The sequence below is a fragment of the Elephas maximus genome, chromosome 1 (assembly GCF_024166365.1).
Source record: "Elephas maximus indicus isolate mEleMax1 chromosome 1, mEleMax1 primary haplotype, whole genome shotgun sequence".
In the NCBI taxonomy this organism is placed as follows: Eukaryota; Metazoa; Chordata; class Mammalia; order Proboscidea; family Elephantidae; genus Elephas; species Elephas maximus.
In genome coordinates, this window is record NC_064819.1 from 79429376 (window position 1) to 79573554 (window position 144179).

The 144179-nt window shown below is 40.1% G+C and overlaps 5 protein-coding genes across 9 annotated transcripts; all 5 read left to right on the forward strand.

Annotated features, from left to right (window-relative positions):
* Positions 1-15436: 15436 nt before the first annotated feature.
* Positions 15437-16409, forward strand: LOC126077369 (putative olfactory receptor 1F12P). Its single transcript, XM_049886650.1, has one exon. The coding sequence runs from the start codon at positions 15471-15473 to the stop codon at positions 16407-16409; it is 939 nt and encodes a 312-aa protein (XP_049742607.1). The 5' UTR covers positions 15437-15470.
* A 13974-nt stretch (positions 16410-30383) lies between these two features.
* On the forward strand, positions 30384-64612 carry ZSCAN16 (zinc finger and SCAN domain containing 16). Of its 4 annotated transcripts, none has more exons than XM_049886316.1 (6): positions 30384-30429; positions 43691-43856; positions 44889-45094; positions 45770-46242; positions 47410-47548; positions 53891-64612. In XM_049886316.1, exons 4-6 carry the CDS (start codon positions 45856-45858, stop codon positions 54409-54411), a joined length of 1047 nt encoding a protein of 348 aa, XP_049742273.1. In that variant the 5' UTR covers positions 30384-30429; positions 43691-43856; positions 44889-45094; positions 45770-45855; the 3' UTR covers positions 54412-64612. The 4 variants fall into 4 exon arrangements, with proteins under 4 accessions (XP_049742273.1, XP_049742280.1, XP_049742295.1 ...); XM_049886323.1 differs by having other exon boundaries at positions 45821-46242; XM_049886338.1 differs by lacking the exon at positions 44889-45094 and having other exon boundaries at positions 45821-46242.
* On the forward strand, positions 30395-39438 carry LOC126077169 (zinc finger protein OZF-like). The gene is given in 5 exon segments (XM_049886250.1): positions 30395-30477; positions 32774-33234; positions 33365-33509; positions 36989-37480; positions 37483-39438. Coding segments are annotated over 4 exon segments (1482 nt in total). The 5' UTR covers positions 30395-30477; positions 32774-32835; the 3' UTR covers positions 37929-39438.
* Positions 64613-78624: 14012 nt separating the features above from the next.
* ZKSCAN8 (zinc finger with KRAB and SCAN domains 8) lies at positions 78625-96960 on the forward strand. 2 transcript variants are annotated; one of them, XM_049886172.1, is made up of 6 exons: positions 78625-78786; positions 82495-82989; positions 83649-83775; positions 88287-88378; positions 88681-88804; positions 89479-96960. In XM_049886172.1, exons 2-6 carry the CDS (start codon positions 82573-82575, stop codon positions 90438-90440), a joined length of 1722 nt encoding a protein of 573 aa, XP_049742129.1. In that variant the 5' UTR covers positions 78625-78786; positions 82495-82572; the 3' UTR covers positions 90441-96960. The 2 variants fall into 2 exon arrangements, with proteins under 2 accessions (XP_049742129.1, XP_049742139.1); XM_049886182.1 differs by lacking the exon at positions 78625-78786 and adding an exon at positions 80887-80969.
* Positions 96961-97062: 102 nt separating this feature from the next.
* On the forward strand, positions 97063-114305 carry LOC126077290 (zinc finger protein 239-like). Its single transcript, XM_049886487.1, is given in 3 exon segments — positions 97063-101340; positions 108462-109001; positions 109004-114305. Coding segments are annotated over 2 exon segments (825 nt in total). The 5' UTR covers positions 97063-101340; positions 108462-108518; the 3' UTR covers positions 109346-114305.
* Positions 114306-144179: the final 29874 nt, after the last annotated feature.

Sequence of the window (144179 nt, forward strand, 5' to 3'; positions counted from 1 at the left end):
ACATAAAAACATGATATAATATTATACTGTCCAAGAAGACACACTCTAGAGATGCAAATAGATTGAAAGTAAAAGGATGGAAAAATATATATCATGTAAAGAGCAACCAAAAGAAAGCTGGTGTGGCAACAATAATCAGACAAAATAGTCATTAAAAAAACAAAGTAAGACGGAGGGATATTTTATAATGACTAAAGGGTCAATCCATCAGGAAGATATAACAGTTATAAACATATATGCACTTAATAACAGAGCACCAAAATACATGAAGCAAAAATGGACAGAAATGAGGAGAGAAATAGTCAATTAAACAATAATAGTTGGAGCATTTAATATCCTACTTTCAACAGTGATAGAACAAATAGACAGAAGATCAACAAGGAAGTAGAAAATGTAAACAACACTAAACCAAGTAGACCTCCGGTATAGACAATGTGCTAAGTTACAAAAGTCTCAATAAATATTAAAACATTGAAATAAAGTATTTTCCCTGTCCAAGATGTAAAGAAGTTAGAAATCAATAACAGAAGGAAAACTGTAAGTTTCACAAATGTGTTCCCTTTGGTAAGGTTATGTCATACATTTGTAATACAGTTAGATTAATTTATCGCAGTTTGAATTCCATCCAGAGGTTCACTGAGGTCCTAGTTGATTTTTCCAAATTTGCATAAAGTTCACTCTTTGTGATGTACCTGTTCTATGGGTTCTGACAAACCCAAAGAATCTAGTATTCACCACCTTAGTATCATTATTTCAAAAATTCTCTGGTACTCCTCCTACGTAGTCAACACTTCCTCCAAACCTTGATAACCACTGATTTGTTTTCTACCCCTACATTCTGCCTTTTCCAGAATGTCATACAAATGGAATCATAAAATATACAGGATTTTGTGTCTCCAACCAGCTTTGACCATGCAGATGAGGATGATGCTCAAGGAGATGGCAGAAAAATAATGTGAAATGAACCTGGATCCCTGAAAGTCATAATGGAGCAGAAATGCTCTGTAATTCTTCACTAGATATTTTTTGAAAGATAACCAAAAAAGCAAATAAACAAACAAACCCATTGCTGTCGAGTCAGTTCCAACTTCTAGCAACCTTATAGGACAGAGCATAACTGCCCCACAGGGTTTCCAAGGAGCAGGTGGTGAATTAGAACTGCTGACCTTTTGGTTAGAAGCCTAGCTTTTAAGAAAAAGACGGAGAGGAACTGTCTTCTTTAAACTACCGTATTTTCAGGTACTCTTTGTTACAGTGGCTTATCTTTAATTTTACTAATATGCTGTTCCTTGACTTCCTAGATTTTGCTCCCAATACCATTTAGGGTCTTATAATCCTCTACTATCGAAACATTAAATGTTGAAGAACCTCAAGTCTTGCTCATAGATCCTCTTCTTAACTCTAAAATCTTTCTCCATGTGATCATCTCGATTCCTGTGGTTACAAATACCTCCTATATGCAATAATGTCATAATATATATTTATAATATATTTATAATTTATTATTATATTATATATAATTTATAATATATTTATATATTATATAATATATATAATATATTTATAAAAAACATTGTTTTTATAAGCTGCTGAGATCCTTGGTCTTAGCCTAGGTATTCCAGAAAACAGAGCTTAAGCATAAATGTTTTATTGGGAATGTGCTACAGGATCAGAAGCAAAAGCACAAGAGCAAAGCAGAGAAGAAAGGTAAGCCTGTCAAGGATACATTATTAAGTCTGCCACCTATACGAAGTGATTGGTTGCTTGTTCGCATGTGTACAACAGAAATATGTCTTAGGACCACCTATCCCAAAAGAAGAAAGGGGAAAAAAATTTATCCACCAGCTCCCATCCCCCATTGCTCAAATTTTCACTCCATGGGGTGTTCACTGTCCCTCAGGTTGTAAACATATGAGCACTAAGCAGGTTCCAATGGTGCCCCCTACCATAGTGCCATAGCATTAGAGAATCCCTGGGGCAAGAAGCAATAGGTCCACAGTACAGGCCCAAGCTGAGGCATTGTCAGGTTGCATCTAATGAAAACTAGAGCTCCCAAAACTAATCATTGCAGTGGCGGCTAAAGTAGGAATGTGAAGCCCCTCCAATCTGAAACGGTACTGCAGAGGTGTCTCAAAAAGTCTACGCCTGGCATCACTCAGGCCCCTTGTGTATAATCAATCAACGTGATTGCCAGAACAATCTCTACAAAATCTTAATGCAAGAGAATTAGTGAAAATACTATAATCTCACTACAGTAGGTGTTCAGATGCTGTATACCCGTAATAGATTTCATTTCTCTTCAGCTATCACTTTGGCTAGCCTGTGTTGCTTCCCTGGGGAGATGGTCCCTACACTTATCCTCAAGAGAGAACTACGTCTTTACTTGCCTTACTCTTGTAGGGTCTTGGTTGCAGTAACTCCACAATGACGCTCTGCATTCCAAATATACTCCTTCCTAGCCTCATATGACTGGCAGTGTGGGTTCACTGGTAGAATTCTCACCTACAATATAAAAAATTGGGTTCCATTCCCAGCCAATACATCGCAAGCTTATTCACCACTTGTCTGTCAGTTGGGATTTGCATGTTGCCATGATACTGAGCAGGTTTCAGCAGAGCTTCCAGACTAGGACAGACTAAGGAAGGCCTGGCCATTCTACTTCCAAAAATCAGCCAATGAAAATGGGTCACTATGATCTGATCCCATTGTGAATAGCGTCAACATGAGTCTGGGGCCAACTCAACAGCAGCTAACACCACCACCACCTCATATGTAGCAGCAACCCTAGACCCTTATGGTAATCAAGGTCAATTATACTCCACCAGTATAGTAACAAATTTCTTTGCCAGTTGGTTCATTGCCTGAGAAACCCAGAGTGACCAGGCAGTAGTCACAATTTCAAGTTCAGTGAAACTATTATTGTGTTCCCTGATAGAAATATTCTCCTCCTTAGAATCATGACCACAAATCTGGCAAAGCCTAGAATTACAAGGATGAGAAGTATAGGAAACAGAGTCTTTTCCCCATCCCTTAAGACTGGATTGGACTTGTGACTTACTTTGGACAATAAAATGTAGTGAAAGTGGGGGGGCAGAGCCAAGATGGCGGACTAGGCAGACGCTACCTCGGATCCCTCTTACAACAAAGACTCGGAAAAACAAGTGAATCGATCACATACATAACAATCTACGAACCCTGAACAACAAACACAGATTTAGAGACGGAGAATGAACTAATACGGGGAAGCAGCGATTGTTTCCAGAGCCTGGAGCCAGCGTACCAGTCAGGTACGGCACAAGCACAGAGAGCTGCTCCACCCCCCTGAACTAACCCTGGGAGGGGGACCAGCCGGTTCCACGGGAGGCGTGGGACGCAGCCGGTAGGAGAAGTCCCCGTGAGGCAGTGACTGGTATTGGAGAGGGGAGAACAGCGTCCCAGTCGGGACACTCGGTCACGGCACAAGCACGGGGAGCTGCTCCACCCATCTGAACTAACCCCGGGAGGAGGCCCAACTGGTTCTCGGAGGCGGTACGGTCACGTGGCTGGAGGGACGAGAAGTCCCCGGGAGGCAGCGACTGATTTTGGAGTCGAGAGTGCACCGTCCCAGTAGGGGAGCCTTGACACTGGGCGTGGGGCTGGAAGCGGAGGATCTGACCGTGACTCCAGCGGGCCAGACCCCCCAGGGGCAATCTCCACACAGCCAGCACACATAGGCGACGCGCCCGCGGGAATCTCAGATATAATAGTCATTACAAGCAAGACAAGCAACTCTGGCTATATTCTGAGGTGCTACTCTCCTATCTCTCTGTTCCCTCCCCCACCCTCCCCAGGCAGCTTCATTAACATCTGAATAGCCTGAGCCAGAGGGAGAACTCTGATAGGGATCTGACTGCATTTTTTTTTTAGCGGATTTTCTGGAAAAACTAGTTTCCCAGTGATGGCTCGGAGACAACAATCCATATCAAACCACTTAAAGAAGCAGACCATGACAGCTTCTCCAACCCCCCAAACAAAAGAATCAAAATCTTTCCCAAATGAAGATACAATCTTGGAATTGTCAGATACAGAATATAAAAAACTAATTTACAGAATGCTTAATGATATCACAAATGAAATTAGGATAACTGCAGAAAAAGCCAAGGAACACACTGATAAAACTGTTGAAGAACTCAAAAAGATTATTCAAGAACATAGTGGAAAAATTAATAAGTTGCAAGAATCCATAGAGAGACAACATGTAGAAATCCAAAAGATTAACAATAAAATAACAGAATTAGACAACGCAATAGGAAGTCAGAGGAGCAGACTCGAGCAATTAGAATGCAGACTGGGACATCTGGAGGACCAGGGAATCAACACCAACATAGCTGAAAAAGAATCAGATAAAAGAATTAAAAGAAATGAAGAAACCCTAAGAATTATGTGGGACTCTATCAAGAAGGATAACCTGCGGGTGATTGGAGTCCCAGAACAGGGAGGGGGGACAGAAAACACAGAGAAAATAGTTGAAGAACTCCTGACACAAAACTTCCCTGACATCATGAAAGACGAAAGGATATCTATCCAAGATGCTCATCGAACCCCATTTAAGATTGATCCAAAAAGAAAAACACCAAGACATATTATCATCAAACTCACCAAAACCAAAGATAAACAGAAAATTTTAAAAGCAGCCAGGGAGAAAAGAAAGGTTTCCTTCAAGGGAGAATCAATAAGAATATGTTCTGACTACTCAGCAGAAACCATGCAGGCAAGAAGGGAATGGGACGACATATACAGAACACTGAAGGAGAAAAACTGCCAGCCAAGGATCATATATCCAGCAAAACTCTCTCTGAAATATGAAGGCGAAATTAAGATATTTACAGACAAACACAAGTTTAGAGAATTTGCAAAAACCAAACCAAAGCTACAAGAAATACTAAAGGATATTGTTTGGTCAGAGAACCAATAATATCAGATATCAGCACAACACAAGGTCACAAAACAGAACGTCCTGATATCAACTCAAATAGGGAAATCACAAAAACAAATTAAGATTAATTAAAAAAAAAATAAATACACATAACAGGGAATCATGGAAGTCAATAGGTAAAAGATCACAATAATCAAAAAGAGGGACTAAATACAGGAGGCATTGAACTGCCATATGGAGAGTGATACAAGGCGATATAGAACAATACAAGTTAGGTTTTTACTTAGAAAAATAGGGGTAAATAATAAGGTAACCACAAAAAGGTATAACAACTCTATAACTCAAGATAAAAACCAAGAAAAACGTAATGACTCAACTAACATAAAGTCAAGCACTATGAAAATGAGGATCTCACAATTTACTAAGAAAAACGCCTCAGCACAAAAAAGTATGTGGAAAAATGAAATTGTCAACAACACACATAAAAAGGCATCAAAATGACAGCACTAAAAACTTATTTATCTATAATTACCCTGAGTGTAAATGGACTAAATGCACCAATAAAGAGACAGAGAGTCACAGACTGGATAAAGAAACGCGATCCATCTATATGCTGCCTACAAGAGACACACCTTAGACTTAGAGACACAAACAAACTAAAACTCAAAGGATGGAAAAAAGTATATCAAGCAAACAATAAGCAAAAAAGAAGAGGAGTAGCAATATTAATTTCTGACAAAATAGACTTTAGACTTAAATCCACCACAAAGGATAAAGAAGGACACTATATAATGATAAAAGGGACAATAGATCAGGAAGACATAACCATATTAAATATTTATGCACCCAATGACAGGGCTGCAAGATACATAAATCAAGTTTTAACAGAATTGAAAAGCGAGATAGATACCTCCACAATTATAGTAGGAGACTTCAACACACCACTTTCGGAGAAGGACAGGACATCCAGTAAGAAGCTCAACAGAGACACGGAAGATCTAATTACAACAATCAACCAACTTGACCTCATTGACTTATACAGAACTCTCCACCCAACTGCTGCAAAATATACTTTTTTTTCTAGCGCACATGGAACATTCTCTAGAATAGACCACATATTAGGTCATAAAACAAACCTTTGCAGAGTCCAAAACATCGAAATATTACAAAGCATCTTCTCAGACCACAAGGCAATAAAACTAGAGACCAATAACAGAAAAACTAGGGAAAAGAAATCAAATACTTGGAAAATGAACAATACCCTCCTGAAAAAAGACTGGGTTATAGAAGACATCAAGGAGGGAATAAGGAAATTCATAGAAAGCAACGAGAATGAAAATACTTCCTATCAAAACCTCTGGGACACAGCAGTGCTCAGAGGCCAATTTATATCAATAAATGCACACATACAAAAAGAAGAAAGAGCCAAAATCAGAGAACTGTCCCTACAACTTGAACAAATAGAAACTGAGCAACAAAAGAATCCATCAGGCACCAGAAGAAAACAAATAATAAAAATTAGAGCTGAACTAAATGAATTAGAGAACAGAAAAACAATTGAAAGAATTAACAAAGCCAAAAGCTGGTTCTTTGAAAAAATTAACAGAATTGATAAACCATTGGCTAGACTGACTAAAGAAATACAGGAAAGGAAACAAATAACCCGAATAAGAAATGAGAAGGACCACATCACAACAGAACCAAATGAAATTAAAAGAATCATTTCAGATTATTATGAAAAATTGTACTCTAACAAATTTGAAAACCTAGAAGAAATGGATGAATTCCTGGAACAATACTACCTACCTAAACTAACACATTCAGAAGTAGAACAACTAAATAGACCCATAACAAAAAAAGAGATTGAAACGGTAATCAAAAAACTCCCAACAAAAAAAAAAGCCCTGGCCCGGATGGCTTCACTGCAGAGTTCTACCAAACTTTCAGAGAAGAGTTAACACCACTACTACTAAAGGTATTCCAAAGCATAGAAAATGACGGAATACTACCTGACTCATTCTATGAAGCCACCATCTCCCTGATACCAAAACCAGGTAAAGACATTACAAAAAAAGAAAATTATAGACCTATATCCCTCATGAACATTGATGCAAAAATCCTCAACAAAATTCTAGCCAATAGAATCCAACAACACATCAAAAAAATCATTCACCCTGATCAAGTGGGATTTATACCAGGTATGCAAGGCTGGTTTAATATCAGAAAAACCATTAATGTAATCCATCACATAAATAAAACAAAAGACAAAAACCACATGATCTTATCAACTGATGCAGAAAAGGCATTTGACAAAGTCCAACACCCATTCATGATAAAAACTCTCACCAAAATAGGAATTGAAGGAAAATTCCTCAACATAATAAAGGGCATCTATGCAAAGCCAACAGCCAATATCACTCTAAATGGAGAGAACCTGAAAGCATTTCCCTTGAGAACGGGAACCAGACAAGGATGCCCTTTATCACCGCTCTTATTCAACATTGTGCTAGAAGTCCTAGCCAGGGCAATTAGGCTAGACAAAGAAATAAAAGGTATCCGGATTGGCAAGGAAGAAGTAAAGTTATCACTATTTGCAGATGACATAATTATATACACAGAAAACCCTAAGGAATCCTCCAGAAAACTACTGAAACTAATAGAAGAGTTTGGCAGAGTCTCAGGTTATAAAATAAACATACAAAAATCACTTGGATTCCTCTACATCAACAAAAAGAACACCGAAGAGGAAATAACCAAATCAATACCATTCACAGTAGCCCCCAAGAAGATAAGATACTTAGGAATAAATCTTACCAAGGATGTAAAAGACCTATACAAAGAAAACTACAAAGCTCTACTACAAGAAATTCAAAAGGACGTACTTCAGTGGAAAAACATACCTTGCTCATGGATAGGAAGACTTAACATAGTAAAAATGTCTATTCTACCAAAAGCCATCTATACATTTAACGCACTTCCGATCCAAATTCCAATGTCATATTTTAAGGGGATAGAGAAACAAATCACCAATTTCATATGGAAGGGAAAGAAGCCCCGGATAAGCAAAGCACTACTGAAAAAGAAGAAGAAAGTGGGAGGCCTTACCTTACCTGACTTCAGAACCTACTATACAGCCACAGTAGTCAAAACAGCCTGGTATTGGTACAACAACAGACACATAGACCAATGGAACAGAATTGAGAACCCAGACATAGATCCATCCACGTATGAGCAGCTGATATTTGACAAAGGACCAGTGTCAATTAACTGGGGAAAAGATAGCCTTTTTAACAAATGGTGCTGGCATAACTGGATATCCATTTGCAAAAAAATGAAACAGGACCCATACCTCACACCATGCACAAAAACTAACTCCAAGTGGATCAAAGACCTAAACATAAAGACTAAAACGATAAAGATCATGGAAGAAAAAAATGGGACAACCCTAGGAGCCCTAACACAAGGCATAAACAGAATACAAAACATTACCAAAAATGATGAAGAGAAACCAGATAACTGGGAGCTCCTAAAAATCAAACACCTATGCTCATCTAAAGACTTCTCCAAAAGAGTAAAAAGACCACCTACAGACTGGGAAAGAATTTTCAGCTATGACATCTCCGACCAGCGCCTGATCTCTAAAATCTACATGATTCTGTCAAAACTCAACCACAAAAAGAGAAACAACCCAATCAAGAAGTTGGCAAAGGATATGAACACACATTTCACTAAAGAAGATATTCAGGCAGCCAACAGATACATGAGAAAATGCTCTCGATCATTAGCCATTAGAGAAATGCAAATTAAAACTACGATGAGATTCCATCTCACACCAGCAAGGCTGGCATTAATCCAAAAAACACAAAATAATAAATGTTGGAGAGGCTGCGGAGAGATTGGAACTCTCATACACTGCTGGTGGGAATGTAAAATGGTACAACCACTTTGGAAATCCATCTGGCGTTATCTTAAACAGTTAGAAATAGAACTACCATACAACCCAGAAATCCAACTCTTAGGAATATACCCTAGAGATACAAGAGCCTTCATACAAACAGATATATGCACACCCATGTTTATTGCAGCTCTGTTTACAATAGCAAAAAGTTGGAAGCAACCAAGGTGTCCATCTACGGATGAATGGGTAAATAAATTGTGGTATATTCACACAATGGAATACTACGCATCGATGAAGAACAGTTACGAATCTCTGAAACATTTCATAACATGGAGGAACCTGGAAGGCATTATGCTGAGCGAAATGAGTCAGAGGCAAAAGGACAAATATTGTATAAGACCACTATTATAAGATCTTGAGAAATAGTAAACCTGAGAAGAACACATACTTTTGTGGTTACGAGGGGGGGAGGGAGGGAGGGTGGGAGAGGGTTTTTTATTGATTAATCAGTAGATAAGAACTGTTTTAGGTGAAGGGAAAGACAACACTCAATACATGGAAGGTCAGCTCAATTGGACTGGACCAAAAGCAAAGAAGTTTCCGGGATAAAATGAATGCTTCAAAGGTCAGCGGAGCAAGTGCGGGGGTCTGGGGAACATGGTTTGCGGGGACTTCTAAGTCAATTGGCAAAATAATTCTATTATGAAATCATTCTGCATCCCACTTTGAAATGTGGCGTCTAGGGTCTTAAATGCTAACAAGCGGCCATCTAAGATGCAGCAATTGGTCTCAACCCACCTGGAGCAAAGGAAAAGGAAGAACACCAAGGCCACACGACAACTAAGAGCCCAAGAGACAGAAAGGGCCACATGAACCAGAGACCTACATCATCCTGAGACCAGAAGAACTAGTTGGTGCCCGGCCACAATCGATGACTGCCCTGACAGGGAGCACAGCAGAGGACCCCTAAGGGAGCAGGAGATCAGTGGGATACAGACCCCAAATTCTCATAAAGAGACCAAACTTAATGGTCTGACTGAGACTGGAGGAATCCCGGCGGCCATGCTCCCCAGACCTTCAGTTGACACAGGACAGGAACCATCCCCGAAGACAACTCATCAGAAATGAAAGGGACTGGTCAGCGGGTGGGAGAGAGACGCTGATGAAGAGTGAGCTAATTATATCAGGTGGACACTTGAGATTGTGTTGGCAACTCTTGTCTGGAGGGGGGATGGGAGGATAGAGAGAGAGGGAAGCCGGCAAAATTGTCAAGAAAGGAGAGACTGAAAGGGCTGACTCAAGAGGGGGAGAGCAAGTGGGAGTAGGGAGTGAGATGTATGTAAACTTATATGTGACAGACTGATTGGATTTGTAAACGTTCACTTGAAGCTTAATAAAAGTTATTTAAATAAATAAATAAATAAGAAAAAAAATGTAGTGAAAGTGATATCACGCCAGTTTTAAGCATAGGCCTCAAAAGGATTTGAATGTTTCTGCTCACTCTTATGGAAACCTACCTACACCAGATGAGCAAGCCCAAGCCACCTATCATGGATTGAATTGTGTCCCTCAAAAATATCTGTCAACTTGGCTAGGTTATGATTCCTGGTATTGTGTTATTGTCTACCATTTTGTCATCTGATGTGATTTCCCCATGCATTGTAAATTCTATCACTATGATGTTAATGAGATGGGTTAGCAGCAGTTATATTCATGAGATCTACAAGATCAGACAGTGTCTTAAGCCAATCTCGTTTGAGATATAAAAGAGAGAAGTGAGCAGAAAGCTGTGGGGATCATTTACCACCAAAAAAGCAGCACTGGGAGCAGAGCACATCCTTTGGACCTTGGGTTCCTGCAAGGAGAAGCTTTTAGTCCAGGAGAAGACTGGTGAAAAGGACCTTCCTCCAGAGCTGACAGACAAAGAAAGCCTTCCCTTGGAGGTGATGTTCTAAATTTGGACTTGTAGCCTACTAGATCGTCAGAAAATAAATTTCTCTTTGTTGAAGCCATCCACTTGTTGTATTTCTGTTATAGCAGCACTAGATAACCAAGACATCACCCTAAAGGACCGAAAAAAAAAGAAAACACACACACACACACACACACAAGCCATTCCAACCATAGCCACCCTACACCAGTCAGGCCCAAACTGATCCATCAGATCACTGCAGGCACATGAGTGTATCAAGCCAAGACCTGAAGAACTACCCTGCTAAGCTTAGCACAAATTGCTGACTCACATAATTGTGAGTAAATAAATGGTTGATGTCTTGAGTCAATAAGTTTTAGGGTGGTCACACAGAAAAAAAAAAAAAAAGCTGAGACACGCCCTTTGGCCCTTGGACCCATACATTAAAGCAGTTGGGGACAAAGCATCATACATAGTAACTGGAGTTACTATATACTAGCCATTTGCTTTATGCACATACAGCATCTGAAAGTACAGCAGCCCAAATACTCTATTAGCCCTAAGATGGCACATCAGCTTATTAGCCTTTGAGAGGCCATTCCACTGTTGTATTGGGCTAGGTGCTTCTAGGTGATGGCGTGTATGGTAAGTCTTGTGATTTCTGTGATCATATGCCCATTATCTTATCTCCTTTGTCACAAAATGGATCTTGGGTCTGAGGCACTGCTGATAGAGCAGGCATTTGTAAGCCCTAGGATGCTATTGCATGCAGAATGCTACAGGCAGAAAAGATAAACCCATATTTGGAGAACGTATAAATTCTGCTAAGGAAGAAATAGCCCATTCCTGAAAAGGTTATTTGATACTGATATAATGTCTGATTTTTGTTGTTTGGGAGCCTTTTGGGGTTGGGGAGAGTGAGAGAGGTGTATGTAACAAACTTTCCCGGAATCCTGTGAAAAACCTCCAGATCTTTTAATTCCTTTAGTCTCCCTGGGGCATTTTCTGCTCGATACATTATCCCTAGGGTTGCAGTTGGTAAACTCACAAGGGGAATGAAGTAATTATTGCCGGAGTTAAGGAAACTTGTCAAGATAGGGTTCCCAGGGGCTGCAAAAGAGCTATAAATTTCAATGTGGGAGAGTTCTGTGTTCACCCCAGTTCTCACTGCACCAGATACAACCTTCCCAAGAATCAACTTATTCTTATTCCTGTACATTCTGGAAGACAAAATTCTTATTTTTTTATTTTTCCCAGTATCTATGAGTAAGACTTGGAAGCAAAAGTCTCTGCCCAGAAGGTTCCTGATATGAAAACCTGGTAAGCACAAGGGGGAGTGAACAGGTTTGGAGAAACAAGGAGAAAACCTATCTTTACTTAAACAAGCAAGACAAATGTAAGCCCCACACAAGGTCACCAGGCATTGCCTTACATATTGTAAGTGCCTAGTAACCATTTGTGGAATTAATTAATAATTAATGGAAGAATAAGGTATGAAATCATAGATAATCTGATGGCTTAGTGAAATGAGGGCTAACTTTCAAATCAAGAAATGTTAATTGAGATTATAACTCTGCTAAAGTTCAGAGTCTATAAAATGGGGGTATGTGACCTATATATAATAGAGTCGTTGTAAGGATTAAACTGTGAAAACATTTAGTGTGATACAGATTTCTTGGTAGTGGTAAACCTGGTCCTCATGTTTTCTATCTTGATAAAAATTTTTATCATTTTTTTACACTGTTATAGAATTTACTTAGCTGATTTCATGTACTTCTGATGGGTTTATCATGTTTCCAACAATGAAAAAGTTTTACTTCTGGAAAATTGAGAGGAAGGGGTAATATCTTTACCTACTGCCATCACCACTGCCACCACTCTGATGCACTGATGTTTATGGTTTTGCATGCAAAGTATCTTCAAAGCATCTTCAACTGTCTCTACTTCTACAGTTTTTGAGTGCCCACCATGTGGCCGGAGCTGTGCCAAGTGACGTGATACAATTCTACCCTGTTATTCCAGAGACCATATCAGCCTGTCGCCCAAGAGTAGTTATTAGCAGCAGGCTGTTATTTTACCTATTATAACAAGTCCTGCAGCTCCTCGAAAGTCACCATAATTGTTTCTGGGAATTCTCAAGACAGTCTCACATGAGTTCTCTGCCTACTCTCTCATGGGCAGAACACTCCGTTTTCCTTCCCTTTGATATAGGCCACTCTTCCGTTTTTTTCGTTTATTGTTTTTTTTTTCTGCAGAGACTGCTTTGAGAAAAGTGATGCCGATGTCATTGATTCCTTCAGCTGCTAATGCCGGGCAGCTCTATGTTCTCTGGAATCCAAAGTGCCGGTGCCTTTCTCAATTTGCTTAAAAGTGTGTAGAATGCATCTCTCTTCATTCAGTTTCACACTTCATTATTTAATCGCTGAAAACATGATTCAACGAAGTCCCTCCATTTCCTTGAGTTTCTGCCACCAGACGCTCCATCCCTTTGGCTTAGACACAAGGCAGGGGGGCTGAGTAGAGAACCAATAATAGAGTCACCTATGTGATTGTATCCTCTGACATGCGGCTCATTCCCACCCGACCCCACCCCACCCCACCCCCCAAAAAATTCTGTCTTCTTAGGCAAATATAAATCACTGTTTATAAAGATGTGTTTCTCTACACGAAGATGAGTAAGAACAATCCATGTGCTCTCCAAATTTCTACAAGCAAGAAAGAGTTATGAAAACAAAACAAACAGGTCACTATAAATTATATATTGAGGGCACATATTTCTATCTGACAAGAGCAAAAAAAAAAACTTCCTGAGCCTTTAATAAGCATTTTGTTTCTTTATTTCTCCATTTCTATCTTTCTTTGATTCATTTTATTCAACAATATATATACTAACGCACATATACAGTAGTGCTGTATGGCAGGTACTATTTTACACATACAATGGAATTGAAAGGAAGGAGGGAAAAAAGGAAGGAAGGAGGAAGGGAAGGGGGAAAAAAAGGAAGAAATTACTTGCCCTTGTGGAGCTTACATTTTACTGCGCAAGATAGAAAATTAATAAGTAGAAAATTTTTTTAGAAAACAACAACATTCCATATGGTGATGAGTGATATCAAGGAAAAAATAATAACACAGGAATATGAGAGAGTATCTAGAGGGGAGCTTTAGATGTGGTGGTCAGAAAATTCCAAAATAAGAAAATATAAAATATCAGAGTGTGCCAGAAAATTCTAGGGATGAGAAATTGATCATAGCAAGAGATAAGGCTAGAAAGGTAAGATGGGGTTCATGAAGAACTTTGCATGCCATGGTAAGGAAATTGCAATTTATGTTGAAGGGAATTAAAAATCACTGGAAAGTGTTAAGCAGGAAAGTGGGAAAATTATTACTTTAAAAGGATAATTCTTTTGGAAGTATGAAAGAAGGACTGAAAGGGGGGAAACTATAGGAAAGAAGATAGATTAGAAGCTTATTGCAATTATGTAGATAAAAGACGGTGAGAGACTTATTCAGACATAAAACCAAACAAAGCCATTGCCATCAAGTCACTTCTGACTCATAGCAACCCTATAGGACCGCGTAGAGCTGCTCTATAGGGTTTCCAAGGAGTGGCTGGTAGATTCGAACTGCCGACAATTTGGTTGGCAGCTGAGCTCTTAACCACTGCAACACCAGGGCTCCATGTGTATACATGTGTCATATAATCTATTGTTATTATTTTTGTCTTCTGATTATTAAACTTATTTGTAAATATTTTCCAATGTTGCTCATAATCTTCATGAAAATTTTTTAGAAGCTAAACTTTTTACATGTGTTAAGCACACTCATCTATTTTTAAGTCTTAAAAGGTAAGATAGTTTATCCCCATTTTGAAAGGCAGTCATGGTCCATTGGAAGAATTTTCCCATCTGTGCAGGAGGCCTCTGTTCAATCCACATTCAATTTACTTTAAGTGCAGCCACCAGCCATCTGTCAGAGGAGGCTTGCATGTTGCAATGATGCTAAACTGGCTTCAGCAGAGCTTCCAGACTAAGATAGACTAGGAAGAAAGGCCTGGTTATCTACTTCCAAAACTCAGGTAACGAAAACCCTATAGATCACAATGGTCCAGTCCCTAACCAATCTCCAGCATGGCCCAGGACCAGGCACTGTTTCATTGCGTTGCACATGGGGATGCTATAAGTCAGGGGTGATTGGACAGCACCTAACAAGAAAAACATCCCCATTTTATGAACTCTAAGTGATAGGTGTCTGACCATTCAAAGCAAGATGGTTCACATGGTGTTGCACAAACATTTGGACAAGTTTTCTCATTTAAATATCAATGCTTGCCATGGAGTCATTTAGTGTGTCAAGTTCATGATATGTTCCAACACACAGCTGACAGTCAGGAAGCCACACCCAATACAGAATATGAAAAAGTTGCCGTCAACTTTATAAGTAGAAAGAGAATCTCTATATACTGAGGGACAATGTGTACCAATCCCACAGAAATCTTAGATGAGGTGAGGTTCCAGAGAAGAAGGATATATGGAAAGGCAACACATGGGGTGACGGGGTAAAAGTTCACACTCGTGGTTCAGCAAGACTTGGGGAGAGCATCACAGAGTAGGTAGGATAGCCTAAAGGCAGGGTATCTGATAAGTATAACTAGAATAGGTGAGCATACAAAAAATATACAGGGAAATTTTTTTTCTGACGAAAGTATTTCACCCTCTGGGTTTTCATGCAGATTCATACAAGCAATGGAAAAGGAAAACCAAACCAGTGTCTCCAAATTTCTCCTGCTGGGCTTCTCCAATTGGCCAGGGCATCAGGCAATCCTCTTTTCACTTTTCCTGTGTCTCTACTTAACAGGACTGTTGGGGAACTTGCTCATCTTGATGGCTATTGTCTCAGACCATCGACTGCACACACCCATGTATTTTTTCCTTGCCAATCTATCCTTGGTAGACCTCTGTCTTTCCTCAACTACAGTTCCCAAGATGCTGCTGAACATCCAAACACAGACTCAGTCCATATCCTATCCTGCCTGCCTGGCTCAGATGTACTTCTGTATGATGTTTGCCAACATGGACAATTTTCTTCTCACAGTGATGGCATATGACCGTTATGTGGCCATCTGTCACCCTTTGCATTACTCCACTATTATGACCCAGAGCCTCTGTGCCTGCCTGGTGGCTGTTCCCTGGGTCATTGCCATCTTCAACCCACTCTTGCACACCCTTATGATGGCCCATCTGCACTTCTGCTCTGACAATGTCATCCACCATTTTTTCTGTGATAGCAGCTCTCTCTTCTCTCTATCCTGTTCTGACACCAGTCTTAATCAGCTGATGGTTCTGGGTATGGTGGGGCTGATCTTTGTGGTACCTGCAGGGTGTATCCTGGCATCCTATGCCCGCATCATCTCTTCTGTGATGAAAGTCCCTTCTGCCCAAGGAAAACTCAAGGCTTTCTCCACCTGTGGTTCCCACCTTGCCTTGGTCATTCTTTTCTATGGAGCAATCACAGGGATCTATATGAGTCCTTCATCCAACCACTCAACTGAAAAAGACTCAGCAGCATCAGTGATTTTCATGGTGGTAGCTCCTGTACTGAATCCCTTCATCTACAGTCTAAGAAACAGTGAGCTGAAAGGGGCTTTAAAGAAGGCCCTAAGCCAGAGTATAATCTCCCAGTGATTCATACTGGCTGGAGAGTCCAACGGAGACAAATCCTAATGAGCTTATCGCTTCCTTTTCATTATCATAATTACAAAGTTGTTATTAAATACCTAAATAAAATTGACATAACTCAGTATCATACAAACTCTCTAGGAGTGACATAATCGTAGCCATTATCCATTTGAACTCTCTTAGAGATTATTGATATGGACAAAATCTATATATAAAGTCCCGTAACGATTAAAATGAAAACATGATATCAACATTTGAATGTACAGTGAAGACACCACAGGCAGCTCAGGTAAACATGGGAATAAACAGGGGGAGTGCAGAATAGAGGATGGCCCTAGGTCTGTGTTAACTTTGGTGAAGGGAAGGACACTACACAACATAGGGGAAGTCAGCACAACTTGACCAAGGCAAAGGAAGACACTTAGAGAAACACAGGGGAAAAAAAAGAGGCAACCACAGTAAATACTATAGTATAAACAATCCTACAACAACAGTAAAAACAAATAACTTAAAAGCAGATATGTACGCTGAATAGGAGAAGGAGGACATTTAGAAGTATACCTACATATATATAGAGAGAGAGAGAGATACAGATGTTACCAAACCAAAAAAACCAAAGCCATTGCTTTCAAGTGAATTTCGACTCATAGTGACCCCATAGGACAGAGTAGAACTGCCTCATGGGGTTTCCAAGGAGCAGCTGGTAGATTCAAACTGCTGACCTTTTGCTTAGCAGCCATAGTTTTTAATAGCTCTTAACCACTGTGCCACCAGAAGGAGGACATATAGGAATATATGCACATACATATATAGGTCAGGCTGTAGATATTTTTATATACATATTTGTATGTCCAGCATGTATATTCATAATAGAGCTCAAAGAGGGGCAAAGTAATAGAAGCTTCCTAGACGCATCCAAACACCTTGAGTGACCAAGATACTGGGGCTAAGGGCTAGGGACCATAATCTCAAGGGACATCTAGGTCAATTGGCAATAACATAGTTCATTAAGAAAATGTTTTACATCCTACTTTGGTGAGTAGCATCTGGGGTCTTAAAAGCTTGTGAGCAGCCATCTAAGATACATCTCTTGGTCCCACTCCATAATGAGCAATGGAGAATGAAGAAAACCAAAGACACAAAGAAAATACTAGTCCAAAGGACTAATGGATCACATGAACCATAGCCTACACCAGCCTAAGCCCAGAACTGGATGGTATCCAGTTGTCACTTGTCACTCTGACAGGGATCACAATAGAGGGTCCTGGATGGGCAAGATCAAAATGTAGAACAAAATTCAAATTTCACAAAAAACACCAGACTTAGTGGTCTGACAGAGACTGGAGGAATCCCCAAGATTATGGCCCCCAGACACTCTTATTACAAATGAAGCCACTCTCAAAGTTCACCATTCAAAGACTAGACAGCCTATAAAACAAACAATAAGGCATGTGAGGAATGCGCTTCTTAGATCAGTCAAGTGTGCAAGATCAAATGGGCAACACCTACCCAAAAGCAAAGATGAGAAGGCAGGAAGGGACAGGAAAACTGAATGAATGGAGAGATGGAAGATAGGGTGAAAAGCGGGAGAGTGCTGACACATTGCAGGGATTGGAACCAATGTCATGAAACAATTTGTGTATAAATTTTTGAATGAGAAACTAATTTGCTCTGTAAATTTTCACCTGATGCACAATAAAATAAAATAAGAGAGATATATGTCCCCAGCATTTCTTGCCCAGCATGTACTTTGGAGCCTCTGTTCTGTGACCTGCAATTCCCCTTCCTTCACCAACCAAACTCTCCCAAAACATGCACACAGAACCTTCACTTTTCCCAACATAATAAATTACTCCTTTCTCTCTTCTTCTTTTTTTTTTTCTCTTCTCTCATAGTGTTTAGTAGATGCCTCTGTTTACACATCTGCTTAGCCATTTTTGTAACTCTCCTTCAACACAATGACTGGTGGGCAGTAGATGCTCAATACATGTTTACTATGTTGAAGTTAGTAAGTCATTTTAAAACTGGCTTCAGGGGGAGATATCAAATCTTTGAGGACTAGATAATTCTACCAGGAATTGTGGACTTGGCTTATAACGGATGAGAAGTGATGAAATACCTGGAGATGGGACTGTCAGCTATCTGAGGAGATACCATATGTTGTAGAACCAGTCCCTGGGTGGTACAAATGGTTAGTGAGCTCAGCTGTGAAAGGTTGGAGTTTCAAGTCCACCCAGAGCCCCTTGGAAGAAAGATCTGGCAATCTACTTCTGAAAAATCAGCCATGGAAAACTCTATGGAGCAGAGTTCTAGCCTGACACACACAGGGCCTCCGTGAGTCGGAATCAACTGTAACGGGTTAACTTTACTGCTCCTCTTCCTGTGTTAAATGAGATAATGCATTAGGATATTACCTGGTAAGCACTTGATTAACACTTCTAGGAACCATAGGCGAAATTAGACCCTGGTGCAGCAACTGTTAAGTGCTAACTGCCCAGTGGCTCAAACCTACCCAGCAGCTACATGAGAGAAACACCAGGCAATCTGCTTCCATAAAGATTACAGCCAAGAAGACCCTATGGGGAAATTCTACTGTATCACATGGGGTTGCTATGAGTCAGAATCAGGTCAACAGCATCCAACAACAACATATCAAACTGGCATAGTAAAATATGACGGATTGAGACTCTCTGATCCACAGCACTAAACCTCTTCAACCCCCCACACCCTGTTTTTTGGGGGGAGGGTTGTTTTGTTTTTTTCTGTCATTACTAGATTTTGTTCCTACTTATTCCCACTCAAACTCTGGTTTCCCAGGTTTAGTCTTTGAGCCTGTGATCTTCAGTTTATACTTTTGGAGAATTAATTCTGATTTTTATCTTCAATTGCCTTTTCTATGGATCTTGTCTAAATCTGTATTCCTATTCCTGGTTCCTTCTTATTATTAAAATCTCATAGTGTCTGTTACTTATTAACATTTTCAAGTGGATGTCTTATTATCATCTTAAATGCAGAGCATCCAAAACAGAAGCTATTTCAAACTGTCTTAACTTCCGCTTTCATTCAGTCATTCAACACACGGGAGGCCAAGAGAATAATTGTTAATTTATGGTGCTCAACCTCATGGAGTTCCAGTCAATTGATGAAGAAAAACATCTGAAAATAATACAAGCTAATACGTGTTATGTTCGCATATATATACGTATTAGGAACTCAGAGAAGAGTTGATGAGCTCCTTTCAGAGTTAGAATTTTTAGTCATTTTCATTGTTAATACCCTGCCAACTGGTCTCACCTTCTATCTGCTGCTCATTCTTACTTTCGCAACTCTTTTCCTGTCTCCTCCTTTCTGCCTATCTGAATTTTTCTTATTCTTTATTCCGCAATTTAAGCCCTTTAGAAAATATTTCCTACCATTTGCATACGTACACACACCGTCTCTTCCCACCTCAGAACAGATAGAATATTCTTTGTTTCCACCATAAAACTGTTTAGTACTTCAACTTTCAATATTTATCAAGTACTTACAGTGTGTCTGGCATGTGAAATGTTTTATGTTCATGTGTGTTTTATGTCATTTCTTTCCAACTAGATTGCAAACTCCTTGGTGGAAGTGTCTTAATACTTTTTTTCTTTTTAAATCCCCTAGGGTTGTGCATCAAGGAGCCCTGGTGGTGCAGTGGCACTCTGCTGCTAACCGAAAGGTCAGTGGTTCGAACCCACCGGCTGCTCCATGGGAGAAAGATGAGGCAATTTGTTTCTGTAAAGATTTACAGCCTTGGTAACCCCATGAGGCACTTAGACTTTGTCCTACAGAGTCTCTATGAGTTGGAATTGACTCGACGGCAGTGGGGTTTTTTCGGTTTAGAGTTGTGCATCAGAATACAGAATTTCCAGGTCACCCCATACTGACTGAACCAGTATCTCTGGGGATAGGACCCAGGAATCTGTTTCTAACAAAGTTTCCACATGACAATTAGGCAGCGAGTCCGGCCCTGAACTCAGACATTCTTGGAAACCATTGCTGGACAATGTCTAGCCCATAGCTTTGCATGTGTAAGATTTTCAAAAAAGTACATGACAGTGCATCAGTCAGAAGTAAACTTGGTAAAATGCCGAGTAGAAGGACCTGAGAGACTGATATTTGTATTTTGCTGTTGTACTCTAGAACTTCACCTCTAAATCCTGTTACTCAGTTTTTCAGTTCAGAAACCAGGAAACTATTTTCACAGGTTAATAAGGCTTAAGTAACTGGTGTTCAATAACTAGGCTCACAGATAAGTAAATCATAGTGCTAGTTTATTATTTTTTAATAGTGAGATGAGGGGCTCCAATGACCAAGATGTGGGCTGAGCTCTGAATCTAGAAGGCAGAGAAGAAATTGTTGGGGCAAGAGGTAACCCGCCTGAGACTTGGGGAAGGAGCCAGTTACACCTGCTGAAATTATTAACCTTAGGCTCTAAAGAAAAGTTGACCTATTCTATTAAGAGACTTATAAGTAACCCTAGTTCCAAATTCTGAATAGATAATTATAACAGTCCAAGCTTGTATTTTCCTGATACTTGCATGATTAAAGTGGCCTTTTTATAGTTCCATCTTTTCATCCTGTAGTCCATTCTAGAAATGAATATTGTATTAATCTCCACAATGTTCACCAGGTCATTCTGCTCAAAAGCTTTCATTGGCTCCCGAGTACATAAAAAATAAACCCTAAATTCATGAACTTGACATTTGAGGCTTTCAACAGCAAGGCCCCAATTTTTGCCTCTATAATTACCTCACACAAACCTGCTACGCTTTTGCTTTCCCGCTTCTGTGCTACACTGTTAACCATTTGTTCAAGCTGTTTCCCTGCTTGTACAGTGAAACCTGTGAGAGTTGGAACGGGACTGCTGTGCATTTCTGGGTCTCACAAGTTTTCCATCTTTGACAGAGGGCAGTCTTAGCACTTTTCTGTAGCTCTCTATTAACAATCCTACCTCATCAACACTCAGTGAGTTTTCCTTCTCTAGCAGGTTTCCACCTTACACATGTTCTGGCTTTCGCACATTTTACTGTAATTTACTATATCTTCCTCGCACAACCTAGTCAAGTCCTATCCATTCTCCACAACTTAGTTTTTAAATTAAGCTTTCTCTGACCACCACAACCCACTGTAATCTTTCAGATCTTCGACTTTATGAACACTTCTTTCATTTTTCTCTTTTGTTTCTTATTTTCTGCATGACTTATTTATAACTTAACCATATATGACTTGTGGCTATTTAATATTAAATTATATTTAGTTTTTAAAATTTAAATTATCTTAAAATTTAAATTTTAAGCTGCTTTTTTTTTTGAGATAGAAGTCATGTAACAGTTATATTCCACAAAACAGGTATCTCAGTGCCCAGTAAGTGCCATAGTAAATGGAGAATGATTGATTATACTTCTAATGTTGGTCTTTCATCTTCCTAGACAGTAACAGTAAGTTTCTTATTCCTCAGGAGAGCTTCCGAAACTAAAGAAGACACTTTCCAAAGCAGAACTGGGCTTTCCCATAATACGTTCTATCCTGAGATGAAAACAGACTCTAAGAAAGCTGTGCCTTTCTTCACACCCCAGAGGAGGATGGCGGACTTCAGGTAATGAAGATAGAAGAGGAAGATTTTACCTGGAGGCAGGATACTTGTTTACAGAGAAGTGATCCCCTCAGGCAGGAACTCTGGTGGCAGCTTTTTAAGCATTTCTGCTACCAGGATTCCCCAGGGCATCGCGAGGTGCTGAGCAGGCTCCAGAAGCTCTGCCATCAGTGGCTGAAGCCTGAGATGCACGCCAAGGAGTAGACCCTGGAGCTGCTGCTGCTGGAGCAGTTCCTGACCATCCTGCCCAAGGAGCTCCGTGCCTGGGTGCATGAGCATTACCCAGAGAGTGGAGAGGAGGCAGTGACAATACTAGATGATTTGGAGAGAGGCACTGATGAAGCAATACTCCGGCTGCATAGGGATGGGAGATCTAATACTCCAAAAGAGATGGAATACCACAATGGGAGTAAAGGGGCTGAGATTGCATATCTAATGAGATAAGTTCTGTGTACACTTATGTCTCCTTTCCTGTCCATCTGATACCTCACACATTTTACAATTGAATTAGAGTTAATTCATCTTCCCTAATTTTGTATTCCTGCAAGACATTTCCTTTGTTCTTTTCTCTAAGTTCTTTGTCGATTTCCAACAGAGACTTCCTCATAAGCCCAAGGGCACTTAATTTTTTTCAGGTGCCAGCCCATGGTCATGGACAAGAAATATTCAGGAGAAAGGTGGCATCTCTAAGACCAGCACTTGGTGTCCAGTTCCAGCCAATAGAGACCAAGGACCTTTATGGATTTTCAGAACCCCAGCTCCTACTGGACTGTGGTAAGGGACAGGATATACTGTGTGTGCGAGAGGATGACTGTGTTTTGCGCATGGAAAGGACATGAATTTTGGGGGACCAAAGGGTGGAATGTTATGGGTTGAATTGAGTCCCCCCAAATATGTGTTGGAATCTTAAACTTTATAGCTCCGAATGTAATCTAGTGTAATATAATCACTTTCCATAATGCAATCTAATATAATCAATCAGTTGAGGTTATACGAGTGTAGGGTGACTCCTAAACCTAATCTCTTCTGAGTTATATCAAATGCAGCATAGACACAGAGAAGCATGCAGACACAGGGGAAAGACATTATCTGATGACAACAGAAGCAGATGAATCTACAAGCCCAGGAACTCCAAGGATTGCCAGCTATTAGTAGTTGAAATAAACAAAAGAGGATCTCCCCCTAGAGCTATATCCCGAATTCAGATTTTAGCCTCCTAAACTGTGAAAAATAAATTTCTGTCCTTTAAAGCCACCCCCTTGTGGTATTTCTGTTACAGCAGTACTAGGAAACTAAGACAGTGTCTGTCATTGAAGAAGAAGGAGAGTTAATCTCCTTTTCAGAGCGGTCTTGACAGCTGGGTGGTCCTTTCCTTATTACCCAATGAAAAGTAGATAATCTTTCTCCTATAGGTTATTGACCAATTGGAGAAGAAAGGGAAGTAATTTTGCTCTTTATGTTTTAAAATATTATGATAAGGAATAAAAAGAAAACACAAACATATTTTATATTGTGACCAAATTAAAGGAAAGAAAAATAAAGGAGTTGAGAAATGTCAGAGAAAGAGAAAAGAAGCAAAAGAGGGAGAAACACATGGAAAGAAACAAAGCATGTTACAACCCATTCATGACCCATGGGACATACATTTCCCATCGACATTTTCCTCCTCTCAGGTTTCTTGGAAAGCTACTTTCCTACATTTGGTGCCTGCTGCCACCAGGCAGGAACCTATACCCTTCAATAACTGCATGAAGCTGAAGAAATGGGCTTTGGTGCTATGTTACTATGTTGAAAGGGTATTGTATTAGTTGTTGCATCTGGGAGGTTTGATTTTGCAAAATTTTGTTTCTTTTGGCTTTTTTACTGGAAGATAAGCTTGTTAGTATATTTCCTGGTTCCTGTGTGTTCATGAGAATTTACTTCTCACAAGAATAAGTTATTCACAGGTGCCATTCTTTCTCAGGCACTATTCATTGTCCCCACATGTTGTAGCATCCTTGATCTACTGTGAGTAGGTGTTTCACAGTCTTCCAGGACTACTTTTCTTGTTTCTGAGTTGTAAGTGCTACTTTTGCAAGAAGAAAGAATTCATTGTAGTGGTAATTTTCCAGAGACACAAATTCTTTTGGTTTTATTTATTTGGACAGGAGGCTTGAATTAGACAATTTGCTTCCCTTGTGTATTCTCACATTTGTTTGGAGGTATGATATAGGTATTATCCTAGTTTTGCAAAACAAACAGTTTTTTTTTTTTCCTGGATTATCTCTCGGTTTTTAAAATGGCCTGTTTTAAAAACGTTGAAGAAATTCTAGATTATCTCTTTTCTCTGCCCAACAATGAGGAGGACTTGGGGGCGGAGTGTGATGAGGATGCTTTCTTTGGAGAAACTTACATTCTTGTGGGATCTATGGTACATTTTGAAGGAACAACAATATCAACATGGTAGTAGAGGATGAGGAAGAAGCTGATGTTGTGGAGGAAAGGGTTGAAGCAGATGATGATGTGCATGATGAAAGGGGAGGAAATGAAGGGGAATAGTGTGAGGATGTCTCCTATTATGACAATCTAATGACCTCGCTTCAGTGACATGCTCAAGTTTACCCTGACTTGACCCATACAGACACAGAAGTAGATTATTTTTTGTCTGTATTTACAGAAGAGATTTTGGAAACTATAAAGGACCAAACAAATCTTTATGTGACCCAGGAGCACACCAGATGATACAGAGAGCAGGAGAGTAGAAGGTCTTCTGAAAACTGGCAGCCTACAACTGTAGAGGAAACAAAGGCATACATTGCTGTGCACATACTGATGGGTATACACATCTTGCAAGAGCTCAGGCATTATTGGTCCAGTGATCCCCTCTTGGGTGTTACTTCCATTCCAGATTCAAGAAACTAACCAAGAACATACACTGCAATGATAATTCAAAAGCCATGCCCAAAGGAAAACCTGAATATGGCCAGCTTCACAAATTGTGCCCAAGTTTCAATGCTCTCAATAGCCACCTAAAGGAGGTGTGTGTGCCATCAAATGTCATGGCAGTTGATGAAAGTATGGTGCCATTCAAGGCCCATTTATCAATAAAACAATACATGCCTATCAAGTGCAAGTACAAAGTTTGGTGCTTGGTTGACTCAAAAATTGCCTTTGTCAGTCAATTTGATATCTATTGTGGAAAAAAATGACTCATCTCTCTCCCTCGATGAGAGTGTTGTACCTGGACTATGTCATTTATGGTACCATTCTCACAGGTTCATTGACTTCAACAGTTATTTTGCATCCTATCTCTTGGTGAAAAGCATGAACAAAAGGAGACTGTATGCTGCTGGCACAGTGTGAGCAAATAGAAAGGGACTACTTGCAGTGCACTGGATCACTTTTGTGTGGCCTTTCTAGCCATGGCCTTGTAATTTGTGTGGAACTGTGCAAATAGGATAATTGTGGCCCACCAAGGGGATTGGCCAGTTTTGCCTTAAAATAGAACCAATTCCAGAGCACAAAGAAGAACCCACCACCATCAAGGAAGAACAGCCAAGAGCAGAAAGCACATCCTTTGGACCCAGGTTTCCTGTGCTGAGAAGCTCCTGGAACCAGGAGACAGACAGGAGGAGATGTAACACTGAAGCCAGCAAGAAGCAGTGGCAGAGGCCCAACAGCAGAGACCCAGCAACAGGAGATGGCATGATGGGCTTCCCAGCCCACAGAACAAGAAAGCTGAGTGCCTTTGGGCAGAGGCCAAGGGCCAGGGAAGGGCATGCCTGAGTGCATGGCTAGGAAGAGGCTGTCCTGATGGAAGAACTCTATCCTGAGTGTTCCTGAGCTTGGATTATAACTGTTACTTCCCCAGTAAACCCCATAATCATGAGTATGGTCTGTGACTTTTGTGTGGCCATTGCAATGAATTATTAAACTCAGCAGAGAAGTAGAAAATGCCATGGGAAGGATGGTTTGTGTCAGAATTGGTAAAGATTGTGGAGAGAGGAGGCATGTCTGACCTCCGCTTTGTAGGAATCAGCCTTGGGTTGTTGATCTTGACTCTCCTTCCCCCTTGTGAAGTTAGAGGAGGTCAGACACTGCCCCCCATGCCATTTTTACACTACCAAACATAATGAAGAGTGTGGAGAACTTAGGTTTCGTATGAAAGGATGTATGTTAGCAGTAAAGCAGCAGGACAATAAACCCGCGCAGTTTTGTCAGCATTCCACAATCCAAAAGATATCACTAGGGTCAAAAGAAAGAACAAAGACAGTTCCTCCTCAGAAATCCCTTGCCCAAGAGCAGTTGTAGAATATAACACAATTATGGGAGGAGCGAACTGCTTTGACCAGAGGCGTGAAAGGTGCATAATGGGAAGGGGCTCTTTCAAATGGTGACGTTGACTGCTGTATTTTCTTATTAATCTTGGCATTGTAAACAGTTTTACAGTGTGGAACTGTAACCACAGGGACAGACGTGACCAACTATCCTTCAGGCTTGCTCTCATTAGGCCGCTTACTGTGGGCCAGAAAAGGAAGAGAAGAGGAAGACCCTTCTTTCTGCTGAGGAACAAGCCAGGAGTAAGTGGGGTGCCAGATGACATATGGCTCCAATAGGTTGGAAGGCATTTTTCTGTCCAGGTGTCTAGAAGACAGTGCAGAGAATGCAGCACTAAGAAGAAGGAGACCAGAACAATAATTATGTGCAGCCATTGCCAAGTGCCTTTATGCATTACCCCATGTTTTAAAAAGTTTCACCAAATAAACAACCCATGGACAAATCTAACGTTAAATCGAGATAATATATAAAAATAAAAACAACTTGAATGAAAATATAAACTATTTAAACAAACTTTACTTCAACAATAATAAGTTTTGTAGTATATAAGCTTAAATTAATTTTCCAAGATTTTTTAACTAAACTACTGATATTTAATTGAGTCAATAAATATTTATTATAATTAAAGGTTATAGGCTCTTGCTTTTTATGTCATAGAGAAATATGTATGTGTGTATATATATATATACATATAATGAATATGTTCATTTTGGCCACTTAAAGAGTTATACTATAAGAAATATGTACCAAAGATAGAGAATTTTTAAAGTTCATTAAGGAGGAATTTATTTAGTATAGTCAAAGTTCTTATTTGCTGTGGCTAAAAATTTAATGGGTTAACCTATGAGAATTTTAAGACCTTTAATATCAAATCACATATAAAAAATTGGATTTCTTGCTATTAAAATAATTCAAGTATTATTTCTCAGGGACCTATGATAAACTCCTGACAACTTTGAAACTTTATAGAAAGCCTCTAAAGATTTATTTGTTTTATAAAAAGAAAAATGCTTAAAATATTCATCCAGTATAAGTTACTTGAAACATGTCAAATCAAGAGAAATGCCAATTTTTCTTTAAGTTAAAATTTATATGTCAATGATGCTTATAACATTATGTCACAATTTCATTATTTCAATTTTTAACTTAATTGCAACTTTGTTTCCCTTGAGTCTAGCATCGTCAAAAACAATAATTTTAGCTAATAAATTCACATAATTGACCCACAGAAATTTTATTACTGTTTACATGTTTAGAGATTTGATAAGAGTCTTGGTATATCCTGACTATTTAGTATTATGTCTCAAAATTATTATGTGTTATGTCCGAAGCTCTTTGAAAATAAGGTTAATCATTACATTTAGAGATATTTTCATCTAAAATTTTTATTGAATTTATTTGGCTTTACCTTATTTGTAATTGCCATCAGGTCTTTCACTTTTAAAAATTATTGTGAGATAACCATGGCCATCTTTAAGTTTGTCATTTCCAGATAAATTCTATTTTGCTGACTCACTGAAAACACTTGACTAAAATATTTCAACAAAAATGGACTATCAGACTTATGAAAAGGATTATGATGATTCAAACATGGATACCATTGGACTCAATCAAGATTTTTAGAACTCTTGTGGAAAAACTAATGTAGTCTTCGGACTACTGCTGATCCAGAGTTACATGGAACCAAAATTAACTACATTAAAAAAAAAAAACTAGAAGAATTACTATAAGGTTTTTATGAGAATATTGCTAAGGTTCAATATTCTATTTTCTAAATATAGGAAACCATTTTTATTTTCCTTTCACTCTTCTATATAAGAATCAGTTATGTAAACTGATTATTAACACTAAATTTTAGTGATCCTGTTGCTTACTTAACTGATATTATTTTCTATTTTTTAAAATTTTTCTCACTGTTTCTATTATTATAAAATGCTTCATCTGCCATACTTAATTCCACTTTAAAAGAATATTATAGGTTGAAGAAGCCTTTGATGGCCAGAAGTTAAAATCTCAAAATCTCATTAGAAAGGTCTATATTTAGTCCTTCTCACTAACCCATGTGCTGCTAAATTACAAGGAGTTAAAACTTGGATTCACCTGTCTCAACTGAAAAAGATTAAACATCCCTGGACTGCTCGACCTACTGAAAGATTTAAGCTGAAGTTCAAACACAGAACAAGACTTCATGCAACCTGCTGATATTTTTAGACCTAGTTTCTTGACTACTGGTATTGTTATAATAATTGTTTTATTATACACTTGTGGTATTATTTCTTATTTTAATGTTTTTTTCCCATACAAGTAATTGAAATTGTTAGACTCTGCTTAATATTTCTAGCCTTTAAAATAGCTTTACCTACAAGGTTGAACAAAATATTGAAAAAATCCATCAAAAAAGGCTACTTAGTTGCACATCAATCCTGAACCTAACTCCTCATTCTTTCATTTCTTTGACATTTTTAGTCACCTAATGACATAAAATCTTAGTTTCATTCCATATTACAAGCAGGTTTAATTATGCTAATTACCACTGTACTAATTATCCGTATAATCAAATGTTTTATAAAATGTATATCAAACCTCTGTAATCAATGCAATGTGTCATGTTCTTTGAAAGAACATCATGTTCAGAAGAGTTAGACCTCACACTTTAGCTAGAGGCTCTGTTGCCTTGTCAAGATGTTCCTTCAAATTTGGCCTTGCTTTAGTCACTCCCTGTCTCTAAAGATCACACAAGCAGAGGCCCAAGCTATGACATGGCAAAGACAAAGCTGATGGTGCCCAGCTACCTCTTTAGGGATAATGTCTGAGGTTTTAAAACCCTATTCCAAATAGGTAGCCATCTGATGAACCCAAGGAAAGTAAGTCCACGGAGAAGAAGGTACCGTTGTAACAGTGATCAGCGAATTTATCAAAAGGAAGGAATGATAAAGAACATTCTAAAATTCAAGGCATTTAGCTTGGCTGAGGCTTCTGGCTGAGGCTTCTCCCATTTTGGGAGCTTGACTATTTCTCAGAAATTACCTCTGCTTTACAGTTCTCAAAAAGTTTGCTAAGTATGTCAAAGGTTGGTAACTGGGTCAAGGTTGCAATAATGATCATGCACAGGTGTTAAACCTGTGACTTTAATGATTAAGGCAATTCTCAGAAGATACCCCTCAACCTTCCTCAAAAAAATATTTTTCTAACTCCCTTGCAATACCCTGTACTTTTCCACAACCTTGTTCTAACCAACCCTGTAAATGTCATCCAACCGAAAGTTTTAGCTGTACCTCCTGCGATTTTTGCCTTTATAAACCCCTGAAACTCAGTGAGCTCTTTGAAGAGCTAGTTTCATTTTTTAAGGCAGAACATTTCCCACTTAGAACTGTGTTTGAACTTTCAGTAAATCTCTTTGCTTTTAGTTTAACAGAGTCTCTTTTTAATCTAGGACAAGGGTCATATTAAGTTAGAGAGTTGCGTCAAACAGGAGGATATACGCGATAGTGGCATTTGAATATGCAGGCCAAAAATCTGTGTCTAGATGTTTTGCCAGGAAGTAAACACAGTCAGAAGAACATTCAAGGCAAGAGGCCAGAATCCAGAGAATTCAAGTAAAACAGGAGGGGATTAGAAGCAGAATTACGTAGGAGTTGGGTTCAAGCCAAAGTACAGGAAAGCATGGGAAAATGTGTTCAAATTGAACTACAGCTCAGAATTTGGAGGAGAAAGACACAGCGACATAACCAGGATTTCACTGTCAGTTCTCTGCTGTGGTTTTAGGAACCTTCCTGGGGTGGGTGGATAGACACTACAGTTCTGGGGAGCTCTCCTGACAGAGACAGAGTTCTCTGGCTACTGGCAATTGTGAAAAAGGACTAAGAGAGGTAGCCCTCAAAGTCAAGGTCAGGATGACACGCCTATACAGTCCAATTTGCAGACCTAGCGGCATGAGCAGAACTCAGGGACCGCTGAACTGTGCAGGTCTGAAGCCTCCGGAAGCGCGGGCGCCCGTCCGGGCAGAGTTCGCGGACGTACTTCCGCCGGTAGCCTGGACCCGGCAGGAAGGGACCAGTAGGAGCCTTGCGGTCGCTTCCCCTGGCCCGGGTAAGACTGGCGTGAGGAAAGTGGGGCGATGCGGCCCAGGTCACCCAGGTCAGCTGGGCGAGGGTGAGAGGAGCCCCCTACTTGCTCAGTTCCGAGCTGAAAGCGCCGGCGGAGACCCCGCAGGGGTCGGACTAGGGGGCATTTTTGGCCCGGTCTCTGCTGGGTCCACCGAGCCGTCGGAGGCGCAGCTCCCGGTTGGTGCCTCCGGGCATTTCGGAGACAGGGACTCTTGGGTCACACGTGCTGACACGGGTGGGTCTAAGCAAACGACCCATTTCTCCCACGCGGCCGCCCTCTCCCGGAACCCTTTGTGGGGTCTGTCGAGTTCTTAAGGGACACAGACAACTGGACTTTCCTGAGTCTGGGCCTAATTGTGGCTGCTCATCATTGATGGGCCAGTTCGGTTTATGCTAACAGGGTAAATGGGAAAGTTGTTGGTAGTCTGGTCGACGCACTATTTTGTATTATTCTTTCGAAGATGTAAACTCGTGGAAGGCGACCAGTAAAAGAGACCCCATGTCATTTATCTTGAATGACTCCTAAAACACCCTTTCTCCAAGCTCACCCTAGAAGCCCCTAGGTCAGCTTTTAGGGCCTGGGAAGTAAAGGTATTTCTAAAAGATGCCACGTAGGTTAACAGATGCTAGGCACAGAGAAGGCACTAGAGGGCCTCCTTGCGTCGTCCTAGGTTCTGTGCCTGGAAACTGAAGGTCCCTGAGCGCAAGGCATGGCCTCCCCAGGCGGCGACTAGATGACCAGGTCAGAGCCCTTTACTTACTAAGTGTCAGACACTGAGTCTAATGCTCTAGGTAGTCATTCTCAAAGCAACCGTATATAATAAGGCCTGTGATTTAGTTAGGTCCTTGGTTGGCGCAAATGGTTTGCACTGACTACCAACCTAAAGGTTGGCATTCAAACCCACACAGCTGCGCCGGGGAAGAAAGGCCTGGCAATCTGTTTTGGTAAAGATTACAGCCAGGAAAACCGTATGGAGCAGTTCTACTCCAACACATGGTATCGCCGTGAGTCAGAATAGACTCTGCGGCAATGGGTTTGGTTTTTTGTTTGTTTTTAATTGTATTGTAGTAATGTTTGTAATTTTGCTGTGGTTAGATAAGATGTTAACTTTAGGGGAAGCTGGGTGAAGATATAGGACCATTCTGTACTTTTTTGGAAAATTTTCTGTTTTAGGTTATTTCAAAATAAAAAGTTAAAAAAAGTTTTTATAGAGGGGGGAATAGAACGTTAAAAAGGTTAAGCCACCACACATACTTACAAGAGAAGGTGACAGGATTCAAATCCAGGTCCAGAATCCACAGCCCATGCCCTTAAGCATTGCCCACCATACTGGTAGTCTGCATTTACTTACACAGGCACTAACGTCAGCTATTACGTAGAAAACTGAAACCATCTACACTAACACAGCTTCCTACCTACATTAACATGACTATTTAGCTGTCATCACTAATATAACATTACTATCCCACTGTCTTTATCAACATGACTTTACTATTGCAGGAAATTGCAAATAACTGTTTCAAAAATTTCCTCCTCAATTCATTTAAGTGAACATCAAACTGTTCAACTTTTCAATGGTCAGCATTCAGACATTTTGAAACCTTCACCTCAAAACCCTCACCATGTCCATCACTCTTAAACTATTATACCATGATCCTTATGTAATCGTAACCCGGCTTTGAAATGTCCATCTTAAATCCCCAAAACCTCATAAATATCCTACTCCTTCAGAGACGCTACTAAGACTTTGTTGGGTAGTATGGTATCACCTGTAAGAGTAAGCTGCATTTTCCCTTTCTAACAGGCTGCTTTGGTGTTATTTTCAGGAAATAAGCATCCAACAATATTCTCAATATTGTCGAGAGGACTATTTTGACATTCTTGACATTCCTTCTACTTGGCACCAAAACCAAACCCACTGGCGTAGAGTCAATTCCAACTCATAACGACCCTCTAAGACAGAGTGGAACTGCCCCATAGGGTTTCCAAGGCTGTAATCTTTACACAGGGTTGCTATGAGTCAGAATCGACTCAATGGCAGTGGGTAATCTTTATGGGAGCAGATTTCCACATCTTTCTCCCACATAGCCGCTGGTGGATTTGAACCAGCAACCTTTCAGTTAGCAGCCCAGCTCTTAACCACTACACCACCGGGTCTCTATTTGGCACAAAAGGTTTGAATTACTTTAAACTTTATAAGTTTCTTTAACTTCCTGTCGAGCCTCCTTTTCTTCCAAAACAGACATTAGACTCAGTGAGTGACCTCACTGACCTACATCACCTGTATATGTACATTTCTCTTTAATTGTGGTTTTTGTAACCTTAGGAGTGCGCCCTAAAAGATAACACTTGCAGTAGCAGTCCTTCTCTCAACCCACTGGAGGTGGAATGGCCACCATACGCCTTCCACCGGCTCCTGAAGAACTTAAGGGGCTCTTCAAAGTAAACAGCAAAAAAGGGCCTAGGAGGGGCCAGGCATTCAGCCCTCAAGGGAGCAGGCCAAACAACCATGAATTATTCCACCGACGCTTCCGACAGTTCTGCTACAAAGAGACTCCTGGGCCCTGTGAGGCCTTGAGCCAGCTCTGGATACTCTGCTGTGAGTGGCTAAGGCCTGAGATGCATACCAAGGAGCAGATGTTGAACTTGCTAGTGTTGGAACAGTTCCTGACCATCCTACCTGAGGAGCTCCAGGCCTGGGTGCAGGAGCATCATCCAGAGAGTGGGGAGGAGGCAGTAGCTATGCTGGAGGATCTCGAGAGGGAACTGGATGAACCAGGACAGCAGGTAGGAAAGGGTCCTGTGTTCTATGGTGGGAGGGCTGGGAGTGCATGTACAGACTCATCTTTTGTGGGCTCTCTGGGGATCAGGAATGCTATTGGCCGTTCAGGTGGTCAAATGAGCCTGCTTGTCTCAGGTTTCAGCTGATGCCTGTGCACAGGAAGTGCATTCTGAGACATCAGTGCCATCAATGCCAGCTAAGGAAGCAAGATATCTCCTACCTCAACCCCTGGAGACTCAGCCTAAGAATGAATCTCAGGACAAACACCATCAGGATTGTGGTTAGTGTTGACACTTGGGTCTTTGGCTCCCCTGGAGACCTTCAAATCATTCATCGTTCAGCAAATATATATTGAGTACTTACCATGCCAGGCACTGCGCTAGGCACTGGGTATACAGTGAACAAAGCATACATGATTCTTGATTTCATGGTGCTTACAATAGGCTGGTAACAGACAGAGACATTAAACAAACACAAATAAACATACCATGGAAAACCATGGACGGAGAGGTTATTCAGGGAAGGTCTCTCTAATGAAGTAACATGGGAGCTGAATCCTAAAAGTAGGGTGGGAATTAGCCAAGTGAATAGGGAAAAGCATTCCAGGCTGAAAGAGCATGTGCAAAAACACTGGAGTGGGAAACAGGTTGGTGAGTTTGAGGAACTAAAAGGAGGCCAGCATAGCTGGAGCATGGAGAAGGAGAGGCAGAGACACGGTGGTCAGGGGCCAGGGCATGATGGCTTTGTGGGTTCTGTTAAGTCAGTCAGTAAATCTTTAGTTTCTACTGTGTGTTAGGCCTAGCTCTGAGTATGAGGGTTCCTGCCTTAATGGAGTTGAGTAGCCATAAAAAGATAGCTGTGGATTTGAGGCAGTGAATGATTATATGCTACATCAGAGATCACAGTTCTGAGGAATGCGAAATTCATCTCTTCAGGCCTTGGCGGTAGCGGAGTGGCTAGGATTTGAACTGGTCATAAAGAACAGGAAGCATTTCATTGGGCAGAAAACATCTGGAAGGATGTTCCTCACATCCACCTGTCCTTCTACCTCTCTCTGTTCTCTTTAGCCACATTAAGACTTCTAGTCATTCAATCCATTTATTTACTCCCAGTACTTCTTTCCTTTCCAACCCCATCAGGACAGGGATGGTAAATCATCAGATAAATCAGTTTTTTGGTAATACGCTCAGCATCCTCCTAATGCCCCCACCACTACCACGTATACACATCACCACCCCATTGAACTCATCCTATAAAATACCCCTATCCATACCTTCCCCACTCTTCAGCCAAACCAACTCATAGCATTCCTGTAAAACTGAACTCAGCTGCCACCTCCTTCAAGAAACCTTTCTTAATACCCTCTAAGGCCAAATGGGCTATACCCTGAGTTATGTGATGTACTTTGTGCATACCTCTGTCATAGCATTTAACATACTATATTACCACTTCACTTGTCTGAAGCTCCTTCAGGGCAAGGACTTTCATATGTGTATCCCCAGCCACTGATATGTAGGAGATAGATGCTCAGGAAAGGTGGTAATGAAGTCCAAGCATGAGGAATAATGTGGGGAAAATCATGATAGGACATGGGTGGGTCAGTGTGGCTGAGGTTCAGTGTCTGGTGAGGCATAATGCTAACAAAGCAGTCTGGAACAAAATTGTAGAGGGCCTAAGAAGGTTTTATTTTTCTTTTCTCTTTGTTTATTTTTTTGAGCAGGAACTAGTAAGTGCCTTACAAGCTCATTTAGAGAGAGAGGAGAAAAAGAAGGATCACTTTGGAGATTATTACTGTAGCTCCAGCTCAGCATTATGAGGCCAAACGTAGGGCAGTTTCAGATGGGGAAAGAGAGGGAGAGATGCAAGAGTTAGGTTACTTGTCCTAAAGCTCTAGAAGGTACTAGAAAGGGGACAGCGTTGCTCTTTCTGACTCCTCTCATGGCTTGAACACAGATCCAGGGCATCAGGGTTGATACCTTTTTACGTTTGATTTATGGAGTCAATGTCATTGTTAAAAATTGTATCATCTAAAGAATATGAATTACACTTTTCTACATCATGGCCTTATTTATATATGAAAGACTTTTAATGACTGTAGGATACTTCTTATCTGATAAGGGTATGTTGGTAACCCTAATATCATTTGGGAATCCATGCTTTCTAAATTATCTAGTAACAGCATTGTCAGGAAATAAGGTATTTCACATGCTAGAGTTTCTTTAAAATAATTGAAGCTTGCTGTTTGTCTAAACTTTGTCATAGCGAATTAATGGGCATCTTACTAAGATTTATAACATACTCTTGGAATAAACAACATAAACTACCCTTTTCTTAAAAAGGCATAAGTGTATCATTATGAACATTCATGCTTCCTCTGGCCTGCAGATCACTGCTGCCCTTGGAGACTTTTAGGTAGGTAAGACTATTGACTTGTATCCTAAAATGGCATCTGACTACCCTAGTAGTAAATGGCAGATGTGGGATTTAAACGGTCTATCTGCAAAGTCTGTTCTTAAATCCTTAGTATCAATGGAGTATAAAATGTGAGGAGGGTGAAGAGTTATGGGAAATGAAACCGGAAAGGTAGGCAGGGACATTCTTGCAGCAGGGTTTTTAACGTTTATTGTACATCTGGATGACTATAAAAATATACCATGCCTGGGTCCCACCCTCAGAAATTTGGTTTCATTTGGACTGGGGTAGGGCCCAGGCATGGCTTTTGTTTTTAACCTCTCCAAGTGATTGACCATGTGTAGCCAGGGTCAAGAATCCCAGTGGATCATAAAGGGCCTTGTATGCTCAACGAACGAGTTTATGTAGATTTTATTCTGTCGTAATGAAAGATAGAGCTAGATATTCAGAGTTCTAAATCCTTAGACAATTTTAAAATTTGGTAACTTAAGTTTTAAGCATGGCAAGTATAATCTATAAATGGCATATGAAGTCAGAATAGTTATTTTTAGGACAAAAAGAGTACATAATTGTATACTTCAGCACAATCCCTGTAGATACAGTGTTGGGTGTAGTGTGGCTATCTGATCATCTGGATTCTCAGAAAATAAATGGTAGCAATGGTCTCAGTGGTATAAGTTCCACTAAGGAACATGGCTTCTTAAATGAGCTACCTTGTTAAATCCCATGAAGAGGTCCAGTAGCAGCAAGGTCAAATATTGGTCTATATCTCTTGCATCACTTAGGAAAACCTCCATTCAGATTAGCTACACATTGAGATCACAGTGACAAAACTTTATTTTGCTAGAAAGCATCACTATCCCAGGAATTTAATTCCATTATTTTCATGGACTTTTTGAAGCTTATTCCCTAGTTCTTTCTTATACTACCTATCCTTGTTTCATTTCCACTTATTTTGTTTCATAATTCCATGTTTATTTGGCATGGATGGTATGTCATTGTGTATCTCTTTTAGGTATCCTCAATCTACTAAGTCTTTCTTCCTTTGCCATCTCTTGCCCCCCCCCCAAAAAAACCAAACCCATTGCCATCAAGTCAATTCTGACTCATAGTGACCCTATAGGAGAGAGTAGAACTGCCCCATAGAATTTCCAAGGAGCGCCTGGTGGATTTGAACTGTTGACCTTTTGGTTAGCAGCCGTAGTACTTAGCCACTATGCCCCCATCTCCCAGTGTCCTCAAATGTTTCAAAACTATTTTGTTGGTTTTTAAGCTGCATACTTCTGGTGTATGTATTTAATTTTATTTCCTCTGTATCCCAGTAACATACTATGCTTTTTGTTTCAGATGGTGTGATCAGAATTGATAAAGAGGAGTTGACTCAAAAGCAGGAACTTACTGTAGATGTGGAATCCCAAGAAAAGTTACCTGGCCAAATCAATGGAGAGAGTGTTCAATGTGGAGAGACCCAGGAACATGAAATACGGTTGGAAAGATATCTGAGAAACACTTGAACTGAGAGACAATATAAGTGTGATGAATGTGGGAGAAGGTTCACTCAAAAGTCAAGCCTCATTAGACATAAGAGAATCCATAATAGAAAGAGACCCTTTTCCTGTAATAAATGTGGCAAAGCTTTCATACAGAGCTCACAACTTACTAATCATCAGAGAATGCACAGCCAATTAAAACCGTATCAGTGTGATGAGTGTGGCAAAGCCTTTTGTTACAGTTCACGCCTTGTTCAGCATCAAAGGACCCACACTGGTGAGAAACCCTTCCAATGCGATGAGTGTGAGAAAGCTTTTCATTACAGCTCAGGCCTTATTCGACATCACAGGACCATACTGGAGAGAAACCATACCAGTGTAATGACTGTGGGAAAGCCTTCTGCGTGAGCTCACATCTGATACAACATCAGAGAGTTCATACTGGAGAGAAGCCATACCACTGTAGTCAGTGTGGGAAAAGCTTCAGCCAGCAGTCGAGCCTTTTCCATCACCAGAGGCTTCATAGTGGGGAAAAACCCTATGAATGTGATGAATGTGGAAAGGCCTTCGGCCATAGTTCAGCTCTTGTCGGACACCAGCGAATCCATAGTGAAAAGAGGCCCTATGAGTGTGATATGTGTGGGAAAGCTTTCAGTTATAGCTCACATCTTCTGGGACACCGAAGAATCCACACTGGAGAGAAGCCCTACGAATGCAGTGTGTGTGGAAAAGCATTCCAAAAGAACTCAAACCTCATTGTACATCAGCAAATCCACACTCGAAAAAAGTCTAAGTGATGTCAAGAGTGGTGCAGAATTTTTCATCTGTGCCCATTCTTGTGGAACAACAGAAAAGCACAACTAGAAAAGAATCCTACCAGTACAGTAATACAGGGAAATCTGCAATTACTGTTGCAATTTTAGCAGCCCTTTCAAAATACATATGTAGGCTGAGATAGGCAAGCAAGCACCTGAAAGCTTGCCAAACAAAACTTTCTGATTCTGTGCCACTAGGCATACCATTTGCTGAACTGGAGCTTTGGAGGGGCTCATTTCATGCTCTCAAACTTACCTTCTCTGAAGCAAGTGCTCAGGAATCTAAGTTATTAGGTATACAACAAGGTGTTGTAGAGATTATTACTGTTCCTCCTTAACCTTTTTCTCCTCTGTATTTTCTTTGGAGTTGGGGTAATAATATTGACCAACATGGGGGGAAAAATGTGAATTTTGTGTTAAGTTGATAAAATACACTAAAAATGCTGTGAAATACAAAGCCATTTTGTAATATTGGAATGAATTGTGATTTGTGATTTATGGGGGTAGGATGGTTCATTGGGGGTGGAACAGGATGATTTATCATGCAAAATTTCCAGCAACCTTTAACATAAACCAGAAATGGTAAGCAGGCCAAATGGGCTATATTTGACCCACAGAAGCTTATTTTTTTTTGATCACACAGTATTTTTTATAGTTATTGTAGCTATTTAAGAATCAGATTGCACATAAATTTGAGATTCTCTTACAAACTGAGCACCACATTCTCACATGGCAACAGTTGACTGGAGCTATTACTACTCTCCAGTTTCACAGGGTCCCCACTGCCATACAGCTTCCTGTGGTTTTATACTGTCCCTTTATTCATTCACAGTGTGAATCCTGCCCTAGCACTAAGTGTTTTTTAGAGGGACTTTAGGGCCTCAAGGTGGCGTAGTGGTTAAGTGCTATGGCTGCTAACCAAAAGATCAGCAGTTCAAATCCGCCAGGTACTCCCTGGAAACTATGGGGCAGTTCTACTCTGTCCTGTAGGGTCACTATGAGTCGGAATCGACACAACGGCACTGGGTTTTTTTGTTTTTTGTTTTTGTTTAGGGCTTCAAGGCCCTCAGCACCAAAGCAGCTTCACATTAGTTTTATATATTGGCCTTCCAATTAAGATTTTTGAAGCAAGGGTTTTGCTGCTGACAACAGATTTTAATATTGAGATACATTTGTATTCTTTGATCACCTGAAGGTAGAGGAAAGCCACTTAAACATTTTCCTTGGATAGAATTTGTAGGTAATCTACTGAAAGTCAACTGTAATACTTACAGAATCGTTAGAGACTAGTCCTCTGAGTGAGAGGAAAAACATAAAAACACATGAAGGAAGTCAACATTAAGTGTAAAAGTGAAAAAATCTGATACCAAAAAGCAGGGACTCCATTAGGGAAAAGAATGAGATTTGAAGCATTTAGTAGTGAGACCAATTTTGGGAAAACAGTAGAATGAGGGAGAATGGGAGAGGTAAAAGGTGGAAAAAGCAAGGAAAAAGGGACGGGTGGGGATAAACTATGAGGGAAGGAAAGCAAAGAGAAGTTAGGGGGAAATGATGGTAAGAAGGGGCAAGGGGAATGGTTGCAAGAGCCAGAGAAAATGAACTGGGAAGGGGAAATGGAAGCAAAGTTACATAGTAGGTAAAAAGAAGCAATCTTTTAGAAACTTGAGAAGGTTAGGGGAGGGGTTCTAGAGCACCTGAAATTCTTTTTATCATTGACCTATTGGTGCCCTGAGAGTAATACAAGATATAACCAAACCCTTTATGTCCGTGTCATGTAGCCTAAATACCTAATATGAAAGATCCTGACCCAAACTGAATTCACTGTTCCTTGGGTACCACTCAGGATCTATCTTCTCAGGAAAACCAATCAAGCAGATACATTCTCCCAAGGAGCAAAAATATATCCTTGGATTTTCTCAGGGAGGCACCTGGGGATGCTCCTGTGTGGGAAGAAACTTGACTATGCCCTAAAGAGGGAATATTAAGTTGCAAGATTATAATGTCCGCTATAGATTAAATAATATATATGCAAAAGGCAAAGCCCATTGCAAACTATAACAATTGTAGCTACCATTTGTTGAGTACCTACTGTGTCCTAGACACGTACTAAGCACCTTATATATATTGCATGAAAATTTCCCAACCTTTCTGTAAGTACTACTATCAAAAAATATGTAGATATAAATTATATTTATGAAAAATTTATAATAAAGTTTATTACATTAAAATTTTAAGCAGCCTATTAAAGTGTTTTAGAATATAATCACAACCACAACTATGTAAAACAAATTGAAAATATTAAAAATTGGAAGGAAATGACAAATGTCAATAATGAGTATATTTAGGTGAGGAAATGAGTGATTCTCCCCTTTTTCTGTTTGGTATATTTGAAATGAACAACTTTGAAAGAATTCATCATATACATGTAGTAAATACTTTAACAAAAATTGAAATGCTACAGAATTTTCTGAGCCTTTCTGGAGATGATTCTTTGATAACTTTTTCAATTATTTCCTTTAGGATTAGTTTATTTAGATTTTTCTACTTGACTGGATCTTGGAGCCCTGGTGGCACAGTGGTAAAGAGCTTCGCTGCTAACCAAAAGGTCAGCAGTTCAAATCTACCAGGCACTTCTTGGAAACCCTTTGGGGCAGTTCTACTCTGATCTATAGGGTTGCTTTGAGTCGGAATTGACTCAACAGCAATGAGTCTGGTTTTTGGAATAGATTTTAGAACTAATTTTTTTTTTTTCCAAAAAGCACCAATGTAATTGAGATTTAAAAAATTTAGTAGCATACTTTCCTCCTCATCTGCTTATTTGGCACATAATTTTTCATTGTTTTTCTCTCTGATTTATAAGTTTGTAATTTTCATGGGTTTACAAAGATTCCATTTTTAGCTGTTTTTTTTCTATTTTTTAATTGATTTACTTATGCTTTTTTCTTTCCTCTCTTTTCCTTGAATGTTTCTCAATCTTTTTCCTGAGTTAAATGCTTAATTTTCATTTTCATTTTCAACAATAAAAGCAAGTAAACCTATACATCTGCCAAGTACTATTATTTTAAAAATAACCCACTAGCTTTGTGTGTGTGTATGTGTGTCTGTTTTCTTTTTTGTATTTTTGGAAGCTAGTGTAAGGAGAGGAGGGCCTCTTGTCATACGCCAGACTGTATACTTATATTTTAGGGAAGAGGTCAGAGAGACTTTATCCTAGTAGAGGAAGGATAGAGCCAAGGGCAGAGCCAGTATTTTAACAGGATCTGTGTCACTTTTTTTGTTGGATATTTAACCTCTCAAATTAATCACCAGGTCCAAGGCTCTGGCAGGTTGATGCTCTAAAGTTGATTATGAGCAACTGAAATCAGAGACACACCTGAAGAATATTCTGTGCTAATCAAGAAGTTTAGGGCCTGAAATAGAAGTGTCATCCAGAAAGCAGGCTTATTCCTGTAAATTTGGGAAGAGAACTTGATACAGCAAGACATTAGATAAATAATGCTGATATGCACTACTCACTAAAGGGGAAGCTGACTATGAGGAACATGTTGTGCCATAGTCAGAGGAAGGGGCTTTGGCTTTCAATCGTACTTCTAGAAAGAAGAGCAGATGTTATTTTTTTTTTTTTAATTTTTCTCCCTGGAAGAGAGTTTTTCTGAAGCTCACCTGGAAGTTATTCGTTTCAACATTTCCAAAATGTTCCACCCAGGTGTATTTAACCAGACAATGGTATTTGCCCTTAAGAAGCACAGGGAGGTCAGAGCTGAATTCATCTTAAAGGATTTATGCCCCTTTATAGGATGATTTGTTGGTCAAAGAATTTCAGAGAGGGAAAAGGCATATTGATGACATTCTCCAAACAGGAAAAAATTTTGTAGGCCTTGAAGAATGGATAGGGTTTTTGTTTGTTCGTTAGCATTTATCTTTTCCTGTTCACATGTGTAGTGAATTCTTGTAAAAAAGATTATAACTTTGCACAAATGTATAATGCAAGTTCTCTGTAAGTTTATCCCAGGAGATAAACGCTGTGCAAGCAAACATTTAAGATTATTATTTTATTTTAAATACTAGCAGATGACAAAGGTATATTTTACAAAAGTTTATGATCTAGTTTTTGTAAAATAATAATCTTAAATGTTTGCTTGCACAGTGGTTATCTCCTGGGATAAACTTTGGTGGTGTAGTGGTTAAGTGCTACCACTGCTAACCAAAATGTCGACAGTTTGAATCCAGCAGGTGCTCCTTGGAAACTCTGTCAGTCAGTTCTACTCTGTCCTATAGGGTCGCTATGAGTCCGAATCAACTCGACGGTAGTGGGTTAGTATTTAAAAACTGAGTGGTATTTTGTTCAGCGGACATATAGAAACTTAAGTCCCAAACAATGGACATTTGGGTCTCTAAATTTAAATAAACAATGTTTCTTTGTACATACATTCAAACATTTGTGTAAGCATTTCTATATGGATGGATAATTCTAAGACACTAAGTGGGTCAAGGGACATGGAGATACAAATATTAGTAACTCTTGCTAAATTCCTTCCAAAAACATACAACTAACGGTGCTATTTCTCCACACTTTCCAATATTGGGAATTATTCTTTTTGTCTTTAGCAAACTGAAAAGATTCAAATCTCATTACTGTTTTAATTTAAATTCTTTATTAGTGAACTCAAGCACCTTTTCATATTTGTCACTGTCCTTTAACAATTGTATTCTATAAATGCCTGCTTAAGTCCTTTGCCAGTTTTTCTATTGACTTGTTCATGTTTTTATTTTTTGTAAGAGGTCTTAGTGTATTAGGAAAATCAGCCTTCTTTCTTTTACATGTGTGGCAAATTTTACTTTGAGCTTATATTTGACTTTATATTTGGTTTAATTTTTTTTTCCTTTCAATAGTTTACAATTTTTATGTGACCAGTTTCATTTATCTTTGATGACTTTTGGGTTTTATGTCTTTAGAGTTTTATGTCATGCTTAGAAAGGCCCTCCCCACTCCAAGGTTATTAAAAAACATTCTCTGATGTTTTCTTCTAATACTTTAATAATTTCATTTTTTTATATTTAAGCACTCTCATCCTCATTTGTTCACTGCTGTATCCTCAGCATTTAGTGAAGTACCTGGCATATAGTAGGCATGAAAGAAATTTGTTGATGAATGAATTTAAGTCTTTGATTTAGATGAGTATAAAAAGCGAAGAGATTTAGCTTCCCCTCTCTGCTCCTTCCAAATTGCCAGCCAACATATTCATTGTAGTCCCACTACTCATATCCTGACTGATTTGAAATTTCACCTTTAGCACATTCTAAATACCCTGTGTGCTTGGGTATATTCCCGGACTCTATTCTATTCATATTGTCTGTCTAGTCTTGCACAACTGCTTTAATTGCTGATGTTTAAAATTATGTAACTGGTAGGTTTAAAAGTCCCTCACTCTACCCTTTTCCTGGTTATCCTCTAATGTTTATTCCGAATGGATACTTGAAAAGGCAGGAAGGAAAGAGGCATTATAGACTAGTAAAACACCTTCAACAGGGGCCTAAAAAAAGGAACTAGGAATTCTTAACTTGGCCTTGAAACAAATATGTCATAAACAATTCTTATAATTGTTAACTAATTAAATCTCTATAAATTTACCTTGGGACATAAATATACACCAATTCCCTTAATTGGCAATAAAACACATCAGTTATGGTTAAACATGATAGCACACATGATATATAAATCCTTGGATTTCTGCTCATTCCAGGAGCAGAAGACAGAGGCAAAAGGTCTCTTGAACTCTTTTTCTCTCTGAAGACTGAGAGCCTGCTAAGATACTGCTCGCCCACAAACGACCTCAGACCCTAGCTACGGGGGACCTCCTCTGCGTTCAGGGGGTTGTCAAGACTCCTCCCAGAGACTACTCATTAAAGGTGAATCCTGCAGTCTAAACATTTGGACTCTAACATTTTAGCTAACATTAAAATTGTCAATTCTGATTCTCCAGTGCTAAATCAATGTCTTGAGGTCTTACTGGTATGCCTTGCCTTGACTACCTTGCAGCAAGCTGAAGAGAGTTTATGCAACGAACCTGAGCATTTCTTTATTCTTAAAATACTCCAGGACATATTCCATTTCTAGGAATATGTACTATGGATATATCCAGGGGCCGATTATCCAATAGGCAAGGTAAGCACACTCCTTATCTTGCTTACCAGATCATCTGTAGTGAACAATTTCACATTTTTTTCACCACATCAAAGATTCTGCTTATCTCCCAAACTTACAGCACCTTCCTACAGAACCAAAGCTTCTTTTCAAATTTACAATCCCTGACAGGGATGGATTCCCAGTAAGCAAGGTAAACCCGGGTTTGCTTGTGGTTATTTACTAATCTGTAGTGAACAGTTTCACATGGGTTTCACCACATCTAGCAAGTAAGCACAAGTAAGCTCATGCTTACCTTACTTATTGGGCAATCCGCCCCTGGTATCCTTACCCATGAGGAATGATGTGTGTTCACAGTAATTTATTGCAGCATTTGAAAAAGCAAAAGACTGGAAACAGGCTGAATGACCATCGATGGTGCAGTAATTGATAAATTCGGGCACATCTTTACAGCGGAATACTATGCCACAGGTTTAAAAAAAAAAAAAAGAGCAAGATTTATGTACAATCTCCCAAGATCTATTAGCAAAAAAGCAGGAGGGGGTAAAAAAAAAAAAAAAAGCAAGGCGTAGAACAAATTGCACAGTGTGCTACCCTTTGGGCAGGGGCGGGGGGATGTGAGGGGAATATGTGTCTGCGTAATGTACCAATGGAAGGATACACATCTCACGAAAAGTACTGGTTGCCAAACCAGACGCTAGGCAACACTTATTGTTTTTAAATTTTGATCAATACGAATGCACTATTTATTCAAAAATTAAACTAAAACAAAAAATTTTTTTTTCACGAGCTTGCAGCCTCCGCATCCCGATCGGTGGTTGTACAGTATAACCTGGTCTTTCACGGGCTAGGGCGAAGGGGGATAGCTCGGCGGTTGTCAGTGAGGCGCGACTTCCTAGAGCGGCCCGGAAGGCCGGGTGCGGATTGGCCGCTTGGAGTCCAGCCTTTGTTTGGGGCCGCCCAGGAACGCCAGCTTTCGCACTTGTTCCTTTAGGCCGGTGAGGTGAGTCTCTCCTGGTTCCGGGGTGGAGTAAAAGGCAGGGTAGAACTGTGGTCAGCAGCAACCCCCACCCCCACACCTGCCCAGTCGCGGGCACAGGACGACGCTCCTGTCCCTCCCCTCGACAGATCTACAGGAGAGGACTTGGGCCGACCTTTGGGGAGAGAACGGGCTGAAACGCAGACACTAGTTGCGAGTTCCCTTTTCTTTTTGTGGAGGCCCCCACCTGACTCCCTTCCCGAGTTATCGCCCATAGTCCTAAAGCCCTGAATCCGGAGGACACAAGCTGATCTCATGTGGAATGGAAAAAAAAAAAAAAAAGGAAGGGCCTTTTAATAAAGCTGTTGATTCTTGGCGTTCATTTAGGGTTTACTAGTGCCAGCCGCTATGCCAGCGGCTTTGCATACGTTCTCTTATTTCATCTATACCACAATCCTATGAGGAACATATGAGAATTTTCTAGATGAGGGTCTGTAGCTCTAGCTCTAGTCTAGATAACTCTAAATCACACTGTAGAGCCCAGATTCAAATCCATGTCCGGCCTTCACTTGTTCTTTTTTTATAGCCTCCTATATGAGACTGTTTTCTCTGATTGCACTCTGTTGGTTCAGCTTCGTGTGTTTTTGTTTATAGCAGCTTTTGTAGTTCCTCTGTGGTAACATCTTATTTATGCCTTAGGAGTCTCTCTTAAGGCAAGATCCTAAGTGATTTTTCCTGAATCAATCCCAGATTGAGCATTCATCTCCTGAACAACAAAGCCCAGAATGGCCACAGCCCTGAAACATGAGGAACAGAGTGGACTTCTGATAGTGAAGGTAGAGGACCATTACTGGGGACAGGACTCCATCTCACAAAAGAACAGTCCTCACAGGAGGGAACTGTTCAGGCAGTGCTTCAGGAAACTCTGCTATCAGGATTCACCTGGACCCCGAGAAGCTCTTACCCAGCTCTGGGAATTTTGCCGCCAATGGCTGAGACCAGAGTGTCATACCAAGGAGCAGATTTTAGACCTGCTGGTGCTGGAACAGTTCCTGAGCATTCTCCCTAAGGACCTGCAAGCATGGGTGCAGGCGCACCATCCAGAGACTGGAGAAGAGGCCGTGATTGTGCTGGAGGATCTGGAGAGAGAGCTTGATGAACCCGAAAAGCAGGTGGGAAAGGGACAATCATTTGGCTATGAGAAATCAGGGTGCATGTTCCCAACCAAAGCAAAAGGCATAAGAAAGAACACCTGGAGATATTTAATACATGTGGCCTAGACAAGAACAACATTTAGGGAGGGATCTAACTGCCAATGTGAAATAACTAAAGTGTGGGTGAGTAAAGAGAGGAGACAGTTGACTGATTCTACGTGTTTAGAAGGCTAGGATCAGTGGGAAGGTACGGGAAGGCAGACAGGTATCAGAGGGTGGACAAAAAGAATTTTCTAACATTTATAGCTTACTATAAATAAAATGGGCTACCCTGTAATGTAATGAACTACCTGTCCATAGAAGTATTCAAGTAGGGGTTCAAGTAGATGTTAAGGGTATTACAGAACAGTACTGCCCAATAGAAATGTAATGTAAGCCATATACATAATTTAAATTTTCTAGTAGCCATATTAAAAAATAAACAAGTGAAATCAATTTTAATTTATTTAACCTAAAATGTTTAACAATGTATTCAATATTTAAAAAAAAAAAGCTATTTTACATTTTGGGTTTTTTTTTTTTTTTAATTTGATGTATATTTTACACATACAGTATATCTTGATTTGAGCTAGCCACACTTCAAGTACTCAATAGCCACACAGTAGTGGACAGCACAGTTATAGAAGTAATGCCCTCATTTGGTAGAAGTTGGACTAGATGATTTTTAAGGTACCTTCCGAGTCCCAGGAACTCTGGTGGAGCTGTGGTTAAACACTTGGCTGCTAACCAAAAGGTAGGCTGATTCAAAGCTGCCAGCCACTCCGTGGAAGATGTGAAAATCTGCTTCCATAAAGATTTACAGCCTTGGAAACCCTATAGGGCAGTTCTAACCCCGTCCTACACGGTCACTATGAGTTGGAATCAACTCAGAGGCAGTGGGTTTGGTTTGGGTTTAGGTCCAAGTCCCAAGACTATGACCCTGGACCTCTACAGGCCAATAGGAGAGCCACTCTCCCTCCAGTGTCTTGAGCTGTAGAAATGTACATTTATTGCTATTTGCAATTGAATGAGAATTTGTCTTTTTTCCTTTATCCCTAGCAGATGCTTCTTTTGATCTTTTCTCTGAAGTTTTCTGTTTCCACAAAATCTACCTTACAAGCCCAATCATATCCTCATTGTTCCCAGGCCCCAGCCAATTCAGAAAGACAGGACATACTCTTTGACAAGTTGGCCCCCTTGGGAAGGCCACATGAGTCACTGACTATCCACCTCCATCCCAAGAAGACCCAGCTGAAGGAGGAATCTGGAGAGCCCCAAAGAAATGGTAAGGAGCAACAGTTTTGTGTGAGGGAAGAGATGGCTACTTAAGTTAGAGAGCTTTCTCCCTTTCATCTTCTCCTTTTAAGGTTCTGCCTGCTTGTCCTCCACCTCACTATGGAAGATTTTATCCCCTTTCCTAGTTCTGCTCCATCACTGAAAGAATTATAGTTTTCCACTAGACTTAAAAGCTGAGATCTGGCCCAAGGCGTGGTAGAGGGGGTTGGCATTGGTTTTTAAATATCCTTTCAGATTATGTTGTGATTCTACTTGCAAATTCCCTTAAATTTCTATTCTGAAGTGGGAAAATTTATGAACCCCCTCATGTGAAAGAAGTAGGGGAGAGTGAGGATCCGTCAATGCAGTAGGCTATTTTGTGTTTGTGTTCATGTCATGTTGACCAGGTTTGGTCCCCAATTCCACTACTTAGCTCACTAATTGCAAACAAGGGCATATAGTATATCCCCAGGCTACACACACACAAAAAAAAAACTGGCAAAATTTAAATCCCTATTTGCCCAAGCCTTACCTTTTTCAACACTCCCCACCCTTTCTCTAGAGGCGCTCATGTCCATAATTTGCCCCCCTGGGCAGTACATTACTCTCTGACCTATTTGGATTCCATTCTCACTACTTAAATTTTACCAGTATGGTTTTCTCATTCTAAGAGAGGTGATTTGTCTAATCTGAAAAACTATTTTGAGCTGAGATGTTCTAGCAGATTCTGCTATATATAATTAAAGGAGCCTTTCAGTGCTTTAACTCTAGGAGTGGAGGGTTGGTTATTGGCTGGCTTTAGAGGTGAGGTTGAGAACCACCTGTTCTGTTCACTCCTTCTACTTTCATTAAACATTTTTATTGAGCAGCATATATATGTCAGGCATCATGCTAGATGTAAAGAATACAAAGACAAGACACTTGAGTTCCTCTCTTCAAGAAGCAGAGGGAAGTAAGTAGTTGCAATAACATGTGATAATCACTATACTAAAGATATACTGTGAGCTATAGAGAAAAGGACCACTGTCCCTGTGGCAGGCCTGCAGAAGTAGGTTTGTTTGAACCAAGATGGTCAAAAGGGTAGGAACCGGGAAGGGGTAACATTCCAGAGAGAACAGTGAGTAAACGCATGACAACATAATGCATTCTAAGAACAGCAACTGTTCTGACTTTGATTTTGATACGGAGAATTTTGTGGGAAGGAAAAACAAAGGCCAGCAAAGAGTCCTGAATGCCACACTGAGGAAATGGAAACTCATCCAGTCAGGTGGAGATCTGTTATATTATTTTAAATAGACAAATCGGTCACACATACTTGTGTTTGAAAAGATCACTGTCCATACTTTTTTAAGTTTCTATAGGGTAGCATAGTGGTTAAGAGCTACGGCTGCTAACCAAAAGGTCAGCAGTTCAAATCCACCAGGTGCTCCATGGAAACTGTATGGGGCAGTACTACTCTGTCCTATAGGGTCGCTATGAGTCAGAATCAACTCGATGGCAGTGGGTTTGGCTTTTGGTTTGGTAAATAATAGAAAAAAGATTGGAAGGATCTCTCCAAATGTAAATGGCAGTTGTCTCAGCATAACGAAATCGCAGATGATTTCTTTTCTTCTCTATTTTCTAAAGTCTGTAAGTATAGGGTCACTACAAGTTGGAATCAACTTGACATCATCAGTTTTTTGTTTGTTTATAAGTGAATGAGTACTGAACTGTAGGAGAGTGAACAGGTATAAACATGAGGCAGAGGGTGGGATGGGCACTCGCAAATATAACAGAGGGGACAGGGAAGAGATAGGGGAAAATTCAAGAGATAAGAGATATTTAGGAAGTAAAATCAGCAGATCTGATTGAATATGGTAGAGGGAGGGGGACATTTAATACAATCCCAAGTTTGTAGTTTGGGCAACTAGGTGGATAATGGTGCCAGTAATTGAGATAGGAGAACCAGAGGGGGGTCTGTCTATGTGTGAAGATTTGAGGGAATTAATTTTTATACATGTGAATTTGCAGTACATTGGAAACATCCAAGGAAATAAAATTCAACAGGCAGTGCAGTGTGAAATATGGTTCTAGATTTAGAAGAAAGGTGTGTGAGGAGATAGAGAATTTGGGAGTCATCCTGGGTAGATGATAGAATACATGGGTATAGATGAGGTTGACCAGGAAGAAATTATAAAGTAAAAAGAATAAGAACCACATGCAAAATTCTGAAGGCATGTTGCCCTTTAAGTTTTGGAGAAGGGAAGAGGATTCTGTGAAGTAGACATAGCAGGGCTGTCAGAAAGCTAGTAGAAACAGAAGAGAATGGTATCCCAGAGACCAAGGGAGGAGTTTCAGCCAGGAGGAGAGATCAGCAGTGGCCTATGCTACTGATAGGACACAAGATAAGGACTGAAAAGAGTCCACTGAATTTGGCATTTAGTAGTTAATGGTAGTCTTACAGGGAGCCCTGGTGGTTGAATGGTTAAAGCACTCGGCTGCTAACCAAAAGGTCAGCAGTTTGAACCCACCAGCCACTCTGTAGGAGAAAGATGTGGCAGTCTGCTTCCTTAAAGATTTACACCCTTGGAAACCCTATGGGGCAGTCTACTCCGTCCTGTAGGGTCACTATAAGTAGGAATGGACTCCAAGGAAGTGGGTTTGGTAGTCTTACCAAGACTGGTTTCAGAGGGTCAGAAGCTATAAGGTGCTTCTTATATTCTTCATTTTAATAAGCTTTGGTAAGCTTAACTGTGTGGAGGAATCTTCATCTCTTTCCTGTGAGGAGGTATGTAATCAATTTCTCTCCCAACCTTTGAGACAAGACAGGACATGCACTTATAAAATACATCTCAATAATATGTCAACATGCTACATTAATTCTACTATGCAGAATACAGATTTATAATCAGTAATGGCTTGTCTATGTAAAAGTATAAATTGTTGTCTTCCCTTCTGTTTCTCTACAAATACTTCCTGAACTGCTCATTCTACTTCCTGTTAGCTTAAGCCCAAAAAAAATGCACACTTCCTGCACCTAAAATTGTAGAGGCTTGCACATATGCTGCTGCCAGAATAACATCTCAAAGCAATATTATGTTAAATATGAATTGACTTTTCTTAAAATATGAATTGACTTTTCTTTATCTAAGCCACTGTAAAATGCTTCAGGAAATCTGGCTATTCTGAGATCTGAGACTTCTTAGGGAGATGCATTTTGTCTACATTGAACAGTATAAACATGACTTTTTCCTGAGGTACACCACCAGCAACCTTTACAGTTTTTATCTGTGTTTGCCACTATCACTACCACCACCATACTCCCCTCCAAACAAACCAACTAACCCTACAAAAATCACCACAACACATACATTTCAAGAAGTGGCCATCAACTTTATTAAAAGTACTTAATATTTGGTCTAACCCATCATTTTACAGTTAAAGAAACAGACCCACAGTAGTTATGCTTTGTCCAAATTTCCATAAGGTGTTTTAGACACCACTGAGATTAGGATTAGAATCTGGGGCTCCTGCCTGCTAATTCAGAACAATTTTTTAAAACCATCATGAGGAGGTACCAAAAAGCCTGTATCTTTTAAGAATATACTTACTGTTGAATAGAGGGACTGACAGTGTTTTTATGCAGGGTTTCTTGTTTAAAAAGATTCATTGTATCCACACCAGTAAGACAGTATTATTTGTGTTAGCTGTTGCCAAGGGTAATGGGAATCATCTCCGTATATATAACTGGGGATTCTAATAGTAATCACTTAATATAGAATTATCTTTATATAAAACAGAAGAACTTGGAGAGCTGAGTATCTTACAATTCTTTATAACATGTTTTAAAGTATTTCAAAAGGATATTGGGTCTTTTGGGATATGCTACTAACCCACAATGACAACTCTCTATTAGCAGTAAGTGACAGTCTCCCTAACTGTTACAGTTTCACTTCACTCAGCATTCAGGCTTGTCCTTTCTCCCCTAGACTTTTAAGCAACTGGTACATGTGGTAATCAAATGGTCTTTGTGGACTTATGCTCCTCTCAGTAACCAGCAGGGCCGGAACCTGTCTGGAATAGTACCTGATGAGGATTTTTGGTATTTCATATGCCAAGGTGATATTGGAAGAATGTCCCTGGCAGAAGAAGATACTAGAGCCCTAAGATTCCTGGTTTTTTCAATTCTAAAACAAGGTCTGAAATCCTTTGGGCCTGGGACTAGCTGGCACTTGGAAGAGATACAGAAACAAAACTCTGGAACTCCAGTTAGCCAAAGAGTAGACTCTGCAGGTCCCTGAGATGAGAAAGTTTACATTTGACACTTCTCGTACCATATTCTTTACGTTGTTCAACTGCAGATCTAAGGGAATGAGTTATTGAATTGCTGACCAAGGAAAACTGACCTCAGATTTAAAAAAGTCTTTTGACGTCCTGGTGAGAAATTTTTCTCCAGCTTTCTGCTGAACTTGTGGGAAGGAATCATCCTAAAGACTTGTAAATCCCCCTAAAGATGGTGACCTAACCATTGATGCCAACTCTTTGTATCTTTTTTAAAAAATATGATCCATCTTCATCAATAACTCCCAGGAAAGCAGACTAGCAGTGACTCCAGTGTGACAACAAAGCTGTTGGGCCAATATATTGATGTTTGAGAACATTTTTCCTAATGGTATGGGGGTGTCTTATGATTTCCATGATTTACTCTGTAATTATTGCCCTAATAAATTTAGCAATACTTCTGTCACACAGTATATTTTTCAAAATGCTTTATCATACATTCTCTCATCTGATCATCCAGACACTAGGTAAGAAGAACACAGAAGTGATAAGGAAACTGGAAGTGGTTATCTGTCAAATTTTAAACAATTATCAGCAGGACTGGAATCTGGACATTCTGGCTCTAATCTAGCTCTTATGATTTCCAGCCAGAGATAATGTGGCATTCAGATTCCCAAATAGTGTTATCTTAGAGCAAATAATCAAACTGAGAAAGTCCATTACCTGGTAAAAATGACTGTAGGGAGGAAGGTAAGATTTCAGGAAGATTTGGCAGGAAAGGGACAAGGTGATGACAATGAGGAATGGCTAGGCCAGAGCCAGCACTTTCCATACCCAGGCCAGGTACTGAAATGTTCTGGTAGGACTTGCTGCTTCTTTGTCATAGCCAAGTTGTTGCATAAACCACTGAAAATCATCTTTAACCATTTTAAATAATTGTTGGAACTGGGATTCCTAGGTCTGCTGGTAGTCTGTAGGTCGTTTCAGCATGAGCAAATAGTTGGCAACTTCTACCCCCTCCGAACATCATCAAAACAGGTATTTTCTTATAAGATTCAACTCAACAAATATTGAGAATTTGCTGGTTAAGCTTGGGGTTGAGAACATGGAGAATAGGAAAAGAGTGATCACATCCAAATTGGGAAATTAGGAAAGACTTGCTGGAAGAGACAGCATTTGAGAAAAGCCTTCAATGGCTAGGCCAGTGGCTCTCCAAATATGGTCCCTGGACCAGCAGTATCTGTCTCAGCAGGAAACTTCTTAGAAATGCACATTAAGGGGAGCCATCCCAGACCTACCAAATCAGAAACTCTGAGGGATGGGGCCCAGCTATCTGTGTTAATAAATCATCCAATGACTGTGATACATAGTAAAGGTTGAGAACCACTGATCTAGGATTCTAACAGGAGGATATCAATTTCAGAAAAAAAAAGATTGAGCCCAGCACACACCAGACCATCCACTGTCACTTCCTGTTCATCTTCTTCTATTCACCCTGACCTGCATGCTCTCATTCTGCTTCCAGCTACTATCCCTCATAAATGCTTCCCTCTTTTGTTGGCTCCTCTTCACTATATTCCTATCAGACCCCTAATCCCATTATCCTCTCCAGTCACTTTTATTTGCTTGTACTCCCACTTACACCTGTTTCAGGTCTCTGCCTGTTTCTCTCAAACTTTTACCTGCCCCGCCCTCCTTCCCCATCTCTGTTCTCCAATCTCTGTCTATCCCTATTAATTATCCTTGGCATACTTATAATTCCCATTTACCATACCGCCTTTCCACAGGGTTGCCAGGTAGCCCCTTAATCCACACTATTGATTTTTCCTCACTTCTTAATCTTCATGATCCACTCCCAGACAACATATTCTGCTGCTATCCCCCTTACTGGCCTCAATTCTTAACTTACTCCCTATATTGTGAATCTATGCTATGAAAGTACCAAAAATAAGATGGTACCAAATATCTGATGTGTGCTGTACGTGACTTCTCGTTATAGCCCATCTGTAACATTACATGTTCTTTCTTCCATAGGCCCTTTTTCTTTCAAACCTAAAACAGAACCTGTTTGTGCAATGTTTGTTTTTTATAGGTGATAAAACCAGGACTAAGAATGAAGAGTTGACCCGGGAAGAGGATATGCCCAAAGACACGGAGTCTGTTGGTGAGATAAACAACAGATTTAACAAAGACATCTCTCAGCATCCTGAATCCAAAGACGCTAATGAAAGTGAGATCAGATTAGAGTGGCAACACAGGGAAAGAAGACGATATAAATGTGATGAATGTGGAAAAAGTTTTAGTCATAGTTCAGACCTTAGTAAACACAGGAGAACTCACACCGGAGAGAAGCCCTATAAATGTGATGTGTGTGGAAAAGCCTTCATTCAACGCTCACATCTTATTGGACATCATAGAGTACACACTGGAGTAAAACCCTATAAATGTAAAGAATGTGGGAAAGATTTCAGTGGGCGCACGGGTCTTATTCAGCATCAGAGAATCCACACAGGTGAAAAACCCTATGAATGTGATCAGTGTGGGAGGCCTTTCCGTGTGAGTTCAGCCCTTATTCGACATCACAGAATTCATACAGCAAACAAGCTCTATTAATATGTTGAAAGTAAGAAAATTCCTTTAGATGCTCAGACCTAATTAGTTACCAGAGAATCTACCTTACAGATTTTATGAGTATCCTGAATGTGGGCAAAACTTCATTAAAAACCTCTCTGGTACCAGAATCTATTTGAGTAAAATTTCCCTCATTTCTAAATCAGTTCAGTTTGGGGAGGAATTAAGAGTTATCATTCCAGAAAGCCCTGTCAACTGACAATGCTTCTCACTTGTTTCCTGATTCAAAGACAGTGAGTTCCTTCTCTCTCTGCTCTAGCTCCTTTTTACCTAACTACCCAGTGTGTATGACTTTAGGAAAGACTTTCAAATTTTTCTCTGCCTTCAATTCCCCTTCTGTAAAGTGCAAATGATAACGGAGGCCCACCAGGTATGTTGTAAGGATAAATTAAAATAGATGTGAAAACTGCTTTTGAAATTAAGAACTATAGCAATGCTAATTATTTGATTTCCATCTTTACTGACTATCTTAGTTATCTAGTGCTGCTGTAACAGAGATACCAGAAGTGGCCTTAATGATTATTTTCTCATAGTTTAGGAGGCTAGAAGTCTGAAATCAGGACACCAGCTTCAGAAGGCTTTCTCTCTGTGTGGGCTCTGGGGGAAGGTCCTTGTCGCTTTTCAGCTTCTGTTCCTTGGTTCCTCGTCAGTCTTCATGTGGTGAACATCTGTCTTCCTCCATCTGTGCTTGCTTGCCTCTGTGCCTGATCTGCTCCTTTTGTATCTCTGAAGTGATTAGCTTAAAACACACCCTATACTGATATGTTTACCCTGGTGGCGAAGTGGTTAAGAGCTCGGCTGCTAAGCATAAGGTTGGCAGTTCAAATCCACCAGCTGCTCCTTGGAAACTCTGTGGGGCAGTTCTAGTCTGTCTTACAGGGTTGCTATGAGTCAGAATGGACTTGATGGCAATGGATTTGGTTTAGTTTGGAGCCCTGGTGGCACAGTGGTTAAGAGCTACTAACCAAAAAGGTAGCAGTTCAAATCCAGCCACTCCTTGGAAACCCTATGAGGCAGTTCTACTGTGTTCTATATGGTCGCTATGAGTCAGAATCAACTCAACAGCAACAGGTTTGGTTTTTATAATGATACTGTCTCATTAATATAACAAAAGAAAACCTTATTCCCAAATGGGATTACATCCACAGGTATAAGGGTAAGGATTTACAAGACATGTTTTTGGGAGACACATTTCAATCCATAACACTGATACAATGGTCTAAATTTTTTTTTTTCATCTTAAAGGGGAGGGTTGTCATTTTGTGGGAAATTTTTGTTTTGCCAAGATAAAAAAGCAGCAGCCGTCAGAAAAAAAACACAGCAAACTGAGGAAAACATTAACATGGAAGGGGAAGCAGTAAGTGATCAGGAGCTGGTGGAAAGTGGGATAACAGAGTGTGTTAGGGACCTGTAACTTTGGATAAATCACTTCTCTGCTAGGTTTTAGGTTATTGTAAACTGAGAGAGATAGGAAGATGTTGATCCGGTAGCCATATGTGGCTATTTAAATCTAAACTTAAAATGAATTCAAATGAAATAAAATGAAAAATCCAGTTCCTCAGTCACATTAGTCATATTTCAAGCACTCAATTGCCACATGTGGCTAGTGGCTACTGTATCAGACAGCACAGATAGAGGCCATTTCTATCATCACAGAAAGTGCTAATGGACATTGGTCTAAACTGATTACTGGTAAGGCACGTTCCAACCTTGATATTATCTTATTCTGAGTTCAGAAAAGCAGCTAAAGAGACACCTGAGAGGCTTACAATGACAACAGGAGATAAAACACAAACACCCTAAAAGAAAATAATTTAGTAATAATAACTTCATGGCATTTTTCATCCTTCAAAAGAGGAGTGTACTCTAATGGAAGGGAAGTGATTATTAAAGGAAATACAATGACCTAATATAAATTGAAAGTTTGAACTACCACCTTGCTTTTATGAAATGAGCGCCGTTACCTTTACAAGGTAGTATCTTCAGTCAGATACCCTACAGTAATGAGAAACTGGGACTTTTCGGGTACTAATACTTTAAAGAGGTGAATATGCCCACTCCTCACTGACATGGTTAGGCTCCAAAGACCAGGTCATTTATGTGAAAACTGGCATTATGTGAAAATGGAGGATGACTATATCATTACATCACTGCCAAATTACATCATTATATAAAAGCTATTATGGATTGAATTGTGTCCCCAAAAAATGTGTGTCAACTTGGCTAGGCCATGATTCCCAGTATTGTATGACTGTCCACCATTTTGTCATCTGAGGTGATTTTCCTATGTACTGTGAATCCTACCTCTATGATATTTATGAGGTGGGATTAGCGGCAGTTATGTTAATGAGGCAGGACTCAATCTACAAAATTAGTTATGTCTTAAGTCAATCTCTTTTGAGATATAAAAGAGAATCAAGCAGAGAGATGAGGGGACCTCATACCACCAAGAAACAAGAGCCAGGAGAATATCGCATTCTTTGGTCCCAGGGTCCCTGCACTGAGAAGCTCACTGCCCAGAGGGGACTGATGACGAGGATCTTCCCCTAGAGCCAACAGAGAACGAGGGCCTTCCCCTGGAGCTGGCACCCTAAATTCTAACTTCTAGCTTCCTAGACTGTGAGAGAATAAATTTCTCTTTGTTAAAGCCATCCACTTGTGGTATTTCTGTTACAGCAGCATTAGATGATTAAAACAGCTGCCAAATTATATCATTACATAACTGCCAAACCACTGAGAATCATGGCCCAGCCAAGTTGACACACAACCTTAAGCATCACAGCCAGCGTCAGTCTCACCTCACACCTCAGCATTCTCATTACGGCCAGACGTATATCATTAATACACAAAATAGTTGGATAGTTGATTTTTTTACTATTGTCATAAATGTGAAATGTCAGATAATGATATAGTCAATAAGTGAGGAGTAGATGGTAGCATGGTGGTTATCAGCTCAGTTGCTAACCAAAAGGTTGGCAGTTTGAATCCACCAGCCACTCATTGGAAACCCTATGGAGCAGCTCTACTCTGTCCTATGGGGTCATTATGAGTCAGAATCGACTTGACGGCAATGGGTTTGGTTTTTTGGTTTTTGGTTTTTTTAAAGTGTAATCCAGTTGTTTTTCTTTGTGTCTTCTGAATGCATTAGGATTTCATGTACTTGCAACAGTTTTACATGCCTTATTTGAGAATTCTATAGCATGACAGGAATTGTGACCAACAGCCTACCACATTCAAATTCACACCACCATCAACCTGCCACAAACCTCTGGCTCCTTGACTGGTTTTAGGAATAGTCGTCATCAAAAGAATCTGGAAAGAAGTGATCAAATCACACTTCAAAATCTTGTTGAAGACAATAATTAAGCACACTTGCTTTTGCATTGTGTTTGAGATCACGAAAACTACAAGTCATTTTTGTATCTGCTGCTATGGCAAGATGAATCTTTTATATCTTTTGAAAATAATGCTCCTTTAAAAAAAAATGTAAGTTTACTTTGGATGTCATACATCAACTGGTAAAATGTTTAAATCACCTAGTTTCACACTAACACTTGTTTTATGACTTATGACTTACTATAACGGTCAGAGCAGTATCTCAAAGCATTTGAAACTACTGAAACAGAGGATCTTTTGATGTCTTAAAAAGAAAATATTAAGTCTTTAGCATTAGAAACATATTTTAAAAATAAAGTTAGGAGGTGGGGCCAAGATGGCAGAGTAGTCAGACACTTCCAGTGATCCCTTTTACAACAAGGACCTGAAAAAAACAAGTGAATCAATTATATACATGACAAGTTAGGAACCCTGAGCATCAAAGGCAAAGTTAAGAAATAAGACTGAGTGATGGGAGAAGAAGAGATGGTGCAGAAGCAGTGAGGAGTTGCCGAGCCTGCAGCAGTGCCTCGGCCCCGACTTCTTGATGGTAGTTTTCAGAAACACGGCCGCTTTAGCGAAAGAAGGCAAGCAAAGTGGTGCACCCCCAACCCTGTGGGGTGTCTGCAGCAGGGCAGACCGTGATGTTTAGGACACGGCAGCTTCAACGAAAGAAGGCAAGCGTGGGATGCAGCCCTAACCCTTGGAGGCGATCTTGGTGGGGACCCAAGCCAGCACAGAGGCTACACACACCTCTGGAATCTAAGGTAAAACAGCATTCTCAGCACAAGATAAGTAATTTTGTCTAATTTACCACATGGATCTAACAGCTCCTCCTCTTGAAAGAAATATATCTGATTCCTCCTCCCTTTACCCCAGGCGGCTTCATTAACAGTTGATTTCCCTGGGCCTGAGAGAGGTCCTGCTGCGCTCCCTGAGCCTTTCTCCTGACCTTGGAGAAGGAACAAATTAACAAATAAGGGAAAAATACTCTGCCGACTCCCCTAATCTGGAAACTCAGAGCTGAAGTGGCTCCAGTCCAGGCACAATCGATCCACAGACTTTGTCTTTCACCCTTGTATGGATCCAGGTGGCTCCACTACACCAGATGGGATCTGGCTATTACATTGCAAGGGCAAATCTGTTTGAGGCCTGACTGTAATAATTTCAGCTGTGCGGTGGAGAGGCAGGTTTTGGAGTTTTGATACTGCTCTGCCTATTAAACAAGGCCTTCACCTACCCACAGCAGAGGCCTGAGGACTGGAGGCTCCAACCACACCACCTAGCCACACATGAAAGGGGTCCAAGGATAAGGGATGCCTACCAGTCCTTACAGGTAAAAGCATTGGGTGCCTATGGTACCACTGCAGAGCCCACCAACCAGAGTGATCTAGAGAAGAGGGATGTGCCTTCCTCACAGACACTGTGTGACCCTCTGCTGTTACCAGAAACCTGTTCATACACCAATCACCACTGCACCTCTAAGACAGGAGGTGAGAGCCTACACCACACACTAGGTGACCGACTATCAGGACACCTGAGCTGAATCTGTACAAGAATAGAGAGTGATTCCTAGGCTCATATACCTGGTAACAGCTCTAGCCATCTGGTAACAGGACATTAGTGCTTCTAAGGCTCCAATAATCAAGTTAGCTCACTCTAGTAGCCTATTTGGGTATATTGAAACAAAACAAAGCAAGGAACTAGAATAAAGTGAGCAAACATAAAATAAATTAATAACTTATAGATGGCTCAGAGACAACAGTCGCTATCAAATCACGTAAAGAAGCAGATAATGATCACTTCAACAAACTCCCAAAACAAAGAATCAAGGACTCTCCCGGATAAAGACGTATTCCTGGAATTACCAGATGTAGAATACAAAACATTAATATACAGTCCTCTTCAAAACATCAGGAATGAGATCAGGAAGGAGATTAGGCAAAATGCTGAACAAGCCAAAGAACATAAAGATAAAAGAGTTGAAGAAACTAAGAGGATTATTCAAGAACATAATGAAAAGTTTAATAAGCTGCAAGAATCGATAGCAATCAGAAATTCAGAAAATTAAAAATTATAGAATTACACAACAGAAAGAGAAGCAGAATTGAGGAAGTGGAAGGCAGAATTAGTGAGACTGAAGATAAAACACTTGGCAACAATATATTTGAAGAAAAATCAGATAAAAGTGTTTTAAAAAATGAAGAAACCCTAAGAATCATGTGGGACTCTATCAAAAAGAATAACTTGTGAGTGACTGGAATACCAGAACAGGGAGGGATAACAGAAAATACAGAAAGAACTGTTGAAGATTTGCTGGCAGAAAACTTCCCTGTCATTGTGAAAGATAAGAGTATATATATATCCAAGATGCTCATCGAACCCCATACAAGGTGGATCCCAAAAGAAAGTCACCAAGACACAGTGTAATCAAACTCACCAAAACCAAAGATAAAAAGAAAATTTTAAGAGCAGGCAGGGATAAGCGAAAAGTCACCTACAAAGGAGAATCAATAAGTTTGGACTACTCAGCTAAAACCATGTAGGCAAGAAGGTAATGGGATGACATACGTAAAGCACTGAAGGAGAAAAATTCCCAGCCTAGAATCATATATGCACCAAAACTGTCTCTCAAATATAAAGGCAAAATTTAGACATTTCCAGATAAACAGAAGCTTAGGGAATTTGCAAAAAAAAAAAAACTACAAGAAATACTAAAGGGAATTCTCTGGTAAGAAATCAATAATATCAGGTATCAACCCAACACTAGAACACAGGACAGTGCAAACAGGTATCAACCCAGATAGGGAAATCACAAAAATAAATCAGGATTTCAAAAAAATACACAGAGAATCAGTGATGTCATTATGTAAAAGATGACAACATTAAATCAATAAAGAGGGACTAAATAAAGTAGACATAGATCTTCCATATGGAGAGGAAATCAAGGTGATATAGGGAGATACAAGTTAGGTTTAAACTTAGAAAAATAGGGGTAAATATTAAGGTAACCACAAAGAAGACTAACGATCCTGAACATCAAAATAAAACACAAGAAAAACATAAAGACTCATAAAAAACAAAATCAACTACAATGAAAAAGAGGAACACACGATTTACAAAGAAAAATTACTCAGCACAAAAAAAATAAGTGGAAAAATGAAACTGTCAACAGCACACAAAAAAAGACATCAAAATGACAACACTAAATTCATACCTATCTATCATCACGTGAATGTAAATGGATTGAATGCACCAATAAAGAGACACAGAGTTGCAGGATGGGTTAAAAAAACACTATCCATCTATACGCTGCCTACAGGAGACACACCGTAGTCTTAAAGACACAAACAAACTAAAACTCAAAGGATGGTAAAAAATATATCAAGCAAACAACAATAAAGAGCAGGATTGACTATACTAATTTCTGACAACAGACTTCAAACTTAAATCTACCACAAAGGATAAGGAAGAACACTATATAATGATTAAAGGCACAATATACCAGGAGGATACTATCATATTAAATATTTATGCACCCAACAACAGAGCTTCAAGATACATAAAAGAAACTCTAACAGCACTGAAAAGTGAGATAGGTAGCTCCACAATAATAGTAGGAGACTTCAACACACCACTTTTGGTGAAGGACAGAACACCCAGAAAGAAGCTCAATAAAGACACCGAAAAGCTAAATGCCACAATTAACCAACTTGAACTCACAGACATATACAGAACACTCCACCCAACAGCATCCAAGTATGCTTTCATTTCCAATGCTCATGGAACATTCTCTAGAATAGACCACGTTAGGCCATAAAGCAAGCCTTAACAGAATCCAAACACTGAAATATTACAAAGCATCTTCTCTGAAAATAAAGCCATAAAACTAGAAGTCAATAACAATCAGGGGGAAAAAATCAAACACATGGAAACTCAACAACACTTTGCTCAAGAACGATTGGATTATAGAACAAATTAAGGACAGAATAAAGAAATTCATAGAACCCAACGAGAATGAAAACACTTCCTATCAGAACCTTTGGGACACAGCTAAAGCAGTACTCAGAGGTCAATTTATATCAATAAATGCACACATACAAAAAGAAGAAAGGGCCAAAATCAAAGAATTATCCCTACAACTTGAACAAATACAAAGAGAGCAATAAAAGAAATCTTCAGGCACCAGAAGAAAACAAATAATAAAAATTACAGCAGAATTAAATGAAATAGAAAACAGAAAAACAATTGAAAGAGTTAACAAGAACAAAAGCTAGTTCTTTGAAAAGATTAACAAAATCGATAAACCACTGGCCTGACAGACATAAAAACAGGAGACGAAGCAAAAAAACCCATATAAGAAATGAGATGGGCAATATTACAACAGGCCCAAACGAAATTAAGAGAATCGTAACAGAGTACTATGAAAAGTTGTACTCTAACAAATTTGAAAACCTAGAGGAAATGAACATTCCTAGAAAAACACTACCTACATAAACTATCACAGAGGCAGAACAACTAAATAAACCCATAACAAAATAAGAGATTGAAAAAGTAATTTAAAAACTCCTTTTAACAAAGAAAAGCCCTGGCCTTGACAGCTTCACTGCAGAATTCTACCAAACTTTCAGAGAAGAGTTAACACCACTGCTACTAATGGCATTTCAGTGCATAGAAAAGGACAGAATATTCCCAAACTCATTCTATGAAGCCAGCATAACCATGATACCAAAAGCAGGTAAAGATTCCACAAAAAAAGAAAACTACGGACCAATACCCCTCATGAACTTAAACGCAAATATCCTCAGCAAAATTCTAGCCAATAGAATTCAACAACATATCAAAAAAATAATTCACCACGACCAAGTGAGATTCATACCAGGTATGTAGGGATGGTTCAACATCAGAAAAACAATCAATATAATCCATCACATAAATAAAACAGAAGACAAGAACCACATGGTCTTATCAATTGATGCAGAAAAGGCATTTGACAAAGTTCAACACCCATTCATGATAAAAACTCTCAACAAAATAGGAATACAAGGAAAATTCCTAAACATTATAAAGGGCATTTATACAAAGCCAACAGCCAACATCATCCGAAACGGAGAGAGACTGAAACCGTTAACCGGAACCAGACAAAGATGCCATTTATAACCACTCTTATTCAACATTGTGTTGGAGGTCCTAGCCAGAGCTGTTAGACTAGATAAAGAAATAAAGGGCATCCAAATTGGCAAAGAAGAAGTAAAAGTATCTCTGTTTGCAGATGACATGATCTTATACACAGAAAAACCTCAAGAAGCCTCAAGAAAACTACTGAAACTAATACAAGAGTTTACCAGAGTATCAGGATACAACATGAACGTAACTAAATCAGTTGGACTCCTTTCACTAACAAAGAGAGTGTCGAAGAGGAAATCACCAAATCAATTCCATTTACAATATTCCCTAAAAAGATAAAATATTTAGGAATAAATCTAACCAAAGATGTAAAAGACCTATCCAAAAAAAAACTATAAGACACTACTGGGAGAAAATGAGAGGCCTACGTAAGTAGAAAGCATACCTTGCTTGTGGATAGGAAGACTCAACATTGTAAAAATGTCTGTTCTGCCCAAAGCGATCTACAGATACAACGCAATCCCGGTCGAAATACCAGTGACATTCTTTAATGAGATGGAGAAACAAATCACCAACTTCCTATGGAAGGTAAAGAGGCCCCTGATAAGTAAAACATTACTGAAAAAGAAGAACAACGTGAGAGGCTTTACACTACCTGATTTTAGAACATATTATACCACCGCAGTAGTCAAAACAGGCTGGTACTGGTAGAACAACAGATTCAGAGACCAATGGAATAGAATTGAGAATACAGACATAAATCCATCCAGATATGAGCAGCTGATATTTGACAAAGACCCAAGGTCTGTTAAATGGGGAAAATACAGTCTCTTTAACAAATGGTGCTGGTATAACTGGATATCCATCTGCAAAAAAATGCAACAAGACCCATACCTCACACCATGCATAAAAACCAATTCAAAATGGATCAAAGACCTAAATATAAAACCCAAAACAATAAAGATCATGGAAGAAAAAATAGGGACAACACTAGGGGCTCTAATACACAGCATAAATAGTATACAGAAAACATTACTAGAAATGTACAAACACCAGAAGAGAAATTAGATAACTGGGAGCTCCTAAAAATCAAACACCTATTCTCATCCAAAGACTTCACCAAAAGAGTAAAAAGGTTACCTACAGACTGGGAAAAAGTTTTTAGCTATGACATTTCCCATCAGCAGCTGATCTCTAAAATCTACATGTTACTGCAAAAACTCAACAACAAAACCACAAATAACCCAATTAAAAAATGGACAAAAGACCAAGAGACAGGAAGTGCCACATAAACCAGAGACTACATCAGCCTGAAACCAGGAGAACTAGATGGTGCCCGGCTACAACCAATGACTTCCCTGCCAGGGAACATAAGAGTGAACCCCTGAGTGAACAGGAGAGCAGTGGGATAAAGACCCCAATTCTCGTAAAAAGACCAGACTTAATGGTGTGGCTGAGACTAGAAGGACCCCGGTGGTCATGGGCCCCAGATCTTCTGTTGGGCCAGGACAGGAACCATTCCCAAAGCCAACTCTTCAGACATGGATTGGACTGGACAATGGGTTGGAGAGGGATGCTGGTGAGGAGTGAGCTTCTTCCATCAGGTGGACACTTGAGGCTATGTTGGCATCTCCTGCCTGAAGTGGAGATGAGAGGGTAGAGGGGGTTGGAAGCTGGTGAAATGGACACGAAAAAAGAGAGTGGAGGGAGGGAGCAGACTGTCCATTAGGGGGAGAGCAATTGGGAGTATGTACCAACGTGTATATAAGTTTTTACGTGAGAGACTGACTTGATTTGTAAACTTTCACTTAAAGCACAATAAAAATTTATTTTAAAAAATGGGCAAAAGATATGAACAGGTACTTCACTAAAGACATTCAGGTAGCTAACAGATACATGAGAAAATGCTCACAATCATTAGCCATTAAAACCCACTGCCGTCAAGTCGATTCTGACTCATAGCGACCCTATTGGACAGAGTAGAACTGCTCCACAGAGTTCCAAGGAGCACCTGGCAGATCTGAACTGCTGACCTCTTGGTTAGCAGCCATAGCACTTAACCACTATGCCATCAGGTTTTCCCATTAGCCATTAGAGAAATGCAAATCAAAACTACAGTAAGATTCCATCTCACTCCAACAAGGCTGGCATTAATCCAAAAAAACACGAAATAATAAATGTTGCAGAGGTTGTGGAGAGACTAGAACACTTATACACTGCTGGTGGAAATGAAAAATGGTACAATCAGTTTGGCACTTCCTTAAAAAAATAGAAATAGATCTACCATATGATCCAGCAATCTCTCTCTTTGGAATATATCCTAGAGAAATAAGAGCTTCTGCATGAACAGATATATGCACACCCATGTTCGCTGCAGCACTGTTTACAACAGGAAAAAGATGGAAACAACCAAGGTGCCCATCAACGGATGAATGGATAAATTATGGTATATTCACACAATGGAAAACTATGCATGGATAAAAAACAACGATGAATCTGTGAAACATTTCATAACATGGAGGAATCTGGAAGGCATTATGCTGCGTGAAATTAGTCAGTTGCAAAAGTACAAATATTGTATGAGACCCCTTTTAAAGGACTCAAGAAATAGTTTAAACAAAGAAAATATTCTTTGATGGTTATGAGAGGGGTGAAGGAGGGAGGGAGAGGGGGATTCACTAATTAGATAGTAGGTGAAGGGGAAAACAACACACAATACAGGAGAGGTGAAGGGAAAGACAACACACAATACAGGAGAGGTCAGCACAACTGGACTAAACCAAAAGCAAAGAAGTTTTCTGAATAAACTGAATGCTTCGAAGGCAGCGTAGCAGAGGCAGGGGTTTGGGGACCATGGTTTCAGGGGACATCTAGGTCAACTGGCATAATAAAATCTATTAAGAAAACATTCCACATCCCATTTTGGAGAGTGGCGTCTAGGGTCTTAACTGTTAGCAAGCCGCCATCTAAGATGCATCAACTGGTCTCAACACACGTGGACCAAAGGAGAATGAAGAACACCAAAGACACAAGGTAATTATGAGCCCAAGAGACAGAAATGGCCCCATAAATCAGAGACTACATCAGCCTGAGACCAGAAGAACTAGATGGTGCCCGGCTACAACTGATGACTGCCATGACAGGGAACATAACAGAGAATCCCTGAAGGAGCAGGAGAACAGCGGGATGCAGATCTCAAATTCTCGTAAAAAAACCAGACTTAATGGTCTGCCGGAGACTAGAAGGACCCCAGAGGTCATGGTCCCCAGACGTTCCATTAACCCAAGACAGGAACCATTCCCAAAGCCAACTCTTCAGACAGGGGTTGGACTAGACTATAAGACAGAAAATGATAATGGTGAGGCATGAGCCTCTTGGCTCAAGTAGATACATGAGACTATGTGGGCAGCTCCTGTTTGGTGGGGAGAAGGGAAGACCGAGGGGGACAGCAGCTGGCTGAATGGACACAGAAATACAGGGTGAAGAGAAGGAGTGTGCTGTCTCATTAGGGGGAGAGCAACTACGAGTATATAGCAAGGTGTATATAAGTTTTTGTATGAGACACGGACTTGATTTGTAAACTTTCACTTAAAGCACAATAAAAATTAAAAAAATAAACACCAAAATAAAAAACCAAAGGAGTCTAGGGAAATTAAAACTACTGCTATTGCTTCACATATAGGGTGGGAGTATAAAGAGATCTCTTGTTTACAGCTCCAGTTATAAACTCTCTTCCCATCAGAGAAGAGAACTCCAAGCCCATCAAAAAGCTTAGAGGATGAAGGCAGGGTCATCTGTCACCTGAGCTGCAGGGAAAACCTCCACAGAAATGGAAATCTGTGGAACACTCCTTGGGTCCTTCTGCCCAGTAAGAGATGTCTTTTTTTTTTTTTTTCCTCGCCAGTGCATCTCAACTACTCAATCTTTCTATTTCTGTCTTTCTGGGATGTATGCTTTTCAAAAACTGAGAACTTCCTGGTCTTTTCGCCTGAAGATACTACTAGAAATTCTCCTTCTCTTGTTCTCTCTATTCCTCTTCTTGCCCTGAAGCCACTATCTTCTTCCTAGCTATTAGGGTGCTGCTCACTTTCATTAGGAATCAAGATCAGGAGGCAGAGGAGTCAAAGAGTGGGGTTTATACTACACACAAAATGCCTGAAAGTTTACCTAAACTTGAAAGGGCTCAAGAATTTATTACAAATCAGAAACTGAGAAAGCAGTTTATTACACTGGTTCAATAATATGTCTCTGTACAAACTTACATTTCCATCTGGACAGCACATTTCCTAAACAAATAAAATCAGGTTATCGATGAAAGACAGTTAAGAGCACACAAGTTAAAAGGAGGCTGGCTCTACCAGTTATTAGTTATATGACCTTAGCTAATTCAATTATTCTCTCTGTGCCTCAGGTTCCCTATCTATAAAACGGTGGTATGATGGTAGCTACCTCATAATGATGTGAGAATTAAATAACTAAATGTAAAGGGTTTATGACAACGCCTGGCACAGAGTAAGGGATTTGTTAAGTGTTGGCCACTACCATTAGCGCTGTTCAATCTGTTGTCATTGTGTGCATTTTCTTCCCCTCAAGGCTGCTTAAATCAGTTATCTGATATTTGATCTTCATTAAAATTCACTGTGTGGCTGGTGTGCGTGTGTATTTCAACAATACCCATAATAATATCGGTTACCCTATTTCTGAACTGCTTTCTACAGAAATGCCTAATTCCAATCCCAACCCGGGCGGTCCCACCTGTCCACCGGCAATGAGCACCACCCCCCTCGCCCTCACCCCGACACTCACTTGCTACTCTTTCTCTCCCAGCGGTTTCCAGTCCCAGCTATTACCGTTTAGGAGGCCACGAACCCCTTATCTGCCGGGGACCACTCTTCAGCCTTTAGCAACCGGAAGTGGGGAAGGTGGCAGTGCTAGAGAGGGCCTGGAAATAGGGGGCCGGCCGTTCCTGGCTCCTCAGACACAGTGGTTCCGGCCTGGACAGAGGCACAGGGCTCCTCAGGTGGAGGAAAATGAGACCTGTTTGGGGGCATCCTGGGGACTCACTTTTTGGGCAGCGGTTCGGACCCGACTGACAGCGACTGGGCGCTTTTTGCAAAGCCGACCGACCACAGATAGAGGAAACCTGTGTGCGGGCAGCGACGTTGGGAATTTAGGTCAGACTAAGTAGATTTGGGGGTAGAGGAAATGTCCGCTTTTTTACTTTATACATTTCTAGATTTTAATTTTTTATCAGGTGTTTTACTATGTTAATTTTTTAAAATGTAACTAAAAATAAAGGGCAAGCAGAGAAGTGTAAATTTGTTTTAATAGGTGATAAGGAGCCACTCAGGGTCAGTAACTGAGGTAATTATAATAGTTATTTAAAGAACAGGGATCTAGTAACCACGTCCAGGTTGGACTAGAGAAATAGGAAGACTATAAAGGTTATTTCTGGCATTTAGGTGTGAGGTAATTAGAATCAGAGATGGTGGTTATATTGATGCAGAAGAGCAACATTTCAAAGAAATTTGCTCACCCTGATAATTTCTCCTTTATCTCCTTATTTCCTCAGGGTAGATCAAGGAGGCCTTTACAGCCTGCACAACTTGGAAATTGGTGATATTATTAATTAAACCTACAGATGTTTGCATGGAGAGCTGAATTTAAGGAGAAAGAAAACTCTAGGTCCAGTTGCCTTTACTGGAGAGTTCTACCAAACATTCAAGGAATAAATAATTCCTATAACTTCTCCAGATAACAAAGATGAGGTCACACTCCACCTATTTTATGAGGCTAGCATAGCTTGGATTCCAAACCCAATATGGACAGTATGAGAAAGGAAAGTTACAGGTCATCTTATTCATGGACATGGTTTGAAAAAGTTCTAAACCAAATATTAAATCCAACAATGTATCATGACCAAGTTTGGCTTAATGTTAGGAAATCAATGTATTTCACCACATTAACAGGTTAAAGGAGGAGAATATCATTCAATAGATTCAGAAACAGTGTTTGATAAACTTTAACTTTCATTCATGATCAAAATAAATAGATAAATGGAAGGAGAGTTCCTTAATTTGACAAGAGGTATTTATCTACAAAACCTACAGCTGAAACAGTAATGTTACTTAAATTGTTACTTTTGTATGTTTTCCTTTTTTGCTTGTCACATCATTCATTTATTTGATTATCATACACCTCTTCACTTCAGAGTAATTCTCAGAGCCATCTTATCCAAAAAGACTACTTTAATGAGGTTAAAAGAGAAACCTGTTCATTTTTCCTACAAATATAGGCCCTCTTCTCTTTGTCCTTGGTTTGGGGTATATTTTCAATGCTGAAATTATAAGCAGAATATCCTTATTTTTTTTTATCCACTTAGACCAAACAGCCTGGGATTATACAGCTCTCATGAGAATTCCAGTCCCCTGAGTAAGCCAAGATACCATCACCATTTGTGTGGGAAAGGTCTTCCTCAGAGTATTGCTTTCTTGTTGAACAGTCCAGCCAGGTTTATAAAATCGTCTAATTTCCACCCACCCATTCCTGCCTCTTAACCACTCTCTACTTGAAGCAGGCAGTCATGAAAGGGTTATTAAGGGTTATTAACCATCCCATAACAGTTGTTTTTCAGAAAAGATACTCTTGGTACATTTTTGTTACAATTCTTACAGCACTTCACCATGATTGGTCTAATCTCCAGGTTTCTTGTCCTCTCCTGTCAGGCTTTGGAGGGGCACTGACTCTGAATCTACCAGCTATAGGACCTTCCTGGGGTGGCAGTAGTGAGCTGTCACCATTTTTTTTTTCAGGGCTGTGCACAGTGTTTTTAGAGCCATGTGCAAAAACCCATTCACTAAAATTATGCAGACTGCACACACATCAAAAGACTGAACATCCTCCCTTCACTGTTCATGCATATGTATGTCACTCCCTTTAAAAAGAGCAAATCTGCCCTGGTTCAGTGAGCTGGCAGCCTTAGGTCATTAGACCTTGCCTGTCTCCCAGTTTGCAAGTGGTGAATAAACCTTTCTGTTCTTCCAACCCTGTGTCTGGCTGACTTCAATTGACTAGTCTGCTTGAGAAAAACCTGTTAGTTGACGGCTTCATACTCACTCCACAGTTAATCCCAGTAGGTGCCCTCCATCCATCTGCTATCACCCCTCCTCTATCCCACTCTTTTCTTCTTTGTTTTATCTTCCCGATGCTTTTTCCTGTGCTTTCAGTCACCTGTGTTTGATTAATTTTCTGGCTCATCAACCCTGTGTTAACACTGCCGAAACAACTTCCGTGGCATCCAGTCTTCCCTGTAGTTGTCATTTGAAGGTATTATCAATGGAATAGGCTCTTCTGTTTTTCCAGCTTCTCTTTTTACCAATCCCTAGTTTAGGTTTTTATTAGACTTTATATCAAGGTATGCACCTGTGCACCCTTCCTTCTCTCTCTACTCACTACCACCTCCCACCCTGGATTTGAATTAAAGCTGTTTTCACTTGGGTCCCAGATCAAAGATAGGTCTCATAGTGACTTTGGAATCACCACTGTTTGATAACACTGGGGACATAGCAATGCCAGTCACAAATCAAGTGGATGGCTTGACTCAGCTTCTAACTGTGAAGCTGTGCCTTTGGTCTCCCTAGGCTGACTGGCCATCGAGGCTGCAGCTTCAGCACTGCTCATTGCTTTGAATTTTTATTGTTTCTAATCAATAGAGATTCATAGACTATTTGAGCCTGCGTGTGTATTTTTCTCTCTTTTACATTTAAAATTCATCATTTTTATACCTTTGGATCATCGGGAATTAAATACTCATGTATTTGTTTTTGACCTAGCAACAGCCCTCCCAGCTGGTCTTCAAACCTGTCCTATTCCTTCCCCAACTCAATTGTTTAAAGTTTTCTTCTCTTCCTTGAATTGTCTGTTTCTTCTGGTGGTCAGGTGACTTTGTTAATCATGTCCCTTTTCTTTCATGTTCTACTCTTTGTTTTCATTAAATGTATTCTGATGCTTGGCTGTTTATTCATATTTAGAAATGCAGTCCTGTGCTGGTTAATTTAGGTAGTGTGGGTTTCCACTGCAGTTGAAGGGGCTGCTTCCTCCTATAATGTAAAGTCTCAATGCAGGTTATATGTATGAGGACTGTATTTGTTAACAGGCAGGCTTTCCTTTACAGTGGGTGAGCGGGGATCAAGCAAACAGTCTTAGAACATCCACAAAGCTGGGGACAGCTTTCTCTGGGGTGGAGGTGTTACTACAAATCGTGGATTCAAGCTGCCTGCCTGCCTGCCGCAAAGCCAATACTGAGACAGGAGGAGGTAAGCAGCAAGAGGGCTTTATTGAATACCAGTATTAAAGAGACAGAGGGGGTTAAATTTCTCCCAAATTCTGTCTAATTCTAAAGAGCTAACCCTCTTTCTTTCTTCTCTAAAGAGCTAGTGGGAGGGTTTTATAGGGGGAAGGTCAGGGTTACTCAATGTTTTTAAACACATAGCCCACAGATGGTCTTATACATCACAAACTGCAAGAAACTCTTTATTAAACTAAAGATATGCATGTCAGACATCTGGACTCTAATCTGTATGTTTGTAACAGGCTGGAAAAAAACTTACATGAGAATCTCTTGGCTAGTGGAACTGTTGTGCCAAGTCCACTCTGACTGAGATAAGGAGCAAGAAAGAAAGTTGCAGGTCAAAAGTGTCAGGCAGCCTTTCTTAGCTGCTGTCTTGTGGGCTGAAGGCCGTTTGTAAAACAAAGCTCAGTCATGTTTGTTATGTTAAGAGTGGAACAGGCTGCTCAGGCATATCTGGGCCATTTTTCAAAGACTAGAGATTAATTACAGTTTGTACAGTTATTGGGTCGCTATGAGTAGGAATTGACTCAACGACAGTGGGTTTGGTTTTGGTTTTTATACAGTTGTATTAAAACAAACTAGAAAATATATTCTCTCTACTTGAATACTAAAACACTAGAGAAAATGTATTTTCTCTGCTTCAGAGGGCTTCAATGTACTTCAGTCCTAAGCAGGGCTGTCTTTATTTTTCTTCTTCGTCGTTTGTTGTAAACTTTCAGGAAAAAAAAAAAAAAACCCAGTGCCGTCGCGTCGATTCCGACTCATAGCGACCCTATAGGACAGAGTAGAACTGCCCCATAGAGTTTCTGAGGAGCGCCTGGCAGATTCAAACTGCTGACCCTTTGGTTAGCAGCCATAGCACTTAACTGTCATCTTAAATTCTCCTATGCTTCTTTCTTTCTTGGTAAGAGCCCTCTCATTTGTTTTTGAAAGTGGGTATCGGTTAGAAAAGGAAAAGATCCATCTGATCCAAATGTACTTTTTAAATAAATGGCCCATTCCTCCCCCTTGCAGCTGTTGGTCCTGAACTCAGAGCTCCTCTGAGGCTGCTCAGGAGATGCACACACACCTGACCCTAGTGTCTTGCATAGCAGGTTCCTCTTCTACTCCTTAAACAATCTGATCCAAATTACTTTTGTCCAGAAGTTCCTCAAAATTTCTGGTTCAGTAGTATGTCTTTTTTTTTTTTTTTTTTGGTTTTTTGTTCATATGAGTAAGTTCATGGCAAGGGGAGGAAGCAGATATATTTGTCACTCTTCCAACTTGAACTTGAAACAAGACATGTTCTTTCCTCTATATCATCCTGTCTCCCATTTTCTAATTTTTATGCCCCTGCTTTTGGATTCTTAAGAGAAAATTTTCTAGCTAAAGTGAAGCTTGAAATTAACCTTGAAGAACAGACAGGGTTTAGGTAAATGTAGAATAGTAGGGAGTACACTGCTAGAGGAGAGGACAATGTGAGCAAAAGTATGAGACTGAATGAAGAAGCGTACATGAGAAACCAGCTGTCATGTATTCATCCAGACATTAAGGAGATTTGCACAAATGTAAAATAATTCCACTCCTCTCGCTAAATTTTTTTGTTTTGGAATATATAGTTAATTTTCATAAAGTGCTATTTAACATGTAATAGGGTTGTTGTTATCTTAAAGTATATTTTTTGTTGTTTTTTTATATATATTTTCTTAAATTTTCAAGTTTTAATTGCTAATACAGCAAATATCAATAGATATGACCCATATAAACAAAAGCTCTTTGAGGTTCTCGGTAATTTTTAAGAGTATAAAGGAGGTCATGAGACCATAATATTGAGAACCACTATGCTACTACATATACCATACATGAAGAGGCCAAAATGCAGAGCAACTGAGAATTAGAACATGTTTGAGGCCCTAGGTGTAGAAAATGTGAGGAGTCTTATTAGAAATATGTCCCCTGATGATACAAACAGGGAAAGTAAGAGCAACCAGAATCTAGCTTTTTTGTGCTTTGGTGGGGCTGTTATTGTTGTTGTACCTAACAACAACTCTAGTAAGTTCAAAATGTGTTGTCTAATCCCTAGTGTGACTAATTCTAGAAGTGGATTAAGAAGGTTAAAACCCATAACCTGTTGCCATCAAGTTGATTCTGACCCCATAGGACAGGGCAGACCTACCCCATAGGGTTTCCAAGGAGCAGCTAGTAGATTCAAACTGCCAACCTTTTGGTTAGCAGCTGTAGCTCTTAACCACTTTGCCATCAAAAGGGCTCCTTAAAAAGGTTAAGTGCCTATTTTCCATTGTAGGAAGTCAGTCAATGTAAAATATCTATATGTGAAAACCAAGAAATTGTTGTATTGGCATGTAATTTAGAAATCTGAAGATAAACAGCAAAGTAAAGGGAAAGAATTAAAGTGTTTTTTTTTTATCTGGGGAGCAGGTATTGATGGGGAAAGGAGTGAAGCCTGGTATTTTTCACTATGAACCTGAGAGTACTATTTTACTTTTTAAAAATTTATTAGTAAAATACACAAATCTCAGGCGTACAGCTCAATGAATTTTTACATACATATACAACCAGGTAACCACACACCAGTCAAGAGTAAACACTATAGATTAGTTTTACTTGCTCTTGAATATATGTTTATATAAGGCTTTCTACTCAACATAATATTTTTGTGATTCGGCCATGTTGTTTGTATATCAGTGGCTCCTTTTTATTTCTGACTAGAATGGAATATATGATGAACATTTGGATTTTTCCAGTTTTGGATCATTATGAATAAAGCTGCTATAAATATTCTCTCTGTGGACTTATGTTTTCATATGTTAGGTAAATACCTAGGAATGAGATTCCTGGTTTTACCATTTTGGTACCCACTAGCAGCACTATAGGCCACCTCGGTGGTGAAATGGTTAAGCACTTCGCTATTAACCGAAAGGAGGGCAATTCAAGTCCACCAGAGGTGCCTCAGAAGGAAGGCCTGTCAATCTACTTCCAAAAGGTCACAGCCACTGAAAATCCTATGGAGCACAGTTTTACCCTGAAACACATGCGGTTGCTATGAGTCAGAATCCACTTGATGGCAACTGGTTTAGCAGCGTTATGAGAGTTCTGATTGCATCACATCCTCAACAGCACTAGGTATTGTCAATCTTCTAAATTTTAAATTTTATTCCAGTGGATGTGTAGAGGTAACACATTGTGGTTCTAACTTGCATTTTCTTCTTGAATTATCATGTTGAGTACCTTTTCGTGTGTTTATTGGCTGTTCATACATCTTTTCTAAAATGTGTGTTCAAATATTTTGCTTATTTATATTGGATTATTTGTCCTTTAATGACTGAGTTCTGAGAGTTCTTTATATGTTCCAGATACCTGTCCTTTGTCAGATATACACCCAAAAAAAACCACAAATCCACTACTGTTGAGTGGATTCTGACTCATAGTGACCCTATAGGATAGAGTAGAACTGCCCCATAGGGTTTCCAAGGCTGTAAATCTTTATAGAAGCAGACTGCCACATCTTCTCCCAGAGTGACTGGCGGGTTCAAACTGCTGACCTTTTGGTTAGCAGCTGAGTGCTTTTAGCCACTGCACCACAAGGGTTCTTTTTGTCAGATACATGTATTGTTAATAGTTTCTTGTCTCTGGCTTCTCTGTTCACTTTAATGTTGTTGAGCAGAAGATTTAAATGTCGATGAAGTCAAATTTATCAATTTTATCTATTATCATTAGTGCCCCCTGAGTCCAGTTTGAGGAATCTTTGCTTAGGTCATGACACCATTTTACTTGTAAACTGCCTATGTGTACAACTTGGGTTAAAAAAATGCTTCTTGAAATGTAAAAAAGAAAAAAAGAAACAGCAGAGTTGTAGTCTGTCTCCAGTTACCACCCAGTCAGGAGTCAAGAGCTCTTCAATAAAGAGCAAATGTAAGTGTTTTGAAAGAGTCCAGAAGCACTATAACTTCTCAGTGTTTGTTCATATCTACTAGTTGATTAGATGACAAAACACTTAAAAACAAGTCAAAACTACTAAGATTTAGTCCTGCTGGATACACAAACTATTTTGGGGTTAGGGATGGAGAAAAGGGATAGAAACATCAGTTGTGGCTACCAGCAGGAGCAGATAAATATGGAGAGTTTACCCTAGACACTCTTTTAACTCAGTATTGAAGTCACTCCTGAGGTTCACTCTTCGTCCAAAGATTAGACAGGCCCATAAAACAAACAATAATACACGTAGCTCAACCATGTATATGAGACTAAATGGGCACACTAGCCCAGGGGCAAGGATGAGAAGGCAGGGACAGGAAAACTGGATGAATGGAAATGTGGAACCCAAGGTCAGAAAGGGGAGAGTGTGGACACATCATGAAGTTAGTCACCAATGTCACAAAACAGTATGTGTATTCATTGTTTAACAAGAAACTAATTTGCTCTGTAAACCTTCATCTAAAGAAAAATTAAAAAAAAGAAAAACCAGCATGGTATTAAAAGAAAAAAAGATGAGTTTAAGGTGAAGATTAGAGGGGCATCGGAGAACTCAATAAATGGGTAGTTAGGAAAAATCCTGAAGGAATAAAAATGTAGGACCAAAACAACCACAGAAATAAAAAATATTTCTCACAACCCCCCACACCTGAAATCCTATATAATCTAAAAAGTCAAAAGCTTTCATATAAAGGGTATATAAAAAATGAACATAGTTTGTTTTATAAACTTTGTAGTATTAAAATTAGGGTCACCTTATGTCATACGTTAAGCATTTAAAGAGCTAAGCTGCAATACAGGTTTTGCAAGAGATTGTAATTCATTAAAATGGGAAGGAGTGGAAAATAGTTGTTCTAAAAGAATGTATATTCAGTTAAAATTGTTTTTTGAATACTTAACAGTACAAGGTATACTATTTATAGGTGCCATATTATTGTTAGGTGCCATCTGTACCACAGAAATTATCAAACAATATCATTAATATCGCATGCAAGTAAAATTTGGCTGTACCTAGGTACATATGTACAACAGAACGGAACAGTGCCTTGTCCTACAACATCCTCACAATCTTTGCTATGCTTGAGCCCATCATGGCAGCCACTGTGTCAATCCATCTCATTGAAGGTCTTCCTCTTTTTCACTGACCCTCTACTTTACCAAGCATAATGTCCTTCCCCAGGGACCAGTCCCTCCTGATGACATGTCCAAAGTACATGAGACGAAGTCTCACCATTCTCATTTCTAAGGAGCATTCTGGCTGTGCTTCTTCCAAGACAGATTTGTTCTTTCTTTTGGCAGTCCATGGTATATTTAATATTCTTCACTGTTACCCAATTAGGGTCTGTGCCCTGGAGCAGTTGAGCCAATGAAACATACTCCAAGTCAGAAAGAGTGAGAAAGTTTATTAAGGAGATGCATACATCACCGGGGACCCAGCAGCAACACAGGCTGTCTATATAGAGTCCCAAAGAGCAGTTTTACATTAGAGCTTATATAGAATCTTACAAGGGGTACAAGTGTCTTTGTAGTCCCCCGCCAGACATTTCTTTATTAGGCTAAAGAATACATATCTGATACCTGGGCTCCCGACTTTCCTGTGGGGGGTTGTATGCCACAGGTAGTCCCGCCAGAACAAACGATTATTTGCATCAGTTTAAAACAAAGAACAAAGTCATTAACATTTGGTCAAAACAAAGTCATTAACAGAGGTATGTGAGGAGGCAGGCAGAGGAAGAACAACTTATAGGTTTATCATGGCCTTAGTTATGTTAAGCTCTCAGCTGCCCATTTTGAAAAAGGAGAAAACATTCTGGGTGGTATTGGGGTCACATTCACCTTCATCGTAATTCAAAGGTGTCATTTCTTCTGTCTTCCTTATTCACTGTCCGCGTTTCCCATGCACATGAGGTCATTGAAAACACCATGACTTGGGTCAGGCACACTTTAGTCCTCAAAGTGACATCTTTGCTTTTCAACACTTCATGTCATTTGATTTCTTGATTGTGGATCGAAGTAAAATGAAATCCTTGACAATTTCAATCTTTTCTCAGTTTATCATGATGTTGCTTATTGGTCCAGTTGTGAGGATTTTTGTTTTATGTTGAGGTGCAATCCATACTAAAGGCTGTAATCTTTGATCTTCATCAGTAAGTGCTTCAAGTCCTCTTCACTTTCAGCAAGCAAGGTTGTGTCATCTGCATCATGCAGGTTCTTAATGAGTCTTCTGCCAATCCTGACGCACTGTTTTTCTTCATACGGTCCAGTTTCTCAGACTATTTGTTCAACATACAGATTGAATAAGTATGTGAAAGGATACAACCCTGACATACACCTTGCCTGATTTTAAACCATGCAATATCCCCTTGTTCTGGTCAAATGACTGCTTCGTGGTCTATATACAGTTTCCACATGAGCACAATTAAGTGCTCTGGAATACTTATTCTTCACGTCCTTGTTATCCATAATTTATTAGGATTCATACAGTCAAATTCCTTTAGATAGTCAATAAAACACAGGTAAACATCCTTCTGATATTCTCTGCTTTCAGCCATGATCCATCTGACATCAGCAATAATACCCTTTGTTCCACATCCTCTTCTGAAACCAGCTTGAATTTCTGGCAATCCCCTGTTGATGTACTGCTGCAACCTTTTTTGAATGATATTCAGCAAAATTTTACTACGGTGTGATATGAGCGCTGTTCTTTGATAATTACCGCATTCTATTGGATTACCTTTCTTTGGATTAAAAAAAAAAAAAAAAACTATGAACTATGATTAGCAGGAATTCCTCCAGAAATTTGCAGTCCGTGTGGGAGGGCTAGATACATTTCTGCAGAGAGAATAGTGAAGAGCAAGAGTATCTAACAGGGCCAAACGCAAATCTAATCAATCAGTACCATACAAAACCCGTTGCCATCGAGTTGGACTCATAGCGACTCCATATGACAGAGTAGAACTACCCCATAAAGTTTCCAAGGAGTGGCTGGTGGATTTGAACTGCCGATCTTTTGGTGATCAGCCCTAGATCCATAAAGCGCACTCTGTCCCACCGCTACACAACTTGCTCTCGTACTCAGCCCCAGCCTCCCAAGGCCAGCGGCTCTGCCCCCCTGGGACAGTTAAACTCGTCCGCGGACTTGCGTAGTGGGCCAGGGGCGTGGGACAGAGGAGATATCAAGGTCCGTTATCCCTCCGGAGGTTGACAGGCACCAAGGGCCACGCAACTACGCGACACACAGGCAAGGGAGGAACCTGAAGCTAAGCATACTGCCGGTGAGTTGCGAGGTGCCCAGGTCCCCTCAGGGGGCCGACCATAGAGCTTTCAGACCTCCAAGATTCCTAGAGAGCTTCCGGAAGTGCCTTTGGGGCAAGATGCATGTCGGACGGTGTTGTACCTCTGCAGGTTTGGAAGTTAGGGCTTGGAGGAGTCTGATTTGAGTACGGTTATCTCCCTCCCTTTCTCCACGCGCTCTGTCTAGGTCTGTCCACCCTTCGCAGCTTTCCTATCTCTGGCCACCTCTGGAGCTCACGGTGAGTAGTGTTCGGGCTCCAGGCCGGAAGAAGGGGCCTTTTGTGGCTTGACCAGGCCGCAGTTGAGGACAGGCCTGAGGGGTCCGGGAAGGGAGGTCTGTGACTAGGTCGGCGCCCCGGAATGATTCATATACTCTGGGGTTGCCTTGTGCGCTGGCGCAGGCCGGATTCTCGTCCCCAAACTTTCTGCGAGGGAACCTGTTCTGGGGGTTCGCTTTCTTCATCGCTAATTATTTTGTAGTATTTTGAAATCAATTTATTTGTCTTAAAATGCGAAAGGGCCCCCACGTTAGCTTTTATCCAGATATTTCCACGTTCTGAATTGTTTTCACTTAGCAATTTTGCGTTTGAATCAAAGTAAGATTGTCTATATATATGTATTTGTGTATACATATATATGTGTTTAAGTATATGTATATGTTTTTGGAAGCCCAGTTAACCCATGGAAATCTTCCATATTTGCTTTTAAGTTATTCTGCTTTTCGGCATTTTCAGAAAACGGAGGCGTGTTGACTAGATAATTATACAAAATAAACATTTTTGACAGTTTCAGGGTAACGTAGACTTCAGCCTTATTCGGAATACCTATTTTATTTATTAAAGCTATTAAAGCAGATACTTGGGAAATCTTTGGGAGGGATCCCATTTCCAAATCTCGGGCCAGTCATGAGTGATTTAAAACAACCCATATTTCAGTTGTTTCATTAAGCCAGTTAAGTCTATTTATGCAGCAAGTATTGTTTTAGCAAATGCACACCTATTTTGAATTTCTGTTGTGGTTAAATGTAAAATGTGGTAGATGTTAAAACATTTCAGCAAAGAGAATTTGAGATACCTACAAAGCATAATAATTGCTTCACCTACATTTTCTTGGTCTTTAAAGCCTGGAAAATATCTTTTTTGTTTTGTTTTATTTTCAGTTTTCAAACATTTCTCAGATTAGACTTAAACTGAAGGAAGAAAACATTCCTTGTATACCTATTGAAAAAATAATGCTGTTGAGAGTTCAGTTGTGCCTTCAGTAGCTCATAGAATTATAGCATTTGAGATCAGAAAACACCTTACAGATTGTCTATTTTAAACTCATCAATAAATTCAACTAGGTGCTCTTTGAAAATATCTAAGTGGCAGTCTTTATCCAAAAGGTGTTTGCCACCTTAATGTAGACATGAACGTACACAAAACTATTTGAGAGGAGAGTACATTGTGGAATAATTTTGTAGCACATGTCTTTGTACTCAGTTATAGGGTAATCCTCAAAAACTGGCTGCTTGGAGAACGAAAAGACTGAAAATTGGAACTTGATCACTAAAGGAGTAATTAAGATGGGGAATGGGCTGATGGCTGATTTGGTATGATAAAACATAAACAAACCTAATTAGGTGACCTCCATCAGTTGCACTATTAAGTCTTTTTTTTTTTTTTTTTGTGATCCATAGGTTTTTTTCTTTTAATTTTGTGCTTTAAGTGAAAGTTTACAAATCAAGTCAGTCTGTCATGCAAAAATTTATATACACCTTGCTATATATTCCTAATTGCTCTCCCCCTAATGAGACAGCCTGCTCCTTCTCTCCACTCTTTTTCTGTCCACTCAGCTTCTAACCCCCTCTTCCCTCTCATTGCCCCTCCAAATAGGAGATCCCAACATAGTCTCAAGTGTCTACTTGATCCAAGAAGCTCATTCTTCACCAGCATCTTTTTCTATCCCTTTGTCCAGTCCAATCCCTGTGTGAAGAGTTGGTTTTGGGAATGGTTCCCGTCCTGAGCTTAACAGAAGGTCTGAGGGCCATGACCACCGGGGTCTTTCTAGTCTCAGTCAGACCATTAAGTCTGGTCTTTTTACGAGAATTTGGTGTCTGCATCCCACATCCCACTTCTCGCCTGCTCCCTCAGGGGTTCTGTTGTGTTCCCTGTCAGGGCTGTCATTGGTTGTAGCCAGGCACCATCTAGTTCTTCTGGTCTCAGGCTGATGTCCTCCCTGGTTTATGTGACCCTTTCTGTCTCTTTGGCTTTCACTATTAGTCTTTATTTAATATTTCATCAACAATATCAAGTTCTTGAATAGTACACACTTAACATTTAAATATTTTATAGCTACTACTGAGGAGGATTGATTATAAGATATCCAGTTGTTCAGAAGTTACAGATGAGCTTGGCTTTAAGGGAACTCATAAGAAAACACGGTAAGACTATGAGGTTGTGGCATCACGTTCTAAACAATTAAAACTTATAATTCATATCGCATGGTAATGGACCTTTAAGTTTTTAACATTAAAAAGAATAAGTAGTTATTTTAAGAAAATTTAAGAATTTGATTGTTAACTTTTAATTAACTTAGAAAATAAATTATTTTAAAATTACAGATGTTAATCCTGTCTCTTCAAAACAGAATTGATTACACCTTACCTCAGACGCTCCACAATTTCTCATCTTCTTACCCAAATTCACTGTTTCCCCAAATCTCACTATTCCAGCTAAACGAATAATTTCTTGTATAAGGATCAGCACAAAGCTGGTTCCTTTGAGGTGGAGGTTAAAGATATCCCGAACGTCTGACTTTTCCAAGCTGCTGTACCACTCCATCACCTCTAACATCAGCTACTCCCTGTCCCATCTTTGGGGTCCCTAATTTTGCAACATCTCACAGAACTCATGAACCATATAAAGGAAATGGCTCACGCAGTTGTGGAGGCTGACAAGTTCCAAATTCGTGGGTCAGGCGTAGGCTTTTCCCTGACCCTCAGTCTCTGCCCAAACACACTTAGCTTTCTCTCTTCTTGGGCCGGGAAGCCCACAGCAGCATCACCTGCTGCTGGTCTCTCCTTCCTTGGTGGTGGTTGGCTCCTCCACTCTGCTCTGAAATTGTCTCTTTTAAGGCAAAACTGACCAGTCCCCTTGGTAGGCCACAATTAATCACCTTGATGAGAGTTATGAGACTATGGCTAGAAAGGCCACACAAAAGTAATTAATCCATAATCAGTTTCACTGCAGCCGCCAGCCTTTCAGTTAGTAGCCTAGCACTTAACCATCTGTACCACCCAGTTCCTGCCTGAAGTGAAGTAGAGAAAAAGAAAGTGTTCAGACAGCTCTTAACAGCGTGTACCTTGAGCTAGATGGAAGGTGGTTTTATGGAAGTTGGTCTCCTGCATTGAGAGTGAGGGAAAACTTAAGAGCTAAACCATCTGGAAACAGTATACCCCATTATCGTTGAGTCGACTCCGACTCATAGCAACCCTATAGGATAGAGTAGAGCTGACCCCATAGGGTTTCAAGGAGCGGCTAGTGGATTCGAACTGCTGACTTTTTGGATAGCAGCCGAGCTCTTAACCACTACACCACCAGGGCTCTGGAAACAGTATAGGAAATTCTAAAAAGAAGCCAATGAGCAACACGGAGGATCAATTGAAGTTAAACACAAAATTTGAATTAGACCCAGTGTACATGGTTTGTTGACCTCTGACTTTGTTCAGCCCTGTTCCACATCCCCAAGGAGAGAAAGCAAAAGGAAAGATTTATTCCTTGGGTAGGTTTGGCATGGCAGAAAGGTTAGAAAGGTAAGGAGTTATTTCTAGGGTGCATTGGAGAGGATCACTTAAATGGCTGAACCATGAAGTTTATGCCATGGTAGGGAGCTTGTTAAGGTATCTTGGTAAATTACTATAACCTTCGACTTACCTTAATACTATATGTCATTTTCTCGTTTCTCAGAAGTACCATTGGAAAGCTATTCTTTAAGAAGATAAAGAAGGTGGTAGAAAGAAGCCTCCTGAGTTTTTCTGGCCTTAAATGGCTGCAGAATCAAGAAAGCCTTCAGCCCAATCCCTACCTGACCAAGCACCTGAAGAGGACCTTGTAATTGTCAAGGTAGAGGAAGATCATGGTTGGGATCAGGAATCTAATCTTCATGATAATAACCCTCCTGGCCAAGAGCTGTTCCGTGTGCGCTTCAGGCAGTTATGCTACCAGGAGACACTAGGACCCCGAGAAGCTCTGATCCAACTCCGGGCCCTTTGCCATCAGTGGCTGAGGCCAGATCTGAACACCAAGGAGCAGATCCTGGAGCTGCTGGTGCTGGAACAGTTCTTGACCATCCTGCCTAAGGAGCTTCAGACTCTGGTTAAGGAACATCAGCTAGAGAGCGGAGAGGAGGTGGTGACCCTTTTGGAAGATTTGGAAAGGCAAATTGATATACTAGGACGACCAGTAAGTAGAAGGAGGTGTGCATGCTGCGACTGAGAGTCGTGGCAGCTGGGTGGAGGGACGTTGGCATCACAGTGGGAGAATAAATGCTGAGCATTGGTTTCCGTTGGGTGAGAATAAAAATAGTCACAGTTATAGTGTGGTATGACTTGTATTTCTAGAGTGTTGTGTTGTTTTTGTTTGTTTTTCGATAAAGAATATAAATGCATTTTCTATCCTTACAACTTCCCTACATTTGCCAGGTGGGAAACTGATGCATAGGGAGCTTAAATTACTTTCTCAGGGGCATTTAAATAGTTAAAGATAGATCTGAAACCAGAACATGGGTTTCTTGTTTCCTTATTAAAAGTTTTTTTCCACTGAACAGCACTAATTTAAGTTTTTGTTTGTCATTCTCTGTGCTTTGGGAGCACAAAATACAGGTGTTCCATGCAGCAGGGAGGACATCAAAAGAAATCTTTCCTGTCATCACCGAGCAGAAATAATGCCTTTCTGTTCTACTGTTTATGTTTGTGTTTCTTATTACGCCTAGGAAATAAATGAGATTCTGCTTCTTCCTTTCCTCCAACACGTATGCCTATAGATGTACTCTCCATCCTCTTACATCATTTACTACATCTCAAAGGAGTACTGTTATAATCCAGCTGTCCCATTCTTTCCAGGTCCCAGCTTGTGCACGTGGACATAGGGTGCTCTGGGAGGAGTCTGCACCAGAGCCTCCAAGTACTCAGCTCCAACCTGCGGCAACCCAGCACAAATCTCCAATCCGCCAAGGGCTACAAGAGAGAGGTGAGGAGCCAGATTTCATTGGTGACAAGAGGGCGAAGTGCAAAGGAAAGACAGTACATTTGGGATGCCTGTCTAGGTTCTGGAGGACAAGAATCTAGAATGAGTATTCACGCATCAGTCTCAAGATCTGGTTTTAAATGCTTATGTAAGCACCAGTTACAGACTGTCAGTCCCAGTGGTAAACAAATTTAAAAATTTGGAGATTTTTACACATTTACACATTTCTATTACTCTAATGTGTTTACAACATCGGCTGTTTTGAGGTTTTGCTGGCATCATCACGCCACTTTGTATGTTTTCTCAAATGGGCATTCTTAATAAATTCATAACATTTAGGAAATGTAACATTGATCCAATCCTGTTACCTAGTCCACAGTTCATACTTATATTTTACCATAGTAAAATGTTTTTTCGGGTCCAGATTCCAATCCAGGATCACACATTGCAATTAGTTGTACTGTCTCTTTGTTGTTGGTACGAACCATTGAGTCTGTTCTGACTCATAGTGACCCCGTGTACAACGGAATGAAACACTGCCCGGTACTGTGCCATCCTCACAGTTATTGCTATGCTTGTGCCCATTGTTGCAGCCACTATGTCAGTCCATCTCGTTGAGGATCTTTTCGCTCTTTTTTGCTGACCCTCTATTTTACCAAACATGATGTCCTTCTCCAATGACTGATAACATGTCTAAAGTATGTGAGGCATAGTCTCACCATCCTTGCTTCTAAGGAGCATTCTGGTCGTATTTTTCCAAGACAGATTTTTTCTTTCTTTTGGCAGTCCATGGTATGTTCAGTATTCTTAGCCATCACAATTCAGAGGTGTCAGTTCTTCTTGGGACTTCCTTATTCATTGTCCAGGTTTCGCATGCATATGAGGCGATTGAAAAACACATGGCTTGGGTCAGGCGCACCTTAGTCCTCAAGGTGGCATTTTTGCTTTTCAACACTTTAAAGAGGTCTTTTGCAGCCAATTCACCCAATGCAAAGTGTCTTTTGATTTCTTAACTGCTGCTTCCATGGATGCTGATTGTGGATCCAAGAAAAATGAAATCCTTGACAACCTCAGTCTTTACTTTGTTCATCATGATGTTGTTTATTGGTCCAGTTGTGAGGATTTTTGTTTTCTTTTTGTTGAGGTGTAGTCCACACTGAAGACTGTAATCTTTGATCTTCATCAATAAGTGCTTCTGGTCCTCTTCAGTTTCAGCAAGCAAGGTTGTGTCATCTGCATAACTCAGGTTGTTAATGAGTTTTCCTCCAATCCTGATGCCCTGTTCTTCTTCATACAGTCCAGCTCCTCAGATTACTTGCTCAGCGTACAGATTGAATAGGTATGGTGAAAGAGTACAACCCTGACATACACCTTTCCTGACTTTAAACTACGCAGTATCCCCTTGTTGTATTCGATCGGCTGCCTCTTGATCCATGTACAGATTCCTCATGAGCACAATTAAGTTTTCCAGAATTCCCGTTCTCCGCAGTGTAATCCATAATTTGTTACGGTCCACACAGTGGAATGCCTTAGCGTAGTCAATAAAACACAGGTAAACATCCTCCTGGTATTCTCTGCTTTCAGCCAGGATCCGTCTGACATCAGCAATGATATCCCTGATTCCACATCCCCTTCTAAATCGGCTTCAATTTCTGGCAGTTCCCTGGCCAGCAGTCTATATACTGCTGCAGCCACTTTTGAATGATCTTCAGCAAAATTTTGCTTGCATGCGATATTAATGATATTGTTAGATAATTTCCACATTCAGTGGGATCACTTTTCTTGGGAATAGTCATAAATACGGATCTCTTCCAGTTGGTTGGTCAGGTAGCTGTCTTCCAATTTTTTTGACATAGACGAGTGAGCACTTCCAACACCGCATCCAATCGTTGAAATGTCTCAATTGGTATCCAGGCAGTTCCTGGAGCCTTCTTTTTCGCCAATGCCTTCAGTGCAGCTTGGACTTCTTCATTCAGTACCAGTGGTTCCTGGTCACATGTTACTTCCTGAAATGGTTGAACGTCAACCAATTCTTTTTGGTATAGTGACTCTATGTATTCCTCCCATCTTCTTTTGATGCTTCCTGTGTCTTTTAATATTTTCCTGTAGAATCCTTCAGTATTGCAACTCAAGGCTTGAATTTTTTCTTCCATTCTTTCAGCTTGAGAAATGCTGAGTGTGTTCTCCTCTTTTGGTTTTCTATCTCCAGGTTTTTTGCACATGTCATCATAATAGTTTACTTTGTCTTATCGAGCTGCCCTTTGAAATCTTCTGTTCAGCCCTTTTACTTCATCATTTTTTCCTTTTGCACTTGCTACTTGACATTCAAGAGCAAGTTTCAGAGTCCTCTGACATCCATTTTGGTCTTTTTTTCCTGTCTTTTTAATGACCTCTTGCTTTCTTCGTGTATGATGTCCTTGATGTCATTCCACAACTCGTCTGGTCTTCAGTCACTAGTGTTCAACATGTCAAATCTATTCTTGAGATGGTGTCTAAATTCAGGTGGGATATACTCAAGGTCATATACTTTGGCTCTGTGGACTTGTTCTAATTTTCTTCGGTTTCACCTTGAACTTGCATATGAGTAATTGATGGTCTGATCGACAGTCGGCCCTGGCCTTGTTCTGACTGATGATATTGAGCTTTTCCATTGTCTTTTTCCATAGATGTAGTTGATTTGATCCTTATGTATTCCATCTGGTGAGGTCCATGTGTACAGTCACCGTTTATGTTGGTGAAAAAAGGTATTTGGAACAAAGAAGTCGTTGGTCTTGCAAAATTCAATCATGCAGACTCCTGCATCATATATTTTACCAAGGCCATATTTTCCAACTACTGATCCTTATTCTTTGTTTCTAACTTTTACATTCTAATCACCAGTAATTATCAGTGCATCTTGATTACATGTTTGATCATTTTTAGACTGTAGAAGTTGGTAAAGATCTTCAGTTTTTTCATCCTTGGCCTTAGTGGTTAGTGTGTAAATTTGGATAATAGTCATATTAAATGGTCCTCCTTGTAGGCGTATGGATATTATCGTATCACTGACAGTGTTGTACTTCAGCATAGATCTTGAAATGTTCTTTTTGATTATGAGTGCAACACCATTCCTCTTCAAGTTGTCGTTCCTAGCATAGTAGACTATTAGATTGTCCAACTCAGAGTGACCAGGAGTGACCAATACCAGTCCATTTCAGCTCACTGATGCCTAGGATATTGATGTTTATGCATTCTGTTTTGTTTTTGATGATTTCTAATTTTCCTGGATTCATACTTCATACCTTTCAGGTTCTGATTATTAATGAATGTTTGTAGCTGTTTCTTCTCATTTTGAGTCCTGCCGCATCAGCAAATGAAGATCCCAAAAGCATGACTCCATCCACGTCATTATTAAGATCAGCTCTGTGTTGACGAGGCAGCTCTTCCCCAGTCGTATTTGAGTGCCTTCTAACCTGAGGGGCTCATCTTCTGGCACTCTATCAGACAGTGTTCCACTGCTATCCATAAGGTTTTCACTGGCTAATTCTTTTCAGAAGTAGACCACCAGATCCTTCTTCCTAGTCTGTCTTTGTCTGGAAGGTCAGCTGTAACCTGTGCACCATGGGTTACACTGCTGGTATTTAAATACTGGTGGCATAGCTTCCAGCATTACAGCAACACGCAAGCCCCCACAGTATAACAAACTGACAGATGCATGGGTGTTTTTTATTTTTTATTTTAAAGGAGAGATTCCCTCCTCTCTCATTTTATTTTATTATTCCGTTTTATTAGTATGAACTCACAATTTTAAATGTTATTTTATAAATATTTTGTTATTAGATTTGGCCAGAGGAAGCCCCTCAGTCTGTCTCTGGTATCTTTTTGACATGTCCCCATCATTTTTTCAGAATTCCCTTACTTTCTTGGTAGAACAAGATGTTCTTGTCTCAACTTGTACTGCATTTTGTATTTTTTATTTATTCAGTTTATACTTAAATGGATCTTTATTAATATTTCTAAAAAGAAACATAGAAACATTTTCAGTTGATAATATGATTCTTGTCTGAAGACCTAAAGCTTCTTGCCTGAAATGCAGTAGCCTATATTGATTTTGGTAATAAGCTGCCTGGCATATATAGGAAGTAGACATTGGAAGCTAAGGTAGACATTTCAGAAAGGTAGTAGAGTTACTAGAGATAGATTCGTTCTGTTCAGTTTGCCAAGAGATCAGAACCTAAAGAAATAGAGTTCATACGCCTAAGTATAGAAATAGCCTTGGTGTTAGTGAAGAAATTGAAAGGGGATTTCTGTTAGGAGACCAGTACACTTTTTATTTTTGATGCTTAACTTCAGACTGGGTAGGACATAAGTGCAGATGTTTCGTGGACGACCATAGGCACAGAGCCCAGCATGTCAGCACTTCATACACAAAATCTCTGGCATGTATATCTGCTAAAATATTAATAATTTTGGAATTGGTAAGTGCTGGTTCCCGTAGCCACAGGGTCTCATTCATAGCTTCTTTCTCCTCTCAGCCATGTCTGCTTCTCAGAGTCCTACCCCTTCCCAGAAAGGAAACTCTGGAGACCAGGAGATGGCAGCTGCACTTCTCACAGCAGGGTTCCAGGTGAGCTGTGTTCCTTCTCACTGAAACCTTGTAACTCTCTGGCAGTGTTTGTCTACCCCACATCCAGACTATCTATAGCAGAATTTACCCAAGAACTCACCCCAAATTCTTTTGTGTAGAGACGGATTGATCCTTGATTTTCCATTAAATCTGGTAGAGTTTTCTCTTCTTTCCAGCCACTCAGATCCCTTTACGCTGTATGTTTCCTCCTCTTGTATCCTCTCCTAACAATGGTAGATCTCTCTGATGCTCTGAGTCTGTGGATGTCCCAGTCCCCAAATGGGAATCTTGTTCTGTTTCAGACTTTGGAGAAGATCGAAGACATGGCTGTGTCCCTTATCCGAGAGGAGTGGCTTCTTGATCCATCACAGAGGAATCTGTGTAGAGATAACAAGACAGAGAACTACAGAAACATGTTCTCCCTGGGTAAGGAGCTCTGGTGATAATTATCCAGGTTGTTTGTATGTTTAATTTTTTTATGTGTATAGTAGCTGTGGGCTTTCTGAAAGACTTGGTTGAGTTTAAACTCAAGATTCAATGAAAGGATACAAAGTTGAGTGTTCTTTAGGTCTAAAATAAAAGTTTTTATTCTCCAATCTGGGGCTTGCCTTACTGTAACTGGGTAATAGTCTGTTTGCTAGTTGGAGATTGACATCTCTGTAGTGCTCTGAGCTCACCTTTCTTCTACTCTCAGTTTCCACATGGTCCTTACGTAGATTTTTCTCACTTAGGCCTATTGTACCTCCTTCTTTTAATGACTCTTTGGGGCGTTTGCCCATTTTTATTCCACTCATTAGATCCTTAGCATTTCCATATTCTTCCCACTCTGCAACTTCTACCTCTTCTCAGACGATCCCTTTTCTAGTTTAGTCTCCTTCCAATAACCTGTTTTTTCATGGCACCTCTTCCCCAGTTTTCTTGTAGTACTTCTGCTTGACCAGCTCATACCTGCCTATATTATGAAGCAATTTGGGAAACATATAAGCTTTATGTCTACTTTATCTGTTTTCTTTTTCCCTTGTCTTCCATTTCTTTCTCTTAGCATAGAGAATAGGAAGTAACAATGACTTGTTATTTATTTTATTACATTTTTATTTCAGGTGGTGAGACCAGGAATGAGAACAGGGAATTAGCTTCGAAACAGGTAATATCTGCTGGAACCCAGCCACATGGAGAGACAGCTGCCAAATGCAACGGGGATGTTATCGGGGGTCTTGAGCATGGAGAAGCCCGAGACCTACCGGGCAGATTAGAAAGGCAGCGGGGAAATCCCACACAAGAGAGACGACACAAATGTGATGAATGTGGGAAGAGCTTTGCTCAGAGCTCAGGCCTTGTTCGACACTGGAGAATCCACACTGGGGAGAAACCCTATCAGTGTAATGTGTGTGGTAAAGCCTTCAGTTACAGGTCAGCCCTTCTTTCCCATCAGGATATCCACAACAAAGTAAAACGCTATCACTGTAAAGAGTGTGGCAAAGCCTTCAGTCAGAACACAGGCTTGATCCTGCACCAGAGAATCCATACTGGGGAGAAGCCATATCAGTGCAATCAGTGTGGGAAGGCATTCAGCCAGAGTGCGGGCCTTATTCTGCACCAGAGAATTCACAGTGGGGAGAGACCCTATGAATGTAATGAGTGTGGGAAAGCTTTCAGTCATAGCTCACACCTCATTGGACATCAGAGAATCCACACTGGGGAGAAGCCCTATGAGTGTGATGAGTGTGGGAAAACCTTCAGGCGGAGCTCACATCTTATTGGCCATCAGAGAAGCCACACTGGGGAGAAACCCTACAAATGCAATGAGTGTGGGAGGGCCTTCAGTCAGAAGTCAGGCCTTATTGAACATCAGAGAATCCACACTGGAGAAAGACCCTATAAATGTAAAGAATGTGGGAAAGCTTTCAATGGGAACACTGGCCTTATTCAACATCTGAGAATCCACACAGGGGAGAAGCCCTATCAATGTAATGAGTGTGGGAAAGCCTTTATTCAGAGGTCGAGTCTCATTCGACATCAGAGAATCCACAGTGGAGAAAAATCTGAATCCATAGGAGTTTAGCAGAAGCTTCAGTCAGAGTTTGAATACTATTTAGCACTAGTGATACCACACTGGTGAGAGATCTTTCTGTGTAGTAAAAAAGGCAGAAAGTTTGTCACCATTGCAACCAAAATCAATACTGGTAGCAAAGTTAGAATAGCTCTTCAGTAGTTTGGGCCCAGTGCCTTGATGCAGGTTGATTGGATTAAGTGTATTGAGAGGTGTCCAATGGAGTGAAGCTCCCAATGGCCTAATACATCCTTTAGAAACTTAAAAATCATATTGGCTGCTTGCCGTGGCTCAAGGCACTTAACTTTGTCTTTTGGGTGAGTAGCTATAGTTTTGGGAGAGGTTGTTCCCTCCTAGTTCCTCTGCTTCTTCCCACCCTTTGTGACCCCTTTCTCCCATTTATTCCCCTGAAGGTGCCCTTGTGCCCCTAATCTGATCTAAGAGGTTGCTGTAGAGTTCTGAAAAGCAGCCTTTATGTGAGACTTAGGTTTGTATTTAGCTTTCTAAGATCCTAGTTGTAGGGAAATTTTTATAGAGTTTCTATGCTTAAGTGTGCATTTTATTTTGTTCTAATGTTCCTTATAGTCAGTGGCAATCCATATTCCCATGCGAACTCAGAATGCTATATTTTTAACAGCACTTCAGCATTTTTCTTCATATATCACCTTTACTGACTCCACTGAGTCATTGAACATCCGTATCCTTCACCATTCCCTGTCCCAGTACCTGTGTCAGCAAAGGAAGTGGACGCATTAGTGATGGTTGTGGGAGTGATGCCGAGAAAGGTGAGTGGAGACTCAGCCCGGCTGCTCTTAAGCTTGGATAAGTTGTACCTTTTGGTGACTTCTGACTCTCCTTTTCACCTCCCCACTATGACCCATGGTACAAATAGATAATTGCACCATCCTATTTATGGCATCACATGGGAGAAAGAGGAGACAGATGCTTAAAGAAGACGTTAAAATCCATGCAAAAAATGTCCCATTCAGTACTTCTCTCTCAGGTTTCTATCAGCCTGCACAAACCACCTGAGTGGATTTTCTATCACTCTTGTCATTACCCTGGATCCACTTCCATAGATGGCCTTGGCACCTCATTCATCGTTCTCTGTTCTATTTCTTGCTACTACCTTTATAACATTATTATCCACAGAGATGATCTGTCAAACACCTTACCTCACAACTCCTAATTCTCCTGAATTCTGGTGAACTCCATCTATACTCTGCCTGTAATTTACCAGCAAATATACAGTATGAATCTCATCATCACCAGGCACTGTATTTCATCTTTGAGGCTTTCAGTATACCAAAGGATACTGTATAAAGTGATGAGGCTGGTTTAAAGTAACACACCAGAACTATGCATCCAAACATGGGTTGTCTTTTAAAACTGGGAAGTTCTAGCAGTGTTTATTTGGAATAATGCCAGAATTCCTTATTTCATAAACCATACAAGGAAAGCAGTTGTATAACTCTTGAGTCATGTCTCATTTTTGACCACTTGATTACCCACTTATTCACGAGACTTTGAATCAAGTAACTTTTGGCTATTTTCAAAATCAAATCAACTCTCAAAATTGGAATTGATTCCATTAAGCATATTCAGAAGAATATGAAACAGGTTCTGAAGAAAACTCCAAGAGAAGTAACTCCACTTCACACTGTGACTATAAGGGACAACATTTATTAATTGTGCTATTTTATGATTGGTGTTTTTAAAAATCAGTCATAAAATTTGTTATCATAGAGGTCCACAATTTGGATCATAAGTTCCTTCCCAATAACGTCCCTCTCATCCTCATCTTGACCATTAAGAGGAATTTCAAGGTTACTTGTACCTGTTTAATTAAGCCATTGGTACCTAGATGTGACTTATATTCCTTGGTTAACTTTTCCAAAATATTTCTATTATCCTTTATTTTCTTACCCCTTGTTCATTTTTTTTGACGTATGGATTACCATTCCTAATTCCCTTATACTTGAAATTTCAAGAAACTAGAAACAAGTAAATCTAGTTGTCTCTAGTTCTTTGCTATCCTGCTTCGGTTGTGCCTTACCCTCTGTAAGATAACTTGTGCCTGGGGCTAGTGCTACCTTGTGTGCAGATATTACATAGGATGGGTACGTTGTCAAGGGCGAATACACACGTGCATGTGCGCTTACCTATGTATGGGTGCGTGCATACCTTAGAGGAATATTTGTCTTCAATTCCAATAAAAGTTCTTTTAGCAGAGCAACATTGAAATGACTGTAGATGTACCAGCTAATGTCTCTTTAGAGATCAGTACACAGAGTAACATGTAGCCAGATTACTTACTTAAATCTCAAAATTATCAAGATTCTGATATAAATTCAGAGAAAGGAAATCAAGAATATGACCAGAAAGATTAGTGTTATCCTGAGGGGAATGTGAGAAAAGACTATAACTTGCAAGAACTATCAAGGCTGATTCAGCACATCTGTAGAAATAGACAAGTGGGATAAAACAATAGAACAAACCTGTGGTTTCTTTCAGGGCATAAGTAGAAGTTTATTCATGGTTCCTAGTTCTCACTCTTGGCATTAGGATAGCATTGATGAGACCTTATTTTGAGCTCCTAACTATATAAATGGTTCATACTTTATTTTACCTGCATTAAGGTTCTTTATCCTGCAGGATCTTTTTGCTTCTAATCTGAAATGAACTATTCACCAGTACTTGGCTCTCTCATCCTCAGCTTCTTGTTTTAGGATCTGGTATAATAAGGTGGTTCTTCCATAACTGTGTTGCCATCTAGCACAGTTCCAGGACAGGTATCTTAGGTTTCAAAAATTTTATCCATGGAGCAAGGTGGCAGTGCTAGAATGTGGTGGCTAATTCCCATATGGAGCAGATAGCTTTGCTCTTGGTTCTGAAGCTCCAGATAATAATAGTAATAATAATAAACCAAACCTATTTCCATGGAGTCCATTCTGACTCATAGCAACCCTGTCGGACAGAGTAGACCTGCCCCATAGGGTTTCCAAGAAGCAGCTGGTGGATTCGATCTGCTGACCTTTTGGTTTAGCAGCCAAGCTCTTACCCAACATTTATTGAGCACTTACTGTGTGCATCAGCCAAGCCCTATGTTGAACATTTCTCATGCTTATGATAAGTATTATTATTCTCATTTTATAGATGAGGAAACTAAGGCTTAGAGAGTTGAGTTAATCACACAGTGGTAAGTGATAGAGCAGGGATTCTAACCTACACAGTCTGATTCTAGAGCCTGTGCTCTTGACCACTGTGCTGTACTATGGCTAATGAACACTCTAACCCTGACCAGCTGTTTTAAAAGTATGTATCCCTGGTCATAAGAGGTACTGAGGAAGAGAATGTATAATACAGTGCAAACCCATTTGAATTACTGGAAAATTGGTTGAAAGTGCCATTTGGGACTGTAATTACATCATCTTCAAATGTTGATACTTTTTATGTTTTGGTGATACTAGAAAGCTAAATTGTGCAATTAAAACATGTTTAAAAGAGTAACTGGAAGGATAAAGCAGTAACTTACAGATTCAAATATATTTTTCTCTAAACTGCCCAAGGGAAGGTAGAATTGTGGATAGAAATGAAATATTAATGTACCGCGGCAGGCAGATGAACAGTTAGGATGGTAATACTGAGTTCATCTACAGTATAAAATGTGAAAGATGTTCAACTTCATTGCCAACTTCTAACTACCACCCTGTTTCTTCCCTATCATTCCTGTTTTTCAACCCCATTTCCTCATTAATCTATTCTTAAAACTTTTCTTTACTGGAATTCATAACCAGCACTCTGCTAAAATGTCCTTAGAATCGTCAGTGGAAAAATATTAAGGCCTTTTCCTCATTGTTATCCTTCTTGATCTCCACATGTTTCATACTGTTCAATTCCCCTTACATCTCAGGAATTCTCATTTGGATTGTGGGATCCTTTTAGGTCCTTTTTCTCCAGTTTCTGGCATTCCTTTATTGATCTTTTTTCTTCTCTTCCCCACGGAGAATAATCCTCATGTCTTAATTTTATTCACTGTTTTTTAATATTTACTTTTATTTATCCATTTTTATTGGTTACACTTACCTTCTGTATTTGAGTACCTTATTATTTCCTGCCTTATGGATCATCTTGAGATGTGTAGAATTTTCCAGTTACCTAGGCAAATTGATATTTGAAAAGTGAACTCCTCACTCTTCTTCCCCAAGTCTCATATTCCTTTTAAATAGGTATCATAGCTTCACTTCTTTGCCCGGAACAGGATTTATTATTACAATCTTGGAGTTGTCTTTTAATCTTTTTGTGCCTTCCACTCTCCATGTCTAAAATCTTGCTAAAGTTGATCCAATTTGTAGTCATTCTCCTTGAGGCTGGATCTTTTTACATTTGCCCCATCCCTTTGTTGCCCTCCATGGAGAGCCATATCAGCTGAGATCCAGGTTACTGTAATTCTTTCTTTCCAGTTTCCTCATTCTCAGGACCCATATCTGCATACAGTTTCCAACATGATCATTATCTTTCAAAAACACCTACGTGATTAATTCCTATCAGAGCAGTGGTATTCTGGTTCTCCATTGCCTTGCTCTCCATGCTTAATCTTCCTCAACACTCAACACTCTAGTGTAGCCACTTTGATTCATCAGGTTCAAACTTCCACTGTTGTCTTACAAATCTTTGCCTCTGTGCCTTTCTCATGCTGTCCCTTTTGCTTAAGGATTGCTCTTTGGCCCCAGCTCACGTTCATCACTCCCTTCAAAGCTTAGCTTCCTTTGTATCTTTCTGAGTGAGCTCTCCCTGACTGATTTTACCTCCCTTTTTCTGTGCTTCCTTAGCACTTACCTTTTTACTTTTTATTTTGTACTATGGTCCACACACTTACTACTATGTTGCTTTGTAATTATTTTCTAGTATTCTGTATTGTAGTTTTATATTTGTATTTATTTTTAAAGTTAAATTGTAAGCTCCTTGAGGGCAGGAATAGTAACTTTTACATTTGTATCTCTGTGCCCCATAGTGCCTAGTATAATGCTGAGCACACAGTAGGCATTTAATAAATGTTTGTTGAATTATTGTGTGGATTATTTATAGTGTTATCTATGAAATTTTTAAGCTGTTTTCAAAGATGTTTGTTTTTTCCTTCCACTTTGTGTGTTCAAAAAGTACAGACCTATTTCTACGGAGTATAACCCACTGCTGTTGAGTAGATTCCGACTCATAGCGACCCTATAGGACAGACTAGAACTGTCCCATAGAGTTTCCAAGGAGCGCCTGGCAGGTTTGAACTGCCGACCTCTTGGTCTAAAGAGTATAGTATGTACAATTAAGAATAAGGCCAAAAAGTCCAACATTACAAGAATATTGGTTAGAAGCTGAAATATGAAGCTCTTAATTTGTTCGACCAGACTTATTTATTGGTAAAGAAAGAAAATAGAAAACTCTTAAGACTTTTGTGTTAAAATTATGATTGCAAAAGTGCTTGAGATAGGCTTTTGTGTATGGGGTTAGATCACTGTTTCTCAGCTGGAGAAATGTGGCAATATCTGGAGACATTGTTGGTTGTCCCATCATTGGGGACAGTGCTACTGGCCTCTGGAGTGGGTAGAGGCCAGGGATGCTGCTAAACATACTGCAGTGCAAAGGGCAGACCCCCAGCAAAAACTTATCCTGTCCAAAATGTCAGTAGTGCTGAGGTTGAGAAACCCTGGTTTAGATACCGAAAACTAGCATTACAATTAAAAAAATTAGCTATGCCAGGCTTTAAGAGTATCCTAAATGTGTGTGTATTTTGTGGTTTGTATGATTATAAAAGAAAGCCTTAATGTTTAGAGTTCACACCAGCATGTCAGAGTGATGATGGAACTAGGCACAGTAAAATTGTTAATGTTCTAAGATTACTTTGAACATCAATTCTACCACCATTTCTATGCCAGTGGGAAGTTTTGGAGGAGTACATGTCTAGTTTCAGCCTAATGTTTTGGTGTATTGCCTTAGTATACAGAGTAAAACACTGGAGGCTGTCTTTAGCGGGAGGGCCTTAACTTTGTGATCTAAGATTTAGCTTTGGGGACAACACATGACCCTACACAGTCTCCTGAGCAGCCAGCTTGCCAAGGATATATCACAAGTCACAATGTTGTCAGATTGCTAAGTAAAACCCATTTCTACTTCCAACGTTTTTAACATGTTAATCCTAGTTAGAAAGGCAGCTATGTAGGGGAAAATGTGATTTCCTAAATAGTTTTAAAATGGACCTTTAAAAACACTAATCTCCCGGCCAATACATCTTATGTACAGCCATCACCTTTCTGTCACTGGAGACTCTGTGTTGCTGTGAAGCTGGATGGGCATCAGCAAAGCTTGATGCTAAGACTAGTAAGAAGGGCCTGGTGATCTGCTCCCTAAAATCAACCAGTGAAAACAACCATCTGATCTACAGCCGGTCATGGAAATGGCACAGAATCAGGCGGTGTTTTGTTTCATTGTGTATGGATTTGCTATGAGTTGGGAGCAACTGCAGCTAACAATCTCTTTTTTTTAGCTCAATAGAACTTCAACAGCAGCTTTTGAAAGGATTAACTCATTAGAAAATCAGTTTGTGTAACACACTACAGAAAAACTGCATTGTTGTGTTGTATTTAATTATTAATAGTCTATAGAATGCTAGATTTGGAAGTGACCTTTGAGATTGCTTAAATCCATTACTCTGTAAACGGAGGCCCCGAGGCCACAGGGCTTTCACTAACCATTAAGTTAATGGTAGAGTTGGAAATAGAATCCAGGGTTCCTGAGGCTTTGCCCACTTCTGTTTTGGCTGGTTATTCCCTCAGGTCTGATTCTTGTTATTGTATGTTCTTAATTCGTGCCCTGCCATGGGGTGGGCTCATTTTTTGTTCCTCCAACTGTAATGTCTCATTTTAGAAATTATTCCTTTTATGGGCTATGTGTCCAGACCAGTATACTGAATGTTCTGTCTTGAGTTAAATTTTTTCCATAAATGACAAGTTAGATTTTGCAGGATGGTAGTCATGTTTTGAAACCCCTGCCCTTTTGTCTGTGGCCTAATCTTTAAGAGAGCACATAGCGTTGGCTTTTAAATCCCTAATGATAAAGACCAGAGCTCCTGTGGGCCCGTGGGTCGGTTTTAGGGATCCTTTCTGAGCTTATACTAGAGATGTTGCCTTTACCCAGCTGCTGTCTAAATTCCAAGAGTCAAGGATAGCTCTACCCTAGGTGAAAATCAGGAAGCAAAAAACCCCTGCATGAGGTAGGAGACTGGAGCCTTGCGGAAGACCCCTAGGCAGAGGGAGTTTTCGGCAGAGCTCAGTGGTGGCGGGCTACCAGGCAGAGACCTCCACGCCAAGCCAAGGCGAAGCCACGCCCCGCCAGAGGACTTCCAAGCTCTTGGCCCGCCCCGGAAGTGCTGAGGACTTCCACCCCACGGGGCGGCCTTTAAGCTGGCCGCTGATCTCTAGCGGTGGTGGGTTGGCCTTGCGTAGTTCAGCCCCTCTACCGTCTCTACCTTGGTGGGCCGCGGCGGAAGTGGATAAGGCTCACGAGAGGGGCAGCTTCACTGAATTGGTGGGCCTTGCGCCCGAATGCAACTTCCGGGGAAGGGCTTTTCCTCGGCATTTTGTGCTGCTGAGGTCCAGGTTTGGGATTGTTTCCTACAGGATTATAACCCAGATCTTTGCTGCTGATTTCAGTTTCATTGAGTCACATCTACAACGTGAAGCCCTGACATGTCTGGTGTCAGCTCGCCTTTTCAAACAAAAGGAGGAACTACATACAATTGGAAATATGTATTAGGAGCTCAAATTTAGGAGAGGCTTCCCCTTCCAGGTTCACTGGAGCTCGTGACCTTTAGAACGTAGACTCTGTGTTTCATCTTGGCAATAAATGATCTTTTTGTGGGGGGGGGAACCCTGGTGGCACAGTGGTTAAAAGCTACCGCTGGTAACCCAAATTAGGGAGTTCGAATCCACCAGGCGCTGTTTGGAAACTCTATGAGGCAGTTCTGCTCTGTCCTATAGGGTCACTGTGAGTCGGAATCGACTGGATGGCAACCGATATCTTGGGGCTTTTTTCCTGGGAGTCACTTTTTCACCGAGGCCAGGGTTAGAGCCACCTTTCAGCAACGGTGATGCCGTTCTCTCATGGCATTATCATCCCCTTTCCCGCACTCCTCCTTCCCTCGGTAGTGCTCAGAGGCTATAACAGGGAGATTCCTGTTACACAGGGTATGTGATCAGTCAGGCCTTCTGTGCAAATTAGCCCCTTATTTGACATTACCCTTTTTCACTCCTGTAACCCTCAGTAGGATTCCTGGTGGTGTAGTGGTTAATTGCTACCCCTGCTAACCAAAAGGTCAACAGTTCAAATCCACCAGCAGCTCCCTGGAAACTCTATGGGGCAGTTCTGCACCCTGTGGGGACAGTTCTGCTCTGTCCTATAGGGTTGCTATAAGTCAGAATTGACTTGGCGGCACCAGGTTGGTTGGTTTCTAACCCTCACTAGTTAATGTATTTTTTTAGTTAATGTAACAGCCATGGCAGTCTTTGCTTTTTGTTTGAGTGAAATGTTTCTTTTACAAAAGTGTTCCTGAAAGAGAGGCCCTCAAAAGAAATTTTCCCGAGTCACAGACTCTCCAAATACAGGAAATCTGCATGGCTACATCTTTAGAGGAACTGGTTTTGCTGGCCCCAAGGATTCTGTTACTAGAAGACCCTCTGGTCAGAAGCACTCCAAGCTGGCTCCAGCAGCTGAGTTGACAATGACTGAGGCCAAACACGTCCACTAAGGAGCAGTTGCCAGTCCTGCCTGAGGAGCACCAGGCCTGGGGGTGGGAGCAGCATTCAGAGGGGAGGAAAGGGGGTTGGTGGCTTAGGTAGAGGATCTGGAGAGGGTGCTGGATGAACCCAGACAGCATGTGGGAAGAAAGAGGTATTTAACATCTTAAAACTTTTAATCTCTCAGGGATTCTTCTGTCTCTCTCTCCTTTTTCCTACTTTTTAGGCATGTAAGCCTGAAGCAAGGAGCTCTGGTGGCACAAACAGTTTCAGGTGCTTGGCTTCTAAATGAAAGGTTTGAACTCACCTAGCAGCTCTGAGAGAAAGACCTGGCAATCTACTTCTGTAAAAATTACAGCCAAGAAAACCCTATGGGGCAGTTTTACTCTGTCATGTGGGGCCACTATGAGTTGAAATTGATTCGCTAGCAACTAACACCAATGACAAGTCTGAAGCCAGACAACCTGTGATTTTGGCCAAATCGCTTAACCTCTCATTACCTCTGTTTCTTCACCTGTAAAACGATGATGATAAAAGCACCTACCTAGAGTTGTTATGAGGATTGCGTAAATAGTACCTGGCACATAGGAAGTGCTGTCTAGGTGTTTGTTGTAATTACTTCTTCTTCTTACCTCCCTGGGGCTGTCCGGTTCTGTTTTTATGTTGATTCCTTCATAAATCCATGTGTTTAATTCTTTCCAGGTTCCAGCTCTTGCACACAGCAACTAATTTGGTAAGAAATGCCAGCTCTGGGAGCAGAAGGAGAATCACTGTCTTCAGCTCCCACCCAGGGACACGTTGCTGAAATGCCCTTCCCACTACAGGAAAGTTGTGTTAGACTGACATTATATTATGTGGTCTTTTGGAGGTTCTGGAAGGACGGAAGGAACCTAAGGAAAATAAATAAATAAATAAATATATATATTTTTTTTTTCTTTATGGGATCAGAGCGCATCTTTGTAAATGCTTATCAGAGTCTGGTTGTGTCCAGAGTGAGAACGGCAGGAGGGCATCCAGCTCGGCCCTACTGTTTCCAGTTTTTCATTTAGGAGCTCCGTCTTTGCTATGTGTTGTGTGAGGTATAAGTTATAGTATTTTTCTCATTTTCATTTATCTTTACTTAAGGTGTTTTTGTTTTATCTTACCAAAGTTTTTATTCTTTTTGTGTGTGTCAAATTTGTCAGTCTTTTCATTATGGCCTTTGGATTTTGGGTCATAATTAGAAAAGTTTTCCTTACTTTCAGGTTATAAAAGGCTTCTCCCACAATTTCCTCTAATACTTTATGGTTTCATTTGTAGTATTTACAACTTTGATTTACTTGTAATTTATCCCAATATACAGTGTGAGGTGGGAATGAAATTTAATGTTTTTCCAGGCAATTACCCCGGTCTCTCCAAAACATTTATTGAAGCATCTATTTATCCTTTCCCACTGATTTCCTATCTTTATTATTCTAAATTTCTGCATGTGATTATGTCTATTTCTAGACTTTGTATTCTGTCTGACTTATCTGCCTACCTCACTCACCAGTACCAGACTATTTAATTATTGAGGTTTTATAATGTGTTTAACATCCTTTAGGATAAGTGTCCCTTCATTTACCCTTCTTTTTCAGAGTTTTTCCAGGTAGTCTTGCTTGTTTATTTTTTCATGTGAACTTTAAAATCTAGTTATAAAAAAATGGTAATTTTGTTGGAATGGTATTAAACTTACAAATTAATTCAGAGATTACTCCCTGAGTGTTAAGCCACAAGGTGGCTCACTTGGAAGGCCGGTGGAAGGAGTTGGGACTGAGTCTGACAGACCTAGGTTCAGATTTCATCTCTGCTGTTTTATCACTTGTCTGACTTCGAAATTTTCTCAGTTTTCTTATATGTGAGAGGAAGACTGTCGTCTGTCCTACAGGATTAAAGGAGATAAAAAGTGTAAAATGCCTTCTTCGGAGGAAATGGAATCCCTTACTTCACAAACCCTGCTCACGGCGTCAGCTCGTGAACCACTGAGAAGGGGAACCTCCAGAATCCTAGAGCGGACGACCAAGCGCCCAGGGACGAGACTTCGCCGAAGTCGGCCTCTGTAGGCCGAGCGCGGGCCTTAGTTAGATCGTCTCACGGTAGTTTCCCACGTGAGTACCATCCTTTCTACTCGGGTTTTGAGTGCGCTCTAGGGCGAACAAAAGCAGAGGAGGGGGGCTGTACGTGCTGCGCCAAGTCACCTGCTATCTGCCATCGACCTCGCTATTTTACCGATTTCCACCCTTTTCCGTCCCTCCCCTCTTCCATCCCCTTTGTCACACTCCTTCCCTCTTCTCACCTCCTCTTCCCCCGTTTTTCCTTTCCCTTCTCTCTCCTTCCTTTTTCCCCCACCTGCTCTTTGCTCCCCTGGCAGTGCAGACGCCCCAGAGACAAGGAGAGGGGATTGGCAGAGGCTGGAGGGGCTCTGCGGCCGAGAGTTCCACCAGGCATGTCTCGTGGGCAGGGTCCCTGGCGGCGCCTTTGAGACTCCGAGGACTCCTCATCACAGAGGTGACCCTGACTCGCTCTTCTGACAGGGCTGACTTTCAGGAGTGGGGAGATGGAAGAGACCTTATTTTCTCTTGACTCTAGGTCCTTAGCTCTTACTGCGTTGTGACCTTGAGAGCTGACAGAAATTTAAGAATTTCGTGTTCTTGAAATAGTCTTATTTTTCCCTAAAGAAAAAGTTAGCTTAGCTGAATGCTTTGCTTGTGAAAGCTCATTTCTTTTAGTATCTATATTGCATTTCACCACTATATCCAGCGTTTTTTTTTTCCTCCCGACTGAAAGATGAGAGCTTGTTAACTCAGACGTATCTGATGACTTCTCAGAAAAGTACTTCATACGTCTGAATAGCCTTGTTAAGATTAGATAATTTATCCCTGAAAAAAATTTTATTTTATCCTTTGTACTTGTCTGAAGTCAATATTAGCACTTTGGAGCTGTGAGGGGAATGTATTAAGGGAAAAGAAGGCATGTGGGGCAGGGACTGGAAAGGATAATTCCAGTGTGAGCAAGCTGCAGATCAAGTGGGATTTGGGGAGGTTGGTGTTGGTGGTGGTGTCTTAGTCATCTAGTGCTGCTGTAACAGAAATGCCACAAGTGGATGGCTTTAACAAACAGAAGTTTATTGTCTCACAGTCTAGTAGGCTATACATCCAAATTCAGGGTGTCAGCTCCAGGGGAGGGCTTTCCCTGTTGGCACTGGAGGAAGTCATCAGTATTCCTCTGGACTAGGAGCTCCACAAAGGAACCATGGGTCCAAAGGATGCGCTCTGTTCCGGCGCTGCTTTCCTGGTGGTATGAGGTTCCCATGTCTCTCTGCTCACTTCTCTCTTTTATATCTCAAAAGAGATTGGCTTAAGACACTGCCTGATCTTGCAGATCTCATCAGTGTAACTACTGCTAATCCATCTCATTAACATCATAGGGATAGAATTTACAATGCATGGGGAAATCACATCAGATGACAAAATGGTAGACTATCATACAATACTGGGAATCATGACTTAGCCAAGCTGACAGATATTTTGGGGAGACACAATTCAATCCATGACAGTTGGTAATAAGGGCAGAGCAGCTTACACCACATGCTTCCATGGTAACCATGTTCCTGGACTCTGTGGCACGAGAAGTTCTTATGCATCTGACCGTTACACTCAGTGTGCCTTTTTTGGTGTTGCCAAGGAGCTAGAGTTCAGAGAAACCTTGATAGAATGTTATTACTCAGAAATGATACAGCTCCCAAGCCATGAAGGGCACAATGTGTGACTACTGTCCTCATACTTATTTGTGAGGGACCCTCTTCTCTAACTGGAGCAAGGAAATGAGAGACTTTAAAAAAAAGACATAAGAAAAAGGAAGCAGAATACAATGGAATGCCAGGCAGCTGTAAAAAAGAATGAGGACGATTTCTATGGATAGCTAGCCTATTGTGAAATGAAAAGAGCAAGATAAGAACAACATATAGTGTACGAAAGTTGGAAAAAAAAACAAAAAAACCAAACCTGTTGCCATCGAGTTAATTCTGACTCATAGCGACCCTATTGGACAGTGTAGAACTGCCCCACAGAGTTTCCAAGGAGTACCTGGTGGGTTTGAATTTCTGACCTTTTGCTTAGTAGCTGTAGCACTTAACCACTATGCCATCAGCGTTTCCAAGAAAGTTGGAAGAGAGACTAAAATACATGATTGTGTAAGAAACTAAAGTGGTTACATATAGGCTGCAGAAAACAGAACTGAGAAGATCAGGGTGGAAATAAGACTTCTTAATGTATATCTTATTAGATCGTTTTGACTCTCGAGTTGTGTATTACCCGAAAATGTAAAACAATCTTTAAACTTTTAAGATAGTTTAAATTTATAGAAGATAGTGCAAAGAGTACCCATATATCCCACACTCAGGTTCCCTTATTATCGTTTTACATTGTTGTTAGCTGCTGTCGAGTCGGTTCCGACTCATAGCGACCCTATGCACAACAAAATGAAACACTGCCCGGTCCTGTGCCATCCTTAAAATCATTATGCTTGAGCTAGTTGGCAGCCACTGTGTCAATCCACCTCCTTGAGGGTCTTCCTCTTTTCTGCAGACCCTCTACTTTGCCAAGCGTGATATCCTTCTCCGGGGACTGATCCCTCCTGACAACATGTCCAAAGTATTTAAGACGGAGTCTCGCCATCCTTGTTTCTGAGGGGCATCCTGGTTGTACTTCTTCTAAGACAGATTTGTTTGTTCTTTTGGCAGTCCAGGGTATATTCAATATTCTTCACCAACACCAGAATTCAAAGGTGTCAATTTTTCTTCGGTCTTCCTTATTCATTGTCCAGCTTTCACATGCACATGATGAGATTGAAAATATCATGGCTTGGGTCAGGCATACCTTAGTCTTCAGGGTGACATCTTTGCTTTTCAACAGTTTAAAGAGGTCCTTTGCAGCAGATTTACCCAATGCAGTGCGTCCTTTGATTTCTTGACTGCTGCTTCTATGGCTGTTGATTGTGGATCCAAGAAAAAGAAATCCTTGACAACGTCAACCTTTTCTCCATTTATCATGATATGGCTTATTGGCCCAGTTGTGAGATTTTTGTTTTCTTTATGTTGAGGTGCAATCCATACTGAAGTCTGTGGTCTCTGATCTTCATTAATAAGTGCTTCAAGTCCTGTTCACTTTCAGCAAGCAAGGTTGTGTAATCTGCATAACGCAGGTTGTTAATGAGTCTTCCTCCAGTCATGATGCCCCGTTCTTCATATAGTCCAGCTTCTGGGATCATTTGCTCAGCACAGAGATCGAATAGGTATGGTGAAAGAATACAACCCTGATGCACAACTTTCCTGACTTTAAACCAATCAGTATGCCCTTGTTCTGTCCAAACAACTGCCTCTTGATCTATGTAAAGGTTCCTCCTGAGCACAATTAAGTGTTCTGGAATTCCCATTCTTCACAATATTATCCATAATTTGTTATGATCCACACAGTCAAATGCCTTTGCATAGTCAATAAAACACAGGTAAAAATCCTTCTGGTATATTCTCTGCTTTCAGCCAGGACCCATCTGACATCAGCAATGATATCCCTGGTTCCATGTCCTCTATTGAAACTGACCTGAATTTCTGGCAGTCCCCTGTCGATTTACTGCTGCAGCCATTTTGAATGATCTTCAGCAATATTTTGCTTGCGTGTGATATTAATGATATTGTTCTATAATTTCCACATTCACTTGGATCAGCTTTCTTGGGAATTGGCATAAATATGGATCTCTTCCAGTCAGTTCGCCAGGAAGCTGACGTCCATATTTCTTGGCATAGAACAGTGAGCACCTCTAGTGCTGCATCCGTTTGTTGAAACATCTCAGTTGATATTCTTTGAATTCCTGGAGCCTTGTTTTTAGCCAGTGCCTTCAGAGCAGCTTGGACTTCTTCCTTCAGTACCATCGGTTCCTGATCATATGCTACCTCTTGAAATGGTTGAACATCGACTAATTCTTTTTGGTATAATGACTCTGTGTATTCCTTCCATCTTCTTTTGATGCTTCCTGCACCGTTTAATATTTTTCCCATAGACTCCTTCACTATTGCAACTCGAGGCTTGAATTTTTTCATCAATTCTTTCAACTTGAGAAACCCCAAGCATGTTCTTTCCTTTTGGTTTTCTATCTGCATTCATTATAATACTTTATTTTCTCTTCTCGAGTCACCTTTTGAAATCTTCTGTTCAGTTCTTTTACTTCATCATTTCTTCCTTTTGCATTAGCTGCTCAATGTTAGTAAGCAAGTTTCAGAGTCTCCTCTGACATCCATCTTGGTCTTTTCTTTCTTTCCTGTCTTTTCAATGACCTCTTGCTTTCTTCTTGTACGATGCTATTCCACAACTCGTCTGGTCTTTGGTCGCTAGGGTTCAATGCGTCAAATCTGTCCTGAGATGGTCTCTAAATTCAAGTGGGATATACTCAAGGTCATATTTTGGCTCTCGTGGACTTGCTTTGATTTTCTTCGGTTTTAGCTTGAACTTGCGTATGAGCAATTGATGGTCTGTTCCACAGCCTGTTCCTGGCCTTATTCTGACTGATGATACTGAGCTTTTCCATTGTCTTTTTCCACAGATGTAGTTGATTTGATTCTTGTGTGTTCCATCTGGTGAGGTCCATGTGTATAGTCACTGTGTTGGTAAAAGAAGGTATTTGCAATGAAGAAGTCATTTGTCTTGCAAAATTCTATCATTCGATCTCCGGTATCGTTTCTGTCACCAAGGCCATATTTTCCAACTACCAATCCTTCTTCTTCATTTCCAACTTTTGCATTCCAATGGCCAGTAATTATCAATGCATCCTAATTGCATGTTCGATCAATTTCAGACTGCAGCAGCTGATAAAAATCTTCTATTTCTTCATCTTTGGCCTTAGTGGTTGGTAGGTAAATTTGAATAACAGTCATATGAACTGGTCTTCCTTGTAGGCGTATGGATATTATCCTATCTCTGACAGTGTTGTACTTCAGGATAGACCTTGAAATGTTGTTTTTGGTGATGAATTCAACACGATTCTTCTTCAAGTTGTCATCCCAGCGTAGTAGACTGTATGATCATCTGATTCAAAATGGCCAATACCAGTCCATTTCAGCTCACTAATGCCTAGGATATCCAATCTTTATGTGTTCCATTTCATTTTTGATGATTTCCAATTTTCCTAGATTCATACTTCGTACATTCCCCGTTCTGGTTATTAATGGATGTTTGCAGCTATTTCTTCTCATTTTGAGTCACGCCACATCAGCAACTGAAGGTCCCAAAAGCTTGACTCTATCCACATCATTAAGGTCGACTCTACTTTGAGGAGGCAGCTCTTCCCCAGTTGTCTTTTGTTTGCCTTCCAACCTGGTGGGCTCATCTTCCAGCACTATATCAGACAGTGTTCCACTGCTATTCATAAGGTTTTCACTGGCTATTGCTTTCCAGAAGTAGACTGCCAGGTCCTTCTTCCTAGTCTGCCTTAGTCTGGAAGCTCAGCTGAAACATGTTCTCTGTGGGTGACCCTGCTGGTATCTGAATACTGGTGGCATAGCTTCCAGCATCACAGCAACACGCAAGCCCCCACAGTATGACAAACTGACAGACACGTGGGGGTGTTTTATATTAATGTGGTATATTTAATCACAACTAATGAGCGAAGGCACTGGGCTGGGTTAATGAGCCAATATTGATACATTATTATTAACTAAAGCTCGTACTTACTCAGATTCTCTTTTTACCTAATGGCTTTTCTGTTCCAGGGTACTATCCAGGATACCACATTACATTATTGGGCGTCATGTCTCCTTAGGCTCCTCTTGGGTATGATAATATCTCAGACATTCCTTGTTTTTTGTTTTGTTTTGTTTTTAATTGTGCTTTAAGTGAAAGTTTACAAATCAAGTCCTAGTTGCTCTGCCCCTAATGAGAGAGCACGTTCCTTCTTTGCACCCTGTATTTCCGTGTCTATTCAGCCAGCTTTTGTCCCCCTCAGCCTTCACATCTCCCTTCCAGACAGGAGCGGCACACTAGTCTCATGTGTCTACTTGATCCAAGAAGCTTACTCCTCACCAGTATCATTTTCTGTCTTATAGTCCAGTCCAATCTCTGTCTGAAGAGTTGGCTTTGGCAATGGTTCCTGTCTTGGGCTAAGAGAAGGTCTGGGGACCCTGACCTCTGGGGTCCTTCTAGTCTCAGTCAGACCATTAAGTCTGGTCAGATTTTCCTTGTTTTTGATGACCTTGACAGTTTTGAGGAATACTGGTCAGTATTTTGTAGACTGTTCCTCATTTGGGGTTTGTCTGTTGTTTTTTTTCAGATTAGATTGAAGTTTTGGGGAGGAAGATCACAGAGGTTAAGTGCCATTTCATAACATCATATCAGGGGTCACCTTGACTTACCACTGTTGAAACAGTTTGTAAAAAGAAAAAAAAAGAGAGGGATAATTAGTATAATTTGGATTTGGAGAAAAATTACATCAGGTTTGGAGATGGAATTAGGTTTGTTATAGCTGGGGTTTCCAGGGGATAACAGTGGCAGCAATCCAAGTTCTCCACATGTTGGTCTAAACTATAAAAATGGAATGGACTGATGGGTTCCTTTCTTTGGGGAGATGAACGGTCTACTATGTCACAGTTCCAGAGGATACAAAGCATCCTTGTTGCTAAGATACTGTTTATCATAGCAACAGAAGTTGCAGCAGTAGTAGTGGCGACTTAGAAATGGGCAGAGCTTCTTTTATCCCCATGTCTCTATTTCACCCCAAAGAGTGTGGACTGCTGTGGGTAGTAAAACATAGCTGTAAATAATGTTGCTTGTCCAAACTTATTCGTCAGTTGATTATCTGTTTCTTCTGCCTCTTCCATTCCCATGTTCCCTTCCTCTACTCTACTATCTATAAATCTCTTTAATTCCTGTTTTGTTTCTCAAATAAACAGGGTAAGAGTCTTCTAAGAAGGAGCTATATGTTAACTTTATATTCGCTTATATCCAGTTTCTGTTTTTTAGAGAACTTTATAGAGTGTAGATTTAAATAACTGTTTCAGTCAGGCATTCGTTCCAGTAGTTATTGTGTCATGGTACAAACTAGATGAAAACATTTAATCTGGGTGTCACGTAGTTGGGCTTACTGGCCATGTTTGAGATTCCTAGTAAGTCTGTCTGTATCACATCATATTGTTTTGGTATCAGGGAGAAATCACATTTGAAAAGTCTGTTTATTGTTTCAGGAATCAAGGCCAGAGGCGTGAACAGGATTTCAGCTCCAAAGGAGGATTTTTATAAGGATGGACCCACACCAGAAAGTCCCCAGCACATATAATGGGGATACTTTGCAGTTTCCTGGGTGCGAAAAAGGCTTTCAGTATGAGGACCAGTTAGACAGTCATGAGGGCAGGCCCACGGAAGAAAGAAGGTATACATGTATTGAGTGCGGGAAGAAGTTTGCCCAGAGCTCAGGCCTCATTCGACATCGGAGAATCCATACTGGAGAGAAACCTTATGAGTGTGATCACTGTGGAAAAGCCTTCAGCGTGTGCTCAACCCTTACTGTGCATGAAAGAATCCACACTGGTGAGAAGCCCTATACTTGTAATGAGTGTAGGAAGGCCTTCAGTGTGAGGGCACACCTGATTATACATCAGAGGATCCACAATGGAGAGAAACCCTATGAATGTAATGAGTGTGGCAAAGCTTTTAGTGTAAGCTCAGACCTTATCAAACATCAGAGAATCCACACTGGTGAGAAACCTTATGATTGTGAGGAGTGTGGGAAAGCCTTCAGCGTGGGAAAGCCTTCAGCGTGAGCTCAGCCCTCATCAAACATCAGAGAATCCACACGGGAGAGAAGCCATATGAATGTAAGGAGTGTGGAAAGGCCTTCTATGTGAACTCAGCCCTTATTAATCACCAGAGAATTCATTCAGGAGAAAAGCCCTATGAGTGTGGACAGTGTGGGAAAGCATTCAGCCAGATCTCAACCCTTATTCACCACCAGAGAATCCATACTGGAGAGAAACCATATGAGTGTGATGAGTGTGGGAAAGCTTTCCGTGGCAGCTCTAATCTTACTAAACATCAGAGGATACATGCCAAAGGAAAATGTCATCAGTGATTAATGTAGTGAAGATAATGCCAAAGACCTTTTTTCTGTATGAGAAGTTACCACAAAAAGAAGGGCATGATAAAAGTTAATGCCTTAATTGACACTTGGTCTCTTGGAATAATGAAGAAGTGAGAGGTCACTAAAAAGGGATTCCATTAGCGTAATGACTGGATGAAGCTCTAAAATCACATCTGCTTCTGAGAATGGTAGTTTTACAACCGTGAGGTAAAGCCATTTTAAAATTATATACCATAGTGTAGTTTGTGTTGGTTTAATACGAGTAAACTTGACTAATTCATACATTTCTCTTATATATCATTCTTTCAATGTACAAGATTTTGTTTTTGTTTGGTGGTTGTTGCTACCAGTATTATAGGTGAAAGATGATAAATTTTGAGATGGAAAATAATGTTGGTTGGTCAGACAGGGACCACATATCCTTACTGAATCTGGCAATACTAAAGTATTGTTTTTCCTTTCTTTGTCCTGTGCACTCAGGGATGATTAGATGGATTAGTGACCTCTTGGCAGGAGATGTTGTTTTTGTTGTTGTTAGGTGCTGTCAAGTTGGCTCTGACTCATAGCAAGCCCATGTACAACTGAACAAAACACTGCCCAGTCCTGCAACATCCTCACAATTGCTGTTATGCTTGAGCCTATAATTGCAGCCACTGTGTCAGTCCATCTCCTTGAGGGTCTTCCTTTCTTTTACTGACCCTCTACTTTACAAAGCATGATGTCCTTCTCCAGGGACTGATCACCTCTGATACCATGTCCAAAGTAAGTGAGATGAAGTCTCTCCATCCTCACTGCTAAGGAGCATTCTGGCTGTACTTCTTCCAAGAGAGGTTTGTTCATTCTTCTGTAGTCCATGGTATATTTAATATATATTCTTCGCCAACACAATAATTCAGAGGTGTCATTTTTTCAGTCTTCCTTATTCATTGTCCAGCCTTAGGTCTTTTTAGGTAGGAATCCCAATAGATAATTATTCAGAGTTGTTCTTGGTTACTCAACAGAGCTCCAGACCTTTTGGTTACTGACCTCATAAGCCTCTGAACTTGACTGAGCTTCCTGAAGTAAAACTAACAAACCTCCCAAGGAGTTTCAGATGTGGTGTGCTATATGCAAAGGTATAAGAACAGGAAAAGTTGGGGAACTGTTGTGGAGTTGGTGTTGGCAGTGGTTTAGGATGACTTTCATGGATCTGTTTGAATGACAGGTTTGGGAAGTGGTAGAAAGTTAACAAGCTACATTTGGAAAATGTCTTTGCTAGGTCTGTGGGAATCTCAGTAGAGCTATCCAAAAGACAGTTCCCTAACTTCCAAATCCTAACCCCCAACCCTGAAACTCAAATGCTATATGTTTACATGTGAAACTCAGGAAAAAAGTTCTAGGCTTAAAATTTACTTCGTTATTATTTTTCTATTTTAATTGATTTCTTACCTCTGGATAACAGGTGTATAATTCTTTTGATCCCTGAAACTTACTCATGTGAGGTTCAAGATGACCACCAAATTGACAGTAATTGCAGATTCTTTGGTCCACACTGTAGACAGGCAGGAAGGGACACTTTTTGTGAAGGTGAAATGGGTGTTCATTCCTCAGAGTGGGACCCCTTGTTGCAAAGGGATCCACAGTTTCCCTGAGTCCTCCTGCCAGCGCTTCAGGCAGGCCAGCTCTAAGAGACACTGGACCCTCTGAATCTCTGAGCCAACTTGTGCTGTCAGGCACTCAGGTCATAGAAGCATGTGAAGAAGCACATCACGAAGCCTCTGGTATTGAGGTAGTGCCTACCACACGGTATAGTTTTAGACCTGGCCTGGATGTGGGGCTGAAGAAGAAAGTCATGGTCCTAGAGCCTAGGCAAGAAAAGACATCCAAAAAAAAAAGAAAAGACATCCATCACTCAGGGCATGGAGCTTGTTAGAGAAATTAAGGCACAGACTTACAGGCTGAAGTGAAGGGCCTTGGGAAGTCACCAGAAGTTCTCCCTTTACTGTACTAGGCTAAAAGTGTGAGTTCCTTTTGCCCTGCTTCTTCCTCCTTTGGCAATTGAAGGAAATTGTGTTTTCTCCTTGTTCTGCTCTTGGGGGAGGTCTTTGTCACCCCTTTTTTGTGCTCTTATCTTCAGTGTTTGTAATGTTTACTTCTCTAACCCTAGCCAGCTACCTTGGTTTGTTCCTAGGATGGAGATTTAAAGACAGAATCTTCTGGATGACGATAACCCACTGAAGTGATGCTATATCCCGTTCTAAACCAGCATGGCTGTGAATCCCAAGCAGTGAATGGTGGGTGAGTATTCCCAAAGACTTTAGAAGGAACAATATTTTGGAAAGAGAAGTTCTTTTGCTGGGCAGAATTCAGTTTTACAAGATCAGATATGTCCACTATGGCTGTTCCTTGCTGAGCTCAAATTAAGGTATTAATGATTATCTGCTTTAGGCTGGGCCTTGTTCCAGGTACTAGAAATACAAAGATAAATGAGAAAAGCACAGTATTCTCAAAGGGCGCACAGCCTAGCTGGGGAAAGGGTGTAAATAGAAAACAACTATAGCCACTGGGTTTATACAGAGTGCTTTGCACTGAAAAAGGTGTGACAGCTTCTCATGAAAGGACTGGAAAGGAAAGGCTTCAGAGGAGGGTGAAATCTTAGAGAAAGAATGAGTTCGTCAACCACATAAAAAAGAATGTAAGAAGGTACAGTGGGAATAGCATGTGAAAAAGCATTGTGCATATGGGGGTGGGGTGGGGGGAGGAAAAAGGAAGTTTTCAGTGAGTGATCATAGAATGCATATACAGAAGTAATAAGAAACTGGAGAAAGTTTGCTATACGAAGAAGTGTGAAACATTTTCTAGACTAATGTTTTTCAAATGCTTTCTACAGTAAGAATACATTTTAATTGTAACTCCATGTACCACAGTTGAAAGAGAGTCCTTCTTGGGCCTCTTGCACTCCTGTGTGTCTTGCTGAGTTTGCCAACACTTCATGGCCCTGACTATTCTTTTACCCAGATCTCTTCTCTGGGCCGTTCATGCAGCTGGTAACTTGAGAGTTGAAGTAACATCTCCTCTTGCCCCATAGGGTTTTCTTGCAGATCACCAGGTCTTTCTTTTACTGCTTACTTACTGGCAATTTGGTGTTCTTTTGGAAAGTTCTATTCAAGTCTTGTATGTGTTTTAGGAATTATTTACATACTGTAGGTATGAGCCCTTTTCACTGGGATACAATATCAAGACTTCAGACCTGTTCATTCCACCTCCAAGAATTTTTTTTCCCTCCCCCAGGCATATTGAATCAATTTATACTTTAACAAGACCCCCAGGTGATTCTTATAGGTCCCCAGGTGGTTCATACATATACATAAGAATCACTTGGGGATCTTTTTAAACTGTATATTCTGATTCAGTGTATCTGGGGTGGAAATGCAGATTCTCACCAATTCAAAGCCCTGGCAGATATTGTCTTCAGTTCTCTGGCTTGCCTTTTTACTCTCTTAATGGTGTCTTTGGATGAACATTAGTTTTTTAATTTTAACATAGTCCAGTTTATTAATCTTTTCCTTTTATGGTTAGTTTTTTTGTGGCTTTTTAAGAACTCTTCTCTGCTTGAGATCATGAAGATAATCTCTATTTAGTCTTATAAGGCTTATAATTTCATTTTTCTATTTATATCTATAATCCATCTGAAATTGATTTTTGTACGTGATTTAAGGTAGGGTCAAATTTCACTTTTTTTTCCCCCATATGGCTATCCAGTTGATCCCATATCACTTGTATAGGAAAGACCATCCTTTCCCACCTTGTCCCTATGAGTCTGTTTCTGATTTCCCTATTTTGTTCCATTGGTTTATTTGGCTATACCTGTACCCATTGGGATATTTTCCTAACTACTGTAGCTTTTATGTTTTAGTATCTAGTAAATTGAATTATCCCACTTTGTTCTTCCACTTCAAGGGTATCTTGATTATTTTTGGCCTTTTGCATTTACATATACATTTTAGAATTGACTGTCAAGTTCCACCCCCTCCCTCGGTGTTAATTTCCTAGAGCTTTTATAACAAAATACCATAAATTGGGTGGCTTTAAACAATAGAAATTAATTGTCTCAAAGTTCTGGAGGCCATTAGTCTGAACTCAAGTTGTTGTCAGGGCCATGTTCTCTCCAAAGGCTCTAGAGGAAGATCCTTTCTTGTCATCCCAGCTTCTGGTAGCACCAGGTGTTTGTCCCATGTTGTGTATTTTGTAGATGCATCTTCACATGGCACTCTTCCCCCTGTTTGTCTCTGTATGTCTGTTTTCCTCTTTTATAAGGACAGTACTCAGATCGGATTGGGAGCCACCCTGCCTGCAAGTATGAATGACCTCATGTTGACTTAACTGATAATATATTCAAAGACCCAATTTCCAAACAAGGTCACATTCACAGATACTAAGGGTTAGGACAATAACATATTATTATGGGGGACACCATTCAATCCATGGGGCCCTGGTGGCGCAGTGGTTAAGCATTTGGCTACTAACCAAAAGGTCAGCCATTTGAATCCATCAGCCATTCCTTAGAAACTCTCCTAAAAGTATTTGGGTTTTGATGGGGATTGCGTTGACTCTATACATTAATCTGGGGGAAATCAGCATCTTTATAGGAGTCTTCTAATCCTTGAACATGGTATAGCCCTCCATTTCTTTAGAGTCTTATTTAATTTTTTCTCAATAATATTTCGTGGTTTTATATGCAGAGGTCTTATACATCTGTGTTAAATTTACTCCTAAGCATTTGATTTTTTTTTCCATGCAGTAGTTAGTGGCATCATTTATTCTATTTTACTTTCTGCTGATAGACTTACATTTTATATATTGATTTTGTATCCAGTATTCTAATGATTTATATGAAAATTCTTTGGTTTCTCCACATACATAATGATAACCATTTTCAAATACAGAGATTTGTTTCTTCCTTTCTAATCCTTATGCCTTTTTTTTTTTTTCCTTTTATTACACTAGTCTGGCCTCCAGTACCATGATAAAAAGAAGTAGTGATACCTGGATCCTTGTCTGGAAGACATGCTGTTAACCTCGGCTGTAGGTTGCCCTGTCCAGGCACCCATCTTCAGATCAACCTCTTCCTCTACTCTCAACGTTTTCAAAACTTGGAGATCCCAGTGTATGCTGATCATTCACTCCTTGGGCTACACATTCAGTAGAGGAGATGTATTTCCTGGGGGGCTGCCAGTTCCTTTGGCTCAAAAACAAATCATTTTTCCATTTTTTACTCTCAGACTCTGCCCTTCTAATGGATCTGGTATTGATGATATAGTTTTAACCACCTAGTTTTGCGATGTGCATTAATGGAGTGTTTCAGGCCCTCTCTCAGTTTAGCTGCTTTGCCTCTATTTCCAGTGCAAAATAGTTCTGCCCATTTTGTCTTTGTGTTGTATCCTCAGCCTATACTACTATATTCTTTATAGCAATCCCAGGATACTTTTCCATATAGCTTTAATTCAGTGTAAGCTCTTTCAGAATTCAGAGGCTCAGCTGGCACTCTGTTTAATGTGTGCTTATTGTTATGTGATTCTTGAAACAGATTATTTAGTTTAAGGTATATCTTAAACATAAAATTTATTCTTTATTAAGATTTATTATAAAACCAGTTGCTGTTGAGTTGGCTCTGAATTGTGGCAGCCCCTGTGTATCAGAGTAGAACTATGCTCCACAGGGATTTCAATTGCTGATTTTTGGAAGTAGATCACCAGGCCTTTCTTCTGAGGCACCGATGAGTGGACCCAAACTTCCAACACTTCAATTAGCAGCTGAGTTTGTTAACCATTTCCACCATCCATACCCACTTCCAAAAAGGATTTAGGGATCACTCACCTTTTAGAAAATGAAAGTGGGACAATTTGAAATAAAAATGGACCCTGGTTACATCTGCTTTTTTTCAGATTGTATGTAAGTTTCCTAGGGTTGCCGTAACAAATTACCACAAACTCAATGATTTAAAACAAACTTATTTTCTAACAGTTTTGGAGGCCAGAAGTCCCAAGTCAAGGACTTGGCAAGGCCACGCTCCTTGTAAAGGCTTTGGGGGAAAATCCTTCTTTGCCTCTTCCAGCTTCTAGTGGCTCCAATAGTTCCTTAGGTTGTGTCTGTATAACTCTAAGGGCTGCCTCCATCTACACAAGAAGTCTTCTTTTCTGCCTGTATTCTCCCCTCCAGGCTCTTATAACGACACTTGTCATTGGATTTAGGGCCTACCCAGATAATTGAGGATTATTTCATTTTGAGATCCTTAATTACATCTGCAAAGACCTGTTCTCCAAATAAGATCACATTCGTAGGTTCCAGGGGTTAAGACATGGATGTATCATTTTGGGGGCCATCATTCAACCCACTACAGGTGGTAATTTCTCTCCTCTCAGAGATAAATCAATTAATGCAGTTGAGCACTAAAGTTTATTCGAAGTTTTCTGGCAGTCAAGACAAAATGGCAAGTATGTTGGCTTATATTGTTTTTCATATGTCTAACAAAAGAAAGCAATTATATTTGACCACAGAAATAAACATAAATCATGAGCATGCAGTTTTTTGAGTTTAAGTGAACATACCTATGTAACCCACACTTAGATTAAGACACAGAATATTCCCAGCATTGCAGAGCTCCCCCCTTCTGCTTTTACTGCATTTCATTTCTTCCCCGAGAATAACCCTTATCCTGACCTCTAACACTGTGGATGAGTTCTGCCTGTTTTTGAACTATGTATAAAACCAAAATGAAACCCCTTGTCATCAAGCCAACTCTGACTCATAGCGGCCCTATAGGACAGAGTAGAACTGCCCCATAGGGTTTCTAAGGAGTGCCTGGTGGATTTGAACTGCCGACCTTTTAGTTAGCAGCTACAGCTTTTAACCATTATGCTACCAGGGTTTCCTTGAACTGTATATACCACGTACTTTTCTTGTGTCTGGCTTATTTCTTGCAACGTTATGTTTGTGAGATTGATTCATGCTGTTTTGTATAGCTTTAGTTTGGAATCCCTGATAGCATATTGGTTAAGAGCTATGGCTGCTAACCAAAAGGTCGGCAGTTCGAATCCTCTAGGTGCTCTTCGGAAACCCTATGGGGCAGTTCTGCTCTGTCCTATAGGGTTACTATGAGTCAGAATTGACTCAACGGCAGTGGGTTTGGTTTTTTTTAGTTGATTCATCCTCACATGAAATTTTTAGCTCAGTGAAGCATGTCTTCATGTGGCCAAGACAGTATGTTCAAGGTTTTGTTTTATATAATAATCTTGGTTAATTTAAAGAGTTGGAACATCTAAATGGATGAAAAGTTTTGTGAATAGAGAGAAAATGAAGTTGCTTCCCTCAAACGTTAGATGCCTTAAGTAAGCATTAGGCAGGTGTTGCCTTGAGATTTATAACTGACTTCCCTGACAAGGACCTGTGATCAGATATTCTGTGTAGCCATATTGGATCCTTTTTGTGAGGAGTTAGGGGATGGATAGATGAATGAACAGATAGCTGTATTCTTGTTCATACATAAGGCTTCCAGCATGGGCATGAACAGTAAGGGAATTTATAAGTAAAGCTAATCTATTCCTCAGGAAAAAAAAACTTTGGATCTTCTCAATCACAATTTGAGCATTTAGTTGGGATTCCAAAGTCTTTTAATCAAAAAGCAGGAAAGAGACCACTTTAGCCTGAAAGATGTTTAGAACAAGTCTTACTTGGTGACAACCCAGTTCCCTTAAAAGTAAAAAGTCTTAGGTTGAGCCCTGTTGATGTCTGAACCTAAACAAGCAGACATCCATTTTTGTAACTACTTGAAATTTTTCCCTTCTCTGACCTATCATAGTATATTATTTCCATCTTTCTTGGGATACTTACCTTATGTTTTGCTTTGTGTTTGTCTCATGTCCTGCTCAGTTGATTATGAATTCTTCGATTCCGGGGATTATGTCTATTTCCTTTGTGCATTCATTTTCTGCAGTCTGTAGTGCAGAGAGATGGCTAAAGATTGTAAAAATTAGCTTGGGCTAGTTATGACTAACTAGTATTTCCTTCTCTTGTACACGGGGTTGCTATGAGTCAGAACTGACTCGATGGCACCTAACAACAGCTTTTTGTCACAGAACCCCCAAATCTCAGTGCCTATAGTAACAAATATTCTAGTTTATGTTGTATGTCAGCTGTGATTCAGTTGCAGCTCTCCAACACTTTTTCTTCACTCTAAGTTCCATGCTAGAGGAGTAGCCCTACCTTGAATATACAGCTCTTTTGGTAAAGGAAAAAGAGCAATGGTAGACCCACATGATGGCATTTAAGGTATTTGGGTTTATCTACTTGGGAGAAGCATATGTCATTTGCACTTAATTTCATTTGCGAAAGCAAGTCAAGTAACCAAGACTGTCGGTGGCTTGAGAAAAATAACCCTTAGGAAAAGGGCAGTGACTTAGAAGAGAATGGGAAAAAAAGCCCAAAGAACACAGAAGACAATACTAAAGAGCAAAAATTAATTGAAAAACAAATATTTATACTTACTTAAAGGAGCACTGGTGGCACAGTGATTAAGCATTCAACTGCTAACCAAAAGGTCAGTAGTTCAAACCTGCCAGTGACTCCACAGGAGAAAAGACCTGGCAGTCTGCTCCCATAAAGATTACAGCCTAGGAAACCATATGGGGTAGTTCTACTCTGTCATGTAGGGTTGCGATGAATTGAAATCAACTTGTTGGCACACAACAACAGCATGCATACTTATAAGTTATATATATAAAGAGCTGTATTTTAGATAGGTTTTCTCTGTAGGCTACTCTCATATGTTACATTTGAATCACCCTTTCTGCTTCTGGTGAAAAGGTGGTAATCAGCCTGTTTCAGATGATGACTCCTGGTATCAAACAAGGAGTCTATTTCAAAGCAGAGTTTTTCAGAAGTCAAGCGCAGAAGGCGGTGCCCAGTAGACTAAATGGTACATTCTTCAGGGGTTCCATACTGAGGCCAATGGATTTCTTAGCAAATTGCTAAGTGAGGGGTGGTGGGGGAGGCCCTTTGAAGAAGCTCAGTCTACACTGCATGAAGGCAGGAGAATATCACTGATAAAGTGACCTGAGGCACCTAGGAGAATTCATCTGGAAGATTAGTCCTGTCAGTACTCTGGGAGTAGAAAAATCTCCTTTAAGCTTGCACATGATTTTAGCTTCAGCAACTCAAATAAAGAAGCAGCCTCTCAATGTAAAGAAAGTGGAAAAGTCATTGGTCAGAAGGTACCTTTCACTAATAAAATAAACCCTGGCAGATCAGCAGCCCTGACTATATACCACCATGTTCATATTGGAGGAAAGCCCTATGAGTATCCTCAGCTTGGATAAGCCTTCAGTGTAAACCCAAGTCCCATTAAAAAAAAAAAAGAAGACATGGAGAGGACCTCCATGAGAGTAAAGAAAGTAGTAAAACCTTTGTATACTGGAATGATTTGTCAAACAGAGAATCCATACTGGGGAGAAACCGTATAAATATAATAAGTGTAAGAAGGCCTTTAGTGTCAGTTCAGATCTGATCAAGCGTGAATTCTCCCTTGATAAAAGGTGTATATGGTGAGTATATGACTTCAGTCAGCTGTGAACCCTTATTAAACATCATAAAATCCACACTGGAGAGAACCCTTGTGGATATCTTCAGTGTGGGAGGCCTTCTTTATTAGGTCAAGTCTCATTAAATACAAGCAAAATCATTTTGGACAGGAGTCATGAGTGTGTCAAAGCCTTGAAATGCTGTGACAGCCTTGTCAAACATGAGAGAAAAACCTTATGAGTATGAAGAATGTGGTGAGAAGTTCATTGTGGTTCAGCTCTCATCGTCCACCAGAGACTCCACACTGGAGAGCACCATTATCAATGTAAGTGTGGAAAGGCCTTCATTTGGAAACCAGGAGTTATTAATCACCAGAAAACCCATACTTGAGAGAAAACTCATAATGCTAAAAAAAAAAAAAAGGAAATGTGATGGGCTGTGTGACCTTGTGATAATGCTGAGCAACAGACCATATTTGCCTTGTTGACCTTTGTGTGTCTATCACAGAGAAGGTCCTCAAAATGTTGAATGACTGCTGTGAGGGCTCTATTTATGGGTCGTCAGCAATTGACTCAGAAAAGAAGCCTCTAATGGTTTGTTGTAGGATTTTGCCCTCATCCCAGACCTGGTCATCTAATGACCTCTGGTACTCATTGTTTGATTATGAACTCAGTTCATGGTGCTTCATAATCATTGGTCAATGTGGCCTTACTTCCATTTTTATGTGTTTTTTCTTTCTCTTCCTTGCCTATGTCCCAATCCCATTCCTACCATATCCTCTCCCACCACCTTCTAAATACTTACAAAACTGGTGGCGTGTTATGTCTCATTCTATGCAATTCTGCTTTTTAAAATTATCTGTTAATATATGCAGATCTGATGGTGCAGTGGTTAACAGCTTGGCTGCTAACCAGAAGGTTGGCAGTTCGAATCCACCAGCCGTTCCTTGGAAACCCTGTGGGGTAGTTCTACTCTGTCCTACAGGGTCACCATGAGTTGGAATCGACTCCATGGCAACAGTTTTTTTTGTTGTTGTTTGTTTTTATATGCAGATGTGGTTCACTCCTTTAACTTTTGTAGAGTGCTTAATCATTTATTCTTCTAATGAAGGCCATTTAGGCTTTTAACCAATTTTTATTATAAACAATGTTGCTCTAAACTGAGAAAACATCATTGAAAGAAACTAAAGACATCTAATGTTTATGGATTTGGAAGATTTAATATTGATAAGATGGCAGCGCTCCCAAATTTATGTACAGGTTCAAAGCAATTCCTACCAAAACCCCAGCTGCCTTTTTTTTAACATATGAAAATTCAAAGGACCTAGAATAGTCAAAACAATCTTGGAAAAAAAGAGATTTGGAGGACTTACACTTCCTGATTTAAAAATTTACGACAAAGCTACAGTAATCACTGTGTAGTAGTGGCATAAGGATGGATATATCGATCAATGCAATAGAATTAAGAGTCCAGAAATAAACTTATGCATTTATGGTCAGTTGTTTGATGACAATTCCATGGGAAAACAATGTTGTTTTCAAACAATAATGCCAGCCCACAGCTAACATCATGTTCAATGGAGAAAGACTGAGAGCTTTCCCATGAAGATCAGGAACAAGACAGGGAAGCCCATTCTCACCACTACTATTCAACATCATTCCGGAAGTCCTAGCCAGAGCAATTAGGTTAGAAAAATAAATAAAAGGCATACAGATGGGAAAAGAAGTAGAACTATCCCTTTTTGCATTAACATTGTATACATAGAAAACCCCAAAGAATCCACAACAAAGCTATTACAACTAATAATGAATTCAGTAAATTGGCAGAATACAACATACAAAAATCAGTCAGGTTTCTATATATCAATAAGCAAGTGGAAAACAAAATTAAGGAAATTTTACCGTTTACAATAGCATCTAAAAAAATAATAAAATACTTAGGAAGAAATTTAACTGGGAAGGTGAAAGATTTGTACATACACACAGAAAACCAAACCTGTTGCCACTGAGTCGATTCTGACTCATAGCAACCCTATAGGACAGAGTAGAACTGCCCCATAGGGTTTCCAAGGAGTGCCTGGTGAATTTGAACTGCCAACCTTTTGTAGCAGCTGAATTCTTAATGACTACACCACCAGGGCTCCAAAAGAAATTAAAGAAGACCTAAATAAATGGAAGGACACTCCGTGTTTGTGCATTGGAAGGCTTAATATAGTTAAGATGTCAGTACTACCCAAAGCAATCCTTATCAAACTTCCAACAGCCTTCTTTGCAGAAATGGAAAAGACAATCTTCAAATTTATATGGACAGACAGGGTACCCAAAATAGCTTAAAGCAGCTTTGAAGAAGACTAAAGTAGGAGGACTCACTCTTCCTGATTTCAAAACATACTGTAAGGCCACAGTAATTAAAATTGCCTGGTACTGGGATAATAATAGACATATAGACCAGTGGAATAGAATTGAAAGTCCAGAAATAAATCCATACATCTATGGTCAACTGACTTTTGACAAGGGTGCCAAGTTCATTCAATGGGGTAAGGAAGAGTCTGTTCAATAAATGGTGCTGGGAAAAATGGATTTCCACATGCAGAAGAATGAATCAGGATCCATGCTTCACACCACACACAAAAACGAATTCAAAATAGATCAAGGATCTAAATGTGAAAATGAAAACTATAAAATTCTTAGAAGAACATACAGGGGCATAGTTATGGGGCCTAGTTTTTAATGATGGACCATCATATGGCAAAAAACATGAGCAGCAAGAGGCAAAATAGATAAATGGGACCTCATAAAAATTAAATAACATTTGTTCATCAAAAAGATTTATCGAGAAATTGACGGTTCCACAATAATAGTAGGAGACTTCAACACAACACTCTCGGTAGAGGACGGAACATCTAGAAAGAAACTCAGCAATGATACAGAAGATCTAAAGGCCACAATCAGCCAACTTGAACTCATAGACATGTCTGGAGCACTCCACCCAACAGCTGCAAAGTACACATTCTTTTCCAACACACATGGAATGTTCTCCAGAATAGACCACATCTTAGGCCACAGAGCAACTCTCAACAAAATTCAAAACACTGAGATAGTACAACAAAATCAACAAACCACTGGCCAAGTTGACCAAAAAAAAAAAAGATGCAAATAACCCAGATAAATGGGGGACATTACAACAGACTCAACTGAAATAAAAAGGATCATAACAGAGTATTATGAAAAACTATACTCCAATAAATTTAAAAACCTTGAGGAAATGGACAAATTTCTAGAAACACACTACCTACCCAAACTAACAATGATGTTGAAAATCTGAACAGACCCATAACCAGAAGAGACTGAAAAGGTAATTAAAAAAAAAAACAAAACACTGGCCCAGATGCCTTCGCTGGAGAATTCTACCACACATTCAGAGAAGAGCTTACATCAGTACTACTAAAACTATTTCAGAACACAGAAAAGGAAAGGATACTTCTGAATTCGTTCTATAAAGCCAGCATAACCCTGATATCAAAACCAGGCAAAGACACCATAAAAAAACAAAATTACAGACCAGTATCTCTCATGAATATAGATGCAAACATTCTGAATAAAGTTTTAGCCAATAGAATTTAGCATTATATCAAAAAATAGTAATACAGCACAACCAAGTAGGGTTCATACCAGGTATGCAAGGATGGTTCAACATTAGAAAATCAACATAATCCACCACATAAGTAAAATAATCACATGATCATCTCAATCGATGCAGAAAAGGCATTTAACAAAGCCCAACACCCACACCTAATAAAAACTCTCAATAAAATAGGTATGGAAGGGAAATTCCCCAACATAATAAAGAGCATCTGTTATGGACTGAATTGTGTCTCCCAAAAATCTCTCTCAACTTGGCTAGGTCATGATTCTCTTGTATGATTGTCTACCATTTTATCTTCTTATGTGACTTCCCTTTGTGTTGTAAATTCTATCACTATGATATAATAAGATGGGTTAGTGGCAGTTATATTGATGAGGTCTACAAGATGAGGTGGTATCTTAAGCCAATCTCTTTTGAGATATTAAAGACAGAAGTAAGCAGAGAGACTTGGGAACCTCATACCACCAAGAAAGCAGCGCCGGGATTGGACCTAAGATTCCTGCACTGAGATGCTCCCAGACCAAGGGAAGACTGATGACAAGGACCCTCCTCCAGAGCAAACAGAGAGAAAGCCTTGCCCAGGAGGTGGTACCATGAATTCAAACATCTAGCCTACTGGACTATGAAAGAATAAACTTCTCTTTGTTAAAGCCGTCTACTTGTGGTATTTCTGTTATAGCAGCACTAGATGACTAAGACAGAATTTATACAAAAAAAAAAAAGGCTATATCAGTCCCAAGTCTATGATCCCCAGGTGCCTTGCTAACTCAGAACTGAAGCCACTCCCTAAGTCCACCTTTCAGCCGAAGATTAGAGGGCGTATAGAACAATAGCACACTTGAGGACTGTGCTAAGTTCAGTCAAGTATATGAGACCAAATGGGCAACACCTTCCCAAAAGCAAAGAGGAGAAAGCAGGAAGGGACAGGAAACCTGGAAAAATGGACACAGGGAACCCGGGGTGTAAAGGGAAAGGGGGAGAGTGCTGACATTGTGGAGATTGCAACCAATGTCACAAAATAATTTGTGTATGAATTTTTGAATGAGAAACTAATTTGTGCTGTAAACTTTGATCTAAAACACAATAAAATTTAAAGCCTTTTTTTAAAGGCTTTATCAAAAAAGTAAAAAGACAACCTACAGATTAGAAGAAAATTTGGGGGAATCATATATCCAATAAGGGTCTAATATAAAAAAAAACAAACTTCTACAACTTAACAACAAAACAAACAACCCAATCAAAAAATGGGCAGAGAACTTAAAGAGACGTTTTACCAAAGAGGATATTCGGATGGTCAACAAGCACATGAAAAGATGCTTAGCAATATTAGCCATTAGGGAGATGCAAATCAGAATCACGGTGAGATACCAAACATATCCATTAGAATGGCAATGGTAAAAAAACTGAAAATAATAGATGTCGGCACTGTTGTGGAGAAACCATACGTTCATCAATTGCTGGTGGCAATGTAAAATGGTGCAGCCACTATGGAAATCAGTTTGGCAGTTCCAGAAGTTGAACAGAACTACCATATGACCTAGCAGCCTCAATTCTAGGTATAGACCCAGAAGTGAAAGCAAGAACATAAACAGAAACCTATACTCCAATGTTCATTGCAGCACTCTTCACAATAGCCAAAATGTGGGAAACAACCAAAATGTCCACCAACAGATGAATGGATAAACAAAATGTGGCGTATACATACAGTGGAGTATTACTCAGCCATAAAGAGAAATGAAGCCCCAATGCATGCCACAATATGGATGAACCTTGCCAACATTATGCTGAGCAAAATGAATCAGTCACAAAAGGGCAAATACTATATGATCTCACTTATAAGAAATAAGCAAATATGTAGAAACCACCAAGCATCAGTCAATTTGTCATACTGTGGTGGCTTGCATGTTGCTGTGATATGGAAGATATGCCACCAGTATTTCAAATACCAGCAGGGTCACTGTCTTGGTCATCTAGTGCTGCTATAACAGAAATAACACAAGTGGATGGCTTTAACAAAGAGAAATTTATTTCTTTACGGTAAAGTAGGCTAAAAGTCCAAATTCAGGGCATCAGCTGCAGAGGAAGGCTTTCTCTCTCTGTTGGCCTTCTCATCAATCTTACCCCAGACTAGGAGCTTCTCCATGCAGGGACTCCGGGTCCAAAGTATGCACTTGCTCCCAAAGGATGCGCTCTGCTCCCAAAGGATGCACTCTGCTCCTGGCACTGCTTTCTTGGTGGTATGAGGTCCCCACTCTCTGCTAGTTTCCCTTTCCTTTAATCTCTTGAGAGATAAAAGGTAGTACAGGCCACACCCCAGGGAAGCTCCCTTTACATTGCATCAGGGATGTGACCTGGTAAGGGTGTTACAGTCCCACCCTAATGTTCTTTAACATAAAATTACAATCACGAAATGGAGAACAACCACAGAATACTGGGAATCACGGCCTAACCAAGTTAATATGCACATTTTTGGGAGGACATGAGTCAATCCATGACAGTCACCCGTGGTAGACAGATTTCAGCAGAGCTTCCACCGTAAGACAGAGTAAGAAGAAGGACCTTGCAGCCTGCTTCTGAAAAACTTGGCCAGTGAAAAGCTTATGAATAGCAACGGAACATTGTCTAATATAGTGCTGGAAGATGAGCCCTTAAGTTGGAAGGCACTTGAAATAAGACTGGGGAAGACCTGCCCCCTCAAAGTAGAGTCAACCTTAATGACATGGATGGAATAATTAGCTTTTGGGACCTTCATTTGCTGATATGGATGACCCAAAAAGAGAAGAAACAGCTGCAAACATCCATTAGAAATTGGACCGTGGAATGTACAAAGTATGAATCTAGGAAAATCGAAAGTTGTCAAAAATGAAATGGAACACAAAGGTCAATATTCTAGGCATTAGTGAACTGAAATGGACTGGTATTGGCCATTTTGACTCAGACAGTCATATGGTGTACTATGCCAGGATTAACAAATTGAAGAGAAATGGTTTCGGCTTTGTTGTCAAAAAGGATATTTCAAGATCTGAAGTACAATGCTGTCAGTGATAGGATACTATCCATACTGCTACAAAGAAAACTGTTTGATATGACTATTAATTGCTTGTAATAAATTTTTTACAATATAAAAAATTCTACAACTTTAATAAATTTAAAAGGATAGAAATACAAAGTATGCTCTCAGATCACAATTGAATTAAACCAGAAATCATCAACAGAAAGATACTTGGAAAATCTCAATAATATTTGGAGATTAAACAACATACTTTTAAATCAAACAATATCATTAATATTACACGCAAGCAAAATTTTGCTGAAGATCATTCAAAAACGGCTACAGCAGCATATCGACAGGGAACTGCCGGAAATTCAGGCAGGTTTCAGAAGAGGACATGGAACCAGGGATATCATTGCTGATGTCAGATGGATCCTGGCTGAAAGCAGAGAATACCAGAAGGATGTTTACCTGTGTTTTACTAACTATGCAAAGGCATTCGACTGTGTGGATCATGACAAACTATGGATAATACTTCAAAGAATGGGAATTCCAGAACATTTAATTGTGCTCATGAGGAACCTTTACATGGATCAGGAGGCAGTTGCTCGGACAGAACAAGGGGATACTGATCAGTTTAAAGTCAGGAAAGGTGTGCGTCAGGGTTGTATTCTTTCACCATACCTATTTAATCTGTATGCTGAACAAATAATATGAGAAGCTGGACTATATGAAGAAGAATGGGGCATCAGGATTGGAGGAAGACTCATTAACAACCTGCGTTATGCAGATGACACAACCTTGCTTGCTGAAAGTGAAGAGGATTTGAAGCACTTACTAATGAAGATCAGAGACCACAGCCTTCAGTATGGATTTCACCTCAACATAAAGGAAACAAAATCCTCACAACTGGACCAATGAGCAACATCATGATAAACAGAGAAAAGATTGAAGTTGTCAAGGATTTCATTTTACTTGGATCTACAATCAACAGCCATGGAAGCAGCAGTCAAGAAATCAAAAGACACATTGCATTGGGCAAATCTGCTGCAAAGGACCTCTTCAAAGTGTTGAAGAGCAAAGATGTCACCTTGAAGACTAAGGTGCATCTGACCCAAGCCATGGTATTTTCAATTGCATCATATGCATGTGAAAGCTGCACAATGAATAAGGAAGACCGAAGAAGAGTTGACGCCTTTGAATTGTGGTGTTGGCCTGCCAAAAGAACGAACAGATCTGTCTTGGAAGAAGTGCGGCCAGAATGCTCCTTAGAGGCAAGGATGGCGAAACTGCGTCTTACATATTTTGGACGTGTTGTCAGGAGAGATGAGTCCCTGGAGAAGGACATCATGCTTGGCAGAGTACAGGGTCAGTGGAAAAGAGGAAGACCCTCAACGAGGTGGATTGACACGGTGGCTGCAACAATGAGCTCAAGCATAACAACGATAGTGAGGATGGCGCAGGACCGGGCAGTGTTTCGTTGTGTTGTGCATAGAGTCGCTATGGGTCGGAACCGACTTGACAACAACAACAACACTTTTAAATAAGGAATCAATGAAGCAGTCTCAAGAGAAAAAAAGTATTTTTAGCTAAATAGAAATGAAAACAACTTACAAAAATTTGCGGGATGCAGCTAGAAATTTATAGCATTAAATGCATATAGTAGAAAAGAAGAAAGATCTAAACAATTATTTAAGCTCCTACTTTAGGAAACTAGAGAAAGATGTGCAGTTTAAGCCTAAAGAAAATAGAAGAAAAGAAATAGCAAAGCAGAAATCAGTGAAACGAAAAACAAGAAAGAAATAGAGAAAATTAAACAAAAAGATGGTTCTTTGAAAAGATATTAAGAAAAAAAGAGAGAAGACACAATTTACCAATATTGGAAATGAAAGAGGTTTCATCACTACTGATTTCATGGACATTAAAAGGATAATTAAGGAATACTGTGAAAACTATGCCTGCAAATTGATAACTTAGATGAAATGGACTAATTTCTTGAAAGACACAAACTATCAAAACTCACATAAAGGGAATCTGAATAGGACCATACCTATTAAAGAAACTGAATTAATATCCTTCCAAAAAAGAAAACATTAGGTTCAGATGGTTTCACTTGTGAATTCCACCAAGCATTTAAGGATGAAATACCAGTTCTGCACAATCTCTTCCAGAAAATAGAACCAGAAAGAATATTTCCTAACTCATTCTATGAGGTGGTATTAATACAAAAATCAGATAACATTTCAAGAAATGAAAACTCTAGACCAATATCTCTCATGAATATATATGCAAAATCCTGAACAGAATATTACCAAATCATATCCAATAAGATTTAAAAATAATTATACCCCACAATCTAAGTTATGCTAAGATTACTAGGGGTGTTAAAGTTGATTCTTCAATGGAAAATGAACAGGCTGAAAAACATCCAGACCCCAGTTTTGATTGTGTAAGGGCAAACGGTGCTGTGGGCGATGCTTCCCCCTTTCTTCCTTCGTCCTATAAAGATTGTTATGTAGTTACAGTTCTTTCATATGGAGAAAATACATTTATGATAAAAATAAAGAACAAATAATTCCCCATAGAGAGCCCTTACGTAGGTGCCCATTGCACATAAACACTGATACCCATACCCGTTGCCCTCAAGTGGATTCCAACTCAATGACGCTATAGGACAGAGTAGAACTGCCCCTTATGGTTTCCAAGGAGTGCCTGGTGGATTCAAACTGCCAGCCTTTTGGTTAGTAGCTGTAGCTCTTAACCACTATGCCACCAGGGTTATGTGATTTTTAAAAATGTCAGAAGAGGAAGGGAGACCCTTAACAGATGGTAGTGGGATGATGTATTATTAATCTCATGAATCCCCTGACTTATACTTAAAAATATTTGAGTAAATAGTTAAATTTTACAAATCATAGCAAGACCAGACTCAATGGTCTCACAGAGACTGGAAGAACCCCCAAAACTATGACCCCCTGGGCAGACTGTTAACACAGAACTGAAACCATTCCCAAAGCACGCTCTTCAAAGATCAAACAGGACTATACATGAGGAATGTGCTTCTTAGTTCAATCATATATGAGACCAAATGGGCAGCTCCTGTCCAAAAGCAGGATGAGAAGGCAGGAAGGGATGGGAACTGGTCTAATGGACACAGAGAACCCAGGGTGCAAATGGGGAGTGTGCTGTCACATTGTGGGGATTGCAACTAATGTCACAGAACAATGTGTATAAATTTTTGTATGAAAAATTAACGAGTTGTAAACTTTCACCTAAAGCACAATTAAAAAAAAAGAAATCTACCCATCAATAAATACATTAACAAGGGCTCAAAGCTAACTCCTGTCCTGTGGTTAGCCTGGGCAGCCTGGTTGGTGATTCCAGCTTTGAGGAGTGACTCAGACTTCCATAGTGAAGACAAGAGAGAAAGCGGGGACTGAGACACAAACACAGCTGAGTGACATGCTCTGACAGCTGCGGCGGGACACTGGGGATGAGGGAGCAAAGGGTGATCATACACAGGACTGAGCCTCTGCCTTGCTAGGCGGACACCGGAAGTAGCAGCTGTTTCCAGGGTACCTTTTGCTCTCCTTGTTCTGGGCTCCTGGGATAGTTGCCTCAGGTGGCCCCTTTACCGCTGCGGGGGCTAGTCTCCAGGGAGCACCAGCCATCCCTAACGGTCCAGGTGAGCGGTTCTGGCTTCTCAGCCAGGCTGCTGGCGCCCGATATCCTTGGCTCAGTCTGGAAGGTATAGGATGGAGAGGGAGTGTTCCCTGCAGCTGGAATGCCCTGTCCTCCCCTAATGTGTGCACACAGTGCTTGATAACAAGCTTCGGGGACTGTGTATTGTGAGGTTTGGTTTTGGTGCTGTTATTTTGTCTTTGTAATATTAAACTAGATTCGGAATTTGCTTGGTAGTTCTTATTCCTCCACATCACTACAGCGCTATAGGCCCATAAACCAAACCCAAGTTCCTTGCCTTGAGTGGATTCCAACTTACAGCGACCCCATAGGACAGAATAGAACTGCCCCAGAGGGTTTCCAAGGCTGTAATCTTTATGGAAGCTGATTGTCCCATCTTTCTCCCTCAGAGAGGCTGGTGGATTCGAACTTCCAACCTTTCGGGTTAGCAGCCCAGTGCTTAACCACTGTGCCACCAGGGCTTCTTTGCAGGTCAGTTTTTGTTGTTGTTAGGTGCTGTGGAGTTGGGTCCAACTCATAGCAACCCTATCCACAATAGAATGAAACACTTAAGGAAAAATAGCAAAAGTCACCTGACTAAGAAGTGCTTAATGCCTTACTCCCTGAACAGAATATGGCTTCTTGAAGGGTCCTTAGTGTTTTATTTTCCTGGATAATAGCATGGTTCCTTCAGAGGTCACAAAGATTTTACTAGGAAAATGCCATGACTCTGCTCATCTGTATGTTATCAGCACCCCTAGCAAATAATTTTATTGGCATTTGCTAAGGTGTGACAAGATCCATTTTCCCTTGCCAGAATCATGCAGCCTCCTCTTCTTCACCTGAGAGTCCCAAGGCCTGTCCTGCTCTGTTAAAGCAGTTCTTTGGAGGAGCGTTAGGTTATATATAGGCAGTTCTCAGGTTACTAACGTCTGATTTACGTACAGCCTGTAGTTGTGAACCAACCCTGGTATAGCCTGTCATATTAAAAATTCAGGATATATACAATGGTTTGTAATACCAAGCCGGCCGTACTTAGTCATGTGCATCAAAACATTATTATTTTTACTGTATTATTATGTTAAAGATGTTTTGGTGTATTTGGAAGTGTTTCTTTAATTTTTTTATGCATAGAAAGGTACACCATATACTATATACTAAGACAAACATTTGACATTAGATACCAACTGTACCTAACTGTTCCAACTTAGGTATAAATTCGACTTAAAGACAGACTAAGGAGTGGAAGCCATTTGTAAACTGCCTTATAAAAGAAAGCCTCAGGAAGTGGGGTATGGTAGCCCCCAGTTTCTGGTTTATGGACTTTTCTTCCTTTCCATAACGCAGTTCTTATAAATGACAATTAAGAAAAAAAAAAAAAAAACATTCTGAGGCTGTGGCTTTATTTCCCACAACAACAGAAATTCTAATACTGCTATTTACGTAGTGCTTTTCTATATTTGGGCACCCAAGTCCACTTTCTTAATGGTCTCAATCTATTTGCTGTCAATGTTACCAGATTGCAACTACACTCATCAGAAATATTATCATGTTGGTTGTGGATTTTCATTAGCAGTGATATGGGTTCTTGACCGCCCAAATCATTTTGCTGTTTTAACAATGGATTCTTCTCCCACAGGAGTGCTTTGAGTCTGAAGTTCTTCCTGACTTCTTGACTGTAAGTCTAGTGAATCCTGCCCTCAGCCACTGCAGTCCAAGATGTGTACCAAGATGTGCTGATCAGCGGTGCAGCCTTAACTCCTATGGGCCACACTCCAGAGGAGCAGGAGAGTCTAAGTATAGTGAAGGTGGAGGAAGAGGAGGATCATGCTTGGGAGCAGAAGCCTGCATAGCCAGAAGATATACACCCTTATCAGAAACTTTCCTGCCAGCACTTTAGGCAGTTCGATTACCAGGAGGCCCCTGGACCTCACGAGGCTCTGAAGCAGCTCTGGGAGCTCTGTCGACAATGGCTGCAGCCTGAGATGCACACCAAGGAGCACATCCTGGAACTGCTGGTGCTGGAGCAGTTCTTGACCATTCTGCCAGCGGAGTTCCAGGCCTGGAGGTGGGACTATCATTCAGAGAGTGGAGAGGAAGTAGTGACTGTGCTGGAGGATCTGGAGACAGAACTTGGAGACAAACGACAACAGGTAGGAAAAGGGTAATCCACTGCTCATTTATGAGAGCATCAAGGGTCTACAAGCATGGAAAGTGGCATCTGTAAGCAAGAACGTTTTATGACTGTTATCTGCTGGGCTGAAGCACCATCTTTCTGGTTATTTCCTTTGAAGCTTTGCTGTTTATTCCTTTATGGATTGATTAAGATACAGGCTTCGTTCTGTTTCCTGCATCTATAGGAAATTTTCTTTTTAATCAGATTTTGAAGTTTTAGCTGTTGCCTTATTTCTGGTCCTCTCATAAACCCAGCTTTATTTGTATGCCCTTAGTTCTGAGCCCATGCACATCACAAACAGGAAGTGCTATGGAAAGAAGGAGAACCTGTAAGCTTCCCAGATCAGCCCCTGAATGTCCAGCTAAAATATGGTGCCTGGGAGCACAGTCCTCTGCAAGAGAATAGTAAGTATTAAAATGTGAGCCCTTGTGCTCTTTCAGAAGCACTGAGTATGCACTGTCTTTTAGAAAGCAGTATTTCTGGTGAACCAAGTGCTATAGGGGGATAGTAGAATAAATTTATCACGAACAGGTTATTCACAAACCGAGCATATTCAGAACTGAATTAATTTTGAGTTTGGACATATGATATTCTTCTATTGGTGTATGACAGTGGTTTTCAATTCTAGCTGTGAATCCATATCACCAGGTGGCTGTTTTTAAAATATAAATGTCCAGATATACTGATTGAGTAGGTCTGCTACTATAGTAAGCCCTATTTTTTTATTAGTTGATTTTTTAATTAATTAATAATTAGAAATGCTAGTATAGAATAATAGTGGTAGTTTGTATTTTTAAAAGTTCAAGTAGCATGTTGTTGTTGTTGTTAGGTGCTGTCGAGTTGGTTCTGACTCATAGCGACCCTATGCACAACAGAATGAAACACTGCCCGGTCCTGAGCCATCCCTACAATCATTGTTATGCTTGAACTCATTGGTGCAGCCACTGTGTCAATCCACCTCGTTGAAGGTCTTTCTCTTTTCTGCTGACCCTGTACTCGGCCAAGCATGATGTCCTTCTCCAGGGACTGATCCCTCCTGACAACATGTCCAAAGTATGTAAGACACAGTCTCGCCATCCTTGCTTCTAAGGAGCATGCTGGTTGTACTTCTTCTAAGACAGATTTGTTTGTTCCCTTGGTAGTCCATGATATATTCAATATTCTTCACCAACATCACAATTCAAAGGCATCAATTCTTCTTTGGTCTTCCTTATTCATTGTCCAGCTTTCACATGCATACGATGAGATTGAAAATACCATGGCTTAGGTCAGGTGCACCTTAGTCTTCAAGGTGACATCTTTGCTCTTCAACACTTTGAAGAGGTCCTTTGCAGCAGATTTACCCAATGCAATGTGTCTTTTGATTTCTTGACTGCTGCTTCCATGGCTGTTGATTGTGGAGCCAAGAAAAAGAAATCCCTGACAACTTCAATCTTTTCTCCGTTTATCATGATATTGTTCATTGGTCCAGCTGTGAGGATTTTTGTTTTCTTTATGTTGAGGTGCAATCCATACTGAAGGCTGTGGTCTCTGATCTTCATTAATAAGTGCTTCAAGTCCTCTTCACTTTCAGCAAGCAAGGTTGTGTCATCTGCATAACGCAGGTTGTTAATGAGTCTTCCTCCAATCCTGATGCCCCGTTCTTCTTCATATAGTCCAGCTTCTGGGATCATTTGCTCAGCATAGAGATTGAATAGGTATGGTGAACGAGTACAACCCTGACTCACACCTTTCCTGACTTTAAACCAATCAGTATCCCCTCGTTCTGTCCGAACAACTGCCTCTTGATCTATGTAAAGGTTCCTCATGAACACAATTAAGTGTTCTGGAATTCCTATTCTTCACAATGTTATCCATAATTTGTTATGATCCACACAGTCAAATGCCTTTGCATAGTCAATAAAACACAGGTAAGCATCCTTCTGGTATTCTCTGCTTTCAGCCAGGATCCATCTGACATCAGCAATGATATCCCTGGTTCCATGTCCTCTTCTGAAACCGGCCTGAATTTCAGGCAGTTCCCTGTCAATATACTGCTGCAGCCATTTTTGAATGATCTTCAGCAAAATTTTCTTGCATGTGATAATTAATGACATTCTATAATTTCCACATTTGGTTGGATCACCTTTCTTGGGAATAGGCATAAATTTGGATCTCTTCCAGTCAGTTGGCCAGGAAGCTGTCTTCCGTATTTCTTAGCGTAGATGAGTGAGCACCTCCAGTGCTGCATCTGTTTGTTGAAACATCTCAACTGATATTTTGTCAATTCCTGGAAACTAGTTTTTCGCCAGTGCCTTCAGAGCAGCTTGGACTTCTTCCTTCAGTACCATCGGTTCCTGATCATATGCTACCTCTTGAAATGTTTGAACATCAACTTATTCTTTTTGGTATAATGACTCTGTGTATTCCTTCCATCTTCTTTTGATGCTTCCTGCATTGTTTAATATTTTCCCCTTAGACTCCTTCACTATTGCAACTCGAGGCTTGAATTTTTTCTTCAGTTCTTTCAGCTTGAGAAACGCTGGGTGTGTTCTTCCCTTTTGGTTTTCCATCTCCAGCTCTTTACACATATCATTATAATACTTTACTTTGTCTTCTCGAGACGCCCTTTGAAATCTTCTGTTCAGTTCTCTTACTTCATCAGTTCTTCCTTTTGCTTTAGCTCCTCGACATTCGAAAGCAAGTTTCAGAGTCTCCTCTGACATCCACCTTGGTCTTTTCTTTCTTTCCTGTCTTTCCAATGACCTCTTGCTTTCTTCATGGATGATGTCCTTGATGTCATTCCACAACTCGTCTGGTCTTTGGTCACTGGTGTCCAGTGCATCAAATCTATTCTTCAGATGGTCTCTAAATTCAAGTGGGATGTACTCAAGGTCATATTTTGGCTCTCGTGGACTTGCTCTGATTTTCTTCAGTTTCAGCTTGAACTTGCATATGAGCAATTGATGGTCTTTTCCACAGTCAGCCCCTGGCCTTGTTCTGACTGATGATATTGAGCTTTTCCATCGTCTCTTTCCACAGATGTAGTCAATTTGATTTCTGTGTATGTAGCATAGAAGGATATAAAATGAAAATGAACATTCTGTTCCCTAGAGGCAATTACTGTTAGTGTTTTCTAATATATACTTCTAAAATTTGTCTATGTATGTTCAAGTCCCTCCCCCCTTTTAGGGCGAGTAGTAGTATCCTAGCTGGGCAATGAATAAGGAAGACCGAAGAATTGATGCCTTTGAATTGTGGTGTTGGTGAAGAATATTGAATATACCATGGACTACCAAAAGAACAAACAAATGTGTCTTGGAAGTACAACCAGAATGCTCCTTAGAAGCAAGGATGGCGAGACTATGTTATCAGGAGGAATCAGTCCCTGGAAAAGGACATTATGCTTGGTAGAGTAGAGGGCCAACGAAAAAGAAGTAGACCCTCAGTGAGATGGATTGACACAGTGGCTGCAACAATGCTGAAGCATAGCAACAATTGTGAGGATGGAGTGGGATGGGACATTTTTTTTTTTCTGTTGTGTGTAGGGTCACTATGAGTCAGAACCAACTTGATGGCACCTAGCAAAAACAACAATGTTACCCTATACACGCCCTCCTGCATTTGCATTTTTTACCTAATGAAAATATTCAGGACAGTATTCGTTCATTCAGCAAATATTTACGGAGTGTCAACTATGTATTCTAAGCACTGGGGATATAGTGATGAACAAGGTAGTCAAAGTCTCTGCCCTCATGCAACTTACATTCTAGTTAAAACCGTGAAAACTACTATCTTAATTCCTCCATTTAGTTGCAGTGAATGTTTGTGAGCTAGACACAAAATCAATCACTTCGTACTTTTCAGTTGGTATTTAGTTTTTGTCACATGCATATGCCATAATTAACTTACCAGTCTTCTACTGACATACATTTAGGCTGTTTCCAGTAGTCTTGTTACTGTAAACAATGCATCAATGAGTGTCATTATGTAAAAATCCTTTGGCAGTTGTGTGAGTATATCAGGAAAAAAAATTTTCTATAAGTGCAGTCACAGGTTGACAACTACTGGATTAAGGTAGGGGACTCATTACATAGGTGACAAAGCTACAATGCTTACCTCTGGGGAGAAAGAGGACACAAGATGATAAAGAAAGATAAATGAGGATTTGGACTTTTCACTTTTAACCTTTTTAATGTTTGAATTTTTACTGTATCTATTCCTTTTATAATAAAAAAAGAGAGCGCAAGCTTTGGATTCAGGTAGACCTAAGTTCCAGCCTAGGCTTTACCCCTTACTAGCTATGTGATCGTAGCCCTGGTGGCACAGAAGTTAAGAGCTCCACTGCTACCCAAAAGGTTGGCAGTTCCAGTCCACTGGCTGCTCCTTGGAAACCCCATGGGCGGTTCTACTCTGTCCTATAAGGTCACTGTGAGTCGGAACTGACTTGACGGCACCTGATAACAACAGCAGCTATGTAAACACAAGGAATTGTTTAATTTCTAAGTTTCCATTTCTACATCTATTACCTGGCTCATAGTATTGCTGTGACCATCACCCAAACCCGGCTGATCACTTGGTGTTTTAGTTATCTATTTCTATGTAACAAACCACCCCAAAACTTAGTGGCTTAAACCAACAACTGTTTTATTATCTTCCACGGTTCTGCAGGTTGACTGGCATAAGTAGGGTGGTTCTTCTGGTGCACGTGACGTTGGTTGGAGCTGTAGTTATCTGAGGGCTTGCCTGGACTGTAATGCTTAAAATACTTCATTCACACGTGTGGCACCATGGCAAGGGAAAACTGGGCTTAGCAGGATACTGAGAGGGCTGGGCTTCAGGTTCTCTTACTCTCTCACTCTCCACATAATCTCTCTAGCAGGGTAACCAGACTTCTTACGTGGCAGGTCAGGTCTCCCAAAAGTGCAAAAGTACTTTTCTTAAGTCTTAGTCCTTGAGCTGGTACAGTGTCACTTCCACTATATTCTGTGGGACAGAGCAAGTCACAGGCTAGCCAAGATCTTGTGTGGGAAGAGACTACACAGGGAGGTGAATACTGGGTAATGTATGTAGTTCACTGGAGGATCCTTTGAAATAATCTTGGGAAACTTTCATTTTCCTTCCTGCCAATCTGAGGTTTTTAGATCTGGGCTGGTCCGGGAGCTTGCTTGCTTGCTTTATTAAACTCTCTATGACTCATAGGCACATTGAGTATCATAGACCTTTGGGATGTTTTTTTTAAAATATTTAACACCATCCCTGACACATAGTAAGCATCTAGTAATATTACCAATTATTATTGCTCATCTTTTATGAAAACACTTATATGGGACATGTAGGATTTGAATAATCTACTTGCTCTTTCAGGAGGTGAAACCAGGAATGTAACTGATGAGTTGACTCCAAAGCAGATTTCTGCAAAAAGAAATTCATTGGCTGTTTTCCAGGATCTGATGTGTGGCAAAACTTCAATATGAGGTTAAATTAGAACAGCAAAATGTCAACTTCACAACATGAATGCAAGGAGTGTGGGAAGACCTTTGCTCAGAGCTCAGGGCTTGTTTGACATTGGAGAATTCACACTGGGGAGAATTCTTGTAAGTGTAATCAGTATGGAAAAGCCTTCATTTATAGATCAGCCCTTTTTTCACCCTAGGAAATTCATAATAAGATAAAATGCTATCAGTGTAATGAATGTGGGAAAGCCTTTGGTCAAACCACACGCCTAGTTCTTCATCAAAGGATCCACAATGGGAAGAAACCCTGTGGATGCACAGAGTGTGGTAAATCCTTCAGTCAAAGTTCACACCTTATTGGACACCTGAGGATCGACACTGGAGAGAAACACTTCAAATGTAATGAGTGTGAGAGGGCTTTCAGTCAGAGGTCAGGGCTCATGGACCATCAGAGAAGTCACACTGGAGAGAAACCCTATACATGTAAGGAATGTGGGAAAGCCTTTCAAAGGAGTGTCAGCCTTACTCAGTACCTGAGGATCCACACTGGGCAGAAGTCTGTGTATGCATCCTGATTCCAAGAAGCCCCTTAATCAGAATTACTGAAGTAACCCATTACTGGACACTTTAAAAAGCTGTGCTGAATACGGACCCTATCACTATATAATATATGCAAGAACATCGGAGATGTAGTATTTCCATTTCCGTGTTTTCCCAACATCAAACAATACACCAGGTAGTCACATTGGAATAGCTTCTTAGCCAACTGAGTAAAACATTCTTAATGCCTTGCCATTAGTTACACAGAACCAAAAGCTTGTGTTTAGAGCAAACTTCTCAGCTACCATTTTGAGAGAGGCTTATGCTCAGAAAGCTCCTGCTCTTTACACGGTTTATTTTATCCCTTTATTATTTTTCTTCTAAGTGTCCTTTATACCACCGTTGTAGTTTTTGGTCAGAGGAGCACAGATGCATGGCTCATGCTTACCATTTAACCTGCCATTTTCTATTAAATATTTCAAAATAACTTGTCAGGATTAATGAGAAAAGGGATCCTGCTTTTAGAAAAGCACAAATCAAAGAAACAACATCTGAAAGATGGTGTGTCTGTGCAAGCACATATGCACACATGTATGCGTATCATTAAATAACCACATGAAAGGCACACATTTCCCTCAGATTAGCATATGCATGATATATCACCTGAAAGGTACCCACATCCCTTAGAATAAGATATACACTCTCTGTGGAAGTCTTAGTTTGCCATTTACACTTTCTTGCTTGGGATTTAATGATTACGAACTTTCCCCTAAGGAGTTAAGTGTATTTTAAGTACACTAAAAAAAATACACTGGCAGCTTTCCCTGTGACAAGTGGAAACCAGATATCTACCTGAATATATATATTCCCACTGAAGCATTGTTTTAAGTCAAAATGGTATAAAACACAAGCAACTAGAATTTTCTACTTAGTATATTTAAATCCTTATCAAAATATGAATATGGTCATATCCCTAATTTTAATCTCACCTGTATGAAATTTCATCCATATGAAACTATTTTTTCTAATCCTTATTCCGGTATTTTATTTAAGGTACAAAAACTATATACAGAGTCAGAGTACAAGATAAATCCAATTCTCTTCAGGCTGACCTTTCCAGAAGGAAGGGTGGAAAACTGCATGATGGAATATAAAAGTTTAACATTACTTACAGGAGCCCTGGTGGTGCAGTAGTTAAAGCACTCAGCTGCTAACCAAAAGGTCAGTGGTTGGAAAGCACCAGCCTCTCCGTGGGAGAAAGATGTGGCAGCCTACTTCCATAAAGATTTACAGTCTTGGAAACACTATGGGGCAGTCCTACTCTGTCCTTGGAAACCCTGTGAGGCAGTTCTACTCTGACCATTAGAGTTGCTGTGAGTCGAAATCGATGGCAGTGGGCTTGTTTTTTTCTTTTAAGAAAAACTACTTGTTGGTGGGTAGGGGTGCAGCTGAGTCTGAGGGAGCACTCAGCTTTTAGTGTAAGGAAGTGGAAAGGGGGATCTTTGTTTCTGAGCCAGGTGTGTTTTCAGCCGTGAACAAGGCCTGTAGGAGCTCAACTGAAGGAATGGTGGCCAAGAATGTAACACATATTTTTCTCCAGGTCACATTGGGAAATGTGTGTGAGTCATTTGATGTTTTACAAGAAAGGAAATACAGTCAGGTACATGAGAGCCAGAAATGGGAAAACTGATATACATCTTCTACAAACTGGGCCTCTTCTCCCAAACTGATTGACCTATAGAATAGTTGTACCTGTCAGCCAGCTAATCCTCCTGATGTCTAGAGTTCCTTGACTGTGAAAACAAAGACTAAATTTAGGAGAAAATTTAGTCTGAAAGGAAGAAAATGAGGAAAATATAATGAAGTACCTGCTTTGTATTTTCAGGTGGTATAGCTGTAGCAAATGGTGGGAAGATATAAATTGAGGAAATTAATAAATTATGATTTTTAATCTAATATTAAAGAAAAGCAGTAAAGGATACTATAAATGTCAACCTGATCTTTACAGACTTTCCTCATCCCACAGAACCAACAGTCTCCATAAATTTGATTGTAGCAATACTACAGTGTTCACCTAACTAGCATGTGCTTCTAAAGGTATGAAGCAGAAAACTCGTTGCCATAAAGGCAACTCTGACTCACAGCGACCCTTTGTGTGTCAGAGTAGGACTGTGCTCCATAGGATTTTCAGTGGCTGATTTTTCTGAGGTAGATCGCTGGGCCTTCCGCGGCACCCCAGGTGACTCAAACCTCTGACCTTTTGGTTAGTAGCCAAGCATGTTAACCATTTGCACCACCCAGGGACTCCGGTGTTAAGCAGATAGAGTATTTAGTAAGCACCTCCTGTATGTGATTACTTATATGAAGGATATATGCAGAGATGAGTAGAATTTGCACTTGAAGAATTTATAATCTAATGAAAGATAATAGGATGTGTAAAAAAGTAATTACATTATAAGGGTCAGCCAAATACACAATGTTAAAAGCACATTAATTCTGACAGGAAATTAGTGGAGGCTTTGCAAAAGAGAAACATTGGCTCTGGGCCCATTTGAAAAGGGAGGGAAGAATCTGTTGACATCTTATAGTGTGATTGTAATATTTACCAAGATGATGAGCAAAAAGAGGGAACATGGGATTTCTTTCCATAAGAATATATATATATTCTACTTGCTCCTCAAGCCTGGTTATGAATTAGTATTATAATGTCTTTTGAAAACAAATCCCTGACAACCAACCTGACTGAGTTGCTTCCCCTGCATTATTTGATTTGCTGTTAGGGACCATAAATCTGTTTGAAAAACAGTACCCCAAATCAAATGTGGAAAACAGATTATACCAATAAAAAATATGACCCCAGAGTCATTTTTATTGCAATTTCTTCCATTTTTGTGGATTGTCTAAAATGATATTATAAGATAAATACAACCTAACATTTGAGAGTTGAAGTAACTACAAAAATGGGCACCTGGACACCTCCATTTTCAACTTGATTCCCTTTCATTGTGTCATTTGGGCAGTCAGGTATGGTAGTTGTACTATGTCTTCTGTGAAGTGAGGGGTTAGACTGTTCTCCCCAAATCCATCCATTCATTTATTCAACAACCATTTATTAAGGGCTTTCTGTCATCTCACACAGGTATGATTCCAATTCTACAAATGGGGAAGCTAAGACTCAGGAAAGATAAATGACTTGTAAAAAGTTACTCCAAGTCCAGTGCCTTTTCCAACAGACCACAGCTGTTTAGTCTACCTTCGGAATAAACCTTGAGGCTCCAGCTGTAAGTATCATTTAGGAAATCACTTAATTCCCTCTTTTGTAAAATGTGGAGTTGGCCATTTAAGCCTTTTTTCCATTTCATCTCTAATATTAATAAAATAATATAAAATGATATAATTTCCTGAATTATGGAGACCTACACAATGTATACTTAATAAATGTTTGTTGAATGAATACAGCCGAATTGTGGAAATACCTCATTGTCGAGGAAGATGGTTTAGCTGGGAGGCACTCTGTATGACTTCTCTGGTGAGGTGTTTATTCAGATGGCTCTTAAGGTTCAGAGTATGGTCAAGTGAATGCTGAAAAGGCTTATCTGAGATGCCTTTTGTGGAATAGAGATCCTAAAGTTAATAGTGCAATTTCAAGAGATCAGAATAGTTACTATCTCTTCAAATTCTACTTAGCCTACTTTTACTATGTACCTATTGGTAGCGCAGTGGTTAAGGGCTACAGCTACTAACCAAAAGGTTGGCATTTCGAGTCTACCAGCCACTCCTTGGAAATCCCATGGGGCAGTTCTACCGTGTCCTGTATGGTTGCTGTGAGTCAGAATCAACTCAATGGCAACAGATTTGATTTTGATTATTATGTATGGGTAGCACTAGATGCTCTGGAGGATATAGAATGTAGATATAATTAAGCCCAGGAGCTTAATTAGATATAGTGGGGCCATTAGGCTAACTAAGCACAAGGAATATATCCTCATTAAGATACCATTATGCAGAGGTCTCTGGTGAAGTGGGTAAAAGGAGGGAAGATCAAGTCTTTGATTTCTCAACTAGAGGCAAGGCATAATATATAAACAACCTAGGGAAGTAATACTGACTACTGTATATAATAAAATCTAGATACCATAATCCTTCCCCAAACAGTGAAGACCACCAGCACAGGCCAAGGGGAGCTGTGGACAAAATGAGGAAGCCCAGAGAGGGCAGAAAGAGATAGAAGAGGCTAGTAGTGGTGATTACAAACTGCTTACCTCCCGGGAGCATCCTGTATGGAGGATGGAAGATGTTTTGGCTGTTGAACTTAAGTCCCTTGTTGTGGTCTAAAATTTACTGAAAAAACAAAAAAACCTGACTACAGACAGTGCATTCATATATGTATATATATAACATACACACACAGATTCCCTAGTGAGTAACACATGCTTCAGGGTTGGTCAAATAGCACTTAATCACAAATGCCACACTCCAAAGGAGGTTAACATTAAGCACTGCAGTTATCTCCATCTTTGATTAACGGCAGAAGTTTTGCTAATTTACATAATGAACATTAGAAGTAGAATTTAATTGGTGGAATTTGTGATATTCAAGATGTATATTGACTAAAATAGAGATATTCTTCCCTTTACCTTTGCATGAACATCTGGAGAATCCTTCATGACTTGCCTTTGGAACGGCACCCTAGGCTTGATTCTGAACCATTTCTGATGTCAGAAGATTCTATTTGCCTGACACTGACTCTAAGGTTAGCTGCATCCTTAGCAGGAGTTTTCCTCAGTGAACCTGTCATGGATTGAATTATGTCCCCCCAAAAATGTGTGTATCAGTTTGGCTGGGCCGTGATTCCTGGTATTGTGTGATTTTCCTATATGTTGTAAATCCTGCCTCTATGATATTAATGAGGGAGGAAGAGCGGCAGTTGTGATAGTGAGGCAGGATTCAACCAACAAGTTTGGATTGTGTGCTGGGGCAATCTCTTGAGATAAAAGAGAGAAGCGAGCAGAGAGATGGGGGACCTTATACCACCAAGAAAGCAGTGCTGGGAGCAGAGCATGTCCTTTAGACCCGAGGTCCCTGTGCTGAGAAGCTCCTAGTCCAGGAGATGATGAGAAGGCCAACAGAGAGAGAAAGCCTTCCCCTGGAGTTTACACCCTGAATTTGGACTTTTAGCCTACTTTACTGTGAGAAAATAAACTTTTCTTTGTTAAAGCCATCCACTTGTGGTATTCCTGTTATAGCAGTCCTGGATGACTAAGACAGAACCTTTTATCCAACCTTAAAGGAGCAGCCACGTGGACGAGGAAACTGGGACTTTATCAAGCTCCTGGAACTCGTTATATGACTTTTGAACAGGCTTGCTGCCAAATGTTCATTCTTGAATTATTAAAGAAAATGTTTCTCATATAAGTGTTACGTTGACTTACAATAAATAGCAATATCATGTGGTTCAATCTAATAGATAAGAGCAAGTGTTCAGGTTTTATTTAACTCAATAATGAAGAATCCAACAGAATGGCAGACCTGATTCCACAAGAATAGAAGAAATTGAAATTTATATAATTAGTGGGGGAAATGTAATGAAATTGCTAAATTTGATACAAAACTGGATAATGTCCTATAAGATCATAAAGCCATAACTTTTGGAGTTATCTTCTTGTTTTAGTTTTCTAGTGCTGCTATAACAGAAATACCACAAGTGGATGGCTTTAACAAAGAGATATTTATTCTCTCACAGTCTAGAAGGCCGGAAGTCCAAATTCAGGGTGCCAGCTCCCAAGGAAGCTTTCTCTTTCTGTTGGTTCTGCGGGAAGGTCCTTGTCATCAATCTTCTCCTGGTCTAGGAGCTTCTCAGTGCAGGGACCCCAGGTCCAAAGGATGCACTCTTGGTGCTTTCTTGGTGGTATGAGGTCCCCCTGTCTCCCTGCTAGCTTCTTTTGTATCTCAAAAGAGATCGACTCAAGATACAACCTAATCTTGTAGACTGAGCCCTGCTTCATTATCATAACTGTCTCTAATCCTGCCTCATTAACATCATAGAGGTAGGATTTACAACACATAGGAAAACCACATCAGATCACAAAATGGTGGACAATCACACAGTACTGGGAATAATGAACTAGCCAAGTTGACAGATATTCTAGGGGGACACAATTCAATCTGTGATACTTCTCTATTGGTTAGGGGAAAACATTACTATATTGTTTCAGTTTTCCACAAGTTAACCTATAACTTTATAGGATTATAAACATTTGAGACCTAATCAATTATGAATCAAAGTTAAATTCCTCAAGAGAGTCAGAATTGTTCTAGCATATTTTTTGCCTATTTCCAAGCTTTGATAATTTTCTTAAACATTGCTAATAAATACTTATGTGCACAGCTGATTTTGGTGCGAAACTTAACCTGCTAGCTGGGAAGAGGACACCCAAAACTGTAACCTATGTCTATTACTGTCTACTAATATTTCTCAAAATGAGCCTAATAATTGTGAATGAGAAAATTAGCTATGTTCAGTTTACAGTACAGTCATTTTCAGGTCTGAGCCTTCTCCATGCTTTCAGAAGCATGTATTTCTAAAAACTTTCAAGGACCTAGTACAAGGTTAGTATAAAATATTAAAAAGGTTTACCTGTGCTTGGTTTGGAAAAACTCTTATGTAACCATAGTGATTGAAGCAGCAACTGCAACGTAAATTTCCATGTTGTTGTTGTTGTTAGGTGCCGTGGAGTTAATTCCAACTCATATTGACCCTGTTTACAACAGAACAAAACACTGCCTGGTCCTGTGTCATCC

Bases quoted from the DNA above. Each gene is read 5' to 3' on its own strand.
- LOC126077369 (XM_049886650.1), top strand. From the start codon at position 15,471: ATGGAAAAGGAAAACCAAACCAGTGTCTCCAAATTTCTCCTGCTGGGC.
- ZSCAN16 (XM_049886316.1), top strand. From the start codon at position 45,856: ATGGCCACAGCCCTGAAACATGAGGAACAGAGTGGACTTCTGATAGTG. The intron at 46,243-47,409 runs GTGGGAAAGGGA...CATTGTTCCCAG, and splicing joins TTGATGAACCCGAAAAGCAG to GCCCCAGCCAATTCAGAAAG. The intron at 47,549-53,890 runs GTAAGGAGCAAC...TGTTTTTTATAG, and splicing joins TGGAGAGCCCCAAAGAAATG to GTGATAAAACCAGGACTAAG.
- ZKSCAN8 (XM_049886172.1), top strand. From the start codon at position 82,573: ATGGCTGCAGAATCAAGAAAGCCTTCAGCCCAATCCCTACCTGACCAA. The intron at 82,990-83,648 runs GTAAGTAGAAGG...CATTCTTTCCAG, and splicing joins TTGATATACTAGGACGACCA to GTCCCAGCTTGTGCACGTGG. The intron at 83,776-88,286 runs GTGAGGAGCCAG...TTCTCCTCTCAG, and splicing joins CCAAGGGCTACAAGAGAGAG to CCATGTCTGCTTCTCAGAGT.